The 144179-nt window shown below is 48.2% G+C and overlaps 1 protein-coding gene across 3 annotated transcripts; it reads right to left on the reverse strand.

Annotated features, from left to right (window-relative positions):
- Nucleotides 1-653: 653 nt before the first annotated feature.
- On the reverse strand, nucleotides 654-86241 carry Fat2 (FAT atypical cadherin 2). 3 transcript variants are annotated; one of them, XM_057774815.1, is made up of 25 exons: nucleotides 86094-86241; nucleotides 65643-65764; nucleotides 60153-63420; nucleotides 55179-55493; nucleotides 50641-50699; nucleotides 48485-48796; nucleotides 46344-46554; nucleotides 41695-41834; nucleotides 39817-40098; nucleotides 38313-38523; nucleotides 31239-35297; nucleotides 29125-29321; nucleotides 26244-26397; nucleotides 24105-24338; nucleotides 21357-21740; nucleotides 20495-20709; nucleotides 19351-19488; nucleotides 18755-18898; nucleotides 17677-17874; nucleotides 14372-15182; nucleotides 11458-11603; nucleotides 6531-6972; nucleotides 6141-6294; nucleotides 3555-4012; nucleotides 654-2548 (listed from the first exon to the last, which is right to left on the reverse strand). In XM_057774815.1, the coding sequence occupies exons 3-25, from the start codon at nucleotides 63406-63408 to the stop codon at nucleotides 2016-2018; spliced, it is 13053 nt and encodes a 4350-aa protein (XP_057630798.1). In that variant the 5' UTR covers nucleotides 63409-63420; nucleotides 65643-65764; nucleotides 86094-86241; the 3' UTR covers nucleotides 654-2015. The 3 variants fall into 3 exon arrangements, with proteins under 3 accessions (XP_057630798.1, XP_057630799.1, XP_057630800.1); XM_057774816.1 differs by lacking the exon at nucleotides 65643-65764; XM_057774817.1 differs by lacking the exons at nucleotides 65643-65764; nucleotides 86094-86241 and adding an exon at nucleotides 64889-64944.
- Between the last annotated feature and the right edge of the window lie 57938 nt (nucleotides 86242-144179).

A 144179-nucleotide genomic window follows, 5' to 3' on the forward strand; every position in this document is an offset into this window, starting at 1 on the left:
GCCTGACTCTAGAGACCCCAGTCCGCTTGGATGTCTCACACTAGCAATCTCTGGGCTTTCCAGTCTCAGGTCATGACAGCTCCCAAGAGAAGTACCATAAAGCAGTGGGGCAGTAGTTAAGACTGTGATAGTGGGGCTCCTACTGAGGCCATCCCATGCGTGCTGGGAACTGAACTTGAGCCTTGGGCTTTTGGCATGCCTACTGCTTACAGCCTATGCCCCAGAACCTTAGTTTCCTCATCTTTAAATGCACCTGGAGCTGGCAAAATAGCTCAGTTGGTAGGGGCGCTTGCCACCAAGCCTGACAACCTGAGTTCAATTCCTGGGAGCTGCATGACAGAAGGAGAGAATTAACTCCCATGAGTTGCCCTCTGACCTCCAAACACACATGCAAATAGATTATAAATAATAATAATGGGGATCTTTTTTTAATTGAAGAACTTGAGAAGGAATATTGGAATCAGAGGCGCTTCTCCAAAATAGTGTCCTGGGCCCTACTCAGACCTCTGACTGCATGTCTGGTTAAGCTCAAGAGTCTGGTTTAGCAGGTATCAGGTGAAGAGCCCTTGAGCTTCTAAATTCTTTATGAACCTGGACTTGGACCTGACCCTGACCCAGCCTGAAGCAATTCTAAGTGACACAGAAAATAACAGTAAAAAAGATATTTATTGTTAAAAAAAAAATCAAATGGCCAACAAAGCCACTCGTGCAATCAGTCACTCACACCCACAGTCACACGGGACACACTAGTGCATCCTCCCCACACAGCTGTCTTCGTGGACAGCCCTGTGGGTGAGAATCTCTGCGACTCTTCCTTTTGACTTCTGACTTGAAAACCACACACGTGAAAAGGCAGTGGACCAGAGAAGGACTGGCAGAGGACGGAGTTGCTCAGGCCACCACAGGCCTCCCTGGCTTCCGGTCTCTGCTACTCCGAGCTACATAACTTTCTACACCTGTGCACATACACACTGTCCATGGGTACGCATATGTGTAGACATGTGCCCACCCTGACCCTCCATCCGTAGGCTTGAATCAGCGTGGGTAACACTTGATTGGCAGGCATCTGCAAGGAAGAGGAGGGAGGGGGCAGGGTGTCTGGCCTGGATCTGCTGGCTGGCTCTCCACCTTCACCTGGCCCTGAATAAGTTGAGTTCCTTGTGTCCAGACAAGAAGAATCCCTTTGGGAAAACACATCCAGACAGCAAGGCTGAAAAGTGCCTAAGAGTTTTTCAAATGAACTTCTTCCTTCTTGCTTTTGGCCAAAAGTGCCTGGGAAACTTGAGACAATTAACTCGGCATTACACAAGATCTAAATTCTTCAACGCAGAAGGTTCTGGGCAAGATCCCACTAGCAGAGGTGGGACAAGTCCTTCTGAAGCTTCAGCAACAAGACTTCCGGGAGTTGGAGGTCTAAGTGACTCATCTCCCAAGGACGCTATTGCTCCCAGTGCTCAGGATGGCGCTGACTTGAGACACTCGGCATAGACAGCCCAAACGAACACATCAAGCTGATACTCAGGTGATGGAGTACCTGCTGGAAGGCTGCTCACCCTTCAGCTCCTCCAGAGGTCACCACACGGATCTCAGAAGATCCTGGGTCTTCCCTCCACAGCAGATGCATGCATGGTTGCCTGTTGGGCACAGACCTGGCTCCCGCACTATGGGCCTGAGAGCAGCTCCGAGAACGTGGCCCAAATATGCTGAGCCAGTGGTTGGCGCTCTTTCTTGTTGGGGCTGGGAGACCATCCACCTGAGGGATTGCCCTCCTAGGTCTCACCCCAGCGTGCACCTTTCCGGGGGCCCCACCGCTCTTTTTACAGCTCTACCCTCAGCTTCCCTCCACCCTGAAGGACAAGCTGCGGATCCGAAGAGCACATTCGAAGAGATGGCCTTCTGGACTGGGGATGCGGTGGCTCCCTACTCTCTCCCAGTCACACCCAACTTCCTCCCCATGAGACTAGAAGACAGTGCAGGGCCTGGGACTCCCCGTGCCTTCCTCTGAGAGCCGGAAGCTAGAACATGACTTCCTCACAGCTCCCATAGTCACTCTCTACCATGTCCGAGCCCTCATAATTGGGGGGTGCACGAGGCTGGCTCCGGCCTGTCGCCGGTCCACCGTTTACCTCACAGTCTGCATAGGAGGGGCCGGCTCTGCTGAGGCGCATGCTCACTCCCTTATAGCCCCCCTCGGCCAGGCAGGGCCCACCCCCTCCCTGGCGGAACTGGGAGTGGTAGTAGCTGATGGCTGTGTACTCGTTGAGACAGGGGGCAAGCAGGTGTTCACGGGGACTTGGGGGTCGTGGAGGCATCAGGTCCTCCAGGTTCTGGTTGCTGTAACGGGGTGGGAGGGGTGCCCGCTTGTTTTCCAGTTCCAGCGGGAAAGGGAAGCCGCCATAGAGACCCGTGGGATCTGGCATCACTGCAGGGCTGACATGGCGGTGAGGAGAGGGTGGCAGAGGACCCTGCATTGCTTCGGGGTGTGGGTATTCCCAATGCTCCTTCCGGGAGTAAGTTGGGGGCCAGACCGCAGCTCCGCTTGGGTATACTGAAAGAGAACAGTAAGACTTGGTGAGTCTGTGTTTCCATGGTAGTCATTAGAGCAAGCTGGACAGAGGCTATCAATGACTTGACATTTGGTGGGGATTGCCCAGGGAGCTAGTGGACTCGTGACCCGTCTGTGCGTATTGTCTGTGGAAGCTTGGATGAATCTACAATGCAGTGAGGACAAGTGGAAGCCCCGAGGTTAGACTCAAAGCCAGCCCACCTTGCAGATAGATCTCTACTGCCAACCTGTACCAGGGAGAAGGGAGGGTTAGAGAGAACGGTGGACATCCACACTGCTGCCCGACAGTTGCAACTCTTCCCAAGACTGACTGGGGAGTTTCATTTCTGAACTGAAGGAAACAGATGCACAGTGTGGACTTGGTGATGGCACCGTGTCTGTCCCAGGGGATGGTGGAATGAGGTGAGGCTTGGAAGGAGTCCCCACCTCTGCCACTGAGAGCAACTCATTTCATTTATGACCTCAGTGACATATACCATGACCGGACCTGTTGTAACTGCTGGGGAGCACAGCAGATAAACAGAAAGTGCTTCACAAATCTACCTCCTTCTCAGCCAAAGACGAGAGGGGCTTTGGTTCCCTACTCTTGGCCAGCCAAGCCTCACTTCCAGATTGGATGGCCGGGACCTTTTCCATTTCCAGAACAACACAAAGGTGCAGACGTCCCCCCTTCATCCCCAAGTCTACCCAAGACCATTCAAGTCTACGTTTCGTGACATGAACACCAGTCCCATGGTATGCTTGGGAATTAAGAGAAGTTGGTCATGGAACAGGCATGATGAGCCACAAACTCTGGGCCAAGAGATTTGGCATCTTCTCCAGTTGTCTATGCACTGTCACCTGACACGCATCCCTTCACATCCTACACCCAGGGATTGGTTTGACCAGTGGCTGTTCCACTGCATGCCAATGTGTATACCAAGAGAATGTTTTGGGGCTCCCACCTTTCCATCCATCCCTGAGCAACAGAGCTTCTGGTTATACTGACCCAGTTCCTCGCCTGACCAAGTTCTCTTGATGATGGGCTCATGGCCAGGGTGTGGGGAGACAGCGGCTGGCGGAAGCCTGGGAGGCACGCTGCACACCATCGGCCGCTGTTTAGAGCTAGTTCCGAAGGTGACAAGTTCACTTGGAACTGAGGTCTTGCTGGGCTCTTGTTGGTTCAAGTTGTTGCAGGAGCTGGTGCTCAGGGGGTCGAGCTCAATGGCAGGTGAAGCTTGGGTGTCTACACCAATGCTCCTGGCTAGGAGGTCTGGGTCCTCCATGGCCACCGGCTTGTGAGATTTGCAGCGACGGCAGTAGAGGAGGAGCCCCACGGTGACAATGATGATGAGAGGCAGGGCTACCATGATGACCAGAAACTCCTGCTGTCCCCAGTCCCCTCTCTTAATCTCAGGAGTAATGAGGCAGTGTCCTCCAGAGCAACCCCGTGCTTCCATCTCACACCTGCAGAGACGGAGAAGTACTTAGCAGACATTTGAAGGTCCCCGTTTAGAGAGCTATTTGTCTAATGTAGGAATATTTTGTCTGCATGTATGTTTGTGGATCGTGTGTGTGCCTGATGCCTTCTGGGGCCTGAAGAGGGAATAAGATTCTGCAGATTGTTTGTGAGCCATCATGTGGGTGCTGGGAATCAAACCCAGGTCTTCTGGAAGACCAATAAATGCTCTTAACCCCTGAGCTATTTTTCCAGCCCGCTAACTGTCCTCTGGGATAGGGTTCTCACCCCCAATCACGTGACTTCCTACCAAAAGTCAAAGGGAATCGTCAAACACACCAACACACTGATATCAGAACCAGCCCCACTAGTGAGTCTGTGTGTGCTTGCGTGCAGCCTGAGGCCGGGTACATGGCTCAATGAGTAAGGACACTTATTGTTCAAGCATGAGGAACTGGGTTTGAATCACTGGCAGCCAAAACTGGCTGTGTTGGCCCCAAACTGTGAGGGGCAGAGACAGGCCGATCATTGAGTCTTGTTGCCGCCTCCCTGCCCCCAATCCAGTGGGACTGTCTCTTGAGAATAAGGTAGAGAGTGATGACGGAGTTAGAACATTAGGCATCCTCCTCTGGACCCCTTCATGTTGTTGGGTGCATGTATCCCTAGATACACAAAAGTGTGTGCAAGTGTGAGATGGGCAGGGAGGCTACCTGTGCCAGCATGGTCCTGCACTGCTTAGCTGTGTTACATGCTACATCTGCTTGGAGAAAGTATTACTTGTCAAACTGACAGAATCTTGAATCATCCCTGAGACGGAGGCTATGTGGGCATACCTGTGTGGAATTACTATGATTGCATTCACTGAGGTGGGAAGACATGCCCACTGTGGGTGGCACCATTCCCTGGCTAGGATGTTGGGCTGTACCAATGGAGAAAAGGAACTGAGCAGCAGCATGCATGCATCTCTCTCTGCTTCCTGACTGTGGAAGTTCATGTGACCAGCTACTTCAAGCTCCTGCCCCCTCGGCTTCCTCACCATGACAGACTGTACCTGTGAACTGTGGGCCCGAATAAGGCCTTTCTCCCTTAAGTTGCTTTAGTCAGAATATTTTATCAGCAACCGGGAAAAGAAACGAAGACACTGTGCGGCCTCCCAGGCTAGCTTCAACTTGGCATTGACGTAAGGCCCTTAGAGAACATATATTGCAAGGTTTCCACTTTGGAGGATCTGGGAGAAAAGTCACCCTCCCCCCGACCCCAGCTGAGTCCCAAATATATCTCAGTGCTAAGAATTTCACCACAAGCAGCTTGTTCTGAAGTGCGATGCTGCATTCCCTCCAAGTTCCTCTTCTAAAATACAAATGCCACTTTCCTGGCTTGCTCCCACCCACCCTCCAATGACCTTGATGAGTGACATCCTTACGCCCAAGTAGGTAGTGATCGGAGCAAGACCAATGGCTGCTGAGGAGGACTTGAGTCATTGGCACGTTTGGGTGATCTTGGATGAGCCCTTTCCCTCTCTGGGTCTCAGTTTCCCCATCTACAAAATGGTGGCAGGACTATGTCATTGAGGGGTTTTGTTTGTTTGTTTGTTTTTAAGACAGGGTATGTTGTAATCCACGTTCCCAAGCTTGGGTGTTCCAACACTAGACACTGGTTCAAATGCCTTGCTTCTAGGTTTCCAAAATGTTTCTCCTTTGCCAGCACCCTCATGACCTAGCCTAGTCGGCGGCAGGGTGCAGAGATTTGCAGGGTGGGAGTCTGAAACATAGCTGTTCCTAGGCCCAGGAGAATCAGTTTCCCAAAGTGTGTCTGGGACACACGGCAGAAAGCAAATGCAGCCATTTCTCTGCCGATGTCATCCAGGGTTGATATGCCCTAAGAGCTGGTAAGATCTGTGGCTTCCAGGCCCCTTATTTGTGGGTCTGGTTCAGAAGGTTGGGAATTGGGTCTTGGAAATGACCTTTTCCTTGAGCATTCCTTCCTGCAGTGTCCTGACGCCAGGAAGTCACAGGAGGAAAGGGCCAGAGGCCTGGCTTCTGGACTCACGTTGACCTCTCTAGAGGTCAGAAAGCAAAGCTCACTCCCTACTGCTCCAGGGTACAGAGCCAGAGCATGTGGCCTTTCTGGGCTTACCTGTCACCTGTGTAAGGGTGAGGACAGTTACAAGAAGTGCCTTCTGGGGAGGAGACACATGTGCCACCTTCCTGGCAGGGCACAGAAGTGCAGTTCTCCCTTCCATGTTCGCAGTTCCTTCCAGAGAATTGAGGGGGGCATCTGCACAGGTAGCCTAGGGGAGAGAGAAGGTGAGTGAGCGACCAGCTAGTGAGCGGGGCTCCAGGGATACCTGCGCCTCTGTGCTGCAGTTCAAGAACCGTTTGTCTGCTAGATACCTGTGGCTGGCCCAAGATCACCCTGGGCTGTGGTGAGAGACCCTACCCTGTCGACGCTACAGTGAGACACAAGGGCTGCATCACAATCAGGGGTCTTTGGAATAAACCTTGGGGTCACCATCTCAGTCTTTACCTGATCCAAGGGCAGGGGAGCAGCTCCCGCCATTGAGGCATGGGTTCTGGCTGCAGGCAGTACCGGGCCAGCAGCATTGGGTGAGGGCCTGTCTCTCCAGCCAGCCCACCGTCTTCTTTCCGTGGCCAAGTGGCTCTAACCTCTCACCATTGACCACAACAGCATCCAGGCAGCCTTCAAAGCCCAAGGAAACATTCGAGGAAGGATTTGAGGGGACAAGGCCACCCAGCAGTAGTTGTCTTTCTGTCCTCAGACTCCGACATTCCTCTGGGATGACAAGGGAGGTGTTGTCTGTGGTGTCGACCAATAGATGAACAGAAGCATCCCTCTCCTCCAACAGCATGGAGTGCCACTGTCCATTATTCACAGGATGCTGGGAAGAAAGGTTTCCATAGAAACCACCTGGACAGCCATATTCCAGCTGGAGGAAGCCATTGGTCAGCTGCAAAGAGAGCACAACAAGAATTCTGTAATTCCGCTGATCGGCCTTCAGTTGCCAGAGTGCGAATGTTGTTTTCTCATCCCTTTTTGCTAAGTAGCCAAGGATGACCTTGAACTCCTGATCCTCACGCCTCTACCTCCTAATTTGCTGGCATTATGGTTGTTCACCACCATATCTCATTTACACTGTGCTGGGGGTTGAATCTAAGTCTACCTGCATGACAGACACGTGGTCTACCAATTGAGAGCCACGTCCCCATTTTCAAGCATTTCTAAATGCTTCTGACATTGCCTCTGAAGAATCCAAACACCCCCAGAATCCCATCCCAGTCCTCACCATATTCTCTCGGTTGATCAAGATCCCATTTGACAGCTGAGAAACCTGAGGCCCAAAGAAACCTTACTGACAGGACCCTGTGGTTTTGATCATTCGAGCAATTGTGCATGGATCTGCTAGCCTAGCCTAGGTGTTGAGCTCCAGACTTGTGAGAAACTGAAATGACCAAGGTGGATGGTACCCAAGGAGCAACACCCAGGGTTGCCCTGTGGCCTCTGAACATGTGCTTGCACACACATAAATTCTCAAAGTTAAAATGATGGAGAATGTCTGGCTTAGAACATTCTAGTTAGCTTTACTCTCAACAGGTAGACATGGTTATAGAACACTGGGCCAGCCTGAGGTACATAGAGAGACCCTGCTTCCAAACAGAGAAAGAACAGCTGGGCTATGTAGCTTAAGTGAGGGTGTTCTTGACCGGCAAGCCTCCAATTCAATATTCAGACCTGTGTTGATGTTGTATTGGAAAAAAAAAAAAAAAAAAAAAAAAAAAGAAAAGAAAAGAAAAAAGAAAATAAATAAAATAATATCTAGGTGTGCTTGGGATCAAATATTTTACTGTTTATTATGGGCAAGTCAGTTCCTTCAGTTCCTTTAGAAAAATCTGAACATAGTTGGAGAAAATGATGTCTTTCTATGCCCAGCTTTTATCCCATGACCCTTAGCACAGATGAGCCCCTGGCTGCCCAGCATCCGATCAACCCGTCGTGACTGAGCACTTCTCTCCTAAGACAGCACTCACAGCTGATGGCCTTGTTTCCTGCCGAAGTCACAAGAGGTGCTGGCAGGCTCTCTGACATCACAACTGTCCTCTTCAGCTAAAGCTGGTCCCTCTAATGATCCATGTCCCTGTCACCTCTTTCAACACTAGGTTCTCTGGCCTCCCTTCTTTCCTGCAACTGCATCGTGTCCATTTCCCCACTGGATCATCTCAGCTGGTGCACAAACACAGTCAGTCCTCCTATCTTAAAAGAAGTAAGTTGTCTTAAGCTTGGAATCATTTTCTTCCTTGGCTCCCAAATGGACCCATGTGTCCTGTGCTAAAAGCCACTGGTGTCGAGTGCTCTGGGTTGCTGAGTCAAATGATGAACCTTCCCTTCTGCTCTGCTCTCAGCAGATGGCCACTCAGCTAATCACTGCCTCTTCTGTCCACTATTCCTCCTCCTCTTCCTCTTCTGTTCTTTCTTCACCTCCTTTACTTCCTCCTCCTCTCCTCTTTCTCCTTTTCCTTCTTCCTCCTCTTCCTCTTCCCTATTCCTCTTAGAATAAATCCAGGGTCTTGCCCACACTAAGTAAGCTCTCCCCCATTAAGCCATACCTCTAGCTTCTTTCTGATCCAAGTTCACTTGTCTTCCTGGATACGTTATTCTGTTTTATTTGAAGGTTCATGCTTTGTGTCCTCTGTCGACCCCCTGTCTTCTTTCTGCCTTCTTCATGGGCTGTGCCCTCAGGGTTCTCCTCAGCCTGTTTTCTGAGCTGCCCTCCCTAGTGCTCTCACGCAGCCTCCTGGTTTTCAGTAGCATGCATGTGCTTTGACCCCGTGTCTCCCCAGCCCAGCCCAGCCCAGACCTCTCTCACAGCACTAGACTGATTCTGCTGGCTTCTGGAAGCCTCATGGGCATTTCAAGGCCATATATCTAACCTGAGCTCACAATATTCCCCATCCTCCTCTACTACCCACACCCTTCCCCAGGTCTGTCGGCAGCAACTCCACCCTTCCAGTGGCTTGGGCCAAACTGCACCCCCATGCTCTTTCTACTCCCTCTGTATTGGAAAAGGCTGTTGGCATGAAATTCCTTCCTGAATCTGACACTTTCTTCACAGCCCACTGTCATCAGCCTGATCCCCACAGCCACCCTCACAACACCGGAGTTATTGCTTCAGCCTCCTGGCTGGGTCTCTCTGTTTCTGTTTCTCTTCCTATAAACTCTGTTCTCAATGCAGGCGCCATGGTGACAATAAGATTGCTGTGTTTGCTCAGATGAAAGCAAAGTCCTTTGAAGGGCTGCTGAGACCTTCAGTGATATGCCCCCACATTCCATTACACCTTAGACCCCAACCATGAGGTCTGTCCACCTTGTTCATGTCACTGGAGCTGTGTGGGACTCTGGGCTGTTGTTTAAGAATGCCAACAGCCTCTTGTTGTTCATCTAACTGGCCATGACTCCTGACATGGCCATGGAGCTGCTTCCCTGTGATGTTTCCTCACCATCTTCTCCACTTGATGGGACTGAGAATCACCATGGACACACACATCTGGGTGTGTCTATGAAGGAGTTTCTAGAAAGACTTAACCAAGGTGCAAAGACCCTCTTTGAATGTGGGAATGGGGTCCTGGGCTGGGTCAAAGGAGAAAGAGATCTGAGCACCAGCATCCGTCTCTCTGCTTCCTGACTATGGATGCCACGTGACCAGCCGCCTCCCACTCCCACTAACATGCCTTTCCCACCTTTTGAAAATACAAGGCAATGTCCTTCAATGGAAGAATGGATGAAGAAAGTATGGAATATATACATATTAGAGTACTACTCAGCAGTGAAAAACAATGACTTCTTGAATTTTGCATACAAATGGACGGAAATAGAAAACACTATCCTGAGTGAGGTAAGCCAGACCCAAAAAGAGGAACATGGGATGTACTCACTCATATTTGGTTTCTAGCCATAAATAAAGGACATTGAGACTATAATTCGTGATTCTAGAGAAGCTAAATAAGAAGGTGAACCCAAAGAAAAACATATAAGCATCCCTCTGAATATTAACCTTCATCAGGAGATGAAAGAAGACAGAGACAGAGACCAACATTGGAGCACTGGACTGAAGTCTCACGATCCAAAGGAGGAGCAGAAGGAGAGTGAGCACGAGCAAGGAACTCAGGACTGCGAGGGGTGCACCCACACACTGAGGCAATGGGGATGTTCTATCGGGAACTCACCAAGGCCAGCTGGCCGGGGACTGAAAAAGCATGGGACAAAACCGGTCTCGCTGAACATAATGGACAATGAGGACTACTGAGATCTGAAGAACAATGGCAATGGGTTCTTGATCCTATTGCACGTAATGGCTTTGTGGGAGCCCAGGTAGTTTGGATGCTCACCTTAATAGACCTGGATGGAGGTGGGTGGTCCTTGGACCTCCCACAGGGCAGAGAAACCTGCTTGCTCTTTGGGCTGAGGAGGAAGGAAGACTTGATTGGGGGAGGGGGAGGGAATGGGAGGTGGTGGCGGGGAAGAGGCAGAAATCTTTAATAATTAAAAAAAAAAAAGAAAATACAAGGCATTTATTCTTGAAGTGCTCGCGTGAGGAACTTTGTCACAGCAATAGGAAATATATCTCATGCATTTCTTCATCCTCCTTGAATTACCGCTCATCACCACCTCCCTGACCACCTCTTTGCCCCGCACCTCCCATCTCCTGTGCCTTCAGGATTTCCCACGTTCAAACAAACTCTGAAATCTCTGTGTTTTATCACCAGTCTCCTTTGTGCTTAACAAAAACTCCAAGAGGGATTTCAGTCCCGTACACCAATGGATTCAAGTGCACAGAACAAAGTCTGTCACCCTGTCACCCAGTGCCCGTGCTTAGCAGATATGTGTTGAGCAAACTGAATTCACGGAAATAGTTGCCCAGTGGTTGTGATGGAATCGTTAATCCAGGAAGCGAACAACGTCCCTTTCATAGGAAGCACCAAGGGACCGAGCATAAATTAGTATGTTTTCCTTGTGATTCCACGAGGCTTTGCCGTGGGTTTGTCATCTGAGTACTCCCAGTGGAAGCCATCCTGCACCCAGCCCCGCCAACACACACCTACTGTGAGACATACTGGCTCTTCCTGTACACACACTAAAAACATTCTCACAGGGCCAGAGTTGTGTGGGCTCACATTTCTCTCGCTATCTTCCAGGGATCTCTCATCCCACTGAGCAAGCAGCCCCATCCCCGGATAACCTGGGATGTGTATCTCCAGGTAGAATGGCTGTGGCAGAGAGTCCCGTGCCCTGTGTGTTATGGCTGATAGTCACACCCAGCACCCTTAAAAGCCACGAGGGGATTCTTTGCCAGGAATTGGCTCACCAGACATCCTCAGAGTACCCCCATCTTCCCAGTACGGAGTGCCCATGGCAGCCACTCTGGTGGGCATCGCCTTACCTTCAGGGAAAGAGAGATTGTTTCGTTGGTGAACATTAGAACAGCCCATGGCTGGAGCGTTTTCAGGTAGAAGTGGACCTGCCAGTTCCGAGCCTCTAGGGGCCTGTACCGCACGTAGCTCTGGCCACTGAACCTCAAGGTGGTACCTGCAAAGGAACCCGAGGTGTCACCATCCTTGAAGTGTAACAGATCCCTTAGATTGACTTTGTTTTATTTGACCCTTGGGTGACAAACAGGCCACTTCTCACATCTGTTACATGAAGAGCCCAGGCTGGGTGGAGTGGATGACTTTTCCAGAGCCACGCATAATGAAAAGGGGCCAGCGATGGATGGAGGGATCTAGGCTTCTGTCAAGTCCAGCATCCCCTAGTCTGGTTACTGGTTTCTAATGCCGAGTTCCTCAGCCAGATTTTACCTGGGCAAGGGGTGGGATGTGGGTCCCTAGCTTGGCTTGTTTGACCTCAATGCATGCTTAGGTGGTAATCTTTGGAAATGTGTGCTTTGGGAAGTGTGATGTCACATAAACAACCCCTTCCCTCATCCTGGACTCAACTATGATGCTCCCGGTCCCCCAGTGTGAAGAAGTTGCCTGTTCATCCTCAGGACAAAGAATGAATGACGTAGGCTCATGATATTCAGGGAAGAGAGACTGTAGGAGAGGGGAAGAAAGGAAGGGTTGGGCTGCAGCTTGAGGTACAAGGAATCCCAAGGCACAAAGATTCTATCACACATGAAATCTAACCCCCCCCCCCCAACCTGGTCTTTCCATTGTGGTGGATGCTAATGGACGGGAGACGGAAATTGGTTCAGACCAAGAATTCGCAAATGTGGCCAGACTGGCTGGGGACTCAAAACATAGCATCCCAGATGTCCTTTTGGTACAGTCTGCTTCAAATGCTCAAGGTGGGGCTAGGGATGTGGCTGGGTTGGTAGAGTATCTGGAGGGCTCCATCCCTGGCACTACAAAACTGAGCACAGTGGCACGTGCCCATAATCCCAGCACTTAGGAGGTGGGGGCAGGAGGATCAGGAGTTCACGGTCATGCTTGGCTATTCAGCCAGCTGAAGGCCAGCCAAAAATTTAAAAAATCTTCCCATGGCAGGTGTTGAGGAAGGAAGCCTCCCTTCAAGATGCTGGTGGCATTTTAAACCTTGACTGAGGTTCAAGCTACGCTGATACATTGGATTTTGGAAAACACACGGAGGTGCTTGCATACAACACATACATTCATTTTGGGGGTGTCCTACTTTTCTAAAACGTTAACAAAACAGCCGTCTCCCAAGTGATTCTGGCAGTCAGCAAGCCCAGCTAGGGTTTCTCAAAGTGCAGCTCTGGGACCACGGGTTTCCAGTTGAATGCCCAAGAAAGGGCTCCCTGGAGGCTTTGCAATGAAAACGTCTAGCAGCATGCACAGAGCAGTCTCTGAGCACACCCTCCCCGGTGCTGTGCATAGTAGGACTACCTTCTAGAACTTCTGCTGTCTGCTGCCAGATGGCCCAGAGGGAGCCTTCAGCTGGCCTTGGGGCAGAAGGCAGAGAGGGGACTCCCTTACCCTCTAGCCTAGGCCCACTGTTCCCTGGCAGTCTCTAAATCTGAACCACAGTCTCCCTAATGCAAGCTGGATGGGTCCCTCAAAGGTAGGTCAGGCCATGTCACTTCGTGAGTGTGTGTGCACATGTGTGCATGTGTGTGTTTGTGTGTGTGTGTGTGCATGTGAGGGCCAGAGGTTGACATCCGCTCTCTTCCTCAATTGCTCTTCCCTTTATTTTTTAAGCCAGTGCCCCTGGCTGAACTAGAGCTGGTTGATCTGGCTGGGCTGTCTGGCCAGCGAGTCCTGGAGACCCTCCTGTCTCCACCTCCCCAGCAGGGCATTACAGGTACCCACTTCTGTATCTGAAGCTAGGCTTCTAAACTCACATCCCCATACTGGAATATGAGCAATTTACCAACTGAACTATTTCCCAGCTTTCGTCAGTTTCCTTTTGACAAAGCTGAACTGGCCCAGGGTGTGGGTCTTCATGCCGGGGGTACTGGGTGAGTCTTTTCAGAAAGCTGAATTCCTGGGTTCGCTTAGTGCAGAGTTTAAGCTCTGAATAGGACACACTGGGGCTTGAATAACCTGGCCTCTATTGGAGGCTGGAGAGTTTTAGGCAAAACAGCACCTGCCTTTCACACAGAAGGAACTGATGACCCACATGGAGCCTGCACACAGCGGGCTCTCTATAGCACTGTCTACTCCCATGTGAGTGACAGTCAGTACCTTACTGGACTTACTGTGGCCAGCCATGGGCTACACACTATTACATCTATATGTAATTTAGTCCCTAAACCAGCTGAAGGGAGGAGTGCTGTTTATAGATGGGCAGCAGGAGACGGTGGACTTTACAGACTTTATACCCAAGGACACACCACTAGTAAGCGATGGGGCTGGGGTGTGAACCTATATTGGGTCTACTTTTTAAGCTGATACCAGCAGGCTGTGGGGTTGGCAGCAGGGGCATCAGTAACTGACATGTCTTCAGTAGCTATCCTCTGTCAGGCTCTTTTCCAAGAGTACCTGATATGTTAAACTCAGTCTTTATAATAGCAAAGCCCATAGGCATAGAGAGGTTCAAAGAATTCCCTCCAGTCATCTGGCTGGACAGCGGCAGAGCAAAGATGTGGACCGTGGCAGCCTGATGCCCCGGTCCATGCTTTTAGCTACTGTGTCTTTTCTACTTGACGGTTACTTTCAAAATACCAAAAAGTGGAGAGAATTTGGTTAGTGCCCCACAACTAAACTTTGGGGCATCACTCCCAATGTTATGCTGGTCTGCTGTGGCATGTAGTTTGATTATAGCCATGCTATAAACCTCTGTGGGAGTTCACATAGAGGCCAGCAGCCAGGGCCCAGCAACACAGCCCCAGGCCTTACCATTGCAGGAGCAGTTCTTCCCCAGATGGTGTCGTGGTGTCAGGATGCTGAGCCGGGCTGTGCTGTAAGTGGGCCCAATCCTGGGCTCCAGGGACACTGTCTCTCGGCAGGTTTGATCCTGGCAGCTTGGCCCTTGGCATGGCACCACAGGTAGAGCGGACCTCATCTGAATCCCCACCAAGTGTTCCATCTCTTTGGCTGAATGAACTATGGCAGAGGCCAACTCCTCGAGTTCATAGGAGGTTCCCGAATGCCCCTCAAAGACCAGAAGCACATCCACCCCCGCTGTGGCCTCTGCAGGCTGCAGGCTGGCCAGGTGGATGTTGGCTCGTTTGATGTCCAGGGTATTGCTGAGGAATCTCTGCAGGTTGCGCCAGTGGTCGCTCACCAGTTCTTCAGGAGTGACCTGATGAAAGCCCAGCCACACGGCTTGCGGAGGAGCCTCCTGCCCCATGTGCCACACATGGACGTGGACCCCAGAGGTGGTGGTGAAGGTCCCGTCACTGACTGTGACGTTGAGGGAGTATCGGCCACGAGGCAGTCCTTGGGAGGCGATAATCTTGCCGTCTGATGCACCCACTGAGAAGAACCTGCCCAGGCTTTCCTTTAGCTCCAGGCTGTAGGTCAGTGTATCCTGTGGGTCTCGGTCTGTGGCATGGATTTTACCTACCATGCCACCCTGGAATTCCTCCTCTGCCACTGTGATGAAGATCTCCAGTGGGAGTGTGAAGGGTGGGTAGCGGCTCTGCTCTGTCACGTGTACTCTGACCAGTGTGGAAGATGACAAGGGCGGGAGGCCACTATCTGAAGCCTGTGGGTAAGACGAACAGTGTTGGTACCCAACAGACTGCAGTGTCTCTATGCCCAGCTGAGCTCTTCCCCCTACCAACCTAGTCTCTCTTCCCCACACCCGCCGAGACAGGTGATGCACACTGCCATGCTTGGAAAAAGGTCAACTCCAAAGCCCAAGGATGCGCTGGAAATTTTCTTAAGGTTTTGTAGAAAACAGGGAAACAGTAAAACAACTCAACTTTCCCAAGCCTCATGGGCCCTGAGTCTCTTCTTAAATCGCTCCAACTGAACCTCCACATGCGTGCACACACGTGTATGTGCTTATTTGTGTGTACATGCGTGTGTTGACTGAGCCAACTCTCCAGCACAGGCCCATCTTTTCAGACCTCTTCCCTTCTGAGCCCTCTACCCCCCATCTCCGGCCCAGACTTGGTTAAGTCAGCAGGCACCTCCAAGAGGTCTTCACGCCCCTCCACGGCTGCTACCTCGCTGAAGGAGAGCCCCTCTGGGACTGTCTTTCCTACACATCGGAGCAGGAGTGAGAACTCGCTCTCTGGGCCAGATGAGTACTTTCTGTGCGGGGCCTCTGCTGTAATCGGGACAGGCAGTGTGAGTGATCAACCATGTAAGAGGCTATGGGCTTGGATGCAGTGAAGAAAACAGACAGACAGGGTGAGAAGACAGTGAGGGGTCTGACTTAGGTCAGGTGAAAGGGAAGGCATCTCTGAATGGGGGGAGTGTGGCAGGGCCCCTGGGGTGGGCAAGAAGTGGCATTCCCAGTTAAACAGGAAGGCGCTGGAGCAAATGGGGGGAATGCTGGCTCCACCATGGGCTGAGGAGCACAAGGCTGGGGCTCATGTCACAGCTGTGAAAAGCTCGTGGAGACTTTAAACAAGGGTGGAATGATCTACTTATGTAAGAAAATCGGGGCTAGAGAGACGACGCAGGGGTTAGGGCTTGCTGCTCCTGTGGAGGCCCCAAGCTTTGTTCTCAGCACCCACAGTGGGAGGCTCATAACCGCCTGAAACTCCAGTTCCAGCGGAGCCAAACAAGTATGTAAACAAATGTAAACACACACACACTAGAGTGCCTATTCAACTTGGCTTGCCAAGACTAGCTTAGAGTGTCCTCGGCTGTGGTTCAATCGTCACCAACGCTTAGTATTTCTGTTCTTTCAAAATTCAAATGTTAAAATTCAATTCCCATTGCTTATAAGTGGAACCTTTGGGAAATAAGAGCAGAGCCGTGGGGCCTTCGTGAAGATGATCACTGCCTTTAAAAAAAAAACAAACAAACAAAACAACAACAACAAACCCTCTTTTTTTAAAAAACAAACAAACAAAAACAAGACACGATCTGGCTCTATAACTCAGGTTGGCCTGAGGACTTACAATCAAATCCTCCTGTCTCAGCCTTCCAAGTCATGAAATTATAGGTGTGTGCAACTCCTTTGCTTTGTTTTAACACATGGTCTAGACATGTAACCCGGACTGCCCTAGAAATCTATTTGTAGCTCAGATTGATCTCATACTTATAATTCTCCTGCCTCAGCCCACCCAGTACTAGGTAGGATTACAGGGAGGTAACACTCCTCTGGCTAAAGGAACATCAGTGCCTTTATAAGCAGTTGCCACTGGCTTGCTGTCTTCCTGCTGTGTTAGAAAGAGGTCTCTCACCAGGGTCTGCTCACAACTTCATTCTGATCTTGGCCTTCAGCCCCCAGACCTGTGAAAGGTCTGATCGTTTGGAGCTTATATCTGCAGCATATATATCTGCTGAACTAGACAGCACTTCTGTCAAATATCAGTTTGGACCTCAGCTATCAGTGGTCCATAAAATGAACAATCCTCCTGCTCCATCATTGATCAGTCTTATCTATGCTTCAATTTCCTTCCTGACATCACTTCCTATTTTTTGATCACGGGTCACTCTAACTCTTACCCAACTCGAGTCTTTGTCCATCCTTCCTGCCTGGAATACTCTCCTGCCCACGGTCCTTCAGGTCTCCACTCAGATGTCACACGTGTGACATATCTGTGTGTACCTTGCCTTGAGTCTCTTGTTACCTTATTGACTTAAGTCCTAAGATGTGACTCTCCCCTTTATCTACTCAGTGTTTATTTTCATACTCAGAATGGAATGCCCACATGTAAAGGAGCAATCCCCTTCACATTCCATGCTAAGGATGTCCTCGGGCCTCCACATGCATGTACACACATGGATAGTCAAGCCCATGTATGCACATATACACACAGACACATACATATACACAAGCACATACAGACACATATACACATACATATACAGACACACAAATACACACAAACTTACAGATACGCACACACACATGCACACACAAGGATGAGAAAATTATTTCTGCAGGGCTCAGTGTGAAGTCCCTAGTCCACTGCCAGGTCCACACACACTCAAACACCACCAGAATGTCTACCAGCAGGTGTCCTGTCTCCAAGGCTATCACCACACACACTAGCTCAGATTCACCCAGCACCCACCTCGATATGAAGCTGATACCACTCCTGGGCCCTCCTGCTCAGGCCTGCAGCTGTCACTAGCCATCCATCTGGCGTCACTCGGAACACAGACCCAGTGTTTCCCTTAGTGATCCGGAAGGAGTAAGGGGGCCCATTCTGTGGAGAGTCAGGATCATCCAGGATCAGCTGCAGGACTTTGACGCCAATGGGGGAGTTCTCCTGTGACCGAGAACGACAGGAAGCCAGAGAGCGGTGTAAGTCATGGCCCCTCAGGTCCCTCCTTTGTGGTCCCACTTTCCAGGGACCAGTCCTTATCCCTCTGCCCACAGACTGGACCTAGGCTGAATGCTGGCCAGGTAGTTTTTTCTCTGTGTCCCTGAATACAGCACTGGGTCTTAGAAGGGCTCTTAAACACTGAGGGTCAAACCCTTATCCTATAGGGGAGGCCAGTGCCTGACCTTACAGCCGACAGACTGCAAGTGCTTAGAATCCATGGGTGCATGGTGGTGGCACTTCTATTTTTTAATCATTAATTTTTTAGCTAGAAAACAAAATAATGGGTTTCTTTATTATATTATATATGCACATATATGCATGCATGTGAGTGTGTGCACACACATATAATTTTACCTTATTTTTATACACCTCCTTACTACACTTCTAGTCCTTCCTTCCCGATCTCAATGTTCTTCCTCCTTCCCAAATAGTCTCCTTTCTGCTTTCATTATATGTGTGAATATATATGCACACAAATCTACATATATGTACATATTTAAAGTTAGATTCACATATGAAAATTAACATGAAGTATGCCGCCTTTCTTGCCCCATGTACCTTCATGTCTGAAATCTCTGAGGTGGACTCTACCCATTTCAACGACTGTGATGAACCCCAAATAAGACAGGATAACAGTCCTATAAAAGCCTAACAAGCGGTCTGTTTCTTTTCTGTCCCTCAACTATAGCCCCCTTTGGTTCCCTGTATTGCCTTTAGGGACAGCAGAGGGAAAAAAATCAGTTGGTTGGGTGGACTGATATCCCCGGGAAGCTCCTCTCATTGAGAGGGAGACAAGAGGAGGGTAAGTTCGGGATGCCCTTACCTGGACAGCAGTGCTGTAGTTGAGCTGGAAAAACCTGGGTGGGTTGTCATTGACATCAACCACCTCAACAGCCACCTCTGTGTCCTCATGCAACGGGGGCTGCCCACTGTCTGTGGCTCGGAGCCTCAGGGAATAGCTGGGTGTCTGTGACAAGATGCACAGAGGGGAAATTAGAGATAAAGCCCCTGGTGTCTGTCCCTTGGGGTGTTGCCTACTCCGAGGGGCCTCCCATAGCACTAGAATCCAGGTGTCAGAATCAGACAGAGAGCTGTTTGCAACCCAGCAGCTCCTCACTATGGGGCCCTGGGAAGGGGACTGAGCTGGGGAAGAGGGTAAAGTCAGGTCATGCTTTCTAGAATGGCTGTGGGCATCAAATGGTGAGATTCTCTTAAGGCATCCAGCAAAGGGCCTGAGGCCAGGAACTGATCTCAGCCCATGGTAGCGGTCACTGCATTGATGCCTTGTCAGCCTGCCTCTTGCCTCAGAGTTCACAGAGGAATCACTCTAGGGATTGTCTGGATATCAGGATGGGGTGTGTTTGCCCTTTACCCTCTGGACATGCCATAGGGCCACGCTTCTGCTTAGCCTGGATTCACCTGTTCCCAGTCCAGCGCCTTGGCCACCTGAAGCTTCCCCTTCTTTGGGTTGATGGTGAAGTGTCCAAGCTGGTTCCCTTCTACCAGGCTGTAGGTAATGGCACTATTTACAGGGCCATCGCCATCAGATGCTGATACCTGTAGCAGGGGAGAGTGTGAATTCAGGCACAAGAGTGACCAGAAAGGGGTCTTAGCCCAGAGCATGATGGCGATGTTCCTACCCCAGCCACTATCACTGAGTCGGTAGTCCCCAGCCCAAGAGAATTTCTTGTGATCTCAGTATGCCATGGATTCACTTATCGACCCATTCTCTCCCAGAGACAAGGTTGCACAAGGGTTGGTTCCAGGAGGCCAGAATGTAAGGAACATATAAAATGGTGCACCCTTAGAAAGTGTTGTGTCTGGTGTTGTGGGTGATTCCCATCATGGTGGTCCTCATGGGAGTAGAGTGGACTGACATCCAGGAAGGTTATAAGCAGATTCAGGGAGCTCTGGAGGATGGGGAAGGGTCTGGGCATAGAAAGAACATCCAGGCAGAGGAAAGGGTATGGCCAAGGAAGTGTGGAGGTGTGTTTAGGAAAGAACGGTATGGCCAAAGAAATGGAAGGCAAATCCTAATTTGCATTTAGTGCCCAGGATGCATACGGAGACAAGGAGAGATCAGACGGGAGATGGAGAGGAGTCCTGAAGAACTAAACGTGAACATGTTTCGTGGAAGGAGAGAGCAACTGTATATTTAAAAGCAAAGACATATAATGTGGTATGCACTCTGTTCCTATCTCCCACCCACTGGCACTCCGTGCCACTCCCTGCATAGACTGCCATAGGCATTCGGTGAACCTCTGGAGTCAACCTCTTTTGGGCTCTTCTATTGAATATTGCCAATCCTGTGCCCCCATTAAATCAGCCTGACACTTACGTGTGGCACAGTTTTCCTGAGGAGTCACAAGTCATGTACTACAGAGCGCTGGCTCATGATAGAGCACTGGCTTACGATAGAGCGCTGGCTTACGATAGAGCGCTGACTTATGATAGAGCACTGGCTTATGATCTATGCTTATGATGACTGAAGACCTATGGGGGAGTGAAGCAAGAGCCACCCCAGAAACTATGCCCCACAAAGAGTGAAGCCAGGTTTCCTTACAGTCAAGATGGCATCACCGACAGCAGCGTTCTCTAAGACCCTCACAGTGTACAAGTCATGGGTGAATCTGGGGTGGTGTTCATTAACATCGGTGACATTAACCACAATGGTGGTCACATCACTGAGGGAGGAAGAGCTCTTCCGGCTGCATTCAATAGACAGGAAGTACTTGGGAGTTGTCTCATAGTCCAGGTTCCCGTTGACATATAGGATGCCTGAGGAGAGAAGAAGTGATGGAGGAGAGGCAGCTGGAACCATAAGGCAGAGTTTTGAGGGGTTGGGAGCTAGGTCCTGTGCCTTGGCGTGCCTGGGAGGACTCTACATGAGATGCAATGGGGTCCTTCCATGGGTCCCCTTGGGTTTGACTCTGACTTCATAGCTAGGAGGAGAAAATAGATAGTTTCCATATTCTGCATTTCCTCATGTTCATAGAGGAAAATTCAGGGGTGTCAGGATTGGCTGGGCAGAGAGAGGGTGGTTTTAAGATAGGCAGCGAGTCCCACACTACTTGAAAACTTGATTTTAGCAAGTGTTTGGTTCAGGAAAGAAGTGAGGCATGCCAAGCCTCTTGGGCTAGGCTGAGACCAGGAAGCCACCACCAGATAGGTTGAATGGATCACGGAGGATCACGGACAGAGTTCTAGGTGAAGCTATGGGGGAATAATGACCCTCTCAGGTAAGCTAGCCCAATGTGGAAAAAGGGCCCAGCTTATGGGTCTATGGAGAAATGTGGACAGTGTATATATAATCAAAGGATGCCAGTTGCAGGGGATGGGAAGGCTGTGCGGACAGATGTTCCCTGTACATGAAAAACTAGTATACCCCACTAATAAAGGGTTGAGCAGGCTCCGGCCCATCTCACCTGTGTGAGCATCCAGTCGGAACTTCCCCTGCTCATTCCCACCCGTGATGCGGTAACCAGTCTTCTCTGAGCCCGGGCGTGTGAGGGTAGCCAGCTGTAGTATCTCCGTGTCTATCAGAGCATCCTCGGGCACCTGCATGCTGTGCTCTGCATTCAGGAAGATGGGAAGGTAGTCTTCCAGGCCCACCACGGAGACTGTGACAGTGCCCAAGGTGGAGAGTGGTATTGGGATGCCTAGGTCTGAGGCCTGGACTGTGAGCTCCAGAGCTGAGTTTGATCTGACCTGCAGAGGCTTCTCCAGACGAATCACCCCCGAAGTGGCATCAATGGAGAACTGGCCATCAGCAGAGTCCGTCAGTGAGTACATCACCTGGGCATTGGTACCTGTAGAAACCAGGACTGACAATCACACTGAAGCCACCCAAAGCAGGACTTTGGAGAGGTTCCTAAAAGCTAGTGTGCCCGGGGCATGTCAAGAGTGAGAATCTCAGTCAGCAGCTCCAAGCCCTCACCAAAATAAATTAATTAATTAATTAAAAAAATCATGGGAGGATGATAGCTTATTCACAAACTAGTTGGCAACTTTCTGTGAGCCCATAATTAATAAAAAGTTAAGAAAACAGGGATGGATGGGTGACTTGTTTGACAAAGTGCTTGTCACCCCAGTGTGAGGACCTGAGTTTGATCCCAGAATGCATGAAAAGCAATCATGGTGAAGCGTGCCTTGATCCTAGCACCAGGGAGGAAGAGACTGGCAGATCTCTGGGCCTGCTGGAGAGTCACCTTAGTCTAACTGACTAACTCCATGCCAATAAAGGGCCCCTGTATTTAGAAACAAAGTGGATGACACACAGGGCATGATGCCTGATGTTGACTTCTGGCCTCCACACATACATGCACACATGTGCACATGTATCCACACATACATGTTCACCCCCATCATGAACATGGGGGAAAGTTTCCCAGCTCCAGCTTCTCTGTCTTTGGATTGATAGCTCACCCTCTCTAGAATACGCTATCCTGCCTCCTGCAATGCCAAACTAAGATCTAGGATATGTTCAGTTTACATTGCTGGAGGAGTATGATCCCACTTAACTGGCTACTGGGACCCTTAGGGCATGTTTTAGCCTACCCAGATTATCAATGATAAAATTTGACTTAGGAAAATGGACCAAATTAGGATGTTTCAGGATGGCAGATGCTATAACAGGTACAGTGTGGGACAAAAACACAATGATGGATCTAATTCACTGTGTGCCTTGGTTTGAATGTGACCTTCACTGTTCATGTATTGAAAACTCAGTCCCTAATTCATGTGTGAATGATGTCGGGAAGTCACTGAGACTAGATGAGCTCTTAAAGGTGTGGCTACCAGGATGGCATTAGTGGCTTCACAAGAAGCAGAAGACCAAGCCAAGATCCCTCAGTTGTCCCTGGTCTCCCTGCGATGCCTTCTGTTGTATTGTCATATAACTGAAAACCCTCCACAGATGCTGGTACCACATTCTTATACTTCCCAACCTCTATAACTGTAAGTCAGATAAACGTCTATTTTCTTTTTTGGTGTGTGCATATTTCTGTGTGTGCAGGTGTGCATGCATGTATGTGCATGTGCGTATGGAAGCTAGACATCATCTTAAGGTGGTGTTTCTCAGAAGCCATCCATAGTATTTTCCTGAGACAGGGTCTCCCACTGGTGTGGGGTTCACTGATTCAACTAGGCCAGTTGTCCAGCAAGCCCCAAAGATCCTCCTGTCTCCCTCTTCCCAGCACTGGGATTACAAGCATCTCTCCAGCCCTGAACCTTACCAGTCACCTAGTCCATGGTATTCAATGACATCAATCAAAACCACACTAAAAGACCTTACATATATCACATGGCAAAGAACCAACAAAAGCAAAGTTATTGAAATAAAAATGTAGACTCTTAGGGCTAGGGCTCAGTGGTTGTGGTTTGAGTGTGAACTGTACTCCCATAGGTTCACGTGTCTGAAGACTTGGTACCCAGCGTGTGGAGCTGTTTTGAAAGGTTTTAGAACCTTTAGGAGGTAGAGTTCACTAGAGGAAAGGTCATTGGAGGCTGGACTTGAGGCTTGGTAGCCTGGCCCTACTTCCTGTCTGCTCTCTGCTTCCTGAAATGGACACAGTATGACAAGCCACCTCAAGTCCTACTGCCAGGATGCACCTATCCCTTCTCAAATCATCACAGTGAACTCTCCCTTCCTGAAGCTGTTTTTGTTAGGTACTTTTGTCACAGCAGTGGAAAAGGAACTGATACAGTGGTGGGCAGCTTGCTTAGCATACCTAAAATAAAGGAAAATTGTGTAAACGGTTCAACTTTACTGTTTGATTAAAGGACTTTAATAAGCATACTGGATTCAGGGCTCAAAGTTTCTTTCTTATGTAAATTAATGGACTGAAGAATTGACTTGCAGATTTCTGATTAACTATATTCAAAATGACTTTGAGAAAACAGTGCTTTGGGGCGTTGGTGGCAACAGAAAGGTTCTGAGGGTCTCTAAGTGGCAGAGGGAAAACTGTCTGTAATCCTTTGTGTCTGTCTCAGATGCCACTAAAGCCACTTGCCACAGTTCCAAGTGTGTACAGATCTTTTCCACCCTGAAGTAGTCACAGACTCATCAAGGGGTCTTAGTTTATGCACTTCCCAGAGAACACAGAGAATGCTTCTGCTTAGATGGATCTAATGGCTCCATAGTGCAGGTGGCCACCAGTCCTTCACATACTTACCCTGGTCAGGATCTCGGGCAAAGACCACAGCCACTGGGGTCTTAACTGTGGTATTGTCAAAGACAGCCACTGTGCAGTGGCTAGGGAAGAAACTTGGGGCATTGTCATTCACATCCTCAATGTGGAGAGTCACATCTGCCTGGCATGATTGCCCCCCTCCATCTGTTGCCTTAGCAACCAGGTTGTATATATCCTTCTTTTCCCGGTCCAGGGCTGTGAATGTGGTCAGCTCTCCTGCCAGGAGAAATGACAGAGGTTGAACGCCTTCTAGAGGACACACATGCACATTAGAGTGACAGTCCTAGCCACAGGTTCTAGCACAGCAGAGAGAGGCTAGTCCGTGTTCATCCTGCAGGGAAGAAGCCCTAGCACCCACAATCTAATTCTCCCACAATACTCCACGACCATCATCACTGATCTAAGGTCACCAGAAATAAGATACAAAGAGGCACATTTTGAGAGGCCAATTAGACAACTTATATCAAAGAAAATGTTCTAAAAAATTTGACCCAAAATTTCATTTGTGTTAGGTATGGTGGTGCACACCTTTAGTTCCAGCACTCAGGAGTCAGGACAGCCAGGACTACACAGAGAAACCCTTTCTCAGGAAACAAAAACAAAATTTTACTTGTAGAAATGAATATGTGTGTGTGTGTGTGTGTGTGCGTGCGTGTGTGTATGTATAACAGAATAATTAACCCAATACTAACAATGTATGATGTATATGAGCATGTGGTGGCGCATGCTTTTAGTCCCAGAGATAGGCAGATCTCTGTGAGTTAGAGTCCAACATGGTCTGACAGTGAATTCCAGGATAGTTTTTCTGAGACACTCTCTCAAAAAAACTAAAAGCAAATACATGTGTAAAAAGATGTCCTCTGAGGTATTGTTTATAATAGTGGCATATTTAAATCACCATATGTGCTTTTCAAATAGAAATTGATTAATATGTTATGCTTTAGCCATACAGTAAAGAAATATGTGATGGTTAGTTTTAATTGTCAGTTTGACACAACTTGGAATCACAGTTGAGAAGAGCATCTCAATGAGGGGCTGTCCACATAGGGTTTACCTATGAGCATGTCTGTGAGGGATTGTCTGAAGTTAACTGATGTGGGAAGACCGAGCCTACTGTGGGAGGCACCATTCCCTAGGCAGGGGCTCCTGAACTATGTATGAGAGTAGGGAAAGCCAGCTGAGCACAAACGATCATGCATGCACACAGTTCTCGTTGCTCTTGACTGGAGATGTGCTGTGACTAGATGTTTGAAGCTCCCACAATGACGTACTGTAATATGGGATTGCGAGCTGAAATAATAAGCCCTGCCTCCCCTAAGTTTCCTTGTGTTGGGGTGCTTTATCACAACAACAGAAATGAAACAGATGTAGTATGTAACCAGGAATGACTGAAGACAACTTTACAGTCTTCCTTGCAAACCCCGGCAGGCTGTCACCAAGGGGAGAACATCAGAGGAACGGTGGCAGAGAGATTGGGGAGATGTGTAGACCGGCTGGCTGACTGCACACTGAGTGGGCTTTGGTGAGGCCTTATCGTGTGGGCTTTCTGACTCCTGCAGTATCCTGCGGGATACCTGCGGTGGTTTTTAATCTCTAACTGACGTGCATCATTTACATAGTCTGAAAAAATGCCCAGTTGGTTTTTCTTCTAAGTCCTCATGGGCAGTGCTGCAGCTGAGCAAACAGCAGCCGCAGAAGACAAGCTTCCCGAATCACTTAACATGCTGGGCAGGGGTCAGGAAGCACAATGTGGTGTCTGATCCACCCAGATGGCTTCCTGGGACATGGCTCTCTCTTCCACCACCCACCCTCCCACCACCTACCCCTCCCTGCTCAGGAATCTCTGAGTCATCTTTGGAGCTATGGATTGAAGCTGACGGTTGGCAGCTGGCTCCTGTGTCTGGCTGCCACCAGCCACCTGTTTCCCACAGCAGCAGGACAGCAATCACCTTTCCCTCTGGATGATAAGGAGCTGAATGTGAACTTATCCATCCTTTCCTTATGTCCCCAGTTACTGGTATCTGTGGGTGGTTGGGCAGGTGGGTGAGTGAATTCCTGCTTTGGAGCCCACCATGGCACGGGCACAAAGTCTTGGCTTCATTCCTCATCTCTGAGGCTTACCTGTGTGAGGGTCCAGCTTGAATTCCTGGGCCCCGGGTCCATGCAGAGAGTATGTAATCTGAGCATTGGTGTCCATGTCTGCATCTATGGCGGAAACTTTCAAGATGAAGTGTCCAGGGGTGACGTCTTCACGGACCCTGCCAGTGTAGAGAAGCTGAGGACAGAAAGCTGAGCATGAGGCGTCTGAGGTAGTGGCGCTTAGATCCAGATGTGAGGAGTGAGGGAAGGAGGTGGGCAGAGAGATGACTCAAGTGAAAACAGACAGAGACAGGGGAGACAGAGAAGGAAGCAATGAGGGATAGTGAGGTGGGGTCACATAGAGACACCAGGCGGAGGGGATCGTTGTGTAATCCCAGTACTGAGGGAGCAGAGACAGTAGGGTCAGGAGTTCAAGATCATTTTTGGCTCCATAGTGGATTTAAGGCCAGCCTGGGCTATATGACTCCCTGATTTGTTTGTTTGTTTTAAAGAGATATACAAGGAAAATGGAGATTAAAAGCCAGAGGCCTGAAAAGATGTCTCAGTGTGCAATGGGCCTGCCGTACAACCCTAAAACCTGAGCTTTTTCCCTGGAGCCCATATGAAGGTGAAAGGAGAGAACTGGCTCACAAAGCTGCCTTCTGGCCTCCACGTGAGCATCCTCCTACTTGCCCCCGCATCAGACACACAAATAATAAAGTCATTATTTTTAAAGCTAGAAGAGAGAGCTGAGACAATGGCCCAGTGGGTAAAGTACCTGTCACAAAGCAGAAGATCTGAGTTGGAGTCCAAGAACTGACATAAAAAGTAGAAAGGAGAGCTCCTGCAGTCTTAGCACTGGGGAGGGGCATTAGAAGTAGGTAGATCCCTGAGGGTCATTGGCCCTAAGCTGGGTAGCTTGGTTGAATCAATGAACTTCAAGTTCTCTGAGAGACCCTGTCTCCAAAAATAAAGATGGAAACCGACCAAGGAAAGACACCTAACATTGTTGATCTCTGGCCCTTACACACACAAAAACACACACACACATACACACACACACAAAACAATAATATAACAAAAACTTAATAAGAAGTCAGAATATGACCTACAAGCAGCCACCATTGGGAAGTCAATGCCCAGGGCCGGAAGGACCCACCACAGCCCACTTGGAGGGGTCATAGGTCATCAGAGAGGAGGGATGGCTGAGGCAGGTCTGGCAGTCGATGATGCAGAGTCTCAAGTCAAGCTCTAGCAACCTCCATCCCTGCCTCTGTTGTGATCCCAGGCTGCCAAGTTCACCTACCTGCTCAATTTCCCAGGACCAGACCACTGGGTCTTTAAGGTAGACCTCAGCGGCTCTACCACTGCCTCGCCCTCCCCTCCATCCCCTGCAGGACACACAGTGGCTGGGAACTGGGAAACAACTGGAGCCCCTGAGAACTTGGTGTCTGTTTGGCATCCTCTTTTGCACCACTCGGGATGCAGGCAAGCACGGGTTCTGGGCATTCTCTGAATGGACGTATCATGCCCACTTGGAGTGTGTGGGACCAGTTTTCAGTTCTCCCTTCCTTGGCTTTGATGACATTATGGGCCACCTGGGTAAGGCTAGACTGAGCCTGACCCTAGCCTCTTCCAGCACAGAAGAAGAGGGAGGTCCTACACATGATCAAATGGGAGAGAGAAAACAATGGCCACCTTTCCCCCAAGAACCACTCAATATGCGCTCATATGGGATCCCGGCTTACAAATCTCCTAGACTCTCTTCTTCCATATTTTATGTGACAGAAGAGAGGAAAGAAGGAAAAGCGACAGGGTGTACACATTCATGTCTGCTGCATGGTGCTATATGTGCTTTTGCGGGCACAAGCAAGTGGAAGTGTGAATGCATGCAAGTATATGCATGGGTATAGTTGCATGAAATACATAGTACACATTTGCAAATATGGCGAGCAAATGCGGCAGCTAGGTAAGTATGTGCTTATGTGGGCATGAGTTCATTTGTGCAGGTATTTGTCGGTGTGTGGAGGGGTTGCAGCTGACGAGCTGTGCAGATGTGTATCTGTATGTATAAGTGTGCACTGATGTGTGTACTGGCTAGATTTTCACTAGACACAAATCATTTGAAGTTGAGATGTTATAAAATTAAAATGTTTACAGTTTTGGAAATTCTCTTGAAAGTTAAAAACTAGTTATTGTTCTAAAAAATAGACATAAAGGGAAAAATCTCTGGCTGTTTTTTTGCACTGATTTGTATGTGCATACATGTGTATATTCATGTGTGTGCCATAGCTTATAGACAGAGATCAGAAAACAAGTTTCGAGAGTTGGTTCTCTTCCTGCACCATGTGGGTCCTGGGGATCAAACTTAGGTTGTCAAGCTTGGTGGCAGGAAGATGTATTGTCACTCTACCTCTGGGTTTGTGTTGCACAAAAGTGGCCTTTGTATGATATGTAAAGAGACTGATTCGCACCATGATTCCTGAAGAGTTTGCTGTATTGATATGGCTAGAAGCAAGGAGTTGCCCAAAGTGGTTGCTGCCTATGGACACCAGCCTAAGGTCTGCTCAGAAGATGCCAAGGCAGGCATGGACAGGGATAGCCAATGAGGGCTTGTACTCCGTGTGTGTGTGTGTGTGTGTGTGTGTGTGTGTGCGCGCGCACGCGTGTGCGTGCATGTGTGTGTGTGTGCATGTGTGTGTGTGGTTTTTCAAGACAAGACTTCACTGTGTAGCCCTGGCTGTTCTGGAACTCACTCTGTAAACCAATCTGGCCTCAAACTCACAGATCCACCTGCCTCTGCCTCCTGAATCCTGGGATTAAAGCTGTGAACTGCACCATCAGCATGACTTTGTCTCTATTCTCCTAACTTCTCCCAACCTACCGTGCCTCTGCCTCCCCTCACAACACTCCCAGGACTCACCTGTGAGCACTGTGGGCTGTTATCATTGATGTCCAGGACAAAGACCTCTACAGGGACCGAAGTCTGGAACTTGCCATCTGACGCTGTGATTCTGAGTAGATACTTGGCTATGTGCTCTCGGTCCAGAGTCTTCTTTGAGGAGATCCTCCATTCATCCCCAACTTGACTGATGCCAAACTGACCCAAGGGGTCTCCCTCTAAAAAGAAGGGGTGCAGTTATCAGGTACTGAGAACGGGAATGAACTGGGCTCTGTGTCCTAGATGGTTGCACCCTGAGTCTTCTTTCGGAATTGCTGGGGAAGACAGAATTTTCATCCCTGAATCAGGGACCCACAATTCTACAACCGAGTCTGTTTTGCAAAGTTAGAACGCTTCTCCCAACTTTAAGGGTGTCCTGCAAAAGTGAGATGGCTTCTACAGGAAGCACCAGTACAAACGTGGCTGGTAGGGGGAAAAAGGCTTCTATTCCTTGTGATCAGGAAAGCATTATGGGAAGTCCGAGGAAGGCAAATTTCAATCTGTACAAGAACTGTCTAGGCTCAACTGCGATGCTGCAGCCCACTGGGCAAGGATTTCAATGATGCTAACTCTAGGGTTTAATACACAGCTAAAGGCACACACAAAATGGAGGGTGTAGGATCATCTTCCCACACGGGTGTGGAAAGATGGAATCTCCCTCAGAGTCTAAGATTTCCCCGTGATTCTGCTTTTATAAGAGCCGACTGTCTGTTGTTATTCTCTTACTCCGGGGTTTTAAGACTTTGATGTTTGTCGGTGTCTGATGTCACAAGATCGTAGCGGTCTTTTTTTTTTCCCCAAATGGTTTTGATTCTGTCTGTCTCAGGAAGTCTGGGGTTCTTGGTTGAAACTTTAGACTCATCAATGCTCCCCTAAACAGCTGTGTTGGCAGAATGAACCATGTTTATGGAACGAGGCGGGGGCGGGGGGCATGGTGCTGAGAAGGAGAAGAAAAGGACATTCTGTGTGAAGGTTTGTCTCTGTTTTCATCTTGGCTGAGTTTAGAGGCACCCAAGGGATGACACTCTGTGAGTATCTGTGAGAGCATTTCCAGAGAGGTTTAACTGGAGAGGAAAAACCCACCCTGAATGTGGGCAGCACCAGCCTGTGAACTGGGGGCAAAAATTGAGTTTAAAAAAAAAAAGAGTGTAAGCAGAGCCCCAGCATTTGTCTTTCTCGATGCAGTGTGACCAGCCACCTCACACACCTGTTCTCATGTCTTCCTGCCATTGTGGAATGTAGCCCTTTCTAAGCCTCAAACCAAACAAGCCTTTCCTTACTCCTATTGCTTTGACCATATATTTTTGTTATAGCAGTGAGGGATATGACTAACACTCTTAGTGAAGAGCCCTCTCTCATGCTTGTCCTTGGCTTGACACAATTCAGCAAAGGCAGGCAGTTGCCAGAATTTTTATGAGTCACAATTACTGGGGACCTTGACATCTAACAGTAATGTGGAGTTTGAATGAGAATGGCCCCTTAGGCTCACAGACTTGGATGCTTAGTCGGGGAGCAGAAATGTTTGGGGGAGGACTAGGAGTCATGGCTTTGCTGGAAGTGCTGGGTTACTGGGGGGTGGGCTTTGAGGTTTCAATAACCCACGCCAGGCCCAGTCTCCCCCTGCTGGATACCTGTAGGAAGCAAAGCTCTCAGTTTCTGCTTTAGTGCCATGCCTGTCAGCTTCCTTCCATGGTGATCATGCTAACCCCCTAAAACTGCAAGCCAGCTCCCAATTAAATGTGTTCTTTTATAAGGAGTCACCTTGGCCATGGTGTCTCTTCACAGAAAGAGAATAGTGACTAAGACAAGTAGGTATAGTATGATCCTTTGATCCCATCTCCTCACCTGAAGGAATAATGATCACCTCTTTGCAAACTACTTTCTAATTCACGGGTGACTTTAGGAGTTTCCCACAGTTGGGTTTTCCCAGTATCCCTGAAGAGTGGGTGAGAAGTGGCATTTGCCATGTCTCTGAATGGGACCACGGAGAGTCTGGGGAACAGGTGACTAAAAAGTGTCGTCTTCATCTCAGAGTGCCTCCTGCTAGGCTTTCTCAATGTACCCCAATGCCTCCAATCCATGCTAGGCATCCTTACCTGTGATGTAGCAGGTCACCTGCCGGTTCTGCTCTGAGATGTCAGCATCCAAAGTCTTCAGAGTGGCCACAAGCTCACCAGGCTCGCTGTTCTCCACCACAGAGCCTCTATAGTCTTCAAAAGCAAACCGAGGGGGGTTATCATTCTCGTCCGTGATGGATACCTCGACCAGGGCCTGAGAAGACAGCTGGATGGTCTGCCCATGGTCAAAGGCTACCACATGGAAACGATAAGTCTGTTGAGTCTCACAGTCGAGTTCCTGGAGTGTGGTGATCCAGCCACTCTCACTGTCAACAGCAAAAAGTTCATGGATGCTGCTCCCGGGCTCCACCGACAGTCTGTAGCTCACCTGTCCATCACTCCCAGTGTCCTGGTCATTGGCAGTCACCTGGATGACTGTGGTCCCTCCTGGCATATTCTCAGTGAGGAAAGCCTTATATGGATCAGCCTCGAATACAGGCCTATTGTCATTTACATCTTCCACTTGAATGTTGACAGAGACCAATGAAACCAAGTCAGTATCCTCGTGAGGGCAATGCGCCATCAGGTCAATCTGATACCATTTAGTGGACTCGTGGTCCATGGCCTTCCTCACCTTCAGGACACCTGTGTCTTGGTCCAAGGAGAAGACACCATCCCTGTTGCTCTCTGGAGTGGTACCCTGAACCAGACTGTAGATGACTGGATCTTGAGCAGCTACAGCTTTCACAAACCCAATTTCAGAACCTTCTGGAAGATCTTCAGATGCAGAGAAAGTATACAGAGGTTCAGAAAACTTGGGCAAAGGTACTTCATTAGGAACCACTTGAAGTCGTACTGGTACCAGAGAGTCCCAGTGCGGAGGTCCACCATCCTGAGCTTTAATGTTGAAGTCAACAGCCCTGTTTTCCAGCCCCACCAGGCTCTCCTTCACCTTGACCACACCAGTGGTGGGGTTGACTTCAATGATCTCGTCAGCCAGGTCCTCAGCCGAGTCTACCGAATAGGTGACATCTGCATTCCGACCTTCATCTGCATCATAAGCCAGTACTTGGATGACTGGGGAGTCTCTGCTGACATTGGATGGGATGGACACGGTGTACCCAGATGCTTTGAATTGTGGAGCATTGTCATTTTCATCAGTGAGGATGATTTTCACAGTGCAGAAGGCCACTTTCCCCCCTCCATCCCTTGCCATAACCTTAATAGCAATCACCCTTTCAGTTGAATTTTCCCGGTCCAGTTTCTGTAGAGTGGTGATCTGACCGCTGGGATTTATGAAGAACCTTTCCCCTGCTAGCTTATTGATGATGGTGTAATCCACCGTACCATACGGACCACTGTCTTTGTCTATGGCTAGCAACTCAATCACCTTTGTCCCCACTCTTGCATTCTCAGCTAATTCGGCTTCATAGACGTGTTGCTGAAACTCAGGGCTATACTTGTTGGCATTTGTGGTATTGATGTATACCGGCACAGTTGCTCGGAAGACCCCATCAGAAGCCCCTACCCTCAAGTTGTAAGATGATCCCAGCTGCTTTTTGCAAAGGTTGAACATAGAAATGATTCCTGATGAGCTATTGATGGAGAAATGTCGGTCCTGGTTGCCAGAAAGAATCAGGTACTCCAGGCGGGAGGTATCCCCCACGTCAGGGTCAAGGGCTTGAACTTTTAGAACCAGATGGCCACAGGTGGCTAGTTCACTGACGTTGGCTTCATACTGAGGTTCTCTGAACTCTGGGGGGTTGTCATTGATGTCAGACACGTTGACGACCACAAGGGTTTCACCAGTAAGGGGGGGATCGCCTCTATCCATAGCCCTGACTTTCACATGAAAGTGCTGTTGGGCTTCATAGTCCAGCTCTCGCATGGTGAACATCTCCCCCGTGCTCCCATTGATCTGGAAGAACTTAGAGACATCTGAGCCATCCTCCACAATCTGATAGGAGACATCTTGGTTCTGTCCCGAGTCTTGGTCAGAAGCCAACAGTTGGATCACGGGGGTCTGAGCAGGTAAGCCCTCAGAAACCGAAGTGGTATACACCATTTGGGGAAAAGTAGGAGGGTTGTCATTGATGTCCTGAACTAAGACTTCTACTGTGGCTTCAGAAAAGGACCCCAGTGCTGTGTCTGTGGCTCTTACCGTGAACACATGTTTGTTCTTAGATTCATAGTCCAGAGGTCCTGTCACCATAAGGACACCAGTCTTAAAGTCTGTGGTGAATAGCATCAAAGGCTCTTCCTCGACAATGTTGTAGATAAGCCGCAGTCCTTCCGGACTCCGGGCCTGTGTGTGGAGAATTGGGGTGTAGAGGGTAATATTTTCAGGGACTTTGACTCTGTAGTAAGGACTCTGAAACAATGGGTTGGATTTATTTCTGACGGTGACATGCACCTCTACCTCAGTTTGGAGGGGTGGGGTACCTGCATCCCGAGCAATGACTTTGAGGTGATACTTATTCAAAGCTTGATAATCAAAGGGCTTCTTAAGTGATATGTCCCCAACATAGGGGTCAATCCGGAAATAGGCATAATCTTCTGCAAACCCATATGTGACTGTCCCATTGGCTCCCAAATCCTTATCAGTGGCAGATACCTGAAAGAGGACATCCCCGGGTTCGGTGCCATCTTGGATGGCTGTGTAATAGGGCAAATGCTGAAACTCAGGGGCGTTGTCATTCACATCCTCAACAGAGACCCTAACTAGAGCCTGAGCCACTCGCTGAGGGACTCGGTTGTCCCTCACTTCCACTACCACTTCATGAGTATCCTGATGCTCCCGATCAAAAGTCACTCCTCTGGTTTGCAACACACCCGCTGACTTGACCACATGAAATAAGTCTGTGCCATTCAAGAGGAAGTAGGAAAGGGTGTCATTCAAATGGTTTCCATGGACACCAAGAATCACCAGTGCCTTTCTGTGTGGTATATTCTCCCTCACTCTTGCCCTGTAGATATCCTGATCAAACTGCAAGCTTTTGTCAAGGACTTGGGTCAACGATATTTTTACCAGTGCAGTGTCTTGATACAGACCATCAGAAGCCTTGATGGTGAGCTTCCGGGAAAACCCCAGAACAGCAGGATTAACCACAGTTATTTGGCCTGTCAGGGGGTGAATGGCAACAGCTTCATCCATGTCACCAGTTTTAATGCTGTAGGTAACGTCTGAGTCATCGTCCTTGGCCTGCACCGTGAGAAGCTTCATGCCAGGGTGGGCGGGTCCCACAACCGCCACTTCGTATATCTGCTCTGAGAACCTGGGGGGAGAGTCATTCGCGTCTCGAACATGGATGATGACCTTGGCAGGTCTGGGTGCAAATAAGATGGGTGTTCCTTGGTCATGAACATAGATGTTGAATTGGAACAAGGGTGTGGTCTCGTAATCCAGCTCTGATGTGATCATTAGGGTTCCCATACTAGGGTCAACTTTGAAAAACTTTAAAACTTCTGGCTCCAAGATTTTATAGACCAACAAGGAATTGGCTTCCTGGTCACTGTCAGAGGCACGGATAACTAAGGGACTGTTGTCTTCGTCCAGGATCATACTGTGTGGAGGAGCTGCCTCACTGATGTGGCCCACAAAGGTTGACTTTAGGAATGCAGGAGCGTTGTCGTTCTCATCGATGATGTAGACAAGAGCCACCACATCCGTGAACACACCAGCCGTGTTGCTGCCTCGGATCTTCAGTTGGTAGGATGACATTTTCTCATGGTCTAAGCACTTTTTGGTGGAGATGAGGCCGGAATAGGAGTTCATGGCGAAAACGCCACCCTTGTTCCCCTCTCTTAACTCATAGGTGACTTCAGAGGAGCTTGCGGCAGAGATGAGGAGGATTGGGGAGCCAACAGGGACCAATTCTGAGACCTCTATGAAATACTCATCTTTTGAAAAGATAGGAGCGCTGTTGTCGGAGGGGTGGACATGAATGGCCACCACAGCCAGGTCATGCCTCTGCGGGGAGCCTTGATCTTCTGCCTTCACAGTTAACGTATACCTTGTGTGGTGGACATGATCCAGTCTCTGGGCTACTGTGATGGTGCCTAGGAGGGCGTCAATGTTGAAGAAACCTTCACTGTTCCCTGAAACAGAGAATAGGACAAACTGACGTCTGCTGCACTCTCAAGAGACACCAGCTAGGCTTCTTAGGTCAGTCAAGAGGCCATGGCACCAAACAGAACAGGACAAAATCTGCATCTAGTCACCCTAGATTTAGTATATCATATGTGGAGTAAATGCACACTACACAGTTCTGAAGGCCTCCACTGTAGTTGCTTTCTAAATAGAAGTGTCAAGGATTAGAAAGTCTCTGGGATACAACTTGAAGGACAAACCAAAGCTGTCATCAATAAGGCTTTGGAGCCAAGGAAGGGGACTTAGGCTTTGTAAGTGCTTCACCCTGAATTTCATTGATGTCTCTTGTAGGAAGAGCTTCAGTTGTATGGGAAACCGTTTAAAGGCATCCTTTGAATTGCTTTCAATAGCTCTGCTTGCATCCTTAAAAGGTGGATCTGCACACTTGGAGTCAGGCTGCCAACACTGGAAGAGACTAAAGTCACTCCTCCCTTTATGGCCTCACATTAGAAAGCCACTCACCACACTTGAAGAGTAAGTGACAAGGGAAGTGGGGAAATGCACAATAGCCAGACCACGAGGCTTCTGCATCAGCGCCTCCACCACACCCAGATCGCCTAATCGTGGCCAGTCTCACATCATCTTGACTATTTCTTTTCAATATTTAGCCTTTGGCCAATCATGCTATAATAGTATTTCATGAATATTTCCCTTTAAATATGTTCACTCCAGACTCAACATGTTTTTAGAAGGCAATTTAATACTGATCTTTTTAAAAAGAAAATCATTTTGGCTATAACTCAGAAGATTATCATAAAAACAACAAAGAATCATATTAAACTCTATAAAAAGATATTCCTTACTATAGAGTATATGGCCTGAGACCAATCTTCTATCTTTGGTTAAACAAAACAAAACAAACAAAACCAAACTAAATAACAACAAAAACCCAATTCTCAAACCCAACTGAGGCTTGTAGCAGAATTTTATCAGGAAGTCTGAGTGGGAACCAGAAGTATGAGCTTCCTTCCTGCAGGAGTACCTGAGTGACAGGGTCCTGGTTTGGTCACCACCAGAGGCACAGGTCCCATGTGGAGGCAGGGAGGCAGTTCCCTTTTTTTTTCTATTATGCATGCTTTATATGGCCAAACAGCTGAGCCTCATCGTAAAACCTCCCAACTGACTCTTGCACTCTTCAGACCCTTCTCACAGGATGATGGGGGCTAGGGGGTGCATGAGTCAACAGCAGGCTTAGGTCACTCATCAAATGTAGCTAAGTTAGCCAGGCATGGTGGTGCATGCCTGTAATCCCAGCACTTGAGCAGAAGGCAGGAGGATGAGGAATTCAGCTGTTGGCTGCATAGTGAGTTTCAGAGCAGCCAGGGCTATATGAGACCCTGTCTCAAAAATGAAACAAAACAAGGAGTACCTAAGTTAACTATCTAAATATAATTCTAGCTATTTCTCGTATTATATTGTCGAGATAAAGAAGTCAGGGCGTGAAATTATAGACTCATTATAATCTCAATACTACCAAAGATGCTCGGGAAGATGGACGGGAAGTACACTGACAGTTATCTCTGGGGGTTGGCATTTAGTGTTGTACCTTATTTTTTCATACATTCTTATATCTCCATTAAAAAATGAACATGAGCGGTTTCTATAATCCAAAGATTATTTAAAACTAATATTTCAACATTTTGTTACATTTATTCATATTGGATGTGCGTGGCATTTGAAGGCCATCATGTGTGGGGGGTCAGAGGACGACTTGAGGCAATCAGCTATGTCCTTCCACCATGCACGTCCTAGGAAGTGAACTCAGGTCATCCGGTTTGGAGACAAGTACCTTTACCCAATGAGTCACCTCACCAGCCCCTTAGAGCTAATCTTTATCTGTAAAATAAATTTCCATTATGAGGGATACCAATAAGATGAATTGAGATAAACTATGTGATTCTATTTCATAATCATTTCTGAAATAATTGTTTATTTTAGAAAATAAGCAATGAATGTCTCATGATTCATATTCTTTTTCTATAATAGTCTCCTGTCATGTGGGTAACTATTTCTCCCAAAAGAGGGAAAGTAAAAATCTCTGATTTTGAAGATCCACTCAACTAGCATTATGCTCTGAGAGGGTAGTGAATAAGTCTTGATTGTCTTTCTCCTTCTGTAGTGTCTACTTCTGTGAAATATCATCATGAAAAATAATGCTTAAGATGTCATTAATTATGCATTTTATCTTATAAATGATCACTAGCAATTTGTGGGATACTGGATATTATCACTTTGTAACAACATATGGATTTTTTAAAGGTTATTTTTTTAATGTGTGTGTGTGTGTGTGTGGTGTGTGTTGTGTGTGTGATTGCAATGCCTGCTGCGGCCAGAGAGGGTATCAGATCCCCTCTCCCACTGGAGTTATAGGTGAGAAACTCAATCAATGTGGATAGCACTAAACTTGGATCCTCCCCCAAACAGTATGCTCCACATAATTGATGTTTCTCAATAACCGTGAAACTCCTGGCATTTGCACATTTTATAATTTATGTCACACAAACATTTGTCTTTGGATTCTAACAGTCTTATAACAAAGGTGATATTCCCAGTTTTTAGAGAAAGAAAATCATATAACAGATGCCAAATCAATAAGTGATCTGAGCAGAAAATAAAAGTTACTCCTAAAACAATGTCATGACCCTGATGACATACTTTCATTTCCCTTCTCACACAAGTGCATGAAGTCATATTCTGACACATTTACAGGCTCTATAAACACATTTCATATGGTCCCCAGTGGCTTATATCATATCATACACAAATGTCCCCATAACTTGAGAGCACCTTTGCTATTTTAATTACCATTTTTGGAAGAACATTGACACATAGAATGTTCTAGAATGGTCATCTGTCACTGCTTAGAGAGCTTGTACTTGAATAATCTGTAGAGTTGTGTCTCTACTGCTGACCCTTATCCCAGACCCTTGTCTCATCCCTTAAGTTCAGAGATAGGGCCTCACCTTTTAGGAAGGAATAATGGACTTCAGCGTTGGCTCCCCGGTCAGCATCCACAGCTTGGACCTGCAGCAGCTCCGTGCCAGGGGCGGTGGTGTCAGGAACATTTGCCTCATAATGGAGTTGAGTGAAGTGAGGTGAGTGGAGGTTTCCATCCTCCACATGAATGGTCACCCACACAAAGTTCCTCTTGATGGGCATCTCTTGGTCTCGGACCTAAAACAGGGTTCAGCAGAATGAGCAGCAAACAGAATCAGAAGAGGTAAGGTCAGAGTCAGGCCAAAGAGACAGAATGCCAATGAAGAGGCTACCTAACTTCTGCGGATTCCTTTAAGTCTTTCTCCAGTCTATGCTGTTAGAGACATCTCAGTTAGTTATTGCGGGGCTTAGCTGTTCCTATGAATACTTCCACTTTAGGAGAAAGGCTTACGAGGCAGAAACACAGCAGGTCTCAGACTACGAGCTCTTTAAGATGGTAACACGTTAATGAGTTCTGTGATCATGTAGATTTGGGAGGCACTGAACTCAGTGAAGTCATAGGGCTTTCTTGGTGGCAGGAATTCTCAAATCCTTCGTTGTGTACACTAATATCCCCAGAGGATGACCAATTGGCTTGTAAGAATCCTGACCCTGAGACAGGAGGTGAAACCCTCACTCCGTCTTTCTCAAAAATAACTGTGTGGTAGTTAGCAAATTTTTCTTCCCCTGTGGAGAATGTAGTATACAAAATTCAAGAGGCTCTTACTCTCAGAGTCACAGAAAGATCGGCATGTGACCCAGACAGTGAGTCCTCCTTAAATGTTATAGTCTACAGGCTTTCTTGATTGCTTGATTCTTGTTTTTGCCTTGGGCTGGAACATCTCTGGGTCTCTCCCAGATCTGATAATACATGAATCTATAGGTCAGCCATAATAAAATCATAGAGTGGGCAAAGATCTGTTGTAGATATTTGGGGTGAGTCCAGAGAAAGCTGAGGTTGACAGGAGATTCCTTGCCAGTCCACTTCTCTGCTTCACTCCAGGCATCCCTCAGAGAAGGTGCTCTGGCCAGCTGTGAGATACTACACCTCTGTCCTGGTGGTTGTGTTATGAATGTCTACATAGCCGTTCCATTCTATCTATCTGTATGCAAGTTCCTTGTGTAGGGTTTGAATGTGAAATGGCCCCATAGAATCATGTGTCTGAATACTTGTTGCTGAGATTGGGAAGGTGGTGGAAGCTTTAGGTGGTGAAGGCATGTTGGAGGAAGTGGGTCGTGGGAAGTGGGTCTTGAGGCTTTTAAGCCTGGCCTCACTTCCTGCTCACCCTCTGTTTCTTGAGGGCAGACGCAATGTGACCAGCCAGCCTCCCGCTTCTGTTTTCTGCCTTCCCTGCCTGCAGCCATGTCTTCTCTTCCATGATGGACTGGACCTTCTGGAACTTTCTCAAGTTGATTTTGTCAGAGTATTTCATTACAGTGAGGAGAAAGCAGGTAAGGTTCCACTCCTCATCCACTCCTGGGTTTACTCACCATGACCATCAGAATGTGCTGAGAAGGCCAGGAGAGCAGGTCCGATCTCCCCACTGTCACCATCACTCCACTGCTTGGGTCCAACTGGAAGAGGCTGGCACTTCCAGGGTCCTGGCTGCTGTGGATGGTATAGATGAGGCCTTTGCCATTGTCTTGATCCGAGGCCTGGACCTGGAGGAGTTCCACCCCAGGCAGTGTGTCCTGGGGGACCGTGACTTCATAATGATCCCGCAGAAACTGAGGCCGATGGCGGTTGATGTTGGCAATCATAAAGATGTGGACCTGGGCAGGGGGACAAGACACAAAGAGACCGATTGGACTGTCTGGGCACAGGGATGGTGCCTGTTGGGATTTCACTGTCTCTTCCATCTTTGTTGACAGTGTCTGACAAGCAGCTGCCATTCTGTTTAGTAAATAGCTATTGAAGGTATGGTAGGATTTCAAAATAATAAGCTTTCAGATACCAAACTGCCTCGTAGATTTTGTTGTTGTTTTTCTTTCAAGACAGGGTTTCTCTGTATAATAGTTTTAGCTGTCCTAGAAGACACTTTACAGACCAGGCTGGCCGCTAATTCACAGAGATCTAACTGCCTCTGCCTCCTGAGTACTGGGATTAAAGGTGTGTACCTCTATACCTGGTGCCTAGTAGATATTTTTTCTTTTTCTCCTTCCTTCCTTTCTCTTTCTTTCTTTCTTTCTTTCTTTCTTTCTTTCTTTCTTTCTTTCTTTCTTTCTTTCTTTCTCTCTTCCTTTTTTGAGACAAGGTTTCTTGTGTAGCCCTAGCTATCCTGTAATTTGCTCTGAAGATTAGGCTAGGCTAGCCTCAAACTCAGAAATCCTCCTGCTTATGCTTCCTGAATGTTGGGATTAAAGGTATATACCGCCATGTCCATCTTTTTGCCACTAATTTAAAAAATGAATATATTTAAACTGGACAATTTGGTGCTCACATAGAAATGTAGTATGTGATAGTCTGAAGCAGAATTACCATGAGTTTGACGCCATCTTGGGCTATATGGTGAGTCCCAGGCCAGTCTGGCTACAGAGTAAGTCCCTGTGATAGTTAGTGTTAATTGTGAACTTGACACAAACCAGAATGACCTGGGAATGGCATTTCAGGGAGGTGCTGTCTAGACTGGTTGTCTCATAGACATGTCTGTGAGGGATTATCCTAATTATATCAGTTGAGGCAGGAAGACCAACCCAATATGGCACCATGCCCAAGGCAAGGGGTCCTAGACTATATAATAGCAGAGAAAACAAGTAAACTCTAGCATGCATGTGTTAATTCATTGCTTTCTACTCTTGACTTGGTTAGAATGTGACCAGCTGCTTCCAAGTTCCTGCAGCTCGAGTTCCCTGCACTGAAGAGATGTAACCTGGAACTGGGAACCAAATCAACCCCATCGTTCTTAAGCTGCTTTTGTCATGATGTCTTACCACAACCGCAGGAAGACACCCTGTCTCAAAACAAAACACAACAACAACAAAACAGAACAATTTCATTGGGCCATTTCCTCAAGCAAAATATGTGAAATTCCAGCGTATGAAATGGCGTTACTCTACAACAGTCAGAGTAGAAGCTGAAAGCCCCATGACCTGTCATTTCTCATACCCACTGGAGTCCTATGGCAGACTCTCTTTAATTAAAACTGTTTGTTTGTGTAAATTCTATCAATATATAGAGATGTAGGATGGGGAAAATTCTCCCACAACCACAGAAGTGGAGTGAGTATCAAGTAAGAATGATACCCAGAACTCAGATTCCAACTTCTTTGAGGAGCCTCACATCAATCGAAAGCCTTTAATAGCCTTACTCCAAGTTCCCCTCTCATTTCGTTCCGAAACAGGAAGAAGCTCTTGACCAAGGCCTCTTACCTGGGTGACAACTGTGTGGAATCCATCCGTCACCTCCACAGTCAAGTTATAGCTTGACTTTCTCCTTGTATCAAGAGGCCTGGCTATGGCAATGCTGCCTGTAGTCTTCTCAATGTCAAAGTCCATGTCCTTATCCCCATCTGGAGGAGGGAAGGAGCAGATACGACATCAGTAACTTAGGCAGCTCTAGCCTACCTGGGTTTGACCACAGATCTAGAGCACATGGTAAATGCAATCTTAGCTGACTTTGGCTATCAAGACTGTGGGTATCCAAGGAAGAGGCTGAGCAAGAGTCTAAGACTATTTGGGAATGGTAACTACCTGGTGACAGATTGGATCATATTTCCTTAGGTGGCCCCCAAAAATGCTACATTATCTGTCCAATTTGTCAAGTGATCTAGCAAAAAGCAGGGGTGTGGGGACTTAAGAGTCCTGTAGGAAAATCAAAAGCTGCTGTAGAATTTATTCTGTATCTGGGTTTGTTGGGGCTTGAACATGTAGTGTGCCCCATGGCCCAGGACTTGATCTCTTTCTCTCTCTCCTTCCTGCTTGGTTATAAAATGAACAGCAGCCCTGCACCACACATTCCTGCCACCGTGATGATCTGCCTGAGCACACAGGTTCAAGCAGCCCTGGGCTAAAGACTCTGAAACCATGAGCCAAAATAACTCCTTCCTCTTGAGAGTGTATCACAACAAGAAAGTAATTAACACAGGGATAAAGGCACAGAGACAGGACTGGAGAGATGGCTCCGTGGTTAAGAGCACTAACTGCTCTTCTGGAGGACCTGGGTTCAATTCCCAGTACTCATGTGGCAGCTCACAGCTGTCTGTAATTCCAGTTCCAGGGGACCTGACACCCATAAAAAAGAAACAGAAAAAAAAAAAAACAAAAACACAAGAACAGTGAAGCCAGACTTCATAGTTTCATATGAGACTGTGTAAACTGCCCGTGACCACACAAGGACAAGGGAGAAGTCTGACCAAGAAGAAGAAATTGCTGTTGTTTTCTAAAATTCAGATGAAAAGGTTTAAGGGGTGAAGAAGAAAGACAGGGTACAAATGGGATCAGGGTTAGGTACAACTAAACATTAACGAAAATTCCAGGAGGGCTGGAGAGATGGCTCAGCAGTTAAGTGGTCTTGCTGCTCTTCCAGAGGACCCAAGTTCAGTTTCCAGCACTCATGTTGAATGCCTTATAACTGTCCACAACTCCAGCTCCAGGGTTCAGAGGGCAGATGGCTTCTGCAGGCACCCAAACCCCCATGGCAATGCACAAATATGTACACATGCACCCATATAATTAAAAAGGAAAATTTTTTTTAAAGGTAAAGAAAATGTCATAAATAAACAAAATATTTTTTTAAAAAAGATGTGAAGCTGCAAAGAATAAATTTAAAAATATTAAGATAAAATGAACAAATAAACTATCAAACAGCATAAAGCTCTTTAAATGTCTTTTAAACAGAGTTCTGTATAGTTATAACATAGTTATGTAAAAATATGTTCACATTTAAATATAAACTGATATTTTATGTGTACATGTGTGTGTTCATAAAGAAACACATTAAAATGATAACAATGGATTATGTTTGGATTGGTAGAACATTCAGTAGTATTTGTTTTCTTCTCTGCATGCATTTTTATTTCCTAAGTATTATTTTGATTCATTCATTAAGTATGTATTGAAGGAGGGAGCCCCAAACAATTAAAAGAGCTGAGAATAAGAACTGTAAACAAGACTAAGAAGAAGTCAAAGGTCTTGGGCCAAATGAGTGTCCTACCCTGCCTCTGATCCAAGCTGGACTTCACTGCAACACTCCATAGTTCATACAAGTGCTAAAATGGAGATCTTAAAATTTAAATCTCTAGATAGATATCAGAGAGTCTAAAACACCTCTCCATTTATATGCAGATTGACATTTGTGAGTGTGCACATGTGTATTCAAATTACTAGGAATGATACCTAAGCATTCCTCAATTTCTCAAAGGTTTCCATGATACACACACACCCCTTTGCAGAAAGGAATGCTAGAGGAGAGCCATCCACTAGAGCCTGGATCCAAGAGCCAGTTGGAATGACAATGAGAGTAGGCACAGTCAAGATGTGGATCCTTGGCAGAGAATAAGGTCTCGGGTTCAAATTCATACAGACACACAAATAAGAAGGAAGCATGGGGCAGTCGTCACGCAGATGCAGAGGAAACAAGATGAGAACTCCTAACTGATAAAATGTACCAAGCCATGTGGCTAACACAGAATTAGGGGTTAATGTAAGATGTAATAGTTAATAAGAAGCCTGAGCTAATAGGCCAACCAGTTTATAATTAATGTAAGCCTCCGTGTGTTTCTTTGCGACCAAATGGCTGTGGGATTGAGCAGGACAGAAGCCTAGGTCAACAAATGGTGCCAATGTAGGTAACTATATCCACATGAAACCTGAGAGAGTTTGGGAAGGAATTCTAGACACAAAAGAACAGAGTAAAGCATGACTTCTCAGTAGCAGCATTTCCTCAGGTGGGCTCTATTTGCTAGAGGCAAGTGTGTCTCATTTAAGAGAGGCTTCCTGACAGCTTTAGCTGCAAAAACCTTGCGGCTCTTTTAAGAGGCCTGCCACCAAACACTTAAATGTTTTTTATGAATAGCCAACAGCATGCTTCTTGGTGGTGGCAGGGACCCTGAAACTCCATAGAGTTGTGGCAATAGACATGGCTCCTACCAGTACCTCTGCCATGAAGCCAGACTCTTAGAAAGCCTAAAGAATTGGGTAGATCGGGCCGTCAAAGCCATGACTTTAACCCTAGCCATATTGCTTAGCAAATTAAAGATTCATGTGGTCAGAAAAAGAGAAATATACAGTAAAGATAGATTCAGACCAAACAAACAAACAAACAAACAAACAAACCTCTAAACAGTTTACAGTGTGTTTAAACATATATGTAGGCTTGGGAAGGAAGAGAAAAAGTTCCTAAATAATAGAGTAGTTGAGTATGGTGGCACTTGGGAGGCAGAGGCAGGTGAATCTCTGTGAGTTCAAGGTGTGTTGGCACACATCTTTAACCTCAGCACTTGGAAGGCAGAGGCAGGCAGATCTCTGTGAGTTCAAGGACATCCTGGTCTACTGAGTGAGTTTCACGACAGTCAAAAATACACAAAGAAACCCTGTCTCAAAAAACCAAAAATTAAAAATAAGAAAAATAAAGTTTAAAATAACACCATGTAAAGATGGAAAATACACAGAGAATGTGGATCTGTATGTTATTGTGTTGTCTTTGAATTGTTTGATAACTGAGGAAGGAGCAAAAACTGCTAAAAGGCATTTATTATAAATATATGTTGTATTAACCCAGAGCATTTATAATCAATGTCTTTTAGTGGCTTTTGTTCCTTCCTCAACTATCAAACAATTCAAAGACAACACAATGTATACATATATATGTATATATTGGAAATGCCTTGTATTCAAAATTTAAGTGAAAAGATATATTACTTTGGAGAAGAGATTTTGCTTTTGTTTCCACAGGAAATGAGAGGCTGTGGAAATATTCTGGGTTTTAAAAAAATCAGATTTGATTAAGAAAGACCCCCTGAAAAATCTTTGATAGGAGCAGATGGCCCAGATGATCCAACATTTCAGAGGACCTCTGTTGGAGTTTTCTCTGAGTTCTACATCCAGAACATCCTCAAGACTGCTGGCTGAGATGATAAATCCTCATAGAATATTTCAGCCAGGACTTGATCACAATCCTAAATTTTCTTTAGGTACCCATAAGATTATCAGTGCCCCCAATCAGCAGGAAGTATTCTAGAAAACTATACCCACATTCCTAAAAAATGGATTATGGATGTTTGTTTAGAGTGTTGGTTACAAGTTGTTATAGATAATGGTCAGGAAAAAAGCTAAACAAAGGAGATTAGATTCAGAGTTCTTGTTTTGAAAAGAAAAAAGGGAAGAAGTACTGTGGACAATGGTGTTGTACCCTGTAAAGATCTGTCACTTGTATTGGCTTAATAAAAATGCTGATTGGCCAGTAGCCAGGCAGGAAGTATAGGCCGAGTGACCAGAATAGGAGAATTCTGGGAAGAAGAAAGGCTCAGTCTGCAGTGATCACCCAGATGCAGTAGAAGCAAGATGAGAATGCCTCTCTAATAAAAGATATCAAGTCACATGGTTAACACAGACAAGAATTATGGGTTAATTTAAGATGTAAGAGTTAGTTGATAAAAAAAAAAGCCTGAGCTAATAGACCAACCTATTTATAATTTAAAAAAAAAAAAGAATGGAGCATGGGACAAGCACAGGGAGAATGACCTATGCTAACCCCAGGCTCCGTCATACAGTCTACTCTGTACTGACTTGGTGCTTTCTCTTCTGAGTCTTGCTAGACTATTTATTTTAGATCTCCTAAGCATTTGTAATAATGATAGTCACCTATAAGATCACAGATAATCCACCTGAGGTCTTAGCTATAACAAAAGAGACTCCACCGATGTGTTGTTCCTTTTATACAATTCCCAGAGAACCAGGGAAGAGGTGATCACCACTCAGAACAAAAGGAGAAGAAGTCAGGGAGCATGACCTTGAGAGGGAGAGAATATTGCACCAGGGGGAATATAAAAATAGAAGGACTTGTCCTCTTTGATCCTCACCTGAGATGTGGAACCAGAAGAGGCCAGGTCGTCCTTCTACACTGATGACTCCCACCATGTGGTTCACAGGGTCCGTTTCCATGACTGTGAAGCTGTAGTGGGGCTCATCAAAGGACAGTGGGATGGAGGATGGCCGAGGCTGGGGAATCCATTCAATGTGAAGTCGGACACTGGTGGAGAGGGCTGGCTGTCCACTGTCTGTTGCCTTGATCTAAGGAGACACCAAAAGCCAAGCTGAGTCACCATGGAAGAGGCCTTCCACTCATTCACTCTTTCACCCATGGGGCACACACTTGAATGGCAACGATAGGCAAGAGTTCTGTTAGTTACTAGGTGAAAAAAATCTAGCTTATCTTCTAGAATCTCTTGTTGGGGGGGGAGAAGCAAAAAGCACAGGGGCAATTAATATTGGTTGTCACCTTGATTGGTGTGTCAGTTTGAATGAGAAATGTCTACCTTTGGCTCAGATATTTGAACACTTGATCCCCAGTAGACAACACTGTTTGATGAAGTTGGGTACCTCCATCTGTCAGTAGGTACAGCCTTGCTGGAGAAAGTATGTTACTGGGGGGGGGGGGTAAGCTTTATCTTGAGTTTATTGGCTTGTCCCACTTCCTGTGCTCTCTCTGCTTCCTGTGTGTGGATGACATGTGATTTTTCTGCTTCCTGCTTTCTGCTTCTACTTCCTTGCCTTCCTTGCCATTTATAGACTTTATCTCTCTGGAACCATAAGCTAAAACAAACCCTTTCTTCTTGTTTTTGGTCATGCTTTGTTTTTGTTTTTGTCTTTTTATCTGTGTGTCATCCTCCCACTCCCCGCAACAACAGGAATAACTAATACAACTGAGCCATGCTTAGGAGATAGTAAAGCGTGCCCTTGGGTGTATCTGTGATAGCATTTCCAGAAAAGATTAGATTGTAAGGGAGCTGACCTAATCAGTGGGTCAGTCTCTTGTTGGGTTCTTGATATGTAGCTTGGAATGATGGGAGCTGGTGAAAGGTAGGGGTGGACTGAATTGGAGGTCACTAGGGCCACATCTTTGGGGACCATATCTTGCCTTGGACCCCACCTGAATCTCCTTTTCTCAGCTCCCTGGTTATCCATGAAAGTCAATACTTCTCCTTTGCCACATAATCCTTCCACCACGTTTGCCCAAATGGGTGTGGCAAAGAAATCACTGACAAAATCCTCAATCTTTCCTCCCTTACGCTGCTCCTGTCAGGAATCCGAACACAGTGGTGAGGACTAGCCAAGACAACCGCCATATCTTGCTGCATACTGATTCCTAAGCTGGAGTTTCTATTCATTGGCCTCATATCACTGCCAACAAACACAAGCACGATGAGCCAGACTCACTGAGCTCTGCGATGATCAGTCCTCAATCTAAGAGCTCTGGGTGCAGCGTTCAACCCTCACGGTAGCCCTGGTATAATTTTTCTCCCCTCTGTAGGCAGAAACAGGGACTCCATATGATGAAGTCATACCCTGAGTCATGTGACCCTCCAGCAACAAGGCTGTGCTCAGTTTAGCAGTGCAGTGTGAGAACTTGTGATCTGCCTTTTGACACACTAGCATCTTAACCTCAGTTTATAGAGATTCAAAAGCCTTAAATAACTTGTCCGAATAAGGCGAAGGAATCAAAGTCACTGTCTCTTGACAGAAGCTGCTGCCCTCCACCCAAGAGGACCCTATTTCTCAGTGCTAACTTCCCAAGAACGCATGCATGTGCACACACACGCACACACATGCACACACACTCAAAGTGGAGTTTAGTGACCATCTTTGGGGACGCAACCCTCCGGAATGTATTAATGCTGGTCCAGCAGAGTAGGCTGAGAGTGTCTCTCAGGAGTGAGTCTGGCCCCTCCTTCTCTTTATAAGCTAAAGCAGGCAAAAAAAAAAAAAAGGAGGAGGAGGAGGAAGAGGAGGAGGAGAAGAGGAAGAGGAAGAGGAAGAGGAAGAAGAAGGAGAAGGAGAAGGAGAAGGAGAAAGGGAAGGGAAGGGAAGGGAAGGGAAGGGAAGGGAAGGGAAGGGAAGGGAAGGGAAGGGAAGGGAAGGGAAGGGAAGGGAAGGGAAGGGAAGGGAAGGGAAGAAAATCACCAGCCACTCCCTCTGACTCTGCAAACCCTTGGTCGCTCACCGTTAGGATATTGTATTCTCCTGCCGCAAAAGTGCTGCTGGAGGATACAACCCCCGTGACAGGGTCAATTCTGAAGCCCTCCTCATCACTCTCCTCAATGCTGTAGGTGATGTCACTGTTGAGACCTTCATCTGGATCTGAAGCCACCAGTCTGTACACAGGCCTCGAGGACAAGGGGCTCAGTCTCTCAGGAAGGCGGACATTGAAGAGCTTGTGGGAGAACACGGGCGGGTTGTCATTGACATCCAAGATACACACCACCACTCTGGAGGTGGACTTTAGGGGGGGCTCCCCGTTATCCAGCACAGTCACCTGTAGACAGAAAGGTGTGTGAGCTCCTGTGACATCACTGGGAAGCAGTGCCTAGGACTACCACGGTCCTACCATGGCTACCATCAGCCCACGAGTAGCCGCAGTTAGAGCTGATGGCTGCTACTGCAATGATCTGACCTTGGAGCAGCAAGTACAGAAAGAAACCACAGAGAACCAGAAGCAGTCATTGTTAGAATCTGCTGTGAAAGCCTGGCATTCATGTAGAAGACTCCTGGGCCTTCCATCATCGTCATCATCATCATCATCATTTTATTTGGCTTGTAACTGACAGAAGTTTCGTTCTCTGCTTGCATTAGAAGGCATTTTGCAGGAATGGGTGAAACCTGGGTCAGACACACCATCCAATACATGAAATAAAATCTAACGTCAGAATCACGCTCTACTGTCACAGGGACCTAACCCGCTGAGACAGCCATAGTCCTGAGGAAATGGTGCGAGACAAGGCGTTTCCACTCACAGTAGCTCAGAGGTTGGAAGGTAGCTCAGCGGTAGAGCACTCATCTAGCATGTATGAGGTCCTAGGTTTGATTCCCCACTCTGCACTGTAGAACTACTTCCAGAGCAGTGACTCGTGCTGCGACCCTTTAATACAGTTCCTCGTGCTGTGATTACTCCAACCATAAAATTGTTATCATTGCTACTTCCCAACAGTAATGTTTGCTACTGTTATAAATTTCAATGTAAATATCTATGTTTTCCAATGGTCTTAGGTGACCCTTGTGAAAAGGTCATTCTGCCCCAATGGGGGTTGTGACCCACAGGTTGAGAACCAGTTGTTCTAGACTTTAAAGATAACTGAACTGGGAATTCAGCACCACTTGCTCTTAGTGACAGATGCCTTTCCTTCGTCTTTCTTTCTTTCTTTCTTTCTTTCTTTCTTTCTTTCTTTCTTTCTTTCTTTCTTCCTTCCTTCCTTCCTTCCTTCCTTCCTTTCTTTCTTTCTTTCTTTCTTTTTGTTGTTGTTAGTCAAGGATGTCAACCCAGGGCCTCATGCATGCTACGAATATGCTCTCCCAGTGACCTGTGCCCTCATTTTTTCTCTATTGTTTCTCTCGAGACAGGTCTCTCACTAAGTTGCACAGACTTCCCTGAATTCCTGTAACCAAAACTGACTTTGAACTTGAGAGTCTCCTCCTAAATAGCTGGAACCACAGGGAAAGAGAATTTCAGAGCCTGTATTATAGAAAAGCAAATATAACCTCCAACCTGCTGAGGAATATGCATCCTGCCCTCCAGGAGCCCTTAAGGCCAGAAGAGATGCGTGTGGGTGAGTCGTGGACTGTTCAGGAGGGGGAAAGAACTAGATTTGTAGCCTCTACTAATTTACTCTCCTCTAGAGCACTGCGGGCACCTTGTAGGGGGCTAAGCATCAGGGGTGCTCAGGTGATCTTGCAGACACCCTAGAAAGAACACAGATCCAGAAGACAAAAAAAAAGTTTATCCTGGCCCCGCATCAACTGTAGTAAAGGACCGTTAAGTGGTTTGCTCTCCCCAAGCCAGGAGGGATGGGTTAGAAACTAGATCTGACAAGAATGTATTCCCACTTCCAGCACTTCCTTCAGGCACTACACGTTGACCCAGACTTCCTTCCCTGCTTGGATATGTTTTCAGATTCCTTCCCTCCTCAGTACGGAAGAGCCAGTGAAGGCCGAAGGACCCTTACCACCAGTCATAAAAAGACTCAACTGGAATAGGTTGTCCTGTCCCACCTCAGCCCTACACCCCAGCCACGGCCACAGTGCTGGGGCCATGCAGCTGACTGCCTACAGCCCAGCCTCCTTCTGGAGCTTCCAAAGGCAGCGCCCAGTCTCCCCACCACTTACCTCCAGGACATGCTCATCTTTGCTCTCTCGGTCCAGCTGTCTGGCAGTGGAGAGCAGACCTGGGAAGGGATGGATGGAGAGCGATATGAATGAAGGGCTGTTACTGGGGTGGGCTCAATATCACACGTAACTCTCAGATGAGAGTCCTGGGTTTGTTGCTTTGTTTTTTGTTTGTTTGTTGGGGGGGGGGACTTTTAGAGCTCTGGAGAAATGTAAGGCGTGGTGAGGAGGTGGGAGACATGAATAGAGAATGTGCTCCCGCCTCTCCCAGCCTAAGGTGACACTCTAGTTAAATTAACAAAGCTTCCCCATCAGTCCACCTTAGGGTCACCCTTTTTATCTACAGATGTTGAGTCACCTGCAAGAGATTCTGGCTTCTTCACTCCTTGGTCCTGCACAGCCTCGGTCTATCCTCAGCTAGTTGTTCATTCAACTCTACTCCTCCCTCCTTCAGCATCACAGAGCCAATGTTGCTGACCCCTTACACACCCGGTTTTCTTCTAAGTGCTTCCTACAGTGCTACATACTAATTCATTTGGGACCCATAACCACCTAGGGAGCAGCTTGGATGGTTGTATTTTACTGGTGGAGACTTCAACACAGACCAGTGCTTGGTGCAGATGTTACCTTCAAAAGTGCATGTGTTTGAACCATTGTCCCCAAATTATTCTCTTTATTTTGGCTTTTTGAGGCAGGGCCTTTCTGCATAACCCAGGCTCTCTGAGTACGCACTCACTCACTCTGTAGCCGAGGCTGCCCTTGTACTCCTGATTTTCCTGCCCCAGCCTCCTGAACACTGGGGTGATAGGCCTGTGACACCACACCCTGTGTCCATCCACAGCTGGGTGGAATTTGTAGAGGGGCTCTCAGGAGGTAACTAGGATTAGATGAAGTCATGACAGTTGGGTCCCCATAAGGGTATCTGTGACTTTATAGAAAGAGGAGAGAGTTGACCTAACAAGTTCACTCTGTTTTGCTAGATGATGTCCTCCATTAGGACATCATGCAACAAGATCCCCCCACGAGATGCCAGCACCATGCTCTTGGATCCTCGGCCTCGAGAACCACAAGCTAAATAAATCTGTGTTTCTTATCCATTTCCTCGCCTGTGGTACTCAGTTATAGTGATGTGCAATGGTCTAAGATAGCAGTTCAGAAACGTTCCCAAGACCTCATCAGTTATGCACGGTGGAAATGTGCTGTCTCCAGATTGTGACCTCCATCCATAATGACCAGGAGGTTCTCAGGTCACCCTCCCTGTCCTTGTGCCCTCTGAGACTGCTGCTTATCCCCACCCTCCTTCGTTCGTCCACTACAGTTTGGCTACACCCAGCAGCTTTTTCCTTCCCTGGAGCACCAAATCACCTATTTACCTGCATATACTTTACTCTTGTGTGCTGTTCCTACAGTATTTATCCCTAAATATCCATGGTCCTGATGGGCTGACTTCCCCTAGGCCTAGAACAAGATCAGATTTCTCTTTACATCTCTCTACAGCACACGGCTTTAAGGCCTTGCAGGGGACAGCCTCTTTTTGCTGGGTAAGGGTACGGATCACAAACAAGAACTCATTCTTCCGTTTAACAATTACTTATTGAGCTTCTATTGTACTCTATGGTAGTACCGGGTACTGAAGACACTAAGACAGACAAAAGCAATCAGTTTCCCTTTTTTCAGGGACCTGTGGAAGTCCGACAGACATGGAGAGTTAGTGGAACAATCACTTGAATGGAAACAGTGGGCTGTGTGGTTTGTTAGCGGTGCCGGCAGGTGTGTTATGATATTAGGAAATACAGTTGACTGGTCTCTGTGGGACACTAGAGGTCACACAAACAAAAAGAGAGAAGAAGCCTGATGTGTGAACAAGCCTTTAATCCCAGCACTTGGGAGGCAGAGCCAGGCAGAACTCTGTGAGTTCGAGGGCAGCCTGGTCTATTTAGCAAGTTCCAGGTCAACCAGGGCTGCACGGTGAGAGAGAGGGCAGTGAGTTCTGACTGGGACAGTAGCAGGTGCTACCATGGGAAGAGCCTCTGTAGTCCACAGCTATGAATGAAAATTCCTGAAGGAACTGTGTCTGGGTGTGAACAACAGTGGAAATCTCCTGAAAGGAGTCTGTCTGCAGAGACTGATGGGCCGACTGGAATTTCAGTCCTGTGGGGAGATTGGAACTTTGGAGGTTCAGAGGCGAATTACTTTATCTCGGGCAGGTTTTAGCTTCCTTGTCTCACTCTGTATCTGAACTATAACACCTTATGATAATAAATAGAAACCTTTTAGAAGCTATTAACTTAGCACAACACTAGCTTCCACCAATCCAAGAGCTAAGAATGTTGTCAGACAGCATCTTGGGTCTATAAAAAAAAATCTTCCCCTTCTCGCTGTATCTGCCTCTCTGGTGTACCCACCAATATAGTTTATAGTTGCCTAGATTTATGGCTGTCTTTGTTCCGTAGAACTATAAAAACCCTGTGAAACTGCATCTGTGTTGGAATGTGGAATTTGATTGGTGTCGCCTAAATCCACATTCTCCGGCCATGGTCACTTAGAATGACTCCAGAGTAAACCATCTCTTATTCCCTTTAAGATGAGAGCTGCGGTTTTTATGTTGACAGGCAGGTAGCTGGAGCCAAAAGAGATACCCTGAGAGGGGTAAGGTGAAGCCAGAGAGGTCAGTGGGGCCGGTATAGGCACCAGCTTCAGGCACCAGCTTCATGGACACAGGGGACCCTGACTTCATCTCAAGGACATAGAGAGACCTTTCAGGCTTCTGTGGTGGAGACATGGATGATGTGGTCAACGTGAGGAAGTGGGTTGGGGGGCTGATGGCGGGTACAATTATCATGGTAAAAGTAAGAGTTCAGACTAGTCACGATTTCTTCTGCCTGGTTTCAGGGAAGCTGGGAGTGCCTCTGCCTGCAAGGGCATCTTGCCATGCCTGCTGCCAGAGGCCTGTTGACAGTAAATAGAAGGGGGTTGGGAGAAGCTGAGGAGTTAATGCCTTAGGTGAGGAGTGGGGAGGAGAAGTGTGGGGATAGGACATGGTGACAGGGGTGAGCCTGAGGGGTGAACTTGCTTAGACTAGTTTTCTCAAAGAAAAGCCTCCCCACCTCAGAAAGAAGAGGATGTAGCTACAACCTGATGTCAAAGGTTAACCCAAGACTCTTGGCATTCCCTGCCAAGACTGTATGCCTCAGGGCTCCTGGGAAAATTGATAAGCTATTCCCCTTTCCCATCTACTGTCTGTCCTCATTGGGCAAAAGCACATTGTGGGGCCAGAATGAAGGGGTCACACGGAAATGTCAGACTCTGTGGAACAAGAGCAGCAGGTGTCATAGCTGGAGGGATCAGACTGGGACTGAGACAACAAGGGTCAGGAAGGGGACTGTGGGGACCAAAGATTGTATGTGTGATGTGCTGTCAGCCTCTGGTACACGGTGGCCCTGTGAAGAGAACATGGTCAGAGCATGCTATCTTTGAAGACCATCCAGAGATCTGGAATGTTCTATGGAATTTGCCAATGTGAGCTACAACTTAGCAAATTTGTGCTTAAAGTTAGTGTGAGTCAAACCAACTATCTTTGGAAGGCTCTCCCTGGGTCATTGCTGCGACCGGGTGACCCCTGGATTCCCCTGAACCTTCTACCATCCTTGGCCTGTGAGGAGGCTGATGGGGTGTGGGTGAAATCACAATTGTCACTGTTTTGTGGACGGATCTGAGACTAGTCTGCGTAAGAGCTGTCCTAGTTAGCTTTAGTCGTTGACTTGACACAGCCTAGAGTTGTTTGCAAGAAAAGTCTCAGTTGAGGAATTGCCAAGTCATATAGGCCTGTGTGCGTGTCTGTGGAGGGCTGGCTTGACAGTTACTGGATGTAGAAGGGTCAGCTCACTGCAGGGAGCACCACTCCCTAGATAGGCAATCCTGGACTCCATAAGAAAGCCAGCTAAACAGAAGCCCGTGAGCAAGTCAGAGAGCCAGTAGGCAGCATTCCTCCACGACTCCTGCCTTCAGTTTCTAGCCCGACTTCCCTCGGTGATGAACTATGACCTGGAAGTATAAACCAATAAGATATCTTTATGGGCTAAACCCTTTCCTCCCCTAAGTTGCTCCTTATCAAAATATTTTTACCACAGCAACAGAAAGAAGTAGAACAAAAGCTAATGATGGCTCTGGCTGTGGCTGTGGCTTGGGGGAAGGGTCAGTTGGAGAACATTTGAAGGTCTGAACTAATCTCAGCTTGACCTCTGGGTCGCCTGTTGAACCCCAAGGCAAGGAAGATTTCAACAAGTTCTCACTTTCTTGTGGAGATGGCATGGTTGAAAAGCATATCAACTTTGGCACCCGTAAGAATGCTGTGTTTGCATTGCTAAAACATACATTTCTGGAGTCTGTCTCAGATAGTGCATTGGACAGGTCTAGATGGGGGCCTGAGAATTGGAATTTCCAAGCTGTCTGCAGGTAATGTTGGTGCTGCCCCAGGAACATTCCGAGAACCTTCTTGTAGGTGTATACCCCCGTCCCACCAGCTCCCCAGGCCTCACCTGTGGCAGGATGAATGACAAAGTACCCCATGTGGTTCCCACTGGTAAGGTTGAAGGTCAGCTTCCCTTGAGAGCTGGAGTCTGGGTCCCAGGCCTCCAGCTGAAGCACAGAGGTACCCAAGGGGGCATCTTCCTGGACAGAGGGGTAGAATACGGGTCGCGACATGCAGGGTATGTTGTCGTTGGTGTCCGTAACCTCAATGTAGACTTCAGTGACGGCAGAGAGGGGAACGGAGCCCTTGTCCACAGCCAGTACCGTCAACCAGTAGAAGGGTGTAAATTCTCGGTCCAGAGGTGCCAGAGTCTCGAGCATTCCTGGAGACAGCAAGTGATGAAACTCAATTTACTCAGATCTCAGAGAGGTTTAGAAACCACCCTACCCAGGGCTGGGGAGAGGGCTCCGTGAACTACCTGATGTATGGGGTATGAGAACCTGAATTCAGATCCCCAACACCCATATAAGAGCTGGGTACAGTGGTGAGTGCCTATCACCTCAGCACTGGGGAAGAGGGATGGTGCAGGCAGAGGAGTCTGTGGGGCTTGTTGTCTGCCAAGCTAGCTGAATCAGTGAGCCTTGAGGTTCCATAACAGACTGTCTCCAATAATTAAGTGGAGATCAACAGAGGATGAAACCTATCATCAGTCTCTGGCCTCGATGTGCCCGCCCACATGTATGGGCACATTCACACATGTATATACAATGCACACACACATAAGCATGTGTTCAGATATACATACACACAGACACACACACATACACACACACAAATTGAACAAGAACAAAAATCACCCTACCCAACATCCACTGATCAGTACTGTGGAAAGGATGCTGACTGACCAGCCAGGGAAAGCAGGTAGGGCTGTCAGCATGAGGTGGGAGATGCTGAGTTGGACACAGGGGGAACTGATGTCCCATAGAGTAGAACCTCTCAGTCTGTCTCTGCTCAAACGGCCCTTGCTTCAGGCATGCAGACATATACAAGGCTTCCAGAAGACAGTGGAAGTTTACCAGTTGTGCCCAACTGCTTCAACCCAAGTTAGCCTCCTCACATTCTGTAAGTGGGATGTCCTACCATTAGCTTTAACCTGATCCTGACAGTCCTTCAGTCCTGGTGGATTCTCACATTGAAGGTACGAGGTGTGAGGAATATGTTTCTGCTCTCTACTCCATCACTTCATGGCTTTAGGGACCTAGCTCTGGTCTTTAGTTCATGTACTCTACAAACTACCTAAAAGGGCCGCCTCTGCTCTAGAACGTGAGGTTCTAACAGTGGGCACAAGAAGCCTGTACCTTAAGTTCTCGCTGGTCACTTTCAGCTGACAAGGTCTGCACAAGGGGCAGGGTTTAGACTCACAATCAAAGCAGAGCCTGCCAGAGGTAACAAATGGGGAAACTGAGGCCCAGATAGGGAGCATAAATTTGATCAAGATTATATAGCAAGTAAGAAGAAGAGCTGGGGCTGAGCATGGTATATACCTTCAATATCTCAGCACTTGGGAAACAGACGCAGGTAAATCTTTGTGAGATTGAGGCCAGCCTGATCTACATAGACAGTTCCAGGCCAGCCAAGGCTACACAGAAAAACCCTGGAGAGGAAAAAAAAGGGGTGAGAGGGGGAGGAGGAAAGAGAGATTGAGAGAGCTGGGTCTAGAGTCTATTAAATGGACTACCACACTACCCTGCCCTTCGCCCTGGAAACAAACTATAACTCAAGACCTTAAGATCTATTACAGAATCATAGTAGTGAAATGATACAGTATTGGCACAAAAACAGACATGTAGACCAAAGAAACAACATCAAAGACTCAAACACCAATGTATGTAACTTCAACTACTTAATATTTGACAAAAATGTCAAAAACATATGCTAGAGAAAGAAGTCATCTTCAACAAGTGATACTGGGAAAATTGGGGGGTCCACATGCAGAAGAACAAAATTATACTTATATCTATTACCTTGCACAAAAACTGACTCCAAAGACCTAAATGTGAAGCCTAAACACTGAAACTACTAGAAGAAAACACAGGCAGGGCCTACAGGACACAGGTGTAGGGAAGGTCTTCCTGAATAAGACTCCATTTCCCAACAATTAAGGCCAACAACTGACAAGTGGGACTTCGAAATATGACAAAGTTTTTGTACAGATAAAGAAACAATCAACTGGGTGAAGAGGAAGCCCACAGAATGGGAGAGAATCTTTGCCAGATATACATCTGACAGAGGATTAATATCCAGAACATATATATATATATATAGTAAAAACCTCAAGTGACCCATTCAAAAAAATGGATCTGGGATCTGAGTAGAGAGGAAGGAGGAGGAGGAGGAGACTAAGAAATATATTCATCATCCTTAGCAAATAGGGAAATGCAATTCAAAACACCAGCCAGAATGGCAAAGATCAATGGAACAACTGACAACAAATGTTGGAGGTGACGTGGGAAAGGGAGCCCTCAATCACTGTTGGTGGGACTGCAAACTAGTGCAGCCACTATGGAAATCAGGGTGGAGAATTCTCAAAAAGCTGAAATAAATCTACTCTGTGACTCAGATATGTGACTCCTGGCGTATTCCCAAAGGGCGCCATATCCTATCCCACAAATACTTACTCAGCCTCACTTATTGCTGCTCTAGTCACAACAGCTAGGAAACAGGAACAACCTAAATGTCCCACCACTGATGAATGAGTAGTGAAAATGTGGCGCACACTACGGAAAACTATTCAGCTTTAAAGAAAAATGAAAGCATGAACTTTGTAAGTAAAGGGAGTGAACTAGAAAAGATCGTACTGAATGATGTAACACAGACCCAGAGAGACAACTGTCGCACATTGCCTCTTGTTGGAGGCTCCTAGCTCCAAACCTTCATGTGTGAGTACGTCGGCTGCAATAACCACAGAACAGAGGAAAGCATAACCGGATCATTGCCAGGATATGGGGCTTGGGGTGCAGTAGCGCGGGGAATAGCAGTGTACACACGATCTGATCCAGGAAGTGGGAAAGGGAGGCTTCTTAGGGGGAAGAGCATAAATATAGAAGAAGGAGGGAGGAGGGCAAAGGAGAATAGCAGGGTACAAGTGACATGCAGATATGGAAAAGAGGGGCTTTTAGTGTGTGGGGAGATTAATTCAGAAGAAAAGGAAGTGGGCAAAATAAATAAGGATGTCTGAAAAAGCCACAAGGAATCGTGCTCTTAACTGTTTACCAAAAAATCAAACAAATAAAATACCCAAGCACCTAGTACATGTAATTCTGTGAATAAATATCCATGTAGAGACTTAATGAGCCTTTGTTATGTGGGCTGATGGTGCTCCTTCTAAGAGCCAAAGACCACCTAAACAAAAACCCTAACAGCAGATCCGAGAAGCCCTCGTTCAAGTTGTTGGCCAGGGCTGTCCAGGAGAATCTCAAAACACACATTCTATTGCTGTTGCCCGTGGTTACTTCCCAGAGGTGGAAGGTGAATCCCAATTGCTGAAGACACTATGCACTTCCGAAACAGGGCCCAGAGGCCCCTGAGCTGGAATTGACCCGAAAGTCCCCTCCCTGAAAACTAGCTTTCATAGTACTGGAAGGTACCATGCAAGCTTCCAAAGGAGAGAGGCAACCAGCAGTCCCACCCAGCTATGGTGCCTATGAAGCACATCAGCAAGCATTCTGGCACAATAACCTTAGCAGCGGCAAGCATACTTTGGTGATAGCCAATAGCTCTCTAATCGGGCTTAAGACCTGCTCAGCAAGAGGGAGAGCATGCTTGGTGCTGGAAACCTAGCTGACTGTTCACTGCTGGTGAAGTCAAGGATCCTGGAGGAGAATCTGCAACCACTAATTTACTAATCCAACATAATCCCTCGCCACAATCTACGCATTTGTCCTTTTATCCACAGATATGTAGAGCCTTCTTCCCTCATCAAGGAAGCGTCTCTTTGCAACAGATGAAGACCATTACAGAAAACCACAACCCATCAAAACGCAGAGTTGTGGAACCCAATCCCACTGGATGCAACTACAAAACACTCCTGCACCTAAGGCTCAGGGAACTTTGTAGGAGATTGCATGGAAAGGGTGTAGCAGTCAGAAGGTCATGAGTTTGCTGTGAGATTGAGTTTCCTGCTAACATCAGAAGCTACATCCAGAGTCTCACTAACATGACCACCCAAATGAGAGTTGAACAAGGACACCAAGGAACATAGATGCCAAAATGGATGGAGAGAAGGCCACGAGGTCTCTACACACAAAACTATAGGTAACTAAGGAAGACTGGGAATGGGAGAAGCGGCCTTTCCCAGGGAAGAGCAGACCAATTCTTTGTCCAATGCCAAATGGTCAACCCTGAAAACTTACACACATACATATAGGCAGCATTACATGAACTGAATGTGTTATATTTAGGAATATATATGTGTATATATGCATATAACAATTAGTAAAAGAAAAAAAGAGGTCGCCGGGCAGTGATGGCACACACCTTTAGCCCTAGCACTTGAGGGAGCAGAGGCATGCCAGTCTGTGAGTTTGAGGCCAGCCTGGTCTACAGAGTGAGTTCCAGGACATCTAATGCTGTTGCACAGAGAAACCCTGTCTCAAACAAACAAACAAACAAACAATAAGAGGTCATGAGTTTGAAAAAGAGCAAGGAAGGGTATATGGAAGAATTTGAAGGAAGGAAATGGAAGGGAGAAATGTAATTAAATTATAGTCTCAAAAGTTAAAAAAAGAGAAATTTATAACTATCATGTATCATTTTCATAAATGGGATATGTATATTTATTATATGCATATAATATGTATTTTACACATACATGTGTATATATGTGTGAGGCTATATTAAAAAAAACCTGCAGTAAAAATTTTCATAAAGACAAACCTAAAATACAAGGGTGAGGAGGGTGAATTCCCCCGTGTTGTCCCCGTGTCCCCTTTCAGCCCACTGTTCTCCATGCCCCGGCACCCTGTGTACCTCACCCCAGTACCTGTGTCTTGGTTGATGCTGAATGCTTCCAGGCCAGTGCCAGCCCGTAGGAAGTACTGGAGCTCTCCGTCCAAGCCACTGTCATCATCCTGGGCCGTGACTCCCATGACCGGGGTCCCTGCAGGGCTGTTCTCCTGCACCTGGCCCTGATATACAAAGGATGAGAAGCGAGGAGAGTGGAGGTTCTCATTTACATCCAGGACAAATACTTCTATGTGGCAGAGGGTCCTGCGGGCTAGAGGTTTCCCACTGTCACTGGCCCAAAGGCTCAGATTGTAACCAGCCCGCCTCTCAAAGTCCAGCTCTCTTTCCAGACTCAGAGCTCCGGTCATCGGCTCCACCCGGAAGGTTCCATGGACGTCATCCACCAGGGTATATCTCACTTCACCTGCAGGGCCCAGGTCAGGGTCAGACGCATCTAGGAATGTCAAGACTGTCCCAAGGGGCAAGTCCTCTGGCACCTTCAGTCTACTGTGCTGTGTGATGCACTGCGGAGGGTTGTCATTGGTATCCTCCAATGTGATTATCAAATCGGTGACAGAGAAGAGCTGGTGGCCATTCATGGGCTGGTCTCTGGCCTCTACCTTGAGTATGTACCGAGCCTCTGATTCCCGGTCAAGGTGTCCTGTGACAACCAGCTCCCCAGTGAGTGGGTGGAGAGAGAACTTCTCGGTGGGGGTTAGCAGAGTGTAGCGAACCCTCCTATTATCCTCTGAGTCAGCGTCTTTAGTCTTCAGCTCTGCGATTGTAGTTCCAACATCTGTATCCTCAGAAATGGTGAGCTGGTACCCACCCGGAGGAAACCTGGGTGGGTTATCATTCCAGTCTTTCACAGTCACAGTCAACAGCTTCCAGGAAGACTTCTGGGGAGTGCCCAGGTCATACACAGTCACATTGAGGACGTAGAAGCTGGTGGTCTCATAGTCCAAGGCTGCTGCCACTGTGAGCAGACCCGTCTTCAGCTCAATGTCAAAACAACCTTCCTCATTGCCATCTGCAATCACATAGACAAGACTGCCATGAAAGCCAGCATCTAGGTCAGTGGCTGCCAGGCGGGCCAAGGGGGTGTTAACAGGCACCTGCTCTAGAATGTCGATGGACTGGGGGAAGTGGTCCTCAAATTGGGGAGCGTGGTGGTTGATCTGATAGTTGCTGAAGGAGGCGAATTCCTCTTCACCCAACTCTTGGCCCTGGAGCCCGGCGGACTGGAGGATGGTTTTTGTGATATGGGTCAGCACTCCTGTTTTGTCACACCGTACAGGGACCTCAGAGTGAGGGTCCTTCACCACAGTGACTTTCAGAGTTGTGGGGGATGCATAGTTCTTGCCGTCAGAGGCCGTAATCTTCAGAGAATAGTTGGTGGGTCGAACGGCAGTGAGATTCATAAACGAGCGTTTGAGAGATATCACCCCTGAGAAATGGTTAAGATAGAAATAGTCTTGTTCATTGCCAGACACAATTTCATACCTTAGGTTCTGAAGTTCATCCATGTCTATGGCAGACACAGCCATTATCGATTTCCCGACTGGTGCATTCTGACGAAGGGACACAGTACAGTTGACTTCCTCAAACATAGGCTCGTTGTCATTCAAATTCTTGAGCCTCAGAGAAACAGACACTTCCTTCTCCTGGCGAAAAGGAGACCCCCAGTCTGATGCCCGGACCCGGAAGTTATATATTCTTTTCATGAGTTCATAGTCCATGGGTTTGGTGGTGGTGATGACCCCCAGGTAAGGGTCAATAGAGAATGGGACAGTTTTAGGGCCAACAATGGAATAGGTGACATGTCCGTTGTCCCCGTGATCCTGGTCTGTGGCTGTCACGGTCAAAACACTGGTACCAGGAGGGACGTTCTCATCGAAGGTGCCTTCGTAGGAAGACCTGTTGAAGACTGGGGCGTGGTTGTTACAGTCCACGACATCAATGATCACTGTGGTGGTAGCCAGGCCCAGGGAGGTTTTCACGTGGAGCTGGTACTGGTTTCGGTCATTGAAGTCCACATGCTTCATGGTGGTGATCAGGCCTGTGCGAGCATTGAGTTTGAATACCGTGTTCCCAGAGGATGGCTTTAGAACATAACGCAAAGTGGGGAGGGCAGTGGTGACCTTCACCAATGCCACGCGACTTCCAGGAGGGGAGAATTCACTGAGCTTTACTCTGTAAACCGTCTTCTCAAATCTGAGGTTGTTCAGTCTGGAGGGTGGGAAGTGAAAAGCCCTGATGGGGGAGTGGGCGGGAGCTCTGTTCCTACTGTGGACCTGGAAGCTGAGGTTGAAGCCATGCGGGTGTTCTTCCCAGTTAATATCCCTGACTGCCACCAAGTTGAACTTGTTGTCTTGGGCATAGGACTGGAAGGCTTTGAAGTACTTTCCAGGATCACCACCAACCACCTCCAGGGAATCTACTTCAGCTCCAGAGTCATTTGTTTCCACCATGACAGTGGCATAAATGTCACCTTCACCATCTGATGGAGCCATGACCACGGAGGTGATAGCTGGGGGCTTCCTGTGCACAGGCTCCACGTAAATTACCAATGGAGCCAAGTTGCCAAACCCATTGCCCTCTGAGATTTTTCTCATGCGGTCCACAGCCAGCACCTGGAGCTCATACTTCCCTCGCCATGTGACATTCAGCTTCCCAGCCACAGTGACCACCCCACTGGTGGGATGGATGGCAAACACCTCTGACCTGGCATTAAAGGCATAATAGAACTCAGAGTTCTGGCCCAGATCGGCATCCGTGGCAGTCACTTTGCAGATGGGGCTCTTGAGGGGCTTGTCCTCAGAGATGGTGACTCTGTAGGAAGGTGGGGAGAAGAGGGGCTTCAGGTCATTCTGGTCCAGGATGTGGATGACCACTTGGGTCAGTGCTTCAAATTCCAGGCTCTTGTCTGACGCTTGTACTATGAGCGTGTAGCTGTCTCGCACCTCCCTGTTGAGAAGCGCCGTGTTGCTGCTCTTGGTTCTTATCCTAAGAAAGCAGAAGTTGCCCACCATGTACTCCTCAGTCTTAAACACTCCGGCTGCATCTCCAGAGATGATCCGGTACTTCACCACCCACTGAGGATCCGCCAGGTACATGCCCATCTTCACTGGACTTTCCACATAGGTCTTGGGAGCCGAGTTTTCATAGATGGTGGCGTTATACAGGGAATGTGTGAAGCGCCAAGCCAAGGGAGGAATGGTTTCTTCTTGGGGTTTCTCACAGGCCACACGGTGGAGCAACAGGATGGCTAGACCCAGCAGGACAAGAGTCATGGTGAAAAGATCCTGAATAAAAAGAGGGAAAGGCTTCAAGTTGGGGAGGAAACAGCTCCCATTGCCATGGTTCTTTCTTTTTTAAAAGCACATATTAATTGTACTTAATAACTGCCTTGATTATGACATTTTCATACTTTCATAATTATAATGTATGTAACCATGCTTACCCTCTTTGATTCCTCCTCTCATTCCCCAGATCCCCTTCCTCAATAGTGCAAGAGTGAGCGCAGAATAAAAAGCATAGCTGCACCTGCTGCCCACCCATTCCTGTAGATAGAGCCTCCATCTGACTACCGTGGATCAGAACACAGACAACTGGAAATACCCTCTCAGGGGCCTCCATAGATATATCCTACTTCTGATTACTCATTGGACCCCCCCCCCCCCCGCCGTCTCACCAGGACCCTCTGTGGATACTCTGTGAAGGTAAAATTGCTCCAACTCTTAACCAAGGATCCAACTCTAGCAGTTTCTCTCCAGAAGACTCCTCCACTGGTGCCGAGCCAGAGTCATACTGAACTGTTTGTGCACACAAGGACTACAGAAAAGCACTGCCATCAAGATCCCAGATATGGCACCAGGCTACCTGGATCTCAACCCCAGATCCCCATTTGCTCAGTAGGTAATCCTCCAGCTAGTCCCTGACCTCGGGGAATCTTGATTCCTTATTCCACAACATAGGATAAAGATAGTTATCCAGATGTGGCTGGAGAAGATGGCTCAGTGGTTGAGAGTACATACTGCTCTTCCAGAGGACCAGAGTTTGGCTCCCAGCGCCCACATTAGGCAGTTCACAATTGCATCTATCTCCAGGGAATTGGACACCTTCTTCTGGCCTCTGCAGGCACCCTTACTCACTTGCACAAACCCATACATAAACACATACATACATATATACATACATAAAATACATACATACATACATAATACATATATAACTAAAACCAAAACATTTAATATCTATGTTAGTGTATTATTTAGGGTTGAAAGTAGGGCTACGTCAAGGAAAGTGCTTGCATAATGGGCATGAAATGCTGGATTTGTTACCATCACTCAGGTGATGCATGCCTGTAATCCCAGGACTGAGGAGGTACAAGTAGGAGGATCAGAAGTTCAAGGTCATCCTTGTTTACATAGTGAGTTTGAGGCCAGCCTGGGCAACTGGAGACCTTAGCTTTCAAAAACAGTGTGTGGGTGGTTCTATTTCATAGCCACGTTGTGTGCGTTGTGTGTTGTGGGGAAAATGAAGGTGAGTGATCTAGCAGCGATTCCGTCTGTAGGAAGTTTTGACAAGATTAGCCATTATTAACAGGAAGGCTGAGTCCAGGATCTTGCACCTATCAGGAGACAACGTGGGAGCTAGAATGGAGCTTCTGTAGTCACAGATTGGACTGTTTCCCCTGTCCCAGGCATAAGGACACCTAGCCCACCCCTTCCCATTGCTGACAGAGCTTAACTCCAGATAGGCAACTCCTACCTTTTGGGAATGTCACAGCCAGACGGACCTCAAAGGGACTCTGTCATCAGATGCAAACTGGCAGAGTCCCATTCTGCAGATGGGGCTTGCCCGCCTCACATGGCAGAGTCCCATTCTGGGGATGGTGGGTGGCCAGGTCTGAACTAGTCCAAGAAACTGGTTCACCTTGAACTAACCTCCTGGATTCTCTGTCCTCTCCACTGCCTTGCCGGTGTCCCATAGAGCTGAGCCTGCACCAAAGATCCAGGGGTAGATACCAGTTTGGGAGCCCAGGGAGAGGGCTGAAGCCGGGTCTGCCCCTGGGAACCCCATTCCCAGGAACACCCTGGCTGCGGGCCATGTGTGGAGCATTCCTGGGTAAGACGGGACAGACTCGTTTTTCTGGTTATCTCGTTCTTCAAAGGCACCGAATAGTTAAACTTCCAGGGCAAGGGGGAAAGGCGGGCGGGCGCCACCTTTTCTCAGAGTCCCCAGTGAACAGGGCACAGAGTTCCCTGACAGCCTGCAGGAAATGTTTTGAGGTGGAAGGCGGGAATGGAAAAGCCCACTTGACCCGGATTCTGGAAGCGCGGGGCAGAAGAGGGGCAGAATCTAGCCCACCCTTTGAGCCTCACCACTTCAGTCTGTCCCTTAAGACCTTCTTGGGGTGCCTAGAGTCCGAGCACCTCAGCAAAAGGATACAGGACGGAGGCAGCCACCTACACTTGGGGGGTCCCAGACCAGTGTTCCTCACCCTCCCAGCCCATGTTCTTACCTTATTGTGTCCTGCAGCCCCAAGCAGAAGCCATACAGGTCTACCGTCTCCAGCCCTGCTAGCAAGAGGCGACCCCAATCATTCAGGCCCCAGCTCTCACAGGATGGCGTGGATCTCTGGAGCTGAAATGCCAGAAGAGCCCTTACTGCCCAGTATTGAATCCTCAGCTCAGGGAGCCAGGTGCTTGCAGCCCGCTCTGGCAGCTCTGCTTGCCCCGCTGTGCAGGGCGCTTCCTGTTCCCCTGGGTCAGCACCAGCAATGGGCAGGTCCCAACAAGAGCAGGCTCAGCCGGCATAGGCGCCAAGTCGACCCGTTAAGATGCACTGTAGTGATGAGGTGGCCACGGGGTCTCCCTTGAGGATGAGAGGTAGAGAGATGCTTCCTGGGGTGGCAGCTTGATGCATGTGCCCACATGCAAAGAATAGGACCCACCGAGAGCCACGGTGGGCAGGCAGCTTGTGGAGGGGGGGCACTGGGCCTACAGTGCCGTTTCCTGGGACCTGGTCCCAACAGGTGAGCATGCTCACAGGGTGTAGTGGCACCCAGGCCTCCTAGCCTCCCATACCCAAGAGCCCTACACGAGACTTCTTGTTAAAAAAAAAAAAAAAAAAACCACAGCAATTCATATCTTCGTGTTGATTGATTACCAGTTAGATTTTTTTCTAATTTTTTCATAAATCTTAAATTATGATCTAATCACCTTATGATGGCATAAAATGTCCTGGAATTACTTGGTGATGCCATCCCACCACCCCCTCAGCTACTGCTGTCCTGGAGCTGCCTTTTACGTCTGCAAACACTTTAAGGGGAGCTGCCCCAAGACCTTTGATTTTGCGACTTCCTCTACATAAGCCTCTTGCAAAGTCTGCTCCTTCTTGATAGCGGCTTTTCACCCCATGTTGCCTCCTGACCCCTGTTTGAAACACCCACCCAATGCCACTCTTGTCGCTTCAGGGTCTTTCTCATCGCCCTGTTTGTCCAGCGACTGTCCCCATCTACTGGACGCTGGGCTCCCCAAAGACAAGGACTCTGTGCTTGAGCCCTTATTTGCAATGAGATCCCCTAGGCGCACAGGAATCAGTACTGGGTGCACGCCCAGCTCAATTGACGCCCGCTGAAAATGAAAGGTTCTGGGCCTAGGAAAAGTTATGAGAGAAGAAAATGAAACTAATCTTTAAAGATGGTCCCCTCTTTGCAGGAGCTGGAAAGATGGCTCAGAAGTTAAAAGCGCTTGTCAAAATTCCAGAGGACCAGGGCTTGCTTCCTAGATCTCACAGTCGGTGGCTCACAACCACTCATGACTCTGGCTATAGGTGACCCAACACGCTTTTCTGGCCTCCACCGGCACCTGAACTCATGAGCACAAACCCATATGCAGACACGCATGTATACATATAATTAAAAATAGGCAAGTCTAAAGGAGAGGAAGGAAAATAAAGTCCCACAGGAAGAAAGGGATTTGCCCAAAGTCACAGAGTGAAAATGACAGCTAGGGACTTTCCTCCATCTGGGCTAGCAGAAAGCGATGCTATGTCTTTTTAGGGCCCCAATCCCAGCACCACCCCTCAGTCAATTGTATTGCTTTGAGTCTTTTACTTGACCTCTGGGAACATTGCTCTCCTTGTCTGGAAGATGGGCTGTTAAGAGCTTCTTGCCCACTGGATTTTACAAAAATGAAGAAAAAATGTGAACATGAACACACTGACCACAGTGTCTGGTGCCTGCGTAGAACCTAGTGAGTGCTTAGTTCTCAATGAACCAAAGTCAGGGCTGGGGTGAGGTTGGAGCCCACTGGCATCTCTGGAGGGAGTCCAAACATGCCCCATTGGAACAGGAAGCAGGTCTATGCTCGACTCTCAGCTTGCTGGTCCCGCTCCGCTCTCTTCTGGAAGGCTGCTAGCAGGTACTTGTCTGGGGTGGGGCACGACACTCCCCAGCTGCCCAGGCCCAGACAGACAGAAAGGGAACACAGGCTGAGGGGCCCACTTTGGACTATCGTGTGGGGAACATCAAGTCATACACATCTGTTCATGAATAAAACCCTGTGAGAATCTATGTATGAGTCCCAGCCCCACTTCGCAGAAGAGGACCAGCTGTGTGGCCTCAGGTCACAACTTGCCTTCACTGATCCTCAGTTTTTCCGATTTATGAGGATGAAGTCAGCGAGGGCACATATGTGAGACCTGGTTTTCAGTGCCAGTATGTCTCAGTGACAGGCCCATGCTATAAACGTTGGGTCTGTGGATAAGGAAGACTTTCAGGTACAGTGCCCTGCCCTAACTGATCCTGAATCTTCTCATCTGCAACATAATGTCATAGGGCTGTTTGTTTGCTTGCTTATTTTATTTTTCAAATTCTCAATCTTCCTATTACATTGATTGATTGAGAGAGAGAGAGAGAGAGGAGAGAGAAGAGGAGACAGGAGGGGAAGGGAGGGAAGGGAAGGGAAGGGAGTAGAAGAGGTTATAGCACATATGTGGACATTAGAAGCCAACTTTCAGAAGTTGGTTCTTTCCAACCATGTGAGTTCTGGGGAACAAACTTGGGTTATCAGGCTTGGCAGCAAGTGTCTTTATGGGCTGAGTCATCTCACCTGCCCTGGCTTGTTTTTATGAGACAGGGTCTCCTATAGCCCAGACTGGCCTCAAACTTACTCTGTAGCCAAGGGTAGACTTTGAACTTTTGGTCCTTCTACCTCGACATCCCAAATTCTGGAATTATAGGAGTGTGCCATCACAGCTGGTTTATGCGGTATTGGGAACGGAACCTATGGCTTTGTGCGTGCCAAGCCAGCACTCTACCAACTGAGCCACATCGTCAGCCCTGATGGTATAGGATCTTAAGAAGCCATGATTCTGGCCATCCTGTGATTCAGCTCCTAAGTCCTCAGAACACTGCTTCTGGTGTTCAAGAACTTAGTAGCAATAAACTTGTCACCACTGATGTAGAGTGTCCCAGAAAATGGAGTGATCCCCATACCTGGGGAAGCAAGTCTTCTGAGCTGCCATTGTGGAGGGCATTCTATACCAGGGAGCTTCAGAATTGTAAAGTCTCTCTGGTTCATTCAGGCATGGATCTCTGAACTACACACAGAGGCAGCTCTCTCTGAGCGTTAAATGAGCCTCCCAGAGTCTTGAGAGATGTCCCCGGCTGTGGACCCATCTGTACACCCACCAATACTGCACAGTACTTAGGTCAGATCTCTGAGAAGGTCCCCAGCAGCCTGGAATCTAAGTTCCCCCATTCAATGTGTAATCTCAGCCATACACTTCGACTCCACCCCACAGGCCTCTTTGTAAGTGGTGTGTATATTAGGGGCAGTGGGGGAGGGGTGGCTCAATGGATCCAGAACTATCTCTTACTTTGAAGGCAGAACTAATAGCATAGGGCTGGACATGTAATATATAAACAGACTGAAGATGGCTGCCCTGCTGCCAGCCTTGCCCCTCACCCAATAGGGAACTCAGGGCTGAGCAGCATGCTGAAGGACCCCTGAGAGTCCTTTCCACTCCAACAAGCTGTCTCTGCTCACCCAGCATTCTGGGTCCTGTCAGAAGAAGTCTCAGGACATCTGGTCAGGTGTGCTGTGATATTCACGCCTGTCACAGCAGATGCAGCAGCCCGTGTGTGGTGTGTCAGTTTAAACACTGTGACTCTGGCTAGGGTCTTCTCTATGAGGCGATCGATGGATCAAAGCCAGCCCGAGCCTCAGCTGAAGGAGCACCAGAAAATGCTCTCGCCTTTCCCGGAATTATCCCGTCATGGAGCAGAGGGACATCTGTCCTCCGACCACTTCCTCTTTTTTCTAAACTTAAATTTTTAAGTTTTCATACACGTACGCATTATAGTGGAGCATGAGGCCTCCACCTCCATGCCTCCTCCCTTCCCTTCTCTTACCCCTCTCATGTTTCCCCTTGGACCTCTAGACAATTTCATTCCTACTTTTATTTTATATGACTACATAAAATCTAAGAGCCACAAAGGAGAGAAAAACCTAACTATTAATATGATTATCCCCAGTTTTGTGTATTTTCCTACAAATGACACCTCTGTTCTTGTTTATGGCTGAAAACCATCCCCTTATGTCCAGACATTTTCCTTGTCCATTCTCTGATGATGGACGCCTGAGTTAGTTCTTCGTCTTAAACGTTGTGAACAGTGCTGCAGTGAACGTGGTGTGCAAGAGTCTGCGACACGTTGACTCAGTCCTCTGTGTAAATCCCAAGAGTGGTAGTTTAAACTTGAAGAACCTTTCAAGAAAGGACAAGTCCCTGGCCTCACTCCTCAGAACATCACAGCCTTTCTTCCTCTCCCCAAACTCGGTGCAGGAGCAACAAACTTGGTGCCACCAGAGTTCTTGGTCCTCCTCCTGCTGCCTCATTTGCTCTGGACATCCAGGACTAGGGATGGTTCTAGTGGTCTTCAAGAGGGAATCTGTTTGTTATAGCAGAGGTGGGGCTGATGAGCTGGAAGTGTGCCTTCAAAACAGACTCAAACCTCTTAAGTTCTACATAATTACTAGCCAGGAAGGCTGATTTCCTCCCTCCATCCTTCCTTCTCTTTCTTGGTAGTAGAGAGCATTCTGAGAAACAGGACTACATTTTGGGAAAACTGATCACCATCAGACCAAGACTCTCCTTTCTCTGCATGCTGGCCAGGAGCTCCTGCTTAGTCACCCAAGTCCAAGTGAATTCTCATCCACAAAATCCAGAGGAACACTCGATCATCTGCCAGTGTGTAGGCAACCACTACTGAGTGTTCTCATAAAACCCAAGGGCCCTTGCTGCCTGGGTGCAGAAGACAGTCAGTGGTTGGAACCACACCGATGGGTCACATGACCTGTCCTGGGCCTTAGTGTGCGTGTAAGCTGCTGATGATAAGAGCTATTCTGACCCACTTCCCAAGGCTGCAGCAGGACAGATGAAATGACAAGAAGACGCACTGAGGGAAGAAGGAGGTGGCACCCCTGAGGACCAACAGTGTCTGGAGATTGCAGCATGCCCAGAGGCTGTCTCAGGATAAGATCCTTAAGCATCAGATCCACCCACCCCTGAGAATAGAAGGAAGAACCACCCCTAAAGGAAGTTGGCAGAGTGAGTAGCATGCTTGCCTGCTTATAAGAAGCCCTGGGTTCCATCTCTAGAACCACAAATGAGCTTCTTTACAAGTTTTAGGTTGAAGACAGCATGCTTTTCTTTTATTTATATTATTTAGAGACAGGATCTCATGTATTGCAGGCTGGCTTTAAATTTAATACATAGTTGAATATAACCTTCAACTTCTGATCCTCCTGCCTCCATCTCCTGAGTGCTGGGAATACAAACACACACACACACACACACAGAGTTGTACAATGATGGGGATTGAACCCGGGGCTTCATAAATCCTAGGCAAGCACTCTGTTGTCTGGGCCACATCCCCAGTCCCGAAGACAGTGCATTCATAGATGATAAAATGCCCATCCTTGTACCAATGCTATGCTAAAATATAATAACAGTTAGTTTATAACTGTATATTTATTCTAAATGTTTTTTTTTACAAGAAAGGCCCCCAAAGGCTTTATACCTGGGGTCCTCAAGCGTTGGAATGTAATGTGGGGGGCATATGAAGGATGCTAAGTGCTCCCAGGAGTGTGAGTTTGAGAGAGGAAAAGGGACAAATGGGAGATGGCATGGTTGTGGGTTTTGTGTGGATTTTCTTTTACCAGATTTATTGACTGTTCATTCAGCGCTCATAAAGTAGAACCTTCTACCTGGAGTTCTAGAACGAAGGATGAGAGGAGCTGAACTTCTACCATGGGGGGCTCCATTCTTGTGGGGGAAAATGCCTTTTTGTGGAAAGGGTGTGGGGAGATGAGGCTCACTGTGTCCTTCTGTGGAAGTGAGATATAGAGAGAACCCTGTGACTGGGGGAAGAAGTCTTATCCTGGTAAGGGAATTTGGAAGGGCAAGTGACCTGGATGCAGGATGCTGTCGGAAGGGAAAAGATAGCCATGTGGCTATCTCAAGGAAAAGAGTTCCTGGACAAAGACACGGGTGATACAAAGGTCCTGAGGCAGGAGTAAGGGGGCATATGAAGCACTGGAGAGAGCAAGGAACGAGGATGTCTATGCAAGCAGAGAGGAGGTCAGAAACCTTTGTATCCAGAGAGATATTCCGAGAGAAGGATGCCAGTGTAGGATCTGCATGGCAGTTACACAGGGACGGAGCTGTGGCCAGTGCTTTGACACTGTGCAGGGCCTGTGGAGATGGCTCAGGCAGTAAAGCGCTTGCTATGCCATTCTGAGGATTTGAGTTTAATCTCGAAAACCTACGTAAAACAGCTAGATGTGGTGGGATGCACCTGAAATTCCAGCACTGGGAGGCAGAGGCTGGGGAATAGGCTCACTGGCCAGCCAGTCTGGTCTAATCAGTGAACTCCAGACCAATGAGAGACCCTATCGCTAATGCTGTAGACAGTGTCCTGAGGAACAGCACCTGAGATGGTGCTCTGGCTGCCATATGAACATGTGCGCAAGCTTGCACTACACCACGCACACACACGCACACACTCACGCACGCATGCACACACGCACGCACACACATGCGCGCACACACAAACACACTCATACACACACGCACACACGCATGCACACACACGTGCTCACACACACAAACACACTCATACACACACGCACACACGCATGCACACACACACACACACACACACTGACTAAAATATACAAACTTCAAAGGTTTCCCATGAAGCCAACTGGTGGGATCCAGTCCCATTTTTGGTCTGTGACAGATCATCCTGTTGTTTTATGGTTTTTATAATCCACCATTTTGTTGTTAGATAGTGAATTATTCACACAACTCTAGGAAACTTTCCCCCAAACTTGGGCTCCAGCTGTTCTTTCCAAGACTGGACGACGTGGCCTTGGGCTCTTGGGCAGCACCAGTTAGGCAGAACTAAGTGGTAAATGTTTCTGGGGGACACTTACAGAAGCCCCTCCTTAAAATCAGTTTGCATATGAAAGAGAAACGAATTGTGTTCCCACTTCTCTCTCCAACCTAAGGAGAGAGAAGAGCCCAGCTACAGCCACACCACCCTGAATGCCCTAGCTCATCTGATGATGGAAACTAAGCAGGACCACACCTGATTAGGACTTGAGGGGGAGAAAGCCAAGCCAGGAGAGCCACCCGCTTTCTCTGTATCAGCTAGGCACGCTGCAGTCCAGGAGACCAACTGAAACGACTGCCTCTTGGGGAAGAGCACCTGTGTGTGAGCTAAAACTCTCTGAGCCAGGGGAAAGCCTGGGTTAGCCTTTCAGAGTGGGAGAAGGACCCTGGAGAGCCACCCACCCCACTCACTGACCACCCCACCCTTCCAGGTTTTTCTGACCATCCCTGCCCCTTTAGATACCCGTGGAACTCCACTGACAATGAATTTTGAGGTCACTGCAAAGAGCCCTGCCTGGGATGTGCTAACCAAGGCTCCACGGACAGAGCTAGAATTCGCTTTACAGACCAGCTGGCCTCGAACTCCCAGAGATCTGCTTGCCTCTACCTCCCAGTGCTGGGATTAATTAACACCGTTCACTGAGAGCTTTGTTAGAAAGAGCACAGAGGCTAGGTGTGATGGTGCACACAAAATTCAGCTAGGAGAACTAAGCTCAGGGAATCCAATGCACAGCACAGTGGCATCCCAGCACTTGGCAGGTGAAGGCAGAAGTGTCTGGAGTTTAAGGTCATCCTCGGCTACATGGCACTAAACTCAAAGCAAACCTGTGCTGCATCAGATCCTGTCTCAAAACAAAACAGAGAGAGGAGAGAAAAAAGAAGGAAGGAAAAAGGAAAGAGAGAAAGGGAGGGAGGAACAGAGAGAATTGAGAGAACAGAGTAAACCACAGAGGCCAGCCACTCCTGCCAAACAGGCCGCCATATATCCTCTGCTTCTGGCCTCTTTGATTCAAGCCTTGACAAAAGCACTGAGTCTCCAGACACATAGACCTCAGCTCCCGACCTGGGTGGCCTGGGATAACTTAATCGGTAGGCCTGTCTTTCTTCATCTCTTAGAATGGCTGTCATCAAAAAGACTAAAGACAAGTGCAGGTGAGGGTGTGGAGGAAGAGAAGCCCGGTCCATGTTGCTGGTGATGTAAACAGCGTGATGGGAACCAGCAGGGAGGTTCCTCCAAAAACTACAAATAGAACCACCATATGGCCCAGCAGTCCCACCTCTGGGCGAGTCTCCAAAGGAAATGAAATCAGTCTGCCCACCCACGTTCCCCGCAGCACGTTCGCGATGCCCAATGGAAACAACCCACATGTCCATCATCTAATGAGTGGATGAAGACAATGTAGTCTGTGTACACAACGGAATAGTACTCAGACTTAAAAAACAGTGTGTGTGTGTGGGAGGGGGGACTGGCAAGCCAGGTAAAGGTGTTTGCCACCCAGGCTGAGGATTTGTGCCCTTCCTCGGGACCCACGTGGTGGAAGGAGAGAACTGATTCCGCCAAGTTGTCATCTGACTACCACCTGCCTCCCGTGGCATGCATGGATACACAACATAAACAAATAAAAATGGAATTAACATTAAAACGTAAGTAGATAAGATAAAACAAAAGTTTATGCAACCGTATTGTTGAGATTTCATGGGTGCGGCCTCTCTGTGATGTCTAGAAGGCTCTGTCTCGCAGCAAGTGTGACCTGCATAATGGCAACACCAGCCGATGTCCCAACATGAATATGGGAAATTTCCCTAAATGAAGAGCTACAGACAACCAATGGCTGATGAGCAAGGAAGAGTGGGTTCTCTCCAGGTTATCTTTTCTGACAAGTTATCCAGTTCTAGTGGTCAGCCTTAAATGCATGTCCACAGGCAATGCTAAATGGACTCAGTAGGGTGTGTGAATGTGCGTGCATGCGTGTGTGTGTGTGTGTGTGTGTGTGTGTGTAATTGAAGAAGAGGTCATGCATCTGAGAGGAAGTGGAGGGCACAGAAGCAGTCAGAGAAGGAGAGGGAGGGTGGAAATGAAATAAAGTGCTCATATGGAATTCTAAAAAAAAAAAAAAATCAAATTCAAAAAAGTAAGATTTTTCCTAGTGGTGGTGCAAGCCTTTAATCCCAGCACTCAGGAGGCAGAGACAAGCAGATGTCTGTGTGTTTGAAGCCAGCCTGGTCTAAAGAGTGAGTTCCAGGACAACCAAGAGTACACAGAGAAACCTTGTCTTTAAAAACAAACAAACAAAATAACCTTTTTTTTTTTTTTTTTTTTTTTTAAGAAAGAAGGAAAGCGCATTGTTCCTAAGGAAGCAAACGAAGCTGAAGAGCATCGCACTATGTGACATAAAGCCGACATGGAAGGCCAACGGTACACCGTCTCCCGGGGAAACTGAGAGAAGGCTGGAAGAAGACTCCCAGAGAGGAATGGCTGCTACCAAAAGCTCTGAGTGTGGGAGGCAAGAAATGTTAGTCAAAAGACACCAGTTAGGAGTGGGCTCAGGAGATCCATTGCGCAATGGGCGACTCTCAATTAATACTGAGCTGAGGCTGGTCCTGGCGATGCACACCTGTAGTCCCAGCTATTAAGGAGGCTGAGACAGGAGGATTACAAGTTCCAGGCCTGCCTGGAGTTCAGAGAGTTCAAGGCTATCTTGGGCAACTTCGTGAGACTCTGTCTCGACATAAAGAGTAAAAAGTGAGTTGAAGTGTAGCGTAATGGTAGAGTGCCCTGACACATGCACAAATTATATGCTGGAAAATTGCTGGGAATAGACTTTACATGTTCTCACTACAAAACATGTCATGTGTTAAATAGCTCCATTTAGTTTTATTGATTTTTTTTTAAAGATAGGAATAAGAAAGTTTCTCAGTGCCAGGGTGCTTATCTAGCCTGCACAAAGCCCTGGGTTTGATGCCACAGCCACAGAGTTATTTTTTAAAGTAGAAAACGGTGTGTGTGTGTGTGTGTGTGTGTGTGTGTGTGTGTAAATAGATACAAACTGGAGAGATGGATGAGCAGGTAAAATGCTTGCCTTGCAAATGTGAGGACCTGAGATTGGGCTCCCAAGACCCACACAAATGTCTGGCGGATGGGGCAGCCCTCCTGTAATCCAGTGCTTGGGTGGCTGATAGGGGATTCTTGGAGTAAGATGACCAGTTAACCTCCCTGGATTAGCAGACCCTGGGTTCAAGTGAGAGACTCTGTCTCAGTATATAAGGTGGAGAGCGACAGCATCTACTTCTAGACTCCATGTGCGCACACACAGATGTGTGTATGCACTCACACGCGTGTGAGCACTCAGTGCACACACAGAGATACAAGCTGACATCAGGTAACTGTTCTGCAGCTTGGGGTCAATGATGCACATGAACACTCGGCACAGAAGTGACACTTATATCGCTGTCTGAATACTGTCTTCTGCGGTTGTAAACCGCTGGCTGGACTATGCCCTCTTTGCCTTTTTCTACATCTCTGATTCCCAGGCTCTACCACCCCAAGCCTCAGTTTTCCCACTCACCTCTCCAGGAGTTGGGGACCTGAAGGATCTAGCGTGAAAAGCATTTGGCAAGACGCCAGGCTGCTGAAGTAGCTGACAGGTTGGAGTCAGTACCATCACAGGGCAAGTTCAAAAATGTGTGGAATTCAGAATTCTCTGCACATCACTGGCCATCAGCGTGCCCAGGAGCCCTTTGTGGGAGCAGTCCCAGTCACGTGGCATGCATGTATGCACACGTGCTCATGCACACACACATACAAATGCATGTACACACACACACACACCTGCAGGCCTGTAACACTCCACTTTTTGCCGTGATTTGTTTCCGAAGTGAAGAAACAGCCTGAGATATCTCTTTCAGGGTTTCAGAGGGGACAGAAAATAAAGGGTATGAAAAGAGGAGGTGCTTGACGTGGACTGGGGTCCCATCTCCTTGTCAAGCATGTGCATAGCCCTGAATTCCACCTTCAGCATGAAGAAGGGCAAGAGAGTGAGGAAGAAGAGGACAGGAAAGGAGGGAGAGAGGAGGAATTAGAGAGAGGGAAGAAGGGAGGGAGATAGAGGGAAGGAGAGAAGAGGAGAAGAAGGGGAAGGGAAAGAAAGGGAAGGAGGAGGGAGGGGAAAGGAGGGAGGGGAAGAAAATGGGAAGAGAGAGGAGGAGAGGGTGGGAGATATTATTTTGACCACTCAGATGGCTTCGGGTAATGGCCCTCCTGATGCTGTGTGTTCTCTATGAATGTGCAGGGTGCCCTCTCTGGTCCATTTCCATCATCTATAAATGAGCTAACACAGTACAATCTCCCTCTGCTTCCAGAACAGCATGCGCTGCCTGTTCTGGAGCCATGGAGCCACCCCCATTCAGACACAGGAATCCTTGCTCCTTCGCCACAAGTGGTGGTGTGGCCACTCCTTGCCAGGTTCTACTTCCAACTCTGGCACAGGAAGATGCGCTGGGTAGGGCCAGAGAAGTATACTGTGGTGGTCACGCTCAGATTTGAGTACTGCCTTGGCCCATGGCTGGTTGATGACCTTCAGCCAATAAGGGTACCTGACTGAGCCTCAGTCTTTTTATACATCAACCAGAAAAAAAGCATCAGGCTGTTAGGAGACCAAAGCAGGGTGGAACGTAGACATCACGGTGCCATGTTTGGGACATTGATGAGGTCATTGTTATGACTGACTCCAGTGACATGGCTGTCCTCAGAGGGATTGAGTGATCCCTGAGCAGAGTCCCTCATTCTGTATACCCCAAAAGGATGAGCCCCTATTCTCCTACCTCTCTGAGTCAACTGTTCCCTAAGCCATCGTTAGCAATGCACTGAGGACCAGGGAAGGGTGGAGACGTGCAGCTCACAGAGGAAGCTGGCATTAACTGAGCATTTACTTTGAGCTAGAACTGAGGTAAGCCGCTGACACACTTTTTCTCCAGCAACCTTGAGCTCAACTTTGATTTGGAAAAGACACTGAAAGGGCCAACAAAAGGGCTCAGCAAGCAAAGGTGCTTGCTGCCAAGCCTGACAACCTGGGTTTGATCTCCAGAATTCACACAGTGGAAGGAGAGAACCTATTTCTGCAAGTTGTCCTCTGACCTCCACACGTATGCAGTGGTGCACAAGTACAAACACAGGCACACAAAAGACACTGATGGGACTCACCTAAGTGACCCACCTTTCCGATCCCACAGCCAAGCTAGGAGTAAAGCTCACATTGCCTATGTGTCTAACAGTTGCCCGGCCTGTCTGTTCATGCCCATGGACTGGAAAGAGCCACCAGGAAGGAAGAGATTCTGTGCTCCCTCCCCCAACACCAGGATCCTAAAACCTAAAACCACGGGACTGCTCACACCAGTAGATTCTCAGCCAAGGTTCTACGTCCAGTCCTCCCTTGAGCTCCCTTCTCTCCAGCCTGGCTCTGCCCAACATTTGGTCCATCTGTCCTGTCCCTCCCCTGAGCAGGGCAGCTTAGGACAGAGCAGGGCAGGCAGGCAGGTCACAGCAAGTAGAGAGCGGTCTTTTAGCAATGAGGAAAGACTGTGTGCAGGGCCAGAGGCTCCAGGTGAATGAAGAATTACTTCAGAGCATTCTCCACTAACCCAAAGGTGCTGGATCCCTGAGTATGCCCCTCTACCCCAAGACTCTATACACCATAATTCCCCTTATCTGCCCCAAGTGTATGTTCTTTTCGGTCATCTACAGACACAAGACTCAACAGATCTGCCGGGCAAGTCTGTGCTCTGTGAAGCAGGCTGCTGTACTAAGAAGGGGTTAACACATAAATATTCCAGCCTCACCCCAGATCTATTGACTCAAGATCCGTAGGGGTGGGGCTCGGGAACAGGAGTCTAATGAGTTTCCTGGATGATTTCGGTGTGGTTGGTGTTGAGGATCCTCTGAACAAGACACATGACTCTTTCTTTAAGGTCTTCTCGTGCCATGCCTCATTGAGAGTCCAGCCGCTCCCCCCCCCCCGCCAACTATAGGGCCTTCGTGAGGTGGGGTCCTAAGAGAAGGGGAAAGACTTTGATCTTTAAAGTTAAGCAAGACTTTGAGAAGCCTGATTGGCTAGAGGCATGGGCTAGGGTTGCTCAAATGGGAACACATCTTCTCCACGGGGGATTTTCTGGATGCTAGGACCTTGGTGGAGCAGACATGGTGGATCACTCAGATGAGTGGCCAGGTGAGGAAAACAGCTTGCCTCGTGTGTCTGAAGTTCACCCGGGTTCTGAGCCTGTACCTGTCTCATCCATCTGTGTTCTAGGCCCCAGGGGCAACGGTTTACCTCCCTGAGGCAATCTGTTCACCTTCAGATGGTCCCAGCCCACGAACCATGCATGCTCTGCTTGCAAGAAATAGAGCTGAACCTGAAAACGGAAGCCCTCTGTGCATGAGTGCACAGCTCATGGCCCAGCAGGAACATGAAAAAGACTTCACCTGAGATCCCTCACAGGACCAGCACAGCTCATCATCATTATCTCTAGCTAACTGCCCAAAGAACCAGAGTAAATGCTCAAGTCCGTTGGGGTGTGGTTGTTTAAAGGAGTATTATGCCGCAAAGAAGGAGAACAGCTGTTCTAGGCAACAATACAGATGGGTCTTGTTCATGATGCGGTGCTGTGTGTGTGTGTGTGTGTGTGTGTACACCCTGTGCTACAGCTAGTATATAAGGTTTAAAATAGACAAATTGAAGGTATGAATTAGATTAGGATAAAGTTACCCTCAGAGGTGTGGGGGCAGTTGGTGATTGAAAGGCACACACAGGGGGGAGTTTGGGGTGGAAGTTAGGTTATGTTTATCTTGGAGTTGGTTGGTTTTCACTGAACTGAGCGCTTATGATTCATGCTCTTTTCTGTGTGAAGATCATATTTCATTAGAAAGGTTTTTAAACCCTAGCAAGAACTTCAGAGGTGACTTTGATAAGGAAGAAGCCATGTGAATGATGACAGCAGCCTAACTGGCTGGGAATCAAGTGGAGTTTTCTAAGTCGGGGACATTAGACTCTTCCTGCCTCCAGGAACCAGGAAGGAGGAGGTTCTCGAAATCAAGCCGTATGGGAACAGTACCGGGCAAGGCAGAGCTGTGGAACCAACACTCCACAGTGCCACGCCCAGACCCTCGCTGCTCATGAAAATTTACTTCCTTAGCCCCAGCCACATTTTACTCCTATACACTCAGAATGGGCAGCTTTCCAAAATATCTGGAGAGGCCAACTCTAATCTAGGGGCCACAGAACAGGGTACTCACAGCAAAGCAATCCCAAGGTCAAGTTTAGTTTAGCAACTTCCAATAAACTCACTGAGCCTCTCCCAAATCATTAGCTCTGTGACAGAGTGCTTAGCCTGAAAAGGAGCCGGGGTTGCCATCTTGAGGTAGCCAGCTGGATATGGGTCATGCGATACAAAGAGACAGCTAGCATGGCAAGGGACCTTGGGGGGCTCCTGGGGGCTGTGACATCTGCTTTTGACTCTGGTTGACCAATAGTCGCTTTTACTTTATAAAACTCAGCAGTTGCAGCATGGACTTCGTGTGCTCTCCTTGAAAGGTTACGCAGAGAACTTAAAGAGTTGTAATAGACACTGGCTAGGCCCTGTGCCAGCACTCCATACAGGGGTCCTGCAGGGTTGGGCTACTGGTCTGAATCCAAGAACTTGAGATGCTGGGAGTTGAATCAATTCCCAAGACTTCGGGATCTCCTCCCCTATAGCTGCTAACACATGATGTTCGATTAGCATGACTCTGTCACCTGTAACATGTCAGTGCAATGGCAGTTGGTGTGCCCTACCATCAAGGTGAAGGGGCGTCCTGGACTACAAATGAACAGTGATGATCAGGCTGGAGCAACTGCAGAGCTCACACGCATAGAGACTGTTCCAACACCACCTCTCGGCTTCCCCAGCTGAGCTTCCAGGGATCCAGAGCAATACAGTTTAGGACCCTTGGGTCCCAAATGTGTTGAGAGAACCCAGGGGAGGGGCAGACAGCAACTCTGTTTTCAGGCACGTGAATACAGGCAAGCCAACACACTCTCACAGGCTGACGTTATCCCACACTGGCATGTACCATCCTGCACAGCCTGGCCGTGGGCATAGGAGCCCGGGGAGCTGGTGGAGCTGCTACTGCGGCAGCTCCTGCCCATCCTGCCTGGGAAGGCACTGCTGTACTGTGGCCACACTGGTGGCCTTGCACAGGCCTCTGTGATCTCAGGACTAGGAAGAAAATTGAGAGCGGGGTAGGAAGGAGCTGCTATCTTCTGCAAACTCAAAGATGCTAAGTTCTCAGACTGAACTCTTCTGGATTGTGGAAGAAAATAGATTTAGAGACAAGTTTTGAATTAATCCATGGGTAACAATGGGTGTATCAGGCCCTGGACTAGCCAAAGGGGAGACAAGACACCTTACCCTTTGAATCTGATCACTGCCTCAAGTAAGTCTTCCATTTTTAGAGAGGTGTGCCTAGCAAGACACTAGAACCTGAGTTCCTTCATCATCTCCAGTGTGCAGGTCATACACGGCCCTGTGGTATAACACCCTTCTGGTTTTAAACCTGTGGGGATGGGACCCAGAAAGATGACTCAGTGGGAAAAGGCACTTACCACCAAGCCTGATGATCTAAGTTCAATCCCTGAAGCCCACATGGTGGAGAGCGAGAACTAACTCCCGAAAGTTGTCCTTTTACTACAGTGTTCACCGTGGCACTCCAGTGACCACACACACAATAAATAAATACATAAATTAATATGTAATGCAAAGATCTGCAGGGAGATCCAGGTGAACTCAGCCAAATGGATTTGCTTCAAAGTAACCTGGGCCAGAAGCTTGGGCAAGGCATGGAGGAGGTATGGTTGTTAAAGGATGAAAATGAGGGACCTTAACACTGTTTACCTTTGTATATATGAACAATTTTTCATTATCTATATTTAAAATGGCCGTGCTCCAGGCATGGTAGCCCATATCTGTCATGCCAGTACTTGGGAGGCTGAAAGGGAAGTGTCAGGAATTCAAGGTCTGCCTGGGCTACATAGTGAGACTCTGTTTCAGAAACAATAATGATGGCACATGCTTATAATCTCAGCACTTGGAAGACTGAGGCAGGAGGATTGCTGCAAGTTCTAGGCCAGTCTGGACTATATAGTGAGTTCCAGGATGGCCTGAGCTATAGTGAGAGACCCTGTCTCAACACATAAAAGCAAGCAAGCAAACCAAGCTGCACTCCCTTCGCGATCCAGCCCACTCTACTTCCTAGGACAGCTATGCAGTGCTCCCCACTCGCGTGAAGGGTCTTGCACTTGAAAGCATTCTGCTGTGTCTCTGTATTTGCTGCATTCTCTCTGTGAGATGTGTTCTCCTCTGCCTTTCCTTGTCAACTGCAGGAAGCTTCCATCAAATCTGTAGCTACACTGTATAGTGTAGGCACAATGGTCCCTCTGTGTCAGTCTGAATTTGCCTGTTTTACAGCCTACCTTGAGATGTTAAACCATCTGTGTGGCCTGTCTCCACCAGTTATTGGTATTTTGTTTTATTTGAGACAAGGTCTTGTGTAGCCCAGGTCTTGTGAAGGGAAACTTAGACAAAAGAAGCTGTATGGTTTACAGGAAGGAGTTGACCTTTCTGAGTTTGACCCACAATGAAAAGAAAGGTGACAGAAAGAGGCAGGAGAGGACCACAAGGATGACTGTGCTGAGGACTGTATATGATGATGGTCTAGCTTGGAGACATGCACCAAGGGTTTAGTGAGCAAGCATCCTCTCCTTCTCATTCAAAGGCTTGTTGTTGGGTGGAAACTGACAGAGGACTTCATTCCAAACTGGCTATGTGAGTTTAGGTACATGCTAAAAATCTATGGTGTTATGTATAAAGCAGGACCCGTGATTCTTCAGCAGGCAATTCTTGGAACCCTCGAGGACTCTTCTGATTGTTGGACAGTTACAGACACCTGCTGGTTGGGTGGCAAGAACTATGGAACAGGAGAGCCTGTGTGTGTGTGTGTGTGTGTGTGTGTGTGTGACATTTTGTTTCTCTCTCCTTGTGTGTGTGTGTGTATGTGTATTAGTGATGTGGGACAAGGTCCAATGGATGAGTTTCTATGCCCTGGAGAGTATTCCATTAATTTAGTGATCAACTTCATTGTCCATCTGGCACTCCTTAGGGGACTTGGGGGTCAAACCACAATTCCCTAAGAATGACCTCAGACTGGCTGAGGCAGAGTGAGACAGAAGAAACAAAGATGTCGGTCCAGCTCAGGCCTTCGTCCTTTGCTGTGTGACCATGGTGTAGTCACCAGCTTCCCATGCCATGTTTGTCTCGCTCACGGTCTCTGGGAATCATTAAGCTGTCTGTGATGGTGTTAACTCACAGGCCCTCTCATCTGCAAGCAGAAAAGAGGCCACAGTCTCTGCTCTCCTGAGTTCACTGTTCACACATCACATACAGAATGCACCAGGCTCTGCCTCAAGCCACACAGTCCCATGACTGTCATTCTAGCAAGAGAGACGACCTCCAACAATGCAGCTCTAATTGTAATCAGTTGTAGGCTGGATTCAAGGTGCCCTGAGAGCACACGATCGAGGTAGAGGAGAGAAGAGCCATCAGTGGGCCCCGTGCTGTGACTTCATTGAATCCTCACACCAATTCTCTAAGAAACAAAATATATTGGACTAGGTGGATGGCTCAGCCAGCAAAATGCTTGCCTTGCAAATCTGAGCAGCTGAGTTCGATCCTCAGAACCCATATAAAAACTGGGCTTGGTGCAAGTTTGTAATCCCAGCACTGAGTGGGTGGAGACCAGCAGATCACGAGGGCTCACCCGCCAAGCAGCCTAACTTAATTGAAAAGTGTCAGGTAAGTGGAAGACCCTGATTCAGAAAACAAGATGGACAGCATCCAAGGATGTTCTCTGGCTTGTTCATGCATGTGCACTGCTGTGCATACACACTCCATAAACACACAGGTATACACAGAAAAGAACCATGACTGTCTCTGCTTTTCAAATAAAGACACCGAGGATTTTAGAGAAGTTGACACCCAATCACACAGCTAAATAACACTCGGATTTAGATTTGCACCCTTTTCTGTAAAGCTGCCTTCAAACGCCGCTCTAAGTGGAATTATCAGCACTATGAATGGAACAGTAGAGTTCCGTGGTCTGCCCTGGCTTAGTTGGTATTGGTGACCCAAGAACCATGAAGCTTTCAGACATGCCCACCCAGGGGCCACCAGAAGGTCCCCATCGTCCACACCCTGAGATGATTTTTCTCTGCAGCTCAGCACCTGATGCTGGCCTCTTCCGTGGAGTCCTGTCTGGCCAGTGGTAGCTACCATGCCTCAGCCTACCATGGAAGCCCCCTCTCTTTCACCAGGCCAAGGGCAGTTAATTCACCAGGGCAGAAGACGCTGGGAGTGGGACACGGAGTCCCACATCCAAGGACAGGTGTGGCGGAGCCAGGAGGTGCAGCCCACAGACATCAGGCAGGGCTGCTGGGTAATGACTGGAGACTACAAGCGTCCTGCCTATAGCTTCCCAGGTCCCCAAGGACTAGATGCTGAGATTCATGAAATCACAGGAATCGCAGACAATAAACAAGATTTATTCTGGTTCTTCAGCCTTCCTTATACCACAGCTGAGAAACTGAGGCACAAGGACAGGAGGCTCACTGCCTTATTCCGTCTATTGGACTAGACAGCACTGGGGATACAGTGTCTTCCCGTGAGAACTCCGGCAGGTGCTCCGTGCAGAGCTTTCTGGGAAGCCTCACACCTGCCTCTTACGGGAACATCGGGCACTTAGCCAGCAGACCCCTCTTCCTGCCTAGTCTGTACAATGGGATTGTGGGGTTAATTTGACCCTCACCAAATTATTTATTTATTTTTATAGAAGGTCTCACGTAGCTCAGTCTGACCTTGAGCCTACTGTGTCACCATAGATGACCTTGAACTCCTGATCTTCCTGATGCGGGGGTGACAAGCCTGTGTCACCATGGCCAGTTTATACCGTGCTGGGGCTAGAACCCAAAACTTTGTTCATGCCAGGTAAACACCCTATCCACTGACCTACATTTCCAGCACCAATTGAGAATGAAACCAACAAGGTGGGCAAGATGGACTTAGTAGATAAAGACACCTGCCTCCAAGCCTGGTGACCTGCATTTCCAGAAAGAGAGAATCAACGCCTGAAAGTTGTCCTCTGACCTTTTTTTTTGTGACATGCAAATCCCCATATATTTGCACACACACACACACCTAATGTAAAACAATTTTTAAATAAAACAACTGAATCCTAATGGCCCTCTGTGCTTTGACTGCATTTGTGGAGACGCAGGACCAGAGAGCCACAGAGAATCACGGGAACAGGACGAATTCTCTTTTCATGCCACACCACACTGTCTGCTAGGAAAACTAAGAGGACCACGTGAGCATGCCCAGCACAGACCCGGGCACACAGGATGAGCTCAGCACACACTCGGCGCATGCTGCCTATGACAACCATCATTGTTATCACGGGTGGAGAGCATGAAAATCGGCTCTACCTCAGCTCCCCTCCCCGACCTGACAAATGAGGCTAGAGGCTAGACTGCTAGCAGTCCTGAGTCTCTCTCTCCACCTCCCTCTTCTTCCCTGAGCCCAGACATGGGCTCTGGATCCCAACTGGGGCAGAGGTGGCTTTGAGAACTCCTGGCAAGCCTCAGCACAGCCTCGCCGCTCCCCATGCCGGGGCGAACACACCATCTTTCTCTTATGGAGGACTGAAATGAAACCCTGTGGCTTTTTCAGTGTTCTACTTGGGCTCTGTGGCCTCAGGTCCTGCTCCCCCAAGACACGAGAGCAGAGTTGATCTCTGCAGTGTTCTGAGTCTACTCCAGAGCCTCGCAGACCTCCACCTTCCTTCCCCGGCATTCAGTCACAGCATATGTCCACATGGCACAGCCAGCAAAGCCAAGGTTCTGGGAGGACACCTCTGAAGGATTGCATGCAGGTTGAGGCATGGGTGTCCCTGCTGTCTACCTCCTCCCAAGCCTTCCTTCCACCTTACCAAGTAGCTTTATCTGTCATGGGCTCTCTGTAACCCTCAGACTCATAAGACGCTAGTCCCTTGCCTCAGTTTACTTTCTGAAATGACACGAGAAATATCCATATAATATAAAGCCGCATCCTTAAAGCCCAAGCGGGGGACATGAGTACAATCATCCCCACGTGCAAATATGACCTTCCTCTTCTTCCTCAAGTTCAGAATCTTTTGAGGATCCTGTTGAGGGTCCTTTTGATCAGTGCCAGGTACAAACCTGACGTACTGTCACCAGTCCACCTAGGGAGACAGAGACTGGGGTCCCTGTCTACCCCTCTATGTCTATCTTGCCAGCTCCTGGTTCCTTCACCACCTCCCAGAAGCCTGTGCCAGCCTGCTCTGAGACCAGATATAAAAACAATTCACTTTATAATCCCAGCCCCGACCTCCCAGTCCCTTTCTAGGTCTTACCTGTGCACCTCAGGTAAAGAGGATGTCTGAAAGGAGGGGGCGCTGGGTTGGGGTCCCCGTCCCCAGGCCCGAGCTGAAGGTTCCAGAGGGAGGTACAGGGGAGCCGAGCAGGAAGGCTGTCAGCGCAGCCCCAGCCCAGAGGCTGCTGAGAAAGTTGGAGTAGGTGTGTCTAGGCCCAGGGAGGAGGAGAGAGAGGAGGTGGGAGAAGTGAGGCGGATCATCCCCCTCCTGCCAGCTCTCTGGCTCACTGCAGGGAGAGAAAGCAAGGAAGCCAACTGGTTTGCCGCCCAGAACTCAGAGGGGTTGGGATGGAGTGGGGGAGGGAGTCACCTCTCTCCTGGGTTTCACAGCTCAAGAAACTGAGTCCCATCCCTGGGGCAGGTAGTGTTACCCCAAATCACCCCAGACTCCTAGGGTGAGAAAGGTGGTTTGGATGCCCCTTTCCCCCAAAGTCACATTACTCACTCACACACACACACACAGAGAGAGAGAGAGAGAGAGAGAGAGAGAGAGAGAGAGAGAGAGAGAGAGAGAGAGAGAGTGCTATGTAGCCTTGGGCAGTTATGTACAACTGGAGCACCTCAGTTTCCTTTTTTTCCCATAGCTCCTCCCTCCCTGGATGGGTTTTAAGGACTAAACAAAATGAAAAGTTGTAGTGAGGCACTGCGGTTCATACCTGAAATCTCAGCACTTGTTAGGCTGACACAGGAGGATTGCTGTGAGTTCCAGGCCAGCCTGAGCAACAGAAGGAGAGCCTGTCTCAGTCCCTCCTAAAACAAACAAAAAGACAGAGGTTGTTACGAGGTTCCATAAGCTAGTCCCTCCAAGCCTGGGATCCCCAACTGTAAAACGAGGGTCACGGGAATCCTAGCCATGAAAGGGCTCTGGTTCCTGACCTGGTTGCCTGACAACCTGCCCAGACACAAGGCAGCTTGTCTGCGATGAGTCTTTACAGAGCACTCCTCTGCCCTGGCTACCTGAATGACACAGCATACAGCCTATGTGGAGAACCCATATTTGAGAGAAAACAAAGGAGAGACCCCCGGGAGTTACCATTCTTCGCATCCCAACCCCGTCCACTGTCTTCCTTCACTGGAGAAATCCCCTGCTTCTGCTTTTCCACATGGGGCTCCATAACTAGAGGGTCAAGGTCAGGAGAGAGTCCCCTTCACACAGCTGGAAACATTTGTGCAATTGTGCTGTCCACATTTGGCACCCCAACCTTCCCCTTACACACTGGGTCTTGAAGTCCCCTCTCCAGCATCCCTGAGAAATACTTCAGGTCATGGAGAAAGTGACCTCCCCAGCAACCTGCTCAGACGCAGCAATCTGAACTGTTGTTCAGCTGAACCTGACTGACAAGCAAGAGCTCTCCAGGCTTTGGTTGTTTCCACCATCAGTTGGCTCATGTGACCCAGAGCAAACGGCTGATGTCTGCTTAGCATCTATCTTGTTGGGGTTTTGTTGTTGTTGTTGTTGTTGTTGTTGTTTTTTGTTTGTTTTGTGTTTGAGACAAGGTCTTATGTAGCCTGGGCTGGTCTTGAACTCTAGACACTCCTGTCTCAGCCTCCTGAGTGTTAGGATTATAAGCCTGAGTCATCATATACAGCACTGTCTCTCCTCTTTTCTCTCTCTGTTTTATTAAGTATTTCATACTTATTTGTTTTTTGTGTGTGCATGTGTGTGTGCACATGTTCATATACCATGGTGCAAAATTGGAGGTCAAAATAATTTATGGGAGTCTGTTCTTTCCTTCTGCTATGTGAGCCCTGAGATCAAACTCATGTGCTCAGGCTGGAAGGCAGGCATCTTTACTCACTGACATCTTGATGGCCAATTGTTTGCTTGATTTTTATAATAATGAGATTGTGCTCTACCTCTGAGCTATGCCCCCAGTCACTCTGTCTTGATAGTCCAATAGGGCCTCACCTGTGAAGAGGGCACTCAGGCCAGATCTGTTTCCCGTGCATGGTGGCAAGACCTGAGACCTGATCCCATGGCTAGGACTTGGTTGGCTAGAATTCTAGGCTAGAATTACGATCCCTTAGGTCAGTCATGAAGAATGAAACCATGTCATTTGCAGGGAAATAGATAGAACTGGAGACCATCACCTTCCACATTTGCTTTCTGTTGCAGCAATGAAACACTCAGACCCAAAACAAAATGGAGCAGGGAAGAGTTTATTTCAGCTTACACTTCCAGATCACAGTTCATCACTGAGGGAGTCGGGGGAGGAACTGAAGCAGAAGCCACAGAGGAATGCTGCGTTTTGACTCACAAACCCACGCTCACTTAGTTAGCTTTTTATTTATAGCTTAGGTCAACTAGCCTAAGGATGGTGCTGCCCACGGTGGGCTGGGCCCTATTACATCAATTAATAGTCAAGACAATGCCCCCTCCAGACATGCCAACAGGACAATCTGATCTAAGCAATTCTTCTTTTGAGATTCCCTCTTCCCAGGTGACTCTAGGCTGTGTCAGGTTGACAATAAAAACTAACCAGGTCAACCACATGAAACAAAAAGAAAAGCAGATCCAGAAAAGCAACTATCACACGCCCAGATCGTAATTCCAGCCCGGTGCAGAATAGAGAGAAGAGGGAGAAAGAAGAGGACCAGTGGGAGAGGTGATGCGGGAGTAAAGGGGCAGCAACAAATTCTGCATGTTTCCTCTTCTGTGTGGGATGTAGACATGCATAAACATGTGTGTCTGATATGGAAGAAGGAGGGAACTGTTTGTGGAGACAGAGAAGAAGCATGGCAGCAGGGTGCACACAAACAGAATACAAAGACTTACCTCTGAAATATCATAATGAAACCCATTTTGAGTTTGGAGCCTGGGGAGAGGACTCAACGGCCAGAACACTTGCTGTGCAAATGTGAGGACCAGAGTTCCGATTCCCAGGACTGACATAAACATCATGTGGGTGTGGTGGCCCACAGGTAATTCCAGCCTCCAGCAGTAGAGATGGGATCCCCAGAGCAAGTCAGCTCTCGAGATTAGCCATGTTAGTAAGCTCTGGGTGAGACTAGCCATGTTAGTAAACTCTGGGTTGATCAAGAGACATAACTCAATGAACAAGGTGGAAGAGTAATAAAGGATGGTTCCCATCATCAACCCCAGCCTACATGCACGCGCGCACATACACACACACACACACACACACACATAAAATATGCACATATACGATGCCCACCACACACATATGACAATGGGGGAAGAATGAAGCTTTCCACTATTTTCAGGCCCTAGGTTCCAATGACTTGCTGCAGTTATGGTAGGTCATGTCTTCAGGGACAGATCACTACTATATAGTGTCACAATAGAGTCTCCGAAGTCTCCCTACCAGGATACCTATGTCTGATGGACAGAGGGGCTAGGAGCTACCAATGTGAGCCCCCCTGTAGTCTCCTTGGCAGGAGGCCACTCTGGACAGTAATCCACTTGACTGTTTGTCACCTAGTCTCCAAATCTGATATGATTATGCATTAACCGGAGGGGCGTGACAGGGTGCCCCCACATCCCTTTGACCAGTCATGTGCAACATGGCAATCACATGTCTTCCTTGAGGCCCCCTCTGGCTCAGGCAGACTCTGATCCGAGTGGTAAAGAGAAGGAGGTGTGAGGGATCTGTCCCATGATCCTCTGCTGACCCTCCTGTGTGCTCCTTTGCGTTGCATGAACCTCTCTTGACTTTGACTCTTGATTAAATTGTCTTGAGCTCCTTAGGGACACAATGGTACTACCTAGGGAATACCTGACTAGAACACCTTAACTGGGCATAACTATAATCCTGAGGATGGGGTCTAGGTGACTGTGCCTCCCTGGACAGGACCTATCTCTGCATGTCCTCCCTAGAACTGTCTCCAAGCCAGTGAGACCTAGGTTGAACTAAAATCTTTGACATCGGTCCATATGGGTGTCTAGCCCTCCGCATTCAGCCCAAGATAGTTGTGAATATTGCCTAGCACAAAACCAAACACTTATCTATGTGTTATTGTTATGAGATAATTTTTACAACTTTTCTATGTGACTTGATTCTGTGATTCTTGAGTGTGAACTCTGTAGATAACACCACTGTAATGCAATATCAAAAGGAAGAACACTCCTAGCAGGGTCTTCTCAAGACAGACCCAGAGAGCAGTCATTGTGTTCTCTCAGTTCCTCAGGAAAGCAGTCCTGTCTCCCATGGACCAGGCATCTCTTCCTCCTTCCCTCCCTTCCTCTCTCCCTCCCAGGCCGTCCCTTTTACAGGACATGGCCACATTCCCCATGTGAGCAATGGTGGAAATTTCAGAGTACTTATGAAGTCTGGAATCATAGAAAATATTGTTTTAAGTTTAATATACTGCATTCCTTTGATTCCTTCTGGGGCAAGCTAACAGCTAGCTCAGCTCATTCAGGGCAAATGAGGCACAAGCCAGGGGCAGTGTGAATTAGATCAGTGGTTCTCAATGTTTCCCAGTGCTGTGACCCTTAATACAGTTCCTCATGTTGTGGGGACCCCAACCATAAAATGATTCCATCGCTACCTCATAACTGCAATTTTGTTACTGTTATGACTTGTAATGCAAATATCTGATATGTCACCCCAAACAGGTTGAAACCCACTGCTTAAGGATCACTGAATTAGATGTACTTGTTGGTCGCTGTCCAAAATCCTGGCTGCCTCGGGGCTAAGGGGTTTCTCCAAATGTGAGACCTTCAGTAAAGGAGACAGCTGAGGAAACCTGGGTTCTTGGGTCACTCCAGGCGAGACGATGGCTGCCTTTGAAGATTGCTTTATTAAGGACAGTTGTCTGATATTGTCATCTTGGGCCATGTGTCCAATGAACATGAGATTCGGGCTATCCCTTCTAGGACTGGGGTCTCTCTTGGTATAATGAGGAGAAAGTGGAACTGGGAGACAGGTGCCCTGCTAAGACCCGATCAGCCTATGGACCCGAAACAACACCCAGGGCCTGATCATTAAAGGGACCTGATGCCTTTAAGGAGGATGAAGTCATAGGGGATGAGGCCACCTGGCCATTGGAGGGCTGTAGGCAAGAGGAAGAAACAGAAGGTGGAAGGCAGGTGGGCCATGGGAGCCAGGCCTAGGAGTCCAGCCTTCCCTCAGACAGACGGGCCCCAGCAGGAGTGGGAATAGCCAGCCTTGGCATTGTGTGGGATGCCCGGGAATGTAATCAAACACTCAGCAGACCCGCTGGCCATGGGCATCTGGGCACCAGCTCATCCTCATCCCCAGCCAACAAGGCTGACAGGCTCCTGCTGTGAGAAGCGGCCAGCCTGGTAGGCCAGGCCTATGGGCATGAGCTCATCTTCCACCAATCCCATCCTTGGTCCTCCTGCCCCAGGCTGATGTAGTGGGTGGGGCCCCCACTGCTGAGAGTTGCTGGAGCCGGGCTGTCGGGCTGCTGGCCCTTGCCTTGCTTGGGTCACCCTTCTAGAAGCCTGGGAGTTAGCAAGCCACTCTGAGGATCGGAAACAGGACCTATGATCTGCTCCCTGCCCCCACCTGCCCTGACTCTTAGGACTCTGAGGTGATGATGACATAGGGCACCAGAGATTCTGGTAAATACTGGTACTATGAACAATATCCCCAACATCATCTCCTGCTTCTCCCCATCTCATGGTATCAGCAGCATTGGTATCTCAGTAATAACTAATTCTTGATACCGTTCACTAAGAACTAATCATCAGGTTGTAGGGAAAGGCTCCGTGGGTGAAGGGTTTGTTGCATAAGTTTGGGGACTTGAGTTCAGATCTCCAGAATCCATGTAGAATCCGCTGTGGTAGCCCTTGACTGAAACAACAGGCCTCCTCAACAGGGGAACTCAGGGAAGTCCGTGGGCCAACTAGCCTGGCATGCTCAGCAACAAGTAACAGGAGACCCTGCCTCAAACAGGGCAGAAGGTGAGGGCAGACGGTGAGGTTGTCCTCAGATCTACACACACACACACACACACCACCACCACCACCACCACCACCACCACACATGCACTGATACACACTCGAAAATTTAAAACATAAAAAGAACTAAACGCCATTGTGTTCCCCTCAAATTGACCCCATGGCCTCTGTGAGGGGCTGCCACTGCCATTCTCATTTTGCAGGAGCTGAGATTCAGACCAGAGTAGGTGGTTTGTCTAAGGTCAGTGTGGCCTCTAACAGTGCAGTCAGAACTTGAGCTGTGTTCATTTGCTCCAACCGAATCACAGGCAGTACTCACCTGTACATTAACTAATCGATTCATTAATTCACACATCACAGTACTGGGAATTGAACCCTGGGCCTTATAAATGCTAGATGCATTCTGCCTATTAACCAACATCCCTCGACCCCATCACCTATATTCTGTCTGTCGGTGCATGTGTTCATGCATGTGTGTACACATGTGTATGAAGGCCAGAGGTCACTGCCAGGTGTCTTCACCGTCTTTCACTGAGCCTAGTGCTTGCTGATAAGGTTGGCTGGTTGGCTGGCTGGCTGGCTGTTGAGCTCTGGCTCGACCTGTCTCTGCCTTCACAGCAGTGGGTTGACAGACATACACCGCCCTGCTTTGTCTGTGGTTGCTGGGGCTCCAAACTTAAGTCCTGATTGTAGCCAGACCATTTATCAGGACTGTCAGCTTGCCAATAATGACATGGAGAGTTATTACTACTTATGAAAGCTTGGCCTTAGCTCAGGCTTGTTTCTAACTAGTTCTTAAAACTTAAATTAACCCATTCCTATCAGTCTATGTTCTGCCACACGGCTCATGGCTTTTACCTCTCCTCCTGCATGTCTGCTTCCTCTGCATCGGGTTGGCGACTCTGCCTTCTTCCCAGAGTTCTCTCTCTGCCCGGAAGTTCCACCTATACCTTCTGCCTAGCTATTGGCCATTCAGCTTTTTATTGCACCAATCACCACAATACATATTCACACAGCATACAAACATCCCACAACACTGATGCTTACACAAGCGCTTTACTGACTGTGCCGTCTCTCCAGCCCTACCCTTGACTCTGTCCGACTCTGGCTAGAAAACCTGTGTCTCTTGATGCACTGCCCCACTCATTCTGTGATCAGGACAGCCCACTGTTCCCAGGTTCAGTCTAGCATCCTTCATTGATCCATTGTCTGCACCCGATGTCCACTTGAATGGTCATCTCCCAGCCTCAACAGCTTCATCCCAAGGCTGCCTGCTCCGCACCACCTCCAATCTCCAGCACCCCTCCCTAGGAGCAGCTAGGGGATTTCTTGCCAACCTGGAGCATAAACTGGTCCCAGAGAGAATTTGGTTATGAAGGCCTCATCCCTTGATGTGCTTGTCCAGAGAGTCGAACTGAGAGAAACTTGGACTTGCCAAAGTTGGACAGACCAGGGTTGTGCCTGGCTGTGCCATCTTGCCGCTGTGTGGGACAAGGCTTCCTCTCTAGAAAGTAATTTCTTCTCCTGTCAGACGCAGGCATAATTATAGTCCCTTATCTTACAGCAGTTGTCAGGAAGATAAAGGAGGGGAAACTCTAAGCATCAAGCCTGAAGAAAAAACAAGACGAAGCAGAAGGTCCTCCTCTGAATCCGTCCGTGTCTGGCGTGTAATCCATCTACGGTTTCCACTGCTCCTTACACAGCGTTAACAAACGCAACAGGTGAGGGCTTACAGGTCCCAGATGGCTCTGTGGCTTTCAAACCTTTACCATGCAGGGCATGGCCCTTCAGATCAGGGAACTGAGGTGTGTGAAGAGCCCTGGCCTCGGAGCCCCATAACCCTCTTTCAGTTACTCCAGTGCTTGGGTCCTGCTGGTCACACTGAGTTCAGCAGGGCCAAGTCCCTGAGGGTCAAAAGTTTGTCCTCTGTTCCCTGAGTCCTAGAAGCAGCTCCAGCACCCTACTCACCCTGTCTCCCTTGAGTCACACCTATATATTCTGTCTGACTAGGAAGAGCCTCCCCTCAGGGACAGAAACTTCAGAGGCAAGCCTCCTGTGTACAGGCCAGTTTCCGGTCTAGTGAGAGCCGACTCAGTGGCCCAGGACTTTTCTACCATCACAGTTCATTGAACTCAGCCACAGTGTGTGTATTTTGGTGGAGGGGGAGTATTAAAATGCACATTCCCAGCCCCTTTTCCCACCGAGAAAGGGCCCACTTGTGTGTGTGTGCACAAGTGTATGAGTGTTCATGTGTGTGCATGTGCATGTGGAGGCCAAAAGACAGCCTCTACTGTCATGCCTCGGATCCCATGAGGATGGCTCATTGATACCTGGAACTTGCTGGTTTAGCTAGGCTCGCTGGCCAGTGAGCCCCAGGGGTCTGCCTGTCTCTGCGTTCCCAGATGTGGCATGACGCCCAGCTTTTTTTTTTTTTTTAACAAATTGTTTCTTTTCGTTTTTGAGATGACAATATTATTTCCCCCTTCCATTTTCTCCCTCCAAACCCATTCATGCTTGTATCCGCTGTTTTTGTGTCAACTTGACACAAGCTAGAGTCGCCAGTGAGGAAGGAGCCCCAGTTGAGAAAATAACCCCATGAGATCAATGTAAGGTATTTTCTCATTTAGTGATCAGTGTGGGAGGACCCCGTCCATTGTGGGTGGTGCCATCCCTGGGCAGGTGGTCCTGGGTTCTACAAGAAAGCAGGCTGAGCAAGCCATGGGGAAGCAAGACAGTAATCAGCACCCCTCCATGGCCTCTGCATCGGCTCCTGCCTCCAGGTTCCGGCCCTGTTTGAGTCCCTGTCCTGATTTCCTTCAGTGATGAACAGCAATGTGGAAGCCAAATAAACCCTCTCCTCCACAACTTGCTTTATGGTCATGGAGTTTCATCAAAGCAATAAAAACCCTAAGACAATAATCTTTCTAATACATGGCCTTTTTTAAATTAATTGTTGTCACACACACACACACACACACACACACATGAATGTATATATTGCTAAATATATAAATACAACCTTCTTAGTTTGTATAATGTTACTTCTATGTATGTATTCAGAACTGGCCAGTTGGATAACCCATGGGTGTGCTCTTCCCTGGGGAAGACTATTTCTCCCAATCTCAGCATTCCTTAGATGCCTGTAGTTCTCTGTCTAAGCTGAGGGAGGACTGTCTCTCCCCTGACACATCTATTGATGTCACCCTTGGTTCAGCTCATGTTTAGGCAGTCGTGCTGGTGAGACTTTATGGGGCAGCTTCTGACATTACTAGGAAATATAATTTTGCAGCAAACTTCTTGATCCTCAATTTGTTCTTCCAAGATGACCCCTGAGCCTTAGGTGTGGAAGTTGTAAACATATCTATTGGGACAGTTTGCCCAGATTTATAATGAAGGCTCTGTGGACTAAATTCGGGTCTTTACATAGTCCATAGATTCTGCATTATTGTGTATGTTTATGTGTGGTGTGGTATGTAGTAGATGCGTGGTAAAAATAAAATGGTGCCATTTCCTGAGGGGCCCATGGGCCTCGAGGGGCAGCAAGTCCCAGGCAGGGAGCCACACAGTGGGTGAGAGTCCTCCACAGGTCAGTCAGTCCCACGAGGAGCCATGGTGGATAAGAGATAGAGATAAATAGGCATGCCATGCAGAGTATTTATTTAGTAGCTTATGGGAGGAAAGGGAATGGGGGATTGGGAGAAGGGGGAAGAAGAGAGAGAGGCACAGAGAGAGAGGGAGAGAAAGGTGGGGGAGAGAGAGAGGTGGGAAGAAAGAGAGAGGGGAGAAAGAGAGCAGAAATTATCTCTTCAGGAAAGAGACAGATGGAAAGAAGGAGCTTAGACTGGAAGCAGAAAGAAGATCTGCTGGCCTCTGACAGAAGGGGGAGGGAGTGGGTGGGGCTTGTCTCTTAAAGGGACAGAGCAGACCATTACAGTAGATACATGTGTGGAGCAGTGTGTGCAAATGTGCACACTAGAGGTTAATATCAGGTATTATTCTCTATTGCTCTCCACTTTATTTTTGAGACAGAGTCTCTCCCTGACTTTTACACGGGTCCTGGGGCTCGAACTCAGGTCCTTGTGCTTGCACTGCAAGCACTTTACCCACTGAGTCGTCTCCCCAGCCCCTGTGTTCTGCATTTTCTTTTTGTTTAGACAGGGTCTCACTATGTAACTCTGGCTGCCCTGGAACTCACTCTGTAGACCAGGCTGGCCTCACACAGAGATCTGTCTGCCTCTGTCTCTGCCTCTGAGAGCTGGAATTAGAGGTGGATGTCACCACCATCCAGCTGCATTCTGCATTTTTAAGCAAACTTCTGAAAGAGTTCAAAGCCAAGTCCAGAAGCTGCTGGTTCCTCCCACAGTGCCAATGAGGAAACTGGCGAAGAGGGATGGGAATGGCCCGAGGTCACTAAACCACAAGGCTGTGGGTTTCTCCCAGACGAGCTGGAAGGCCAAGTGAGGCTCCTGGGGCAAACCACACAACTGTGGGCAATTCCAGAAAGGGAGGCCTGAGAACCAGACAAAGCATAGGAAATTTAAAGGCAGAGCCACCTCCCACTTCTCTCTCCTCTGCAGGACCTCCTACTGGCTGAAGTCACTGGTACCATAGCCCCTCACACTCTGCCTTCACCCACCCCAACCTCTATCTCCATTTTTCTAGTTAGTTTCCCTCTCTCTTCAGTACAGGAGAAAGGACACCGTCTTAGAGCCAGACACCTGGGATACAGGCCTGTCTCTCACACTAGCATGCTGTGGGAGCCTAGGCAATTTCTTATCCTCTCTGACCCTCAGGTGACTGTTTTGTACAGTGAGGGGTCGGTCTAGGGCGACTTTCCTCAAAGTACAGCTCATCTGTCATCTCCACAGATGGTGGTCATGACTTTAATCCCGGCACTCAGAAGACAGAAGCAGCAGATCTCTGTAGGTTTGAGGACAAATAGTGAGTTCTGGGATAGCCAAGACTACATAGTGAGATCCGTCTCAGAATCACCGTATACAGGCAGAGGCCTACCGGCTCGGTGTTTGGTACACCAGAGCTGCACAGCGTGTACCTGTTCCCTCTGTGACAGTCGTCCCTCATCCATGCTCATCTGATTGGTGCCGGGCAGGGTTGAAACTTGACTCAGCTCTCCCGCTACCTATTTGGAGGCCCCTACCAATGCCTCCTGCCCAAAGGCAAAGACAGAGTCCAAATGACCCTTCCATGGCCCTACGCCCTAAGCTTGCCAATTCCCCATCAGCTCCTAGATACAAGTCGCTCAAATTGCCTGAGGATTTTGTGCTAAGCCCTCGGCTTCCAGCATGCTTCAGCAGGGATCCTTCTAGAACCCAGGGGGGAGATACATGATTCTTGCTGCTCCACCTACCTGACAGCTGCCCAGGTGGAGGCTGCCCTGTTTTCCACAGGGGTGCCCCGGTCTGGGGCTGTGGAGGTGTGCAAACAGAGCAGAGCCGTAACCCTGCAACGCTCAGAGCAGCTGTTCTCAGCCCAGGCTGCAAGCTTTCAAAAGGTTTGCTGTCTGCTCAGACCCAAAGAGTCTGGATGTTGTGAAGGCCTATGCAGCTGCAGTTCAAAGCCTCCCTAGGTGTCGTCAATATGGAGTGAGTGAAGTTGGAAGTTGATGCTTAGAGGCATCCGTCCCTTACCCAGGAGCTTGCTCTCCATAGCTGGAGGGACAGGTTTAGAACCCGAAAGCATTCCAGATGGGGAAATTGAGGCTTAGGTGTTCTGGACAACATCCTAAATACATGTGGGGTTCAGGTCACAGTCAGAGGGGTGCTAAGGATAAGTACACAATCAGCTCAGCTAGACAGACCCTTGCCTCAGGCTGCTGATGGCGTTGTGATGGCCTCCGATCTACACCAAATCCCAGTAGATGCTAGCCTTTGTCTCGGACTTCCCAGCCCCCAGCACTTTAAACCAAACAAACTCCTCTCCTTACAAGCCCCTCCCCAGTCCTGGATATTTTGTTCTTTCAAAAACAAGCAAAACAAAACTGCAGAATGTTACCCAGAGGGCTTTTCTGAGCAGATGACCTTGAGGAGACAGACAGACAGACAGACCAGAGAGGGATGCTTTCTGTTGGAAGGATGCAGCTGGGACTGAGTTATTTCCAAGATCCTGCCCTTTACCCTCCACTTGGAACAAAGTAGATTTTGCTCATGACGTGTGCTGCACTAGATGGTGTTCCTCATGCAGTGGGCGGAGACCCAGGGTTCCTCCTGCTCTAGACACAGGTTCTTTGCCGCCCTGTCCTTGGAGAGGAGACAGAGGCAGGTAAATCTTGCTCGCACATCAACCTCAGCACCTGGCAGGGATGGCAGACTCGAACTGGAGAGGAGAGCATAAAAGGGATTATGTTTAAGTACACCACTGAACGAAAGTGAGATGCCAACCAGTTCCCCAAAAGCAAAGCAGGCTCCCCAACCCTCATAATTGCTCCATTTAATTCATTATGGGATTAGCTCTGAGACTAGGGGAGGAGGGAGGGAGCACCACCTGGGAGTCCTGGCAGCTGCACAATCCCCTGAGGCTGAAGGGACACCACCGGACCCCAGACATGGCAGAAACAACCCAAGTCCCAGTCCTAGGCCTGCCTCTGAGTGACTGTGACTCTGAGTGGCACCCCATAGCTCTCTGGGTCACGGACAACAGGGAATGAGCTGAGATGGTGGAGCGAGACTGTTGCCCAGGGACCTAGAATTCTGCAGAGGGGCCTCTAGCAGCTGCCCTGGGGGCAGAGCCACCAGAGAGAAGCAGGTGGGGCAGCTAGGACTCAGGCTCTGTCTCTAGCTACAAGGCCCTCACAGCTCACCCTCTGGCCCTCTGACAAGAAGGGAGGATGTGTGGTGTCAGTGACAATGAAGCCAGAGCCCTCCCACATGGTAGGGACCTCAGGAGCTAACAAAGCATTTCTGAAGTCCTTAGTGTGTTCGCCTTTCCCAGACGCTCCGCTTCACCAAGGAGGGCGTGGATAGACTTCCAAAGTTAGAGTGGAGGCTCAAGGATGTGCAACTGAACTCCAAGCCATCTCTCTAACTGCTGTGCTTGAGTCAAAAGGACAAGCGCATGCTGGTGATGCAGCTCAGCGGTAGTGTTTACCCAGCATGTAATGGGGCCCTGGGTTTGATCTCCAGCATCATGTAAACTGGCTGTGGTAATACATCCCTGTCATTCAGGCAGTGGGGAGGTAGAAGCAACAGGATCAGGAGTTCAAGGTCATCCTCAGCTACGCAGCGATTTGGAAGTTGGCCTGGGCTACTTGAACTCTTTTTCCTGGAGAGAAAGAGAGAGAGAGAGAAAGAGAGAGAGAGAGAGAGAGAGAGAGAGAGAGAGAGAGAGAGAGAGAGAGAGAGCACTGGACCAGCTCTGGATGGTTCCCCAACACTGGTGCTAAACGCCTTTGGTGTTCCCAGTTATTCAAGGAGCATGCTTATCAGGGATGACTCATTCATGCTCAGCTCAGCTATTTCTACCGTTATTATGATTTGCATTGTTGCTGTTTGAGACAGGGTCTCACTCTGTAGACCAGGCTGGTCTCAGACTCAGAGAGATCCACCTGCCTCTGCCTTCCAACTACCGGGATCAAAAGTGTGAGCCACCACCTCTGGCTCGAAATTGTGATTTTAATTTTATGAAGAATCTACTACTAAGAGGTTTGGTAGCTGGATTGGTGACCCACATGACTTTTGAGCCCTGCAGGAAGTCTCAATCCTCTCTCTCTCTCTCTCTCTCTCTCTCTCTCTCTCTCTCTCTCTCTCTCTCTCTCTCTCCTCTCGGAGCACACTTTGCTTGCGTGGGCAACATCCTGATACCCCAGCATGCCATTGGCCAGCTGAACCAAATCTGCTCTTTTGTAGGAAATGAGAAATAGGGCAAGCTGGAGAGATGTAGTCTCACCTTGTTCAGTTTAAAGGCCCCGGAGCCAGAGGTGGAGCCTGACAGCTAAGAGAGCTGTGCCTAGGCTGCCACGGGCTGCATCCCAAGCATCTTACCTGTGTTTTCATTTCACTCTGACAATGCCCTGCATAGGGGGAACCCAATTGTTTAACTGAGAAAACTGCTGTCTGCCAAGGTCAGTTAATTTTAAAATGTGTGTGTGTGCCTGTGTGTGTGTGTGTGTCTTCATGTCTGACATGTGTGAGGCTAACACTGAGTATCATTCCTCAAAATACCAGTCCACTTTCCCGGGTCAGGAATCTATCTGCCTGTCTTTGCCTCTTCAGTGCTGGGATTTCTCACCACCATGCTTGACATTTTGTTGTTGTTGTGTTGTTTTGGTTTAACTTACTAGATAGCTCCGACATCTGGGACTACATGAGGAAACCCTGTCTTGAAAAACCAAAAAATTTAAAAATTAAAAAAATAAAAATGTGTTAAGCAGTGGTGGCTCCCTGGCCTTCAATCTTTAATCCCAGCCCTTGCGAGTCAGAGGCAGTCAGATCTCTGAGAGTTCGAGACCAGCCTAGTCTACAGATTGAGTTTCAGGACAGCCAAGGTTACACACAGAGACCCTGGGGACCCCTCATGCCACAGCAGTCAGTTCTTTCTCTCTTTCCACCATATGGGTTTTGGGGGGAGTTCAGATTATCAGGCGTGGCAGCAGGCCTTTACCTATGGATCATCTCACCTGGAATGTTTCATGTAAATTCTGACCGTTAAACCTAGGTCATGAAGATTCCAGAGCAAGTGCTGTATCAGGTGAGCTATCTCCCAGAGTCAAGGTCAATGAATTTGCCCAAGGCACCACAGCTAAAGTGCTACAGAGCCAGAACTCACTGAAGCCCTGGGACACCAGAGCCCTGCTGTCTTCTGTCTGATGCCCCTGGATGTTCAACAGCTTTGTTGGGGTATAATTTGCACACTGTAAAGTCTGCCCATTAAAGTGAGTGATTCAATGGCTTCTTACTCAGAGCCATGCAACCGTTTCAGAGTAACTAATTTTCGAACATTCCCATCCCTTAGAGAGGAAACTTCACCTCCACTGGAAGTCACTACACAATCTCTATCTCTTGCCCCAGTCCTAGGTGACCCCAATCCGCTTTCTCTACAGCTTTGCTGTTCAGAGCATTGCATATAAACGGATGCACCAGGTCTGCTCTTTTGTGCTCAGTTTCTTAATGACCTTAACAGGGTCCTACTGATTCTTCTCCGTTTGTGTATGCAGCTGTCCCAGAGGTACTTGTTGAAGAAGACTGGTCTCTCCCATTGTCCTGACCCCCTTGTCAAAATCAGACCACAGATTTAAGAGTTACTCCTGGGCTCCTGGTTGTGTCCCATGGACCGTTTGCCATTCTTATGTCAGCACCGCATTATCAGGTTATGGTGTCTCTGCAGTGATGGACTGTCTGCTATTACGTCAGCCCTGCACCATCAGGTTACGGTATCTCTGTAGTGAGCTTTGGAATGAGGAACAGCATGTCTTCCTCTTTGTTTTTTTTTTTTTTGTTTTGTTTTGTTTTGTTTTGTTTTTTCCAGAATTACTTTTAGCAAAGCTGGATATAGTGGCTCACACCTGTGATCCCAGAATTTGGGAGGTGGAGGCTGAAGGATCAGAAGTTCAAGGTCATCTTTGGCTATATAACAAGTTGGAGGTTGAGCTGGGTTACAAGAAGTTTTGTCACACACACACACATATACAAACACATACACACACACAAACACACATACACACACACACAGAAGAAGAGAGGCATGGTGGCACATGCCTTAGATCCCAGCACTTGGAAGCCAGAGGTAGGTGAATTTCTATAAATTTGAGGCCAGTCTGGTCTACATAAAGAGTTCCAGTCCAGTTCCAGGACTGCATAGTGAAATTCTATCTCAAACAAACAAAAACAAAGGAAAAAATAGATTGCTTTAACTTTCTTGAGCCCTTCACATTTCCATGTGAATTATAAAATTAGCTTGCCAAATTCTGCCAAATTGGGCCCCGTCTCCAAGTATTCTTATAAAATCAGGTATTAGAGGATGGTGATGACTTCCTCCCTCCTTCCTCCTCCCTCCCCGCTCTAGTTAACTTCTGTTGCTGTGATAATACACTCCAACCAAAAGCAACTTAGGGGACGAAAGGATGTGTTTGGCTGACACTCCAGACCACAGTCCATCACCGAGGGGAGTCAGGGCAGGACCTTGAATGGGCAGGGGAAGAGCAGTTCTGCTTACTATACCGCACATGACCTCTGACCAGGGAACTCCATCACAGCCAATGAAATGTAGCAGAAACCACGGAGGATGCTGTCTGCTGGCCCTCCTGCATCAACTAAGAATCTAACTAATTCTCCACAGACATGTCCACAGGCCCATCTGATCGAGATCGTTCCTCAACTGAGGATCTCAGGTGATTTCTAAGTTATAAAAAGTTAAAACTGGTTAGAACGCTCCTCTTCATTATTTTCCTCTCTTCCTCCTCTGTTTTTCTTCTCTTCCCCTTTCCCCTCCCCGTCTCCTCTGCCCTTAATGCCATTTCTCAGGGGAAAGGGTGTCCAATCTCTAAAATTACAGGGAATTTTCATCTATCTGTAAAATCTGAACGTATTTCAGAAGTCCCTAGAAGGTAGCCAGATTTCAGGAGGAAAGGTGAGCACTATTGAGAATGGGGTGCCAAGGGGTGTCCTTGGGTCTGAGTGATTGTAGATACACCACTGAACATCTACCAACTGGGTCGGGGAGGGTTGGTTAGGACTGTATAACCTGCTGTTTGTATAAAAGTCCAGGAGACTCCTGGAGAAGTCACCCCCAGTGACGGCAGTCAGGCTCAGCCAGAAGCATACAGGTACCACTTGTCAAAACTAGGGAAATGAGTGATTTGGAGCCCAGCCCACTGTCTGGTGAATGGCTGGAACTAATGCTAACTGAACAAAGCATTTGGCCTGTAGTATCTCACTTAACTAATGCTCACCACCGTCTCTTGAGTTCACATCATAATTGCCTGTTTAATTGCCCAACACAACATGGTCTGAGAGCCATACATGTGATTTTATGTTGCCAGGAGCCACATTTAAAAAGATAAAAAGGTATTTGGGCACAGTAGTGCATGCCTGTAATCCCAACACTGGAAAGAGACAAGAAGGGAGATTAGGAGTTCAAGGTCAGCCTCATCTACATAAGTAGTTTGAGGTCATCCTGGGCTACTGAGACCTTGTCTCAAAAATAGGTAGATAGGTAGATAGATAGATAGATAGATAGATGATAGATAGATAGATAGATAGATAGATAGATAGATAGATAGATAGGGGCTGGAGAGATGGTTCAGCAGTTATGAGCACATGCTGCTCTTCCAATGGACCAAAGTTCAGTTCCTAGCATCCGTATCAAATACCTCACAATTACCTGTAGCCCAAGCTCCTGGAGCTCCAACAGGACTGACCTCTACAGGCACCTGCACTCATGTGCACATAACCACACGCATACACACACACACACAAACGTGCATGCACACACACACATACGTGCACACACGCATACAAAATTTCAAATAAAACTCTTAAAACAATTATCACTTTTAACAAACTTTATTATTAAAATGTTACAAATAAATATAAATGGCACATACCAAAAATTACCAGACTACGCCACTCTATACAACTCGATGAGCTTCTGTACAGTTAGATCATGCACTCAGATGGAAGCTGTGAAACTTCACATTGGATTTTACACTTTCCATGTTCAATATATTTTTATGTGCTTATCTATTACCAAAACCATGACAGAATTAGAACCAGAAAAGCAATTAGCAATTATTCCTTTTTCCTAACTCACGCTCATTCTCTGCATTCAGTCCTGTGTTGTCCCCATACATTTAGCCTTTCTTGTTCCATTGTCTTCATGTTACACTGGATTCACATTTGGTGGGTGTGGTAGTCTGAATATAATCACCCTCTAACCTCATAGTGGCACTATTAGAAGGTGTGGCTTTGTTGGAGTGGGTATGGCCTTGTTGGAGGAAGTGTGTCACTGTGGGGGCGGGCTTTGAGGTTTCCTATGCTCAGGATACCACCCAGTGTCTCAGTTGACTTCCTGTTGCCTTTAAGATGAGGGACTGTCAGCTACGATTCCAGCACCACATCTGCTCCCCACCATGCTGCCAATGGACTGAACCTCTGAAACTGTAAGCATGCTACCCTAATTAAATGTTTTACTTTGCGAGAGTTGCCATGGTTGCTGGGAGGAGGTGGCGCACGCCTTTAATCCCAGCACTTGGGAGGCAGAGGCAGTCGGATCTCTATGAGTCGAGGCTGTCCTGGTCTACAAGAGCTAGTTCCAGGACAAGCTCCAAAGCAACATAGAGAAACCCTGTCTCAAAAAATCAAAAGAGAGAGAGAGAGAGTTCAATAGAAGCCCTAACTTAGACAGTGTGTTTATATTTGGTGGAGTTGTGCATTTGTTTACATATATACATATACTATTGATTTTATTGGCTAGATTCTACATATGAGAGAGAACATGTAGTTTATTTCTTTCTGAGATTGTGTAATCTTGCTTAATATTGTACATCTAAGCCAAATTTAAAAACCATTAATTTATTATATTATATATTTGCATATATATATAATTAATTAAAGAAAAAATCAATAAAAAGAGCCAAACCTTGTGGCACACTCCTGTAATCCCAACACTAAGGAGCTGTAGACAGAAAGATCACCACAAGTTCAAGAACAGCCTGGGCTACATAATGTATTATTCTAGGCCAGCCAGGGTTACATGGTGAGAGCTGATCTATAAATAAGTAAGCAACAAAAAAGCAAAGATGAAATTATTTTTGCTTAAGACAACTTTTTTTATTATTTCAATATATCATTGATACTTAAATATTTATTAGTGAGATATTTTCCATTTCTTTTCCTTATTATCTTTAAAATCCAGTATGTTTCGATATCCTTCAAATATATCTGATTTCTAATACTAAATTTCTGTCAGCCATCCTTGATCCATATTTAGATTCCGTAAAATTCATAGTTGAAAAGGTAGCTTTACCTCAGGTCATTTCAAGAAGGCTTAAAAAGGAGTCAGTATCCATTTGAAAATTTAAAATTAAGGGCATGGTGGTACATGCCTTTAATCCCAGCACTTGGGAGGCAGAGGCAGGAGGATCTCTGAGTTTGAGGACAGCCTGGTCTACAGAGAAAGTTCTAGGACAGCCAGGCTACATAGAGAAAACTTGTCTAGAAAAAAACAAAACAAAACCTTAAAATTAAGGATGCGGACATTGCTCAGTCAGTAGACTGCTTGCTTAGTAGGAAAGCCCTGAGTTTGATTCCCAAAATCGAATAAACTAGCTAATTCCAACACTAGGGAGGTGGAGACAAGAGGATCAGAAGTTCAAGGTTATCCTGACCTACATAATAAGTTGAGGTCAACTTGTACTACACGAGATCCTCTCTTTAAAACTACAACAGCGAGGGTTGGGGAGATGGCTCAGCAGTTAAGAGCACTGGCTGTTCTTCCAGAAGACACAGGTTCAATTCCAGTACCCACCTGGCAGCTCACAACTGTCTGTAACTCCAGTTCCAGGGAAGCCAACACCCTCACACAGACAGACATCCATGCAGGGAAAACACAAATGCACATAAAATAAATTTTAAAAATCTTAAAAGCAGCAATAAAATAAATTGTAAATGAATTTGAATTAGGTGAACTTTAAGTTTTAGTTCCTCGGTTGTTCTTGTCACATTTCTAAAGCTTGACAGCTGTGAGCCCAGGGTGGCCATGGTGTGAGCCATGCCGACCCTCTGGTACACCGTGTCATGAGGGTAGGGACTATGGTAGCTTGTTGACAGCTGAATCCTTGGCATGTGTGGGCATGGGGTGGTACTCAATGTTTGTTTCATAGCTAAGTGTTGAATTGGTGAATAAACTAAACCAATAAATAAGCGGATAGCTACCATCATCTCAGCTTGGTGAATAGAGAGACTCGGGTTCAGGGGAATGAGATAAGTAGGCCAAATACCCACAGTGAAGCTGGGCATTTGGAATGCCAGGGCAGGTCTGACTCATTCCAAAATCTGTTCGCTGCAATAAATGTATGTAGGTTTAGGAGAGGAAGGCTGAAGCCTGGGCGACAGAGCCAGGCTCTCCAGGGTACCCACAGTGATATGCCAGACCCCCTACCAGCTTCCCCCTGGCCCAGCTCCAGTGTATGCCAGAAGCCCAGTGGACAGAAGGCTGATGGGACAGGTGACTCCATGGACACGGGGACAGCTGGCCATGCTAAGCAAAAAGCAAACCCAGAGACATGGAAATCAGGCTTGGGCCTCACAGATAGAGACTTCATTTGTCTTGAAATCTTTGGGGGTGACCTTGTATCTGATCACAAGTCCTGGGAACGCGAGGCCAATAGGAAGCTTTATCTCCAGTCACAGAATGCGGGAGCTGGGGATTGTTGGAGGGGTGTGGCCTTGTAGATTAGGAGGTTAAGGCTCAACAAAGGCCAGATCCTTGAAAGCTACACAGGAGAGGCCATGTGTCAAGTTTTCCCCTGCTGGTGACATCAAGACTTCCTTTCTCTAAAATGGCACCACGGGCCAGCCAGTGGTTCAATGGGTAAAGATACATGTCACCAAGCTGATGACCTGAGTTTGATTCCAGGGATCCTAACGGGGAAGGGAAAGAGCCAACCCTCCCTAGTTGTCCTCTGCCACATGCTCTGTGGGTTGAGTACCCTCCCATAAGGAAGTCAATAAATAAATAAATGTAATACAAATTAAAAATAAGTAAACAAAATAGTTCTAGGTCAAAGTTCTTGTGCAGCTTTTTATAATCCTCTGTACCCTAACATTCCTGGGGGATGTGGCCACACTGCCCCCAGAGACATTCATTCATATTCATTCACTCATTTGTTCATTGAAGATAGGATCTTACTTAGTTCCCCAGAGCCTTGGCTCTAGTGAAGTTCCTCATTCACCCGTTACGGCCAACCATAGTCACGGGCACCAAAGGGAAAAGCAGGAGCATGTGTGTATGAGAGGGAGACACAGAGAGACGAGAGAGAGAGAGAGAGAGAGAGAGAGAGAGAGAGAGAGAGAGATTATAGAGGAGTATGAAGAATGGGGAGATAAGCAGTTACTGTCAGCTCCAAGGTGCCCCACAGTGCTTTACATGTTAGGGTAAAACCAGGAGTGTGTGTGTGTGTGTGTGTGTGTGTGTGTGTGAGAGAGAGAGAGAGAGAGAGAGAGAGAGAGAGAGAGAGAGGATGGAGAATGGGGAGATAAGCAGTTACAGTCGGTTCCAAGGTGCCCCACAGTGCTTTACATATTAGGGCCAGGCCAGCTTGAGTATGGTGGGAACACACAGTAGGGATACTGGTCTTGACCTGCTGCCTCCAAGAGAAGGCAGCAATCCATCTGTCCTGCCCCTGGACATTTAACTGGAGTTGACGGGGTTTCTGACTGAGACATGTATGTGGGGCTGTTACGGGAGAGGGCCAGAGGGCACGAGAGTCCATAGAGCTGAAAGGGTGACCCTCCGGGTGTCAGCAGAGTTGTGCTAGGTGCAGGGGAGCAGGAAGTGGTATTTGATTGGCTGTGTAGTCCAAGGGGCTGTTGACAGTTGGTGATGTAAAGGGCCTGGGCTCTCCTGAATGTGGCTGGTGCTGGGTGGGGGTCAGGTGTATCTGCTCCTCTCTGCCACAGAGGATTCTGGGTCTTCAGACCCTCTTCTCTTGGGTAACTCTGGCCTAAAGTTTGCTGATGTGCACAGCCCTTTTTGGTTCCATGGGGTGGGTAGGGGTGGGTTGGGGTTGGGGTGGCCTCATGTGTCAGCGAAGAGAGCTGACCCCAGAGCTGGCATTTCTATCTGGGGAAGGCTTGGCCTGAACCCAGGCTCTCTGATGTGTACTCCAGTCTCCTACATTAGACACTGGTGCTGGCCTTCTGAAGACTCCTACAGTCTTGAACAAGGGCTGATGGCCAAGCAAGTACACCCAAATGCCATAAGGCACAAAGAGAGAATGCATTTGATACCTATGGCTACAGCCACCTGCTTGGTCCCCCTCTCCTCTCCATTTCCCTCTCCTCTCTTCTTCCATGCTTCCCTCCCTTTCTCTCCCATCCCCCACTCTAGGAACAGTAACTATACCTAGGGACTCACAGAGCACATCCAGCTATCCCAACCTCTAATACCTTTAGGCTTCCTTGACAAGCATCACCTTGGCCCCTGCAGGCCACCCTTGGGTAAGTGTGCCATGGTGGAAGAAATACCCCGGGCAGGGGCCTAGGACGTTGACAGTGGCAGGGGCATTAAAGTGGAACCTGAGATACCAGAGGCTCAGACTAAGACCCAGAAATGAATGTAACCAACTTGAATGTCAGAGACTTTCTACCCCACCCCCCAAGGACAACAGAATAGAGGAGACTCAGTAACTTCAATGTCAAGGGTCCTCATTACAGACAGCCTGCGGTGACCCCTGACAAGTACATGGCCCTGGCACTTCAGTCCAGACACGCAGCCCACATCTGAATCACTTCCTGGTCCTTACCTGAGAGCGACCTCCTCTTTCCCACCACCAGTACCCACCCCTCCATACCCACATTAGGCTGTGCCCCGACTTGTGAAAACCACAGTTCTGGCCTGAGACAGGGTGAGTGAGTCAGGGATGGTACTCAGGGCACTGGGTCTTGGGGAAACCAGGAAAAGGGAGCTGGACCACAAAGGGATGATTCAGGCAGAGTGGCTCAAGATGCTTCCGGCCTCTGCAGCGGTAGGGGCTGCAAACACACATACACACACACACACACACACGAAGGGAATGTCCTAGAATGAAAAAATGCAGTCCTCAACTTCCTTGAGCTTCTGGAGCATTCTGTGAGCTGGTCTTGGCAGTGGGGAGATGCTGATTGACAGGCTCAACTTTCTCAAGCTCTGCCCTGGGTCTTCTCCTTCTCTGTTTCCTTTAACTAAAGCCCATTCGTGTGTTTGTCTCTTACCTCCTCCCCTCCTCTGTGTGTGTGTGTGTGTGTGTGTGTGTGTCTGTGTGTCTCTCTTTCTTTAATTTTTTTTTTTTATTATTTTGAGACACAGGCTCATGTAGTCCAGGCTGGCCTTGACCTCCCTATGTAGCTGAGGCTGAACTGATCCCCCTGCCTCCACTTCCTGAGTGTCACCACACCCTGTTTCTGAGATGCCCAGGATGGAACCCAGGGCCTTCTTACATGCTTGGTGGGCACTCTACCCACGGACCCACATCCCCTGTTTCTTGAGTCCATCTTTAATGACCATGCTGGCCATTATAAAACTGTCATGACTTTACCCAGCTTTAGGACAACAGAGTCATTGGCCCTGCTCTGGTTTGAAGGTGTTGCTCCAAGTTCATGTACTAGAATGAAAAGAGCATACAGATACTCTCAGCTGCTCATGTTCCAGGCTAGCCAGACACCAGTGCCACCCTGTCAGAGTACCTTAGCCTCTGGAACATTCTATTCTGTATGAATTGCCTGGCCTTGGGTATTTTGTTATAGCAACAGAAGCTGGCCCATGATGGGCTCTCAAAGATGTTAGGTCATCTGCTCTGCACTCCATGTCTTTTCTTTCTGTGTGTTTTATCGTCCCTGCTGATGGTGCTAGGTGTCTTTTTATTTCGGGGGCCCTTCTTTCTCTCTCCTTTATGACAGTGACTATCGAATACCCGAGTCTGTGTGGTGTATGAAATGAACAGGTCACTTCCAGCAAGATGCCCTCCCATGAGTAAAATACACAGTGGAACACTTTGTGGCCACTGAGAAACAGTTGTGTCTGCAGTGCTATCATCTGTGTAGTCTTGACAAAAGGCCACCTGCGGCACAGTTTTCTGGCCCCTGCTTCTTGCTGTTATCATATAGTAACTAAGCACACCCCTGCCAGGCTTGCTACAGTATCAATAGTATTTAGTGTCTTCTTTGCTATTATTCCCACCTGATCCTTGGGTCAGTAACATCACTATATTCCACATAAGTGAAATGAACTCCTTACAAGAGCAGTGTGTGTTCAACCACTGGGACATCTCTCCACCCCTCCCCCGAGGAGGTTTTGGGGTTTATGTATTTAAGTATTTATTGGTTGACTGATCTATCTATCTATCTATCTATCTATCTATCTATCTATCTATCTATCATCTATCTATCTATCTCTCATCTATTTATCTATCTTGACAAGGTTTTTCTATGTAGACCAGGCTGTCCAGGAATTCAGGGATCCTCCTGCCTCTGCCTCCCTAGCACTGGAACGAAAGGCCTGAGCCATCACGCCTGGCTAGGGTATTTTTCTGAATGGTAAATTATAGAGTATCCAGCTCCATTCCCCACAAGGAATTTGCTTTTATCACGCTACAAGAAGCACACAGGCAGACAGCTATTGGAATTTTGTCAGTGGCTCCATAATGTCTTTGGCTTCTGCCTCACAGTCACAATGTGGCTACTGCAGCTCCAGATGCTTCTACTCACTTTCAAGGAAGGAAGTAGGAGGCACAGTGATGCTTTTTGTGTGTATGTGCCCAGTGGGTTCCCCCTGGATGTCATAGTGTAAACCCAAGTCACATGGATATCACAGGATGCTAAATGCCTACAAAAATATAAGACATCAAAAAAAAAATGTGTTGATTGTCTTGGCCCATTATCACGTGCCTCTTGAGGTTTACCTGTCTTCTCCTGGCCCCAATCACCATCTCCAGTTCTGTTTGCTAGGCCAGGAGCTACCATTGATGATTCAGGGCTGTAGTGTGGGTCTGGAGGTCCTCCAGAGGCCCATGTGCTATAGGCTTGGTAACAAGTAGGAACTAAAGGGGGAGGTGGCATGTGTTGGAGGCAGGGCCTAGTAGAATGAGGTTAGGTCACTGGACATGAGTTCTTGAAGGGGCTATTGGAGCCCATCTCTTTCTCAGTCTCTGCTCTATCTCCTACCTGTTCCCACCATGCTGTCTACCACAGGCTCAGAGGCCGTAGACTAATAAAAGCCTGAAGCTGCTGAGACCACGAGCCAAACTTTCCTAGAAGTTGTTTATCTGAAGTCAGTTGTTTTGGTTTTGTTTTTTAAAACAGGGTCTTGTTGCATAGCTCTGACCAGCCTGGAACTTGCTCTGTAGACCTGAATCCACCTGCCTCTGTCTCATGAGCACTGGGATTAAAAATTTTGCCCTTTTCTGTCTCTCTTTTGTCCTAATTAAATGTTGATTGCAAGTGACATAAACCCAAATCAGAGTGGCTTAGTGGCTTATGCATAAATAAATGGATTAAACAGCAGGTAGAAGAACAACAGGAGGCAGGGTCAGGCGGGTCTCTGTGAGTGTGAGGCCTGTCTGGTCTGCAAAGTGACAGCCAAGGCTACCCAGAGAAAGTAAACAAGCAAGAAAAAAAAAAGCAAAGAAAGAAAGGAATGAATATCCCCCTGAAAAGCCCAGAAGCAGTTTGACTTTGGTCTCGCTGTGGGGCCAGATGGGCAGACAGAGCCTGCAAGAGGCTGCCATCTCTACTCTTGTCCTTCTGTGTACATCTGAGCTATCTCTCTTGATGATCCCCGGCAGCTCTTTGTGTGTCTTCCCGCCACACTTTTGTCTGTGGAAATGAGAGCAGCTAGTTTCTCCCACTCTGGGAGAACTCCTGAGAGCAAAAGTCCTAGGGTAGACCCTGATTGGCTGTGACTGGATACCAGGCCATTTCCAGCCAGTCCCAGTGACTGCATGGAATCCAGCGCTCTGGTGGACTGACCCAGATCTCAAACCCAACCCTGGGACAGCAATGGGGTCAACTATTCCCCAAGCATTGATTTCCCTGGAAGGCTAGTGTACACAGGAGGGGGTAGAGGCAGAGACATGTAAAAAGCTTTTACCTTTCCTGTGTTTGTGTGTGTGTGTGTATACACAACTGTGTGTGTACATGTACAGGCGAGAGGACAATGTTGAGTGCCTTTCTCTATTTCTTTCCACCTTAGTTAGTTAGTTAGTTAGTCACTTATTTGTGACAAGGTTTCTCACTGACTGATCAGCAATCTCTGTGGACTCCCTGTCTCCATCTCCTCCACACTGGGATTGCAGATGCACACTGCTGTGCCTTCCTTTTCACATGGGTCTGAACTCAGGTCCTCACACTTGGACGGCAAGCACTCCATCAGCCGAACACGCAGACACCCATGAGGGAGGGAATGCGGGGATTCTGGTCCTGCAGTGCATTAGATAAACTGTTACAAAGAGGTGAAGGGTGACCCCAGAGCCGTACAGCTCACAGGCACCTGTAATCTGTCATCTCCTCTTTTGTTTACCCTAAACTTTGCCCAAGCCCACAGACAACTGGTCTACCCAGAGACAGTCCAGGAACTGCAAAACTATCTAGGTTGCAGGACTTCCAAAGCATCATGGCTCCCCTGTTGTATTTTATAAAGGGAGCAGCTTTGCCTCTGCTGCCTTTAGAAGCTTTGTATCCCACAAGGAGGGAGCCCCAAAAGCAGCTACTTCATTGAGAAGGAAGAGGGGGAAGCTACAGAGAGACTGACTGATCCTTGGCAGTTGAGGAAATGCCAGGCAGAAAGATAGGAACTGTGACTTCGCCCGCACTTTCTCTGCGCTCTGCCTTCCCACAATGCACCGGGGCACAGGGGGAGGGGTTAGTCATGCAGCCATGTTGTAGACTGTAGCTCGGCTTCAGGAAACTTAAGGGACTTGCCTAGGGCCACACTGCTATGAAGGAGAAGAACTAGGCTTGAAGCCAAGCCTATTTCAAAGGCTGAGCCCTGAACCGAAGGGATCTCTATTAGGCCTGGTCTCTCGGTGAGAATGGACCTGCAGACTGTTTATCGGGCTCCAAGGAATCGCTCACCTTGAGTGCCTGAGCTAACCAGACAAAGGCCAGGATGGGCACCAAGATGGCAATCCCATGGAACCAGCCCCTTTTTCCTACTTCACTGGCACCTGGTACCGAGGCTCCTTGTGCTAGCACTACCTCTTCATGACAACTTTAACCCAAGAACTGCCCCCAAATCCTGCAGCTCAGCCCAGGAAAAAAGAAAGACTCCGTGTTGGCATTGTGATCTCTGCATTTGAGTCTGTGCCTAACTTGCTGGAAGAGCTTGGGAAATGTTTTTTCAGCTCTGAGCCTCCGTTTCCTCGTCCTTCAAATGTGTCTTGGACTCTGTTCTCCAAAGTCACTTCTAGCTCCAGTCAGCCTGTGCTCTCAGAGTCCAGGCTTTCTCCACCACATTTGCTTCAGATTGCTGCCTGGGGCAGAGCGAGGGCAAGTTACTACAGTACTCAATCTCTTGCCAGAGAGGCATGGCTCCCAGCCCAGGGCCAGGCTTGCCTAACCCCAGTAAATGGAGCAGATCCCTGAGAACAAAAGGAGGAAAAGGCTCCAGAAGGAGGGGACTAGGTGACTCGTCCTTCCCTATTGGGTGACTTTAACCTATTCTGCACTCACCCCAAGCAGCAAGGGACAGGCAGAAGATATCCCAGCTGCACCGGCCATCACGGCCCTCCTGAATGCCCTCACTCCGCCCTTCTCACACGGGAGCTCCAGGGAGCAGCATCAGCTTCAGACTCCATTTGTGTGAAGCAGAAGGAGCCCCTACTGCCGCGTTTGTTGGTTAGGACGCCAAGGCCAAGAGACGGGAGGGGTCACATCCTTAGGTCTGTTGAAGAAGCCTTGACTAACATGATGCCAGGCACACAGTGAAACAGATTTTTAGGATGGCGGGAGACAGGCCCCTTGCCTAGTGCTCCTTCCTCTAGTCTTTATTGCCTCTGGGGGGTTGTAAACACCTTTCTATCCCCAAATTAGAAGCAGGCTGTTGAGACTTGCCCACAGATTCCTCCTCACTTGAACCTGGAGTGACTCATTTTCTCAGAAGTATGGGATCAAACCCACCATGGCTACTAAAACTTTACTACGAGGCCCCAGTGCCTCCGGGGCTGACTTTCTTATTAAGGACGGCACTGGGAGCAGCTTGTGTCATGAGCCAGGATGGGCCAAAGAGTGCAGGACTTAAGTCCCTTCCCTGAGAAGTTTCTGCTAATGCCCTTCTCTTTGGGGGAGTATTGGGGACCCAATGAGGCAGGAATATCTCTTTCCTGAACCAATCTGAATCACAGAAAATAAACGGGGGGCAACCAAGGGGAGCCTGGATTAAATCTCCTCCCCAAAGTACCTCTTCCCCGACATTTCCCAAAGCACCGTGTGTGTGTGTGTGTGTGTGTGTGTGTGTGTGTGTATCAGAGGTCAATACCAGGTGCCTTTCTCTATTACGTTATTTTTTTGAGATAGGGTCTCCCACTAAATCTAGCTTACCAGTTTGGTTGGACTGGCGGGACAGCAACCTCAAGGAGCCTCCTGTCTCTGCCTCCCCAGCTCTAGGATTACAGGTGTGTGCCACCATACCCAGCTTTTCGCGTAGGTGTTGGGGAATCTGAACTCAAGTCCTCGTGTGTTCCCAGAAAGCGCTTGACCCAGCCCCTGCTTCACACTGTAGGCGACTTTCAACAACGCAAACAGTATGCACACCGCTGATTTGAAAAAGCAGCTGCCCAGCACTGCAGTTGGGAGGCGGGGCTCCTGCAGCCAGGAAGGGTGCAGAGGTGTTGTCAGAGCGCTGTAACCTGAGGACAGCAGTGGGTGAGGCTGGAAGGCTGTCTCCCTCCTGGGTTGGTTACTGGTAGAACTGGTAGTTCCCTTTTGAGCCTACGAACTGACAGATGCCTCTTGACACAGCCCTGAGCCTGCCTGTGAGGTCCCTGAGAGAGAGAGGGACTCAGGGGATGGGGCACCCAGTGCCAGACAGGGCAGTTCTACTCTGTCTGACATTGTTCTTGGCCCAGGGAGTACAGAGAAAGAGAAAGTCACCTGTTGCCTTCCCTGAGAAGCCAGCAGGTGGGAAACGGAAATCACCTTGTTCAGTTTCAGGAATTGCCTAGACCCCAGAGCTGAGCTCTGACAAATGAACCCTTCCTCCTGCTGGGGTCAGGGGTCACATCACGAAGCCAAGTCTGCTGTCCATCAGACATGTGCCATAGGCTTCCATGCCCCATCTCCCCACATGAGATCATGGGGTCCGTCAGTCTGGATTCTCCGAACTTTTCCTCCAAACTGCCCTTCCAGCCCCTCTTCTTGCCAGCAGCTGCCTGCCTCTCTCTCCCTGGGTGATCATCATCCCTACTGTCTGCTCTCCTGGGAGACTGCAGGACTTGACTAAGCCAAGGGCTGCCTAAAGCTCCCCCTTTGCTCCCGTGACTCTGTATGAGAACTGCATACTCTCCACCGGGCTCTGCTCCCCATACTTCCTTCCATCATCTCCGTTGCCCCAGCAATAGGCTCTCTACCAACATCCCACCCCACCTCAATCTCACACCTCCATCAAGTATTCGGGGGCCCTCTGTCCAGCCCTGGCCTTCTGTCCTCTCGGCCTCTGAGTGGCAGTTTTCTGTTGAAAGCTTATTCTTAGCTTCCCTCACTCAAGGTCAGCATTCGCGGCTCCCACCCCTCGCCACAGTCCCTTAAGTGTAACTTTGTGGCACTTCTCAATGGTGGGAATTACATAGTGTGCATTTTTGCTGTTGTTTTGTTTTTTACTGTCAATCTCAGAGCCCTTGCTGGCTTTGAACTCACTAAGGAGCAGAGGATGACCTTGAATCGCTTATCCTCCTGCCTCTAAGACCTCAGTGCTGGAATTACAGGCATGAACCATCAGGTCTAGTTTGTGTGGATGCTGGAGATGGAACCAAGAGCCTTAAATACACTAGGCAAGCACACCCCCAAACCCCCTTTCTTACTCTCTGCATAGCATTGGAACTCTGAGCTCAGAGAGAAGTCTTCAGAGACCTCTGCAGCTTCATTATGTGACCGTCTACAATACTCAGGTGATGACACGTCCCCTGGGGGAGGGGGAGGAGTTTGGATTAATCTATTCATTTATTTTTAACTAAATGGAGAACCAAAGAGGGATTAGAAACCTCTGAAAGTAATAGAGTCTGTGTGTGACAGAAGCAGACACATTGGGAGACTCAGAGGAACAGCCTGTGCCAAGGGTCTGAAGCAGCCTCTCCCCAGGAAGGCAGCAGGCAGTAGACCAGAGAGACCAAATGAAGGCTGAGAGGGTAGGAGATGGCGTGGCCAGGCATATATATGAATTAGATCTGATTGCCCCGAATCAGGACCTAGATTTATTCTGTCCATTTGTGTGGGGTTCTAGAGAGCAGGGATTTCGAGAGCTCCACGAGGCATGCCTCCTCAACCCAGGGGGAGGATCCTGAGTTTGAGCAAGTCCGGCGGAACACATTGCCAGGACATCAAAGGTGCTTCAGTCTGCAGCCACAGCCTGCCTGAGTTCTATGGTCCAATATGAGTTGCGCCCAGAGCCTAGGAGCTGCACGATTCAGCTGCCCCTGCTGCTGACCGGGAGCCAAATTGCTACACAGTTACCCATGCCACGGGCTTTGGACCAATTAAGTGAGCAAAGAGGGTGGTTAATGAGGAGTAAACAATCCAAAGGCCTCTGGTAATTACTCTGAGGCTGTGTGCTAATACACCTAAGCCAGGAGGTGAGGTTGGGGCAAGAACAAGGGAGGGGGTCTCCTGGCCTTTGCTCCACGTGGTTGGCCCCACTCGAGTGCCATCTGCCAGGCCCCCCTACCCCATTCCATACTCTTAGGTCAGTCTCTGCTGAGTTTCATGCTTTTCCCCACTCCCTCCCTGCTCTGTCTTTTATGTTTTTTGTTTGTTTGTTTTGGTAGAAAAGTACATGTATGCCAGGTTCTAAGCACCAGGATTGTAGCAGAAAAAGTCAGTCTCAGCTCCCTCCTGGTACTGACATTTTAAAGAGTCAACAGGTAGGCCCCTAACTCCTCAGTGCGCCAGTGCTCATGTAAGTGCTGGGGACACTGACCAGCGTTCAGGGCACAGAGAAGGCATTTCAGACAAGGGGACAGCTGATGGATGCTCCCTGAAGGCCATAGAGCCAGGGTGGATTCCTGGGGATCAGCTTGCCAAACAAAGAACATCAGGAGTGAAGTTCCTGAGGCAGGCTTGCAGGGGTGGGGAGTGGTAGTAGGGTTGGGGGAGGGTGTAGGCCACCGTGGAGAGAAGAGCCAGCCATGCCTTAGGACTATTGGGGGTTACACAGCCAACAGCCATGGGAGAGAGCAGGGAGGGGAGGGACGTCAGAGGCTTCCCGAGAGAGACAAGTGCTCTCTGTTTTTCCATGTCTTTCGACCTTATTTGATCCTCTGAGCAGGTGCTGAAAGGGCAAGAGGTTAGATTTCTTTTTCCACTTGTCAGCTGAAAGTCTAGAGTTCTAGAATGTCTCTGTGTTCAACCAGGATCACTCAGGAATGTCCTAACTGGGGACAGAAGTTCGTAGCCTGCAGTCTCTTTTCAAGTCAGATGAGAGGCTTGTTCTCTATGACACTGCGCCTCTGCCAGCTTCCAGAACAAGATCCACTCTCAGGCAAGTTTCTGGATGGATGACATAGTTCAAAGCCAAACCAAGCACCGTCAAGCTGCCAAGTGGGATCTGGAATGCTCTTGGTGAGTCCTTAAATTGAATTAACATAGCCCCTGGAATCATTTAAGCAACTCGGTAGGGAACATTTATCAGAACATTAAAAGGAGGCAGGCGTATGGTAGACACCTGTAAAACCAGCGCGTGAGAGGCGGAGTGAGGGGCTTGTGAGTTTCAGGTCAGCTTGGCTACATAGTGAGACACTGTCTCAAAAACAAACAGCTAACTGAGCAAGTCCAACAGAGGCAGTTAGACCTACCTGAGGGAGTTCAAGGCCAGCCTGGTCTACCTGGTAAGCTCCAGGCCAGCCAGGAAGGACCTACATAGTGAGACTCTGACTCAAAATAAAGCAAAGCAAAACAAAACATCCAGGTACAGTGGGGTACAGGCCAGTGCTTCAGAGATGAAAGCAGGAGGATCAGGTGTTCAAGACCATACTCAGTTACACAGTAAGTTTAAGGCCAGCCTGGACACAGAAGACCCTGTACCAGCCAAACAAGCAAGCAAGAAACATTGAAAGGCAAAGTCACATTGTAACTTAATAGTTTAGGATAAAATCCTTCTAAAACATACATCCTTCCCAAAGGGCTCCAAAACAAGGAGAGTGATTGGCAGGCTCCTATGAAAGATTAAATCGGGAATGCCATCAGAAGAGCAGATTCGCCTATACTTCTAGAACATTCTGCCAAACATTTCATAAAGTTCTCTCCAGATCTGCCAAGGTGTGGCATTGGACTCCATGTCATGCATGCTTACAGAATTCCTCGCTTGGCTGTTCTGTTTCTAATCACCATCCCAGTGTAAGTCACCAAATGGATTGTCACCAAGTTGGAAGGGATGTTTGTGAGCTTGTATTTTTTGAGACTGCTCTTATGTAGTAGCTCAGGCTGGACCCCAAGAAGCTGAAGACATCCTTACGTTTCTCATTCTTCTACCTCCAGCCTCAAAGAGTCCGGGCAGGAACAACCATACTCATTTTTTTTTAATTCTTTTATTTATTTATTTGTTATGTATACAATATTCTGTCTGTGTGTATGTCTGCAGGCCAGAAGAGGGCACCAGACCCCATTACAGATAGATGGTTGTGAGCCACCATGTGGTCGCTGGGAATTGAACTCAGGACCTTTGGAAGAGCAGGCAATGCTCTTAACCATTGAGCCATCTCTCCAGCCCCAACCATACTCATTTGATACCAGCCCTGGAACTGAAGACAGGGCCTCCTGCCTGTTAGGCAAGCACTCCAGCCCTGAGCTTGTTCTGTAAAATAACTCAGTGTTAGACCCTGGCCTCTGCATGCACAGTTGAATACATTCAAACACACACACACAGACACACATACAAACACATACACACATAAACACACATAAAAAACACACATACATAAATACACATAAACACACATACAAACACATACACACATTAAAAAACACACACAAACACACACACATACAAACACATACACACATAAAAAAACACACACATACAAACACACACACACACACACCGAGGCTGAATAGGCAATAACATATATCTAGGGCAGTACTGTAAATGGCATCTCAGACTGTAAGGAAGACATTGTAGGTGCTCTCAGAATCACAGATCAAAAGGGACACACCCTCACTCTCAAGAAGACTTAGAAAGAACCTGGAGAAGGATTTAGGATTGAATCCCATGTGTCAATCACAAGCGCTGATGAGCTGAGTCACAGGCTATGGTGTGACGGAGCTTCTCCTGTGGACCTGTCAGTGAGACACAAGTCAGGCTCTGTGACTTAACGTTAAAGCCAGGGCCACGCCTTCACACAGGCCTCTCTTGGAGCAAAGCCAATGTGGTACAAGACTGGAACCATTTGGGGCTTGTGCAGCACTTCCCAAGCATTCTTGGTCTCAGAACGTGTTATGGCTTGGATCATTAAGTGTCTTCAAAAGCGCTTATATTTAAGGTTTGGCCCGCAGAGCAGCGGTATTCAGAGGCGGGCCCTTGGGAGGGGGGGACTTGAGAGGCGGGGCCTTGGAGGCGGGACCTTGGGAGGCGGAGCCTTGGGCGGGGTGGGGGGGAGGGGTTGGATCACAAGGGCTCTGACCTCAAGAATTTGCTAGTCAGGGGAGGGGGAGGAAAAGAGAGGGGAGTGGAGAAAAACGTAGAGCTCAATAAAAACAAAAGGAAAAAAAAGAATTTACTAGTTCACTATGACCACAAGTCATAGTTTCAGGGGCTATTGGGCGGTGGGGGAACTTCTGAAGAACGGGTCTTCTTGAAGGAAGTAGGTCACGGGGATGTGCACTTGAAGGGGGAGGTTCCTTCCACCATGCTTCCATCATGAGGCTGAGGCTCTGGCTTAACACGAGTCACAAGCAGCAAGGTCCAGGAATTTGGGGCTATTTCCTCTGAAATTGAATCAAAATAAACATTTTCTCCCTGTTTTTTTTGTTTGCTTGCTTGGTTGGTTAGTTGGTTGGTTGCTGTCAAAATAATCATACACACAAAATAAAACTTTTTTTTACAATTAATCTAATAGTAATAAGAGGACAGGACTGGAGCACGCAACCCCAACACTCAGAAGTCTGAGGATGGGGACTTGGAGAGTAAGGAAGGCAGCTCTGCAGAGTGAGACCTTATCTCAAAGTGAATAAACAAAACAAAAACAAACAGGGGCTGGGACACAGTTCAGTCGACTGGCCTGCACAAAGCCCTGGTGTGATCCCCAGCACCACGTAAAGGTATGGTGCCACACACTTGTAATCTCTGCTTTGGGGAGGTAGAGGCAGGAGAATCCGGGGTTCAGTGTCATGGCAAATTCAAAGCCAGCCTAGGATACAGAAAACTTTGCCAAGACAGACAGACAGTTGTCCTTTGACCTCCAGATGCACCCACCCCCCCCAGCACCACACACATACGCGCATGCACAGTAAATAAATGTTAAAGAAAAGAAGTAAAAAGGGAGGAAAATGGAGATATATAGGAGGAGATGTGGATAGCAGGCAGTGGAGGACTGAGCAGAAAATGTTCAAACCAACACAATCTGAAGAGTTAGGGGTGCTTGTCTATAGCCCTGGTTCTGCTTAGCGTTGACAGTGCTCACCATGAAGCTGACTGGCTGGGACTGTAAGTGGTCTGGTGTCTGCTGAGTGACCTGATGAAATCCTCCAACCACCTGGACCCACGGTGGCCCAGGCGTGGTCACCATACTATGTCTTCATCTTGGAAGGAGGCCTGTGGGGGAAAAAATTGCAAACTGGGGAAGGCACATGGAAGCTGAGAGGAAGCGGCAACAGGTTGAGGCAGCAGGCAGGACAGGAGGGCTGTGTGCAGAGACAGTTCAGTGGCAAAGGAGCCACTGAGGACTTCTTCCTTCTGAGAACTGACGCTAACTGGGCGTGCCAGCTGCAGACGTCTCTTAACAGAAAGGAACCTGCTGGCTCAGATAGGTAAAGTCCTGGACCAGAGTCCCACTGCATTTAGGGCCTTTTCAATCTTGCTCCCTAGTCAGCCACAGGGCACCGAATGTACCCCTCTGGAGCTAACAGACTCACCACTTCCACAGGGCAGACCCCTACAGAGAAAGTGCCATCCCTCAGGGACTGCCCTCCCAGGGCTGGAAGAAGAGAGATGAGGTGAGAGGAGGCTGCATGATCAAGCCTGCAGCCTCTGCCTGGGGGTTCCCCATGGCACCCCATCCCAGAACAAAGCAGGGTAAATGAGAGCAAATTACAAGGGCTCTGAGCGTGGAAGGGCTCCTTTGATGGCCGCGGGCTGAGGGCTGGATGGAACTTGGCATTGCCCTATTCTCTGTCCTCTTGTGCAAGCCCATTCATCAGGAACAAGCTGGCACAGGAAGAAGCTGAGGGATGCACCCATCATTGTGTGATCCCCGCTGGGGTTCTGGCTGAGCTCCCCTCCCCCATCTGCTCAGTGGAGCTCCCTAGCCATTCCGAGGCTTGGGACTTGAAGGATCTTTGGGGCTCCAGCACAGCCCTAACCTCTGTCCTCTCCGTCCGACATCCTTGCTTCCTTCTCTGGGAGGAGAGTGATGGACAGATAGAGCAAGAATCACAGTGCTGGGTTAGCACCCTGTCTAGCGCTAATATGAGGCGGGGCAGCAGACCTCCATCCTCATGATGTGTCCTGGGGCTAGGAACCAACAAGGCTCTTTGAAAGACTTAGACCAGTGTCTAAAATGCAACCGTGGAGGAGCATCTGACTGTGACTGAGAAACAAGTTCACAGCCAAAGCCCAGGTTGCTCTAGGACATGTAAAGCTGTGGCTATTGTCCCCAGGACCCTTCCATGTATGATACAGCAAGTGGCCACAGGCTGATAGGGACAGAAAGGAATCCAGAAAAGTGGCACGTTCACGGCCACATTGACTGGAGATGGTGGAAACAGCCTAATTGTGCTCTGGTAAAGAGTGGGTTAATAGAGGCGCACAGCTGAGAGCTTATAGGTGTGACTCTGTGGGTTTGAGGCCAACCTGGTCTACAGAGTGCCTTTCAGGACAGCCAGAGCTACACAGAGAAACCCTGTCTCAAAAACAAAACAAAAAGAGTGGGGACTAAGATGGTGGGGTGGTGCATGCCTGCAGTTCCAGCGCTCAAGAAGTAAAGGAAGGAAGATCAGTTTAAGATCAGCCTCAGCTACATAAATGTGCTTGGAGCTGGCCTGAGCTAAGTGAGTCCCTGACTCAAAAAGAGAAAAAAGAAAAAAAGGAGAGAAGAAAGAAGGGAAGGAAGAAGGAAGGGAAAGAAGAAAGTGAAGAAGGGAGAAAAAGAGGAGAAGAGGGTAGAGGAAGAAAAAGAGGGAGCAGAAAGGGGAGAAAGAAGGGAGAGAAAGAAAGAAGAGGGGAGGGGGCTCATTGGCTAAAGGCACTTGCTGCCAACTCTGACCTGAGTGCTAATCCTGAGATCCACATGGTAACTCTAAGGAGAGAACTGATCCCTGCAGGTTGTCTTCAGACCACCACATTTGAGCTGTGACACATATATGCCTCCCCACAAATAAACAAACAAACCAATAAATAAATGTTTAAAAAAGAACCAAAGAAATCTTCCATTTCTTTAATGAGAGGAGCATATACACATGTGTGTGCACGTGCACACACACACACATACATTCTCTAAACATGAAGAATCGGCCACACAGAGCCTTTCTAGAGATGACTGCGGACAGGAGGAAACATCTCGTGTATATTTTTGGACCTTGGCGTGAATGACATAACACTGAGAAGATGAGAAGAAGGGGGCAAGGAGAACAGTGGAAAGCATGTGGCAGAGGAGCGCGCGTGGCAGAGGAGAGCACGTGGCAGAGGAGGGCGCGTGGCAGAGGAGGGCACATGGCAGAGGAGAGCACGTGGCAGAAGAGGGCGCGTGGCAGAGGAGAGCACGTGGCAGAAGAGGGCGCGTAGCAGAGGAGGGCGCGTGGCAGAGGAGAGCACGTGGCAGAGGAGGGCGCGTAGCAGAGGAGGGCCCGTGGCAGAGGAGGGCGCGTGGCAGAGGAGAGCGCGTGGCAGTGGAGAGCACATGGCAGACGAGAGTGTGTGGCAGTTGAGAGCTGTTGCAGGCAGGAAACTGGAATATGGGGGTGCTCAGACTGGACTGAGGTCCCAGCACATCAACACCTTTAACCTCCTCCACGCCCCTTTGAGGTCGTAACTAGCATTAAATCCATTTTGTTGGCGCCACAAAAAGTTTAGATGGCTCTCTGAGTCACACAAACTGAGTTTGTGCTATTCCAGGGCCCAGGTACTAAACCTCCATATTATATTGGAGGTGAGGGCAGTGTCTCATGTAATCTACAGCTGAGGATGACCTTTATGTTCCAACCTTCCTGCTTCTACCTCGAAGTGACAGAATCATTGACGACAGCCGTCATACCCAGCTCCACTGCATTACTTTGTAAACAAGTTTATATACATCATTCATTTAATCCTCCTAACACCCTTTAGGGAAAGAGTTTTTTTTTTTTTTTTTTTTTTTAAGTGTGTCGGGGGAGAGGGATATTTGTGCAGGAGGGCAGCAGCCATGGAAGCCAGAAAAGACACCCTGGAGCTAGAGTTACAGGTAGCTGTGAGACCTGATGTGGGTGCTGGGAACCAGACTTGGGTCCTCTGCAAGAACGGTATTATTAACTAATGAGTCATCTCTACAGCACTGAATTTTCCCCCAAAATAAACAAGATACTTTATTTGGAACTAAGTGATGGTACGAATTAAAGTAGGCCAAAAGATTGACAGCAGGTGACATGGTGGAGGATACTTAGGGGCCTTTTTTTTTACTTTTTTTTTAAAGTACAGCTTCACTGTGTAGCCCAGGCTGGTCGGGAATTTTCAGTCCTCCTATCTCTGCCTCCCAAGTGCTGGGATTACAGGGTTGATTCGTCACACTAAACTCAGAGAAAAAATGTTTCTCCCCTTTATGAAAAAGGACTGGAGACCCAGAGAGGTTGCCATTTGTCCAAGGTTACACAGCCATAGTGTGGCCAGCCAAGAAGAGACTCCCTGGAGAGAATGTACGATGTTGAAATCCAGAATTTTGATTTTCCCTAGAAGACAATCTCCTAAAAGCTAGAAATGGAAAATGCAGTCCCTCAGGCTTCTCCTTGTCTCTGTTTGCCTGCTTGCTTTTTGTTTTGTCTTGTTTGGGGGTGGGAGTCATTCCTTTGAGTTTTGGGTTTGTGTTTGTTTGTTTGTTTTGAGACAGGAACTTACTTTGTAGCCCAGGCAAACCTTGAATTTGTGGCCATCATCCCCCTGCTCAGCCTTCCAAATGTTAGATTATGGTGCTGGTGTAAGCCATTGTGCCAGAGCTCTTCCCGTTTGGAGGCCACCCCACCTGCAGCTGGCCTTTCCCCAAGCTGCTCGGGCTGGTCAGAGGGTGGAGGCTGAGTGCACTGGAAGGGGAGGCTTCTGGCTGTGGAGTAACCAAGATGGACACCACGACCCAAGCCTGCATCTCATCTAGCAACAGGGCTCCAAAGAGCACCCAGTAGCTCAGAGTTCAAGTCCAGACTCTTGCAAGAGACCACGAGGCTCAGGCTAGTCCCTGTCTTTCTCACAGACCTTACATCACATCCCTCCAGGAAGGCACCATCCTGAGATACACCATGAAATAACAGTGTCCAAGGTTGTCCAACCCTGGGCTGTGTCCTCAAGTGCCTCAGAAAGAAAACAAAGATTATGGTGGATCATCCCTGGGGCCCATTCCAAGGCTTACCTAGCTATGGAGGAGGAAGGCGGCAGACAGCAGAAATGGCTCTGTGGCAATCTCTGAGACTAGAGGATGCCCACATGCTCACCTCAAAGCCACGGCTCTTCCTGCTCTCAGAATCCCCAATCCCCACTACTGCCTTTCCCCACCGTGTTCCACCTAACCTGAGCAGCAAGGTTTCCCCATGAACAAGGAAAAAAGAAAGATGTCTGAGCCTCACAGACTTTTGTAAGTACTGTAAAAAGTAAAGTGTGTCCCACTCCTAGCCCAGTGCCTGCCCCACAAGGGCCACTCATGAAACTAGACTCATCTGTCTTCTCATAGCACTGGGTAAGACATCCTCCGTGACTACAAGCTCCCTCAAAGAGGGTAGTGAGGGGCTTGGGGTGTGGTTCAACGGCAAATCACTCACCCAGTGTATGCAAGGCCCTCAAGGACCGACCTCAGCTGTCTCCTTGACAAGTGAACCAAAATGGGGGTGTAAGGAAAGAAAGAAAAGAAGCACACCTCAGCACCATGGTGCCAGTCTCCTGATGATCTAGCTTGTCTCTCTAGGGTTAATGTGACAAGCCATGGGCTGGGCCAACACTTAGGTTAAAGGAACGAGCTGGGATCCTGGAAACTGAAATGGGACAATACACAGGTGGGTTGTTTTCCTGGCTGCACAAGTCAGGCCCTGTGGGTGGCACTGTGGCATCTGGTTCTTGGGCTAGTTCCAGCCTGGTTTCCTATGGGAGGCCAAGGAGGAGTCGGCAAGGAAGACTTGAGGAACAGAGCTGAGTTCTGCCTCATCCTGCCCTTCCTAGGGTGTGGGATGGAAGGAAGGGCCAGGTGGGTACTCAGAGGCAGAGAAGAATGCTCCCTCTGCTCCCACAGGGAAATACGAAGATCAGCAAGTAACCCCATCAAACATGGCTTCCAACTTGTCCATGTTTTCAAATTGTCTCTCTTACATCATTAGAAAACATTAGCCTTCGGGCTGGAGAGATGGCTCAGAGGCTAAGAAAACATCAGCCTTCTATGTTACAAACCAATCTTGGCCCAAAACTCAAAATACATAGTCCTTAAACCCAACCCACTGATACTGAGTGAGCCAGTCTGCCTCCCTGGGTCTCAGTCTCCGCAGCTGTGTGGAAGGCAGGGCTTCCTTCCCATTCTGAACTCCGCACCTGTCAAATGATATCATGATAAAGGAGTTAGGTTACAGGTACCGCTGCTGTTTGTCATTTCTCTTTTTTCCATACTTCATAAACTTTTTCTAGAACTTTCTAAATATTGGGTGCTATGATGGTTAATCTTGATTGCCAACTTTGCTGGATTAAGAATTGCCATGGAGGGCTGGAGAGATGGCTCAGAGGTTAAGAGCACTAGCTGCTTTTTCAGAGATCCTGAGTTCAACTCCCAACACCCACATGGTGGCTGCAACCACCTATAATAAGATCTGGTGCCCTCTTCTGGCCTGCAGGCATACATGCAGGCAGAACACTGTATATAGAATAAATAAAATCTTAAAAAAAAAAAAAGTAAATTGCCTTGGAAACAGTCTCCAGGCACATCTGAGAGTGTATTTCTAGAAAGATTTAACTGAGGAAGGAAGGTACTCCTTGAATGTGAGCAGGATGTTGGGGGCTGCAGACCCTTGGCCCCTTGACTTTCTTTGCCTGCCTAAGACCCTTTACCTGCTGGAGTGAACTGAGCAAAACAACTTGTTTACCTGTGCCTGCAGCTACTCTGAGCATGAGACCCTGAGGGCAGGGGAGTAGATTCTGGTGAGGCCTGCAGCTGAAAGATTCCAAGAGCTGGGGTGTGGCTATCAGCTAAGGATCCCTATACAAACTTCCCTGGAGCACAATAAAGTTGGCATTCTTGTATCAAGGATGACCCGTGTCTCTGTGTGTCTGTGTGTCTGTGTGTGTGTGTGTGTGTGTGTGTGTGTGTTTAAGTCTCCAGCTTAGTTCCCGGCTCACGTACCATCCCGTAGTGCAGGTGCTACAGGTGGAAGCCCCCAGCGAGATCAGGAATTGGGGAGACGTTGGGTGATCACCCTCGGAAGGCTGGCCAACAAGCAAGTAAGAGATTGATTGAAGATGGGTGCCAGTAATTCTGTTCAGCTATTGACCAGTCAATTGATGGTTCTTTTAGAGAAGCAGGGCACCACTATTAAGACTGAGACAGCACAAGAATTTATTAAGACAGTTTTAGAATTTAGTCCCTGGTTTTCACAGGCAGGAGGTTTTAATATTCCCCATTGGGATCACGTAAAAGCTAACCTTCAAAAAGCTTTGAAAGAGCAAGGACCAGGAGAATTTCCCGTGGAAATATTTTCACTTTGGCATTTAGTCAAAGATGTGCTTCTCAGCAACAATGGGAAGGTGAAGGAACAGTTAGGTAATTTGGCCAAAACTTTTGAGGAAATTCAAGATGAAGAATCTGTGACATCTATCAAGAACTTTATGGGGGAGGAAGAGGAAGAAAGGAGACAAGCAAAAAGATGTTTCTATAGACCCCCGTGGCAGAATCCATTCCTTGCCACTTCAAATCCTTTTGCCCCAAAATTAAAACAGACAATGGACCAGCTTATATCAGTAAAGGCTCTCAATTATTCTGTGACAATTATGGCGTCCTTCATAAGACAGGAATTCCTTACAATCCCCAGGGACAGGGTATAGTGGAACAGGCTCACCAAACTCTCAAAGACTATATTCATAAAACAAAAAGGGGGAGTATAGTACTTCCTGGGATATACTTTCTATTGTTCTCTATATATTAAATTTTCTAACAGTTGAATCACATACTCAAACATCGGCTGCTCAGAGGCACTGGCAGCCCCGTGGCTCTACTCATCGATGGTACAGTGGAAGATGTGTTGATGAAGCATGGAAGGGGCCTGATCCAGTCCTCACTTGGGGGCGCGGAAGGGTATGTGTGTTTCCACAGGATATTGAAAGCCCCAGTTGGATTCCTGAACAGCTTGTGTGTTCTATGGATGGTTCTCCTGACCATCAGTCACAGCCAACAGGTACGATGGGCCCTGGTCAGAAATCCACTGGTCCTGATGCTGGTAGGCCTGGATAGTCCCGTGTAGCTGTTTCCTTTCCATTGATTGGGCTACGGAACAGCCAGCCATTGATTGAAGACATAATAATGTTATTGGTATGTGGAAACTATCTGGCAGTTTGTGTTTTATTTTTGATGAATTTTCTTTCTCCTTGTGCTAAATGCTGGCCCGGTACTATGATTTATGCCCAGAGCACATTATTCATTATGGTGATGGGGACCGCGATCACTTTCCAAGAATGTTAGCAAGGAGCCTCAGGAGTTTCACTTCTGGAATCCAGCCCAATGTGGTATAGTGTCTCCCTTCATGGGATGGTATCTCTGTGGAGTTCATGCCTGTTTAAATTTTGGACCCTTGTTTGTGCAGGATTCTACCCTGTTTAATAGCACAGCAAGATGGAAAACCAGAGCCAAAATAGGGCCTTCTCATGCATTGTCTGTGGCTAATTATATCTTGAATGATTCTGCCCTTAACTGTTCTCAAGCTTTGTGTCTTTTGAACAGCTGTTGGGCTAACGAGATGACTGCCGCTGTGGGCCAGGTTCCAGGCTCGGTGCCTGTTCTGGTGAGTCAATGAGACATTGGGATCACCGCGGGTGGCTGCTATTGTCACCACTGCGGCTTCCCAGACAACTGGAATTGCAACTAGTCAGATGACTGCTGTGGCTAGCACTGTTGATCCCCTAGCCAGACAGGTTGCTACTGCCTTAGAGATCCAGAATTCCCTTAATGAGCATTTTCACCAGGGCATTTTCCGGTTTGACCTATAGACCTCCTTTTATAAGAACAGTCGGAGCATACGGTTGACTGCTCCCTTTCATTATATTTGTGCCACGCCCATGCCAGTCCAGCCACTCCCATACGGCCTAGGCTTGCAGAGCAGCTGGCCCTAGGAACTCCTGTAGCTGAAGGGTTTCTGTTGCTCTGCCTCTACAGCAGGCATCGACAGCAGGGATGTAAATTGCTATTTGCCCAAGACAGTGGGCTTCCTCCGAGAGCAGTATGGGTTAGCAGACTATAGAAAGACCAGTGAGCTAGAGACAGGTAACGCAGGAGCCTGTCACAGTCAACCTAAGACAGAGGCCTTGCGTGCTGAGGCAAGTGTTCCTTATGACAGATAAGAGTGGATATGCACTTCTGTAACCCAAGACAGGCCTGGTCTAATTATATTGAAAAGAGGGAGCTGTTGAGGGCTTCAGACCCCTGGCCCCTTGCCTTTGCCTGCCTCAGACCCTTTGCCTGCTGGAGTGAACTGAGCAAAACAACTTGTTTACCTGTGCCTGCAGCTGCTCTGAGCACGAGACCCTTATGGCAGGGGAGTGGGTTCCGATGAGTCTGCAGCTGAAAGATCACGAGAGCTGGGGCGTGGCTATCAGTTAAGAATTCCTATAGAAGCTTCCCTGGAGCACAATAAAGTTGGCATTCTTGTATCAAGGATAACTCGAGTTCCTGTGTCTCTGACTGCCTGTCCGTGTGCGTGTGTTTCTAAGTCTCCAGCTTAGTCCCCAGCTCGCGTCCCGTCCCATAGTGCAGGTGGTACAGAGAGAAGACAGGACAGAGGCACCCTGCCCATAAGCTGTCACCCAGTGGGTCACACTGTAATTTTGTGTTTCCATAAATTTTAGGAGTCTCAGAACAGAGCTGAGCAGGCCTCCCAAAGACTTTCTTGTGTCTAGTCACCCCATACACAGTAGTCTCGGGACCAAAGGGGTCTTAAGTTTTCCTTCTATTGCTGTGATAAAACACCACGATGAGAGGTAATATGGGGAGGAAAGGTTTGTTTGATTTACAGATCCCAATCCTAATCCCAATCCATCACTGAGTGAAACCAGCGCAGGTGCTTAAGCACGGCAAGAACCTGGAGGTGGGAACTGAAACAAGGCCATGAGAAGGGCTGCTTCCTGTCTTGCTCTCCAGGGCTTGCTCGGCCTGCTTTCTTATACCACTTAGGACCTCTTGCTTAGGAGTGGCACCACCCACAGTGAACTGGGCCACATCTAGTATATTATTTATCAAGAAATGCCCCTATTGATTTGCCTATAGGCCAATCTAATTGGGGGCATTTTCTCAGTTGAGGTTTCCTCTTCCAAATGATTAAGACACTTTATTGAAATAGCCCCACATCCACACTTGGATGTGTTGCATTCTCTAAGCATCTCTTTCTCTTAACCCTTGTTTAAACCCTCATGTTTTTAAATAAAATCTGCATTAAAATATCTTTAATCCCCTCCAACCCTGCTGCTCACTGGCTTGACCTGAAATTTATTTCTGTGTCGAAGCTAAGGATTTGGTTCTCTGAGCCAAGTTTCCTAAAAAATTAAGTGCCGCAGTGTCCCCTTGCAGCCATGCAGCAGATGCAAAAACTGTCAACCGCTGTTATTTGATGCAAACTGGGATCTCAGGCCCAGAGAAGTCACTTCCAAGGGCTTCCCGCACAGAGCCATGCTGGGCCCAGACCAATTCCTCTGCTCTCACAGCTCCAGCTGAGTGACTGACAGCCAGCTAGGCTCTGGGACTGGAAGCGGAGTGCCTGGAAGAGATCCCAGGCTAGGCGTGTCAGAACTCAAGTGCTTAAAGACCTGATGGCTCCCTGTGAGCTACTGGAACTGCAGCTGCTCAACCACCCCAGTCCCAAGACTTCACCAGCAGTGAAACCCCAGGCTCACACAATTTCCATCTGAAAACATAGTCCCTTCTATAACACCCCTCCATGGGGCTCTCCAGTCTCCCCCTAGATGCCCCCCATACCCATCCCTCTTCCTAGGGCTCTAGAGGAGTTCTTCCTTGTTTCTAACTGATCCTGATCTGCCCTCTAGGGCCAATAGGGAGAAAGTCAGTCCTTGGACCAGGTACAGTAGTGCAAATGGCTATAATCCCAGCATGCTGGAGGTAGAAGCAGGAAGACTGGAAGTCTGGCTACATAGCAGGTTTGAGGCCAGTCTGGGCTACTTGAGACTCTGTCTCAAAAGCAAAAACTCAAAACAAAGTAAAGGAAAGCCACCTCCTGTTCCGTTTAGAACTAAATTTCCCCACCTCCCAAAGACAATGTGCCAAGAGCTGGATACCAGCCCTTGTGATTTTGGAAGGTGCTTGGGGGCGGGGAGATCACGAGGACTCTGAGCTCTACAAGCCCTCATGATCCATCCATTTCTAGGCTACTTCCTCATCTGATGGACCATAGGAAAGTGCTGGAAACTTAGAAGAGGGGCCTGGCTGATATCGTAGCTCCAGGCTCTTGGGGGCTTGCGGCAGCTTTCTTCCATCCCAGGCTTCCACAGCAGTGCAATGTCCAACCCGTGGTACAGATGCAAGGGACCCAAGCGACCTCAGGATGAAAATGTCCTCCCAAATAAGCCGTTCCTCCTCTGCTGTTTTGTCGCGGGGTGGAGAGCTAACGGGCACGCTGTCAGAGACCTCTCATGAGCAGGTCTTTATCCTTCCCTACAGCGCTCACAGTAACGACCACGACTAAAGAGGCAGTGACTAGATGGAGGTGTTCTGCATGCCTGATCTCATTTCATCCTCACGACAGTCCCATGACCCAGGGACACCCAGCACTCACACAAATGCCCGGTCGCTGTGCTAGCCCATCTGTCATCTGTACATGGGGTGGAGACAGGCAACCAAAGCAAGTTGGCTAGCTCGGCTAGTCAGATCAGCAAGGGACGGGTTCCTGTGAAAGACCCTGCTTCAGCATATATGGTGAGAACATGGAAGACACCGGAAGTCAATCTCTGTTCTACACACACACACACACACACACACACGAGAGAGAGAGAGAGAGAGATATGCACTTTCACATACATGCATACAAACACCTATGTACACCACATGCATATAGCCAAAGGGGGGCATATAAACTTAATAATCTCCATTTCCCAAGGTCAGCTAGTCTAAACTCAAGGAATTCTATGGACACAACAATTAAGATAAAATGTCCCTTAAAGGTCCCCAACCTGCAAGTCCTCTTGAGAGGTTAGGGAACCTGTAAGAAGTGGGGCCAAATTAAAAGTCTTCCAGGAACATGGAGGCTACACTCAAAAGAAGTATTTGGGCCCTGGCCCCTCCTCTTCCTTTCTTTGCCTCATAGACACTATGAGGTAAGCAACCTCCTCCCCTTAAGGAAGGAAAGATGTATGTGGCCCATGGTTTAAGGGAATGCCACCCATCATGGTGGAGGAGGCATGGCGGTAGCAGTGAGCCTTTTCTCACATTTCAGCAGATCAAGAAGTAGGAAGAGATTGACCACCAGACTCACAAGGGCTTGGCGTTGGTACAAAGGTGCTGGGCAATCAGTCCAGCAGAACTCCCAACACCAGAGCCAATTCAGGGTTCTCTTCTCACAAGGCCCATGAGCAATGCCCACCACCAACAACATGAAAACGAAAGAAGTGTATTGAGAATCGGGGAGGAAGTAGGAAGGGAGGGGAGAGAGGCCCTCTAGACCTAAGGTGCTGTTGTATGGGGAGTGAGCATAGGGGACAAAGGACATGGGAAGACGTCACCGCTTCTCTCTTTCCAGGCTCAGTTATCTCATAGACAAGGAAGAAGCCAGCAAGGCTCACGCAGAACTACTAGAAGAAAAGTAAAAACTGCACCTTGGACCAGTGAGATGGCTCAGCAGGTAAAGACACTTGCTGCCTAAGACTGGAGCAAGCCCTGCATCTGATACCTGGGACCCACACAATGGTGGCAGGAGAGAACAGACTCCAGAGCTGTCTTCTGATCATGTGCATGCCAAGGCACAGGTACACATGCATACTCATATGCATGCATGCATGAACGCACACAAATAAAATTTAAGGAAAAAACAAACTGTGGCTCTTAGGTTGTATCAGGCTTTCTTTTTGGGGGGCCACCATCCAGCTCCCAAATCATAACACAAGACTTATTATTAGATCTGAATGCTTAGCCTAACTTAGGCTCATTTCTAGTTAGCTCTTTTAACTTAAATTATCTGTTTCTCTTTATCTACATTTTGCTTTGGGGATTTTTACCTTCCTTCCTACCTTCCTTCCTTCCTTCCGTTCTTTCTTCTTTCTTCCTTCCTTCCTTTCTTTCCTTTCTTCCTTCCTTCCTTGCTTCTTTCTATCTAACTTTCCTGCTTCCTCCAGTGTCTGACTGGCTGCCTGGCCTCTGACCCCAGGCATGTCCCTCTCTTTCTCCCTTGTTCTCTCCTTTTTATTCTCTCTGCCTGCCAGCCCTGCCTATCCCTATCCTGCTAGCTAGTGGCCATTCAGCTTTTTAGTAGACCAATCAGCCTCCTTAGGCAGGCAAGGGGAAACAAATGCAGCACATCTTTTATGTAAACAATGCAGCACAAACAAATGTAACACACCTGTAAACAGTTAAAGTAATAGTCCACAGCATAAACAAATGTAACACATCTTTACACAGTTAAATAGTCCACAGCATAAACAAATGTAACACATCTTTACACAGTTACAGTAATAGTCCACAGCATAAACAAATGTAACACATCTTTACACAGTTAAATAGTCCACAGCATAAACAAATGTAACACATCTTTACACAGTTAAATAGTCCACAGCATAAATAAATGTAACACATCTTTACACAGTTACAGTAATAGTCCACAGCATAAACAAATGTAACACATCTTTACACAGTTAAAGTAATAGTCCACGGCATAAACAAATGTAACACACCTTTACACAGCTAAATATTCCACAACACAAACAAATGTAACACATCTTTACACAGTTAAAGTAATAGTCCACGGCATAAACAAATGTAACACATCTTTACACAGTTAAAGTAATAGTCCACGGCATAAACAAATGTAACACATCTTTACACAGTTAAAGTAATAGTCCACAGCATAAACAAATGTAACACATCTTTACACAGTTAAATAGTCCACAACACAAACAAATGTAACACATCTTTACACAGTTAAATAGTCCACAGCATAAACAAATGTAACACACCTTTACATGGTTAAAGTAATAGTCCACAACAACAGGTATTTGTGCTTTGATCCTAATTTTAGATATTGGTTGATATAGTCATGTCTGACAGAGCAAATTTTATTCATTGTGCTTTGAGACATAAGCATCCACTGAAGACAAAGGAGTCATGTGTGGGTGGTACATGTCTATAATCCCAGCACTTAGGAACTGAGGTGGGGGGATGACGGGATGCCTCAGTGGTTAAGAGCATTGGCTGTTCTTCCAGATGACCCGGGTTTAATTCTCAGCATCCACACAGCCACTCACAACCGTCTGTGACTCTAGTTCCAGGGGATCCCGCATCCTCACACAGACATGCATGTAGGAAAACTACCAATACATGTAAAATAAAAATTTTAAAAAGAATTTAAAAAGAAAGAAACTGAGGCAGGAGGACTTTAAGTTTAAGGGTAGTCTGAAGTGTAGAGAGAGATCCTGGCCAAATAAATAGGATTTGGGGTGATATTTAGTGATATCTTGCTTGTGTTTTAACAAATAAAGCTTGCTTGAAGATCAGTGTGCAGAGCTAAGCTATTGGAGACCAGGGAGTGTGGTGGCACACATCTTTAATCCCAGGACTCAGGAGACAGAGGCAGAGGGATCTCTGTTAGTTCAAGGCCACCCTTGAATTACGTAGCCTTACTGTGCTACGTAAGATTGAATCTGTCTATAAGAGAAACAGAGCTCACACAAAGGTGATCCCAGCTCTTAGGATTTCATGCCTTTAATCCCAGCACTAGGGAGGTGAAGACAGGAGTTATGTGGCTGGGCAGAGAGGAATATAAGGCGGGAGGAGACAGGATCTCAGAGCAGTCTGGAGATGCAGTATGAGGCCTGATGGAGACAGTTGCAGTCTGAGGATGCAGTCTGAGGACAGGATCACCCCTTTGATCTGAGTATTGGTAGAGGTAAAAGGTTTCTCCAGTGGCTGCCTGTTCCACTTCTCTGATCTCTCAGCTTTCACCCCCTAATATCTGACCCTGGGTTTTTATTAAGAACAATTAGAATTTGTGCTACAGTGATAGGAATCAAACCCAGGACTTCATGGATGCTTGGCAAACACTCTTCCATCTGAGCTACGCCCCAGCTCTCGGATCATTGACATAAGGAAAGATGTGCAGTAGTGGGGCTCTTCAACCTTCAACAGCTCAGGCTTTGATTCTGCAAATGCAACTGATCCAGACGCCTCCGCAGACTGTCTTAGATTTTCTACTCTGTGACCAAGGAAGGGATCACCATCACAGCAGGGAAGCTGGCAACAGGCAGTCGCGGTGACTGGAGAGGCAAGCTGAGAGCTCACATCTTAGAACTGCAAGCAGGCAGCGGAGAGTGCAAACTCAAAATGATGCAAGTCTTTAAGCTCTCAAAGCCCGCCCCAGCGATCCACTTCCTCCAACAAGGCTTTACCTCCTAAGCCTTCCCAACCCTTCAAACACCTGATCAGACCGGGGAGGGGGGGGCGGACACGGGGACACACGACACATTCTCATTCAAACCACCACACAGACACCTCAGATCCAGAGACTGAAATTCTCTCTGCCTCTATGGGCATGCCTCAGGGATCACCCTTATCGCTTAGTTCAACTCATCCCCGAGGCCTGCCTACCTACGGGCCCCTTGCTTTCTCTAAGCCTCTTTGCGGCACAAGGAGAGGGTAATGACAGTTTCCATCTAACTTCAGGCAAGGGCCTTTCTGACTCTGTGTTCCTTAGTCGAGTACAAGAGATACCAAAAAAGCCAGGCGGTAGTGGTATACACCTTTAATCCCAGTACTCAGAGGCAGAGGCAAGTGGATCTCTGAGTTCAAAGCCAGCCTGGTCTACAGACAGAATCCAAGACAATCAAGCCCACACAAGTAGCCTATACAAAAACAGCAGATGCAGAAATGACCAGGAGTGGAGGGGGACCACTAAGAACTAGAAAGTACCTGTCCTGAGCTTTGAGAAGCTTCTAGGCTCTAAATGGGAAGACAGGAAGGGGGAAACTGTGCACCATGGAGGTACCTGAAGGAAGCCAGATGCTAGGCTCTGCAGGAAGCTCCTGGCCTCCTCTCCTTCTCTGTGGCTGCAGAGGAAGAACAGAACAAGCCCCACCCACCCACATCCACCCACTTCTGTCTGCTCCAGCAGTGCTAGTGACCTGCTGAATTCCTTAAAGGGGTTTCCAGCCCTGATTCCAGGGAGCAGGGTGTGACCAGCTCCACCAGTTTCCAGCCCATTCCAGCTGGCCACACATTTTAGGTAGCCTGGGGTCACCACATGGAGGACAAGGGGAGTGGACAGGTGCTCAGCTTGTGTGATCCATGCCTGCCTCTGATGCCTACTGTGACCACTGCAGGGGTGGAGGGCAGGGTGGCCTGGACAGCTGGGAGAGTAGCTCTCGCCCCTCTGCTTCCCAAATGCCATATGCGCCAGAGCCCAGAGCTGCTTTTGGATGCACCCCAGTCAGCTGTGGTACTGGTTACAGCCGCGCGCACACACAGCTCTTTGTTTGCTATCTTGTTTGCTGGTTTGCAAACAGGTCTTGTAGTTGAGGTTGGATACTAGCCCAAGGCAAACTGAGATGAGCAGAGGTTGAAAAGGGGGGGGGCAGCAAGGCTGTGCTTCCCTCCCACTCCACTACCTAGGCAGAGACCCCCCAAGATCCCAATTACAACACCCCCAGCCTTCCTCTCCAGGAATTCCCCACCCCTTCAGCTACCTCTGTAAAAACCAATCTCTGCTAGTGCTGGGTGCATGAGGAGACCGAAGAGGGAGATGGATCCCCCAGAACTGAGGTTAAGGATGGTCGTGGGGCACCATGTAGGTGCTGTGAAACAAATCTGGGTCCTCTGCAAAAGTGGCAAGTGCTGCTACCTGCTAAGCCATCTCCCCAGCTCCAAAGACTTATTATTGTACTTGTGTGTGGCTATCAGCAGTGAGTTCGAGACCAGCTTGGTCTACAGAGTGTGTTCCAGGACAGAGAAACCCTGTCAAAGAAACAAAGAAAGAAAGAAAGAAAGAAAGAAAGAAAGAAAGAAAGAAAGAAAGAAAGAAAGAAAGAAAGAAAGAAAGAAAGAAAAGAGAAGCAAAAAGAAGAGAAGGGCAGTAAGGGGTAGATAACATTCTTTGGTCTTTGTTTTCAGCAGGCTCTTGTATCCCAGGCTGGCCTCGAACTCACTTTGTAGCAGAGGGTAACTTGGAACTTTTGATCCTCCTGCCTTCACTCCCAAGTGCTGGGATTGCACCTTGCCTGGTTTATGTGGTGACAGAGAGTGAACCCACAGCTTCCTGTGTGGCAGCCAGGTGTTTCATCAACTGAGCTACATCACCAGCCTGGATCTGGAACCCCTGATCACTCTGCTCCTACCTCCCAAGAGCAGAGATGTCAGCCTTTTGCCGCCATGTCCTCACCAAGTTCTCCATCTTACTAGGACGCCTCTGAGACCCTAAGAGCGATGGGCACAGATTTTGAACATGGCCAGGTTTGTGTGGCTGAGGGAAGACTCTCTACTCAGTTCTCACTGGTCTGTGGTGGGCTTCTGCTTCTGGAGGTTGCCTCGTGGCCTGGAATCATGTGTAACTCCAGCTCCCAGAGACCAGACACTCCCTTCTTCATCCTAATGCAGAGATATATGTGCACACTCATGCACGTATGTGGGCATACACACAGACACGCACAGAGAGATTAATTAATCAACCAAATCAATATCAAAAAGACATTTAAGAGGCCAGAGAGATGTCTCGGTGGTTAAGAGTGCTTGCTGCTCTTGCAGAGAACCTGCGTTCAGTTCTCAGCACCCAAGTTGGGTGACTCACAACTGTCTGTACCTCCATCTCCAGCAATCCAATACCTCTTCTGGCCTCTGCCAGCACTGGGCACTCACATGGTGCACAGACATACATGCAAGCAAGCACCCATATACAGGAAATAAAATCTCAAATAAATTAATAAATCTTCCCCCCCAAAAAATGTTTAGACTCCTCCCACAGGTTCTATGTTGGTCATGATAGTCACTGGGAGTCTAAGTGAGGATAAGAGGGGGTTCACCACTCAGTTCAGTGTCCTCTGGGGTTGCATGAGGTGCAGTGACTCTGATCCCCTCCCTAAACACTCGTTGTCTTCCGTTCCTTCCAGTTCTGAGAACTTAGGGCTGGAAATGGTCTTGCTCAGCAGTTTTGGTGATGTGGCTGGCAGGTCACGTCTGAGCAGCCCCAGGGGGATCTCTGCCCCCTCCAGTAAACCCTTCTTCTCCACCAGTCTTTCATCCAAGAGGCCTCACCAAGCACAAGCAGACGCTCCCTCACTCCCCGCTCTAAGCCTTTAAGCAGCTTGTAGCCCCATTCTCTCAAGGCCTTTGGAAGGCGCTGGGCAGATTAAACCAAAAGAGCCTGCATCCAGGTGCGGTGGAATTCAGGGCCTCTCGGGTTTCTTGGCAGAAGGAGAGAGAGCATGCAGAGACTCCTTCAGAACAAGTGAAAATAATTCCTTCCAGGGGCAGAAAAAGGCAGGCTTCTTGGCAAAGGACTTGATAAGATGTTATCTCAGACACCACATGGGCACCCTGGGAGGGAGGCCAGGACTTGTTCAGCGTGTGGGAAGATGGCTGGGGGCCTTGGAGGAGGGACTGGGGCAGGTTCAGGTGGAGGGCTGTTCTGCCGCAGCCTCCTGTCTTCCCAGGAAGGAAAGGGGCAGAAAGGGAAGGGGAAAGAGAGAAGAAAGCCCACGTGTCTATGTGAAGGCCACACCCACTTCTCAGGATGGTCCCAAACATGCAGTTAGGGCTACAAAGACATTTGGGCACCAGCCAACCTGACTATCTGAGTCTATCAGTGGTTAAACTGACTGCTGCTCAAGCAAAGGCCCCAGAGTTCAGATCCCCAGAATCCACACAGTTGCCAGGCAGACATAGAGGCCCAATTGCCCGAGATAGGGCATGCCCAGTGCAAGCTGGCTAGTGGAACGCACCACATCCTTGAACTGTGGGTTTGACTTGAAGACTCTGCCATGAAGAATAAGGTGGATGAGGGATCAAAGGGAGACCCTTGGGCGTCAACCTCAGGCCTCCGCACCTGCATCACTTACATGCACATATACCCATATGTATGTGAACATGCATGCATATCATACACAATACACATGAAGCAAGAAATGAGGCGGCAGAGGTGAATGCCAGTAGGAAGGTGGCTTCAGAGACAATTGAGGAAGAAGTAGAAATTGGTGCATTTGGAGGTCAGCTCAGCATCGTGTGCCGAGAATGGGCACACATATGTCCTTTGGCCAGCAGCTCCATTTGCAGTCATCCATCCTGAAGAAAGCCTGCTCTGTGTGTGGGGATGTGTGCACATGCCTACTCTCTGCAGCCTGTTCCAGAACACAGGGTCACACAGTAAGGGCCCCACAAGGAAGGGGATGCTCAGAAGCCACCACCTGAAAGAGATTCTGATTGATTGTTCAAGTTCTAAAATACACACACGATCCAGGTGTGATGTTTCACGACTATAATCTCAGAACTCAGGAGGCTGAAGCAGGAGGATTTCAGCAAGTTTGAGGCCAGCCTGGGCTATAGAATAAGCAAAATAAAACAAACAAAAGGCTTGGGTGTGACCCAGTTGGTAGAGAATTTGTCTAGTATGTAACAAAGCTTTGGGTTCAGTCCCCAGAACCACATGGTGCTTTGTGACAGTAAGCCCAGCACTTGGGAGGTGGAGGCAGGAGGATCAGAAAAGTTCAGGGTCATCAACACAGAGTCCAAGGCCAGCCTGGGTTACTTGCGATTCTGTCTCAAAAAGGGAGGAGGGTCTCTGGATTAAGACACTTGCCACTAAGTCCTGAATTTGATCCTGAAAGACCCCTGGTGTGGGGAGACTCTCACTCAAGTCTCGGGATAATATGACCCCCCCCCCAGTAACTCACGAGAGAGTGCGCAGTCACGGATTTATTTGACAGGACAGGAACCAGTGCACTGGGGCCAAGACTCATAACCCACTCAGGGGAGGAGTTCGACCCTGAGTAACTGGGAGAAGGGGTCTTTAAAGGAAGAAACCACAGCCCAGTAATCGGAAAGGGGTAGGGAGGGCATCACAGAAAATTCCGAAAATACCAGTGATGATCACAAGGAGGCAACTCCCTGTTTCTCAAGATTATTCTCAAGATTACAATCTAACTTTATCTTCAGCTAGTTCCTGAAACTGAACCGGCTAATTCTAGATTTCTGATTCTTCCCTCCCTGCTTAGATTTTTGGCTCTATTTTTTCCTGCTTGGGGGGGGGGGGGTCCTGGATTTATCCAGGTCTTTCAATCCCAAGAAGAAAACTGACTCCCAGGAGTTTCTCTCCAACCCCCACATATACTGTGGGCACTCAGGGTGCACTTTTAAATATCAAAGCTTTTTGTGGCTTCTGTTTGTTGCCTTTCTTGAAGGTGCCCCATTCTACTGGGTAACACAAATGCAAAATCCAGGTAAGGACAGACGGAAGGATGGATAGACAGTGCTTATGTTATTTTATTCTTATCTTCTAATATCAGTGCATCTCCTGAAACACATACAAAGAATAGTGAATGTTAATTTGTCTCGTCTTATAGCCTTCTGCACAGTGTGGGCTTTTCTGTTCGGTAGTTCTCACTTGCAGAAGTATTTTCAACACTGGCTGGGAGTAGGAGGTGGCTTGGTGACTTGGCGGCCATCACGTGATCTTCCACTTCAGGCCTGCATTTGCGTCAGAGAAGCAGATCCCAGCTTCTCTCCTTGCACTTGGCAAGTTATGGTCTCTTCTGCGGTCAGCAGCCAGGCTCCAGCTCCAGAGGCCTCTGCTCACTCTTCAGCGATCCTTTGCCCGAGGGCTGGAGGTGTGCTCTGGGGTTCTGTCCTGGGGATTCTGACCGCGTCACGAAGAGCAGGTTCTGAGCTGTGTCACACATCTTCTTTCTGAGACTCAGTTTCTCCACCTGTGTAACAGTGTGCTGAGTGGTGCCGCAGAGTAAATTATTTCCCAAAGTCTTCAAAACCTACAGTTCAGGCTGTTACTCCTTGCCTAAGCCAAGTGGCTGGGGAAAGAGTCCATTCCTGAGGGCAGGCTGCCCCCTGCTGGTCTCTGGTGGTAGTGCTCAGTAAACTTGCTGCACTGCCCCTGGGACCCTCTGGAATGGTGCCCTGGTGTTCGGAGGTGCGTGACAATGACATTCAGTGGTGGAGGCTAGAAAAGCCGGAGGGTCTTCAACGAGCTAGTCAGTACAGCGCTGTGAGGTCCTCACATCCTGCATAGCTCAGGTAATGTTTTCATTTTTACTTAGCTGTGTTAGAGATGGAACCCAGGTCCTTGCAAGCACACAGAACTCTACATAAGTACTCTACCCATAGGACTCTACACCCAGCTGCTGTGTGACTTTACTTAGGAAGACATGGGGAAAAAAGCCTATTCACTCTAGATAGACAAAAAGAATAGACTAAACTCCACTCAAGTCCAACAGTGCGCAAGCAAGTTTATTGGGGTCACTTACGGGAGCACGGGTGACTTAAGAACAGCTGCATCACTGAAGAGCACACTCCACTGTGAGTGGCAGCTCCCAACAGCTGCATCCCGGGGCTTCGTGCCTAACTTACTGGCAGCTTTCCCGAAAGTCTCTTCTTCGGCAGCTGCTCCCTGCTGGTGTGACCCTGCGGAAGGGCTTCTGGGTCTTGCAATTTTCAGAGTTTCCTGGATGTTACAAGTTTCATTAGCTTCCCAAAAGGAATGTTTCCTTTCGGAGGGAATGGCCTCGAGACCCAGCGCTTGCTTTTTTTCAGATGGAATGTCTCAGTCTCTTCTATCGCTGTGATAAAAATACACTGATAAAAACGACTCCATTAAAGAAAGGTTTGTCTTGGCTCCCAGCGTCAGTCCATTGTGGTGGGGAAGTGGAGGCAGCTGCGGCCTGAAGTGGCTGGTCATGTTTCATCCCCGGTCAGGAAGAAGAGGGCAATGAATACTTGCTGCTCATCTCAACATTCTCCTTTCCATACAGTCCAGGATCCTGGCCCAGGGAATGGTGCCACCCACAGTGGACAAATATCTCAGTTTGGGTTACCATGGTTGTGATGAAACACCATGACCAAAGCGACTTGGGGAGGACAGGGTCTATTTAGCTTACACTTCCGTATCACTGTTCATCAATGAAAGACGTCAGGACAGGAACTCAAATAGGCAGGAACCTGGAGGCAGGAGCTGATGCAGAAGCCATGGAGGGGAGCTGCTTACTGACTTGCTCACTGTACTTGCTCAGTCTACATTTTTATAGAACCCAGGACCACCAGCCCAGAAATAGCCCCACCCACAATGGGCTGGGCTCTCCCCCATCAGTCACTAATTAAGAAAATGCCCTATAACTAGATCTTATGGAGGCATTTTCTCAATTGAGGTTCCTTCCCCTCAGAGGACTCTAGCTTGTATCAAGTTGACATAAAACTAGCCAGGACAGTGAGTCTTCCTGTCTCATTAATCTAATCAAGAGCATTCGAAATAGGTGTGTCTAGAGACCTGTCTCTCAGGTGATGTTATACCTCATTTTTCTGGGGGGAGGTAGAGACAGGGTTTCTTTGTATAACAATCCTAGCTGTCCTGGAACTAGCTCTTGTAGCCCGGGCTGGCCTCGAACTCACAGAGATCCACCTGCCTCTGCCTCCCGAGTACTAAGATTAAAGGCGTGTGCCACCACCATCCAGCTTGTTGTTAAACCTTATTAAGTTGACAACTGAGCTGAACCACTGGGTCTCCTATGTAGCCCTAGCTAGCTTTGAACTCACAATCCTCCTACTTCAGGTTCCTGAGCGCTGAGACTACAGTGTGCAGTGCTGTACCCCTCAAAGAGTAATATGACGACAAAATAGCATTTTGCTTCATTTTGATGGTACTGTTTAGCAATCCCAGGGCCTTTTCTCTAAACCAGCTGTCTACAAATGAATGGTCTAAGCTTTGTATTCAACTCTCTTTCAAAAATATTAACCAAGCCGGGCGATGGTGGTGCACGCCTTTAATCCCAGCACTCAGGAGGCAGAGGCAGGCGGATCTCTGTGAGTTCGAGACCAGCCTGGTCTACAAGAGCTAGTTCCAGGACAGGCTCCAGAGCCACAGAGAAACCCTGTCTTGAAAAACCAAAAAAAAAAAAAAAAAAAAAAAAAATTATCCAAGTCCCTGAGACCTAGTTTGCTGTGGAATTTTACTTTGCCCTGAAGATGCATTGGGCTGCAGAAACCTTGTAGTCAAAGGATGCTTGCCCTTCACCTTGTGCTAAGTTCGCCAAGAACACTAACTGCCCCACCATGCAAAACTGACAATGACAGACTTATACGAGTTAAACTTGTCGTAAGCCCCTTGTTCTTTTCTGTGGTGATGTGTGGAGACCCTCATTGTTGAGAGGCATTCAGAATCACCTGGGGAAATCCCCAGAAATTCAGATGCCCAAGCTGCTCTCACTCCCAGCCTGGAGCAGGGGCCCTGGGCATGGGTCTATTATGGGACCTTGCAGGGTTTCTCACTGGTGACGAGAGCTCAAGAGAAGACTCACCTCTCTCCCACCTGAACCACGCCTTATGGTTGGCACAGCTGGGATTCCGGTCCTCCGATCATTCTGTGCCAGAATGACACCAGCGTTTTCTGTGTCCCTGCTGAGGACTGGGCAGAGCTGCAAGCAGGAGACACTAGACACGGTGATGACGCACCTGTGACCCAAGCATTGGGAGGTGGGAGCTAGAGGATCAGGAGATCAAGGTCATCCTCGGCTCCACAGGGAGTTTGCAGCCAGCCTGAGCTGTATGAAGCACTGTTGTAAGACGCTGGGCAACTGGGCCGGGGTGATGAGAAAAAAGGTTGGTCAAGTCTGGGTTGCAGGCCCAGCTCAGACATGAATTCAGTGGCTGAGCTTGGATTGTTACTAGAATTACCACAGAAACACACAGTTAAATGTGAACCTCAGGACCCAACAAGTCATTTGAGTAGACATCGCAGCAAATGAGATGTAGCTAAACTTGTAAAAAAAATATATATATATATATAGTTTGTCCAAAAATCAAATAAAGCCAGGAGTCTTGTATTTTGTCGGGTGATCCTACCTAAGAGGTTCTGCTTCTCTGAAACTCATATTTCGAATGTGGAAAATGAGGGGCCATACTCTAAGACTTTAAATATCACATCCTGCATCCCTGGGAACCATTCTCTCTAGCACCACCAGGGGGCACTGGACTCTCCTTGATGCCTCCTAGTTTGGTGACTGGCTGGATTCTGGGTCCCGCTGGATCCGAGAGTACAGCTGGAAATCAGGTTATAAGGGTTATACCAGGTTATACCAGGGTCTGATATGCCTGAAGCCATCTATTCAAGTAGAAAAAGAGATCATAGAGTTCCTTCCGGTATCACTCAGTGGTCCAGCTGCCCATTGACCACTATGTAGAAGAAAAGAGACCCCCACCCACAGCTCTGGATGTCACATTTCCAGCCCTGTCCAGGCCCTTCTGTCTCCTTTGAGTATGCCTATTCTCCCGTT

Source organism: Chionomys nivalis, chromosome 7 (assembly GCF_950005125.1).
Source record: "Chionomys nivalis chromosome 7, mChiNiv1.1, whole genome shotgun sequence".
NCBI classification, from domain to species: Eukaryota; Metazoa; Chordata; class Mammalia; order Rodentia; family Cricetidae; genus Chionomys; species Chionomys nivalis.

Excerpts from the sequence above, each read along its gene's own strand:
- Fat2 (XM_057774816.1), bottom strand. The coding sequence starts at position 63,408 with ATGACTCTTGTCCTGCTGGGTCTAGCCATCCTGTTGCTCCACCGTGTG. Across the intron at positions 50,700-55,178 it reads TGTCATTCATCCTGCCACAG|GTCTGCTCTCCACTGCCAGA; the intron begins GTGAGGCCTGGG and ends ATCCCTTCCCAG. Across the intron at positions 38,524-39,816 it reads AGCACATTCTGATGGTCATG|GTCCGAGACCAAGAGATGCC; the intron begins GTGAGTAAACCC and ends ACCCTGTTTTAG.